At 39.5% G+C, this 144179-nt stretch overlaps 4 protein-coding genes across 16 annotated transcripts; 2 read left to right on the forward strand and 2 right to left on the reverse strand.

The window, feature by feature from the left end:
* The first annotated feature begins 354 nt into the window (after positions 1–354).
* On the forward strand, positions 355–29528 carry ECI2 (enoyl-CoA delta isomerase 2). Of its 9 annotated transcripts, none has more exons than XM_081146041.1 (13): positions 392–439; positions 576–736; positions 4855–4946; positions 5057–5101; positions 5189–5336; positions 7574–7672; positions 7898–8086; positions 10157–10226; positions 19953–20055; positions 20803–20923; positions 24922–25011; positions 26289–26432; positions 27022–29191. In XM_081146041.1, exons 5-13 carry the CDS (start codon positions 5229–5231, stop codon positions 27175–27177), a joined length of 1080 nt encoding a protein of 359 aa, XP_081002167.1. In that variant the 5' UTR covers positions 392–439; positions 576–736; positions 4855–4946; positions 5057–5101; positions 5189–5228; the 3' UTR covers positions 27178–29191. The 9 variants fall into 9 exon arrangements, with proteins under 9 accessions (XP_081002166.1, XP_081002172.1, XP_081002173.1 ...); XM_081146042.1 differs by having other exon boundaries at positions 415–439; positions 4831–4946; XM_081146046.1 differs by lacking the exon at positions 576–736 and having other exon boundaries at positions 363–439; positions 4831–4946.
* On the reverse strand, positions 23399–56898 carry LOC308561261 (testis expressed protein 56-like; the record flags this gene model as incomplete). Its single annotated transcript, XM_081146048.1, has 4 exons — positions 23399–23518; positions 29239–29461; positions 47782–47980; positions 56691–56898. 4 exons carry the CDS (start codon positions 56896–56898, stop codon positions 23444–23446), a joined length of 705 nt encoding a protein of 234 aa, XP_081002174.1. The 3' UTR covers positions 23399–23443.
* A 7646-nt stretch (positions 56899–64544) lies between these two features.
* On the forward strand, positions 64545–74782 carry FAM217A (family with sequence similarity 217 member A). 2 transcript variants are annotated; one of them, XM_081145178.1, is made up of 6 exons: positions 64545–64631; positions 66249–66333; positions 66498–66511; positions 67132–67206; positions 70377–70444; positions 73247–74782. In XM_081145178.1, the coding sequence occupies exons 1-6, from the start codon at positions 64569–64571 to the stop codon at positions 74463–74465; spliced, it is 1524 nt and encodes a 507-aa protein (XP_081001304.1). In that variant the 5' UTR covers positions 64545–64568; the 3' UTR covers positions 74466–74782. The 2 variants fall into 2 exon arrangements, with proteins under 2 accessions (XP_081001304.1, XP_081001303.1); XM_081145177.1 differs by lacking the exon at positions 66498–66511.
* Positions 74783–79020: 4238 nt separating this feature from the next.
* Positions 79021–121408, reverse strand: PRP4K (pre-mRNA processing factor kinase PRP4K). Of its 4 annotated transcripts, XR_013999380.1 has the most exons (20): positions 120884–121044; positions 111462–112661; positions 108575–108751; positions 104968–105123; positions 103323–103404; positions 101669–101879; positions 98397–98470; positions 97053–97143; positions 92012–92159; positions 90781–90918; positions 89976–90129; positions 87214–87328; positions 86481–86632; positions 85153–85239; positions 83765–84042; positions 83301–83435; positions 82742–82787; positions 82148–82232; positions 81334–81379; positions 79021–79202 (listed from the first exon to the last, which is right to left on the reverse strand). XR_013999380.1 is itself a non-coding variant. In XM_081145009.1 (15 exons), exons 1-15 carry the CDS (start codon positions 121024–121026, stop codon positions 83839–83841), a joined length of 3132 nt encoding a protein of 1043 aa, XP_081001135.1. In that variant the 5' UTR covers positions 121027–121408; the 3' UTR covers positions 82537–83838. The 4 variants fall into 4 exon arrangements, 1 of the variants encoding a protein (XP_081001135.1); XR_013999379.1 differs by having other exon boundaries at positions 83301–84042; positions 120884–121408; XR_013999381.1 differs by lacking the exons at positions 79021–79202; positions 81334–81379; positions 82148–82232 and having other exon boundaries at positions 82537–83079; positions 83324–84042; positions 120884–121408.
* Positions 121409–144179: the final 22771 nt, after the last annotated feature.

The raw sequence follows: 144179 nt of genomic DNA on the forward strand, positions 1-144179 counted from the left end.
CACCTACACTATCACCCGATCTGCCTGATGAAGCACAAACAATAATGGGCCATCGGCACGAAGTAATAAAATTACTCGGAACTCCGACTCTGAGCACGGGGTTGAATCCGGACTTTGGCCGCTCGTAAGTCTCGGGTGTTCGGGACAGTCACCTAATTAATGTTTCTGGACATCAGTTTCCGCACAGGCGAACAAAGCAAAGACCGACCGCGCCGGGCCCGCAGCTCCCGCGGAGCCCCGCCCCGCGCGCAGGCCCCGCCCAGGCCCCGCCCCGACCAATCGCGTCCAGGCCCCGCCTCCCAATCAGCCCCGCCCTCGCCCCGCCCCCGCACTCCCTCCCCCACCCTTAGAGCTCCGGTTCCGCCGGCGCCTGCGCGGTGAGGATAACCCTAGTGGCAGCGAGACTGGGTCGACGCTGGCGTCTGAGCTCGGTTCAGAGGTAAGTGCCGAGCCCGGGGCCCAAGGTCGCCCTTGGGATGCCGCCGACCTTGCGGGGCTCGCCGCCCGCGGAGCCTGCCTCTCCGGGGTCTCGTCTCCGTAGCATCAGGGTTATGCTTTTACGGTTTTCCGATTAGGGAGCGGCAGCCAGCGCCCTCGGAAACCCGCCCCCGCCCCCTGGGCCCGGAAGGGTCGGAGGGACTCGCGGGAGGCCTGAGCCGCGGTTCTCCCGCCGCGCGCCCCGCGGGCTGGCGTGTGTCCCCGCAGCCGCCGCCGCACGCCGCCGGCCCGGCAGCTGGTAGGTTGCGGGCGTACTTACATTCAGCACTTAACCACGCTGCGCCCGCTTGCTGAGCGCTGTGGAAGCTCAAGCCGCTATCATCAGTGCGGGGTTAAACTATTTGCTTTTTGGAGAATACCATATTGTTTGCGGGTAGTTTTTACCGCGCGCTCTACTACCAGTCAACGTAAAACGTATAAATACGTTTCCCGCATACAGTGTGATACTTCTGCTGTAGTGTTAAGTGGCGGGGTACACAAACCATGTACAAACCCAAAAGGAATCTATCCGTAGGAAACAAAAAACCCTGGAACATGGTGGTTGCCTTGAGGTAATGGAGTTTCGTGTGATTTTCTCAGTTTTATATATTAAACAGCCGTGTTTTGTAATTTTTTAAAACTTTTTAAAAATGTATCTTGTTGAAAGAATTACACATAACTCCCTTTTTCCCCCCACTGATCCCCTCCACCCTGCATCCACCCCCCTGCACACTGTTGTTGTCTGTGTCCATGGCTTATACATATATGCATATAAGTTCTTTAATTAATCTCTCCCCACCCACTCCCCCACCCCTAACCTTCCCACTGAGATTCCTCAGTCTGTTCCATGCTTCTGTGTCTCTGGATCTATTTTGTTCCTCAGTCTATTTTGTTTATTAGATTCCACATATGGGTGAGATCACGTGAAACTGAATCAGGAAGAATCAGAAAACCTGAATAGGCTAATAACAACTGATGAAATTGAGGCAGTAATAAAAAATAAATAAAAAAATAAACTCCAGCAAACAGAAGCCCTGGTCCGGGCCGTTTCATAGGGGAGCTTTCTAATTCTTTAAGTTGTAGGGTTAGGTAGTTTATTAAAAATTTTTCTTGCTTTTTGAGGTAGGCCTGCAGTGCTATGAGCTTCCCTCTTAGGCCTGTTTTTGCTGTGTCCCATAGATTTTGGGTTCTTGTGTGTTCATTTTCATTTGTTTCCAGGAAGTTTTTGATTTCTTTCTTGATCTTATTGGTAACCCGTTCATTGTTTAATAACATGCTATTTAGCCTCCACATGTTTGAATGTTTTTGAGTGCTTTTACTGGAATTGATTTCTAATTTCATGCCCCTGTGATCTGAGATGCTTGATATGATTTCAGTCTTCTTGAACTTGTAGAGATAATTTTGTGTCCTAACATGTGGTCTATCTTTGAGCATGTGCACTTGAGAGGAATGTATATTCTGCAGCTTTGGGGTGAAATGTTCTGTAAATGACAATTAAATCCATCTGATCTAGTGTGCCATTTAGTCACTGTTTCTGTGTTGACTTTTGTGTATAAGATCTATCCAATGAAATCAGTGGGGTGTTAAAGTCCACGACTATGTCAATTATTGCTGTTGATCTCTCCATTAAAGTCCTTAAGGTTATTATTGATATGTCCTTATTTATTGCCATTTTAATTCTTTATGCCAATTTTCTCTCTGTTTCTTATTATTATTACACAGTCCCTTTAACATTTCTTGCAATGCTGGTTTGGTGGTGATAAACTCCTTTAGCCTTTTTTTGTCTGGGAACCTCTTTATTTCACCATTTATTTTGAATAGATGGTGCTGGGTAGAGTAGTCTTGGTTTCAGATCCTTGCTGGGTAGAGTAGCCTTGGTTTCAGGTCCTTGTTTTGCATTACCTTGAATACTTCATGCCATTCTCTTCTGGCCTGTAGAGTTTCTGATGAGAAATCAGCTGACAGCCTTATGGGAGCTCCTTTGTAGGTAACAGATTGCTTTTCTCTGGCTGCCTTTAATATTCTCTCTTTGTCTTGAATTCTTGGCATTTTAATTATGATGTGTCTGGGCGTGGGCCTCTTTGGATTCTTCTTGCTTGGGCTCTCTGTGCCTCCTGAACTTGTGTGGCTTTCTCCTTGACCAGGTTATGGATGTTTTCTGCTATGATTTCTTCAAACAAATTCTCTATCCCTTGCTTATTCTCTTCCCTTTCTGGCACTCCTATGATGCAAATATTGTTAATTTCATGTTGTCCCACAGCTCCCTTAGACTGTCCTCCTGTTTTTTAATTGTTTTTTCTTTTTGGATCTCTCATTGAGTGATTTTTTTTTTTACCCTGTCTTCTAATTCACTGATACGATCCTCAGCTTCCTCTAATCTGCTTTATTTATTCCTTCCAATGTATTATTTACTATTTCCAATGTATTCTTTATTTCTGCTATGTCATTCTTAATTTCCTTCAGAGTTTCCATATCTTTCTTCATGCTGTTGAGCATCCTTACAATCAGTATTCTGAACTCTATATTTGATAGATTGCTTTTCACCATTTCATTTAGCTCTTTTTCTGGAGACTTCTCTTGTTCTTTCATTTGGGTCTTGGTATTTTGTCTCCCTATTTTGGCTGCCTGTTGGGTTTGTTTCTATGTATTAGATAGGCCTGCTAGGACTCTCAGTCTTTTGAGACAGTGTCTGGTGCAGGCCAATGTCAGACACAGTTTGTGACTGGCCCTTAGTACCCTGTTTGGAGCTATCAACAACCCACAGCTTGAGGTCCCCTCTGTTGGGGCTGGGTACATTTGGAGAGGACCAAGATGCACACAAAGGCTACTTTTCCAAGGCCCGGGGCCAGAAACAGATCAGGCAAAGACTCAAAGCACTCTGAGGTCTGCCTCTGCCTGCAGGCTGATTAATCTGATTCTCTTAATGAGCCTCGAGCTGTAGAAACTCCTTAGGGTAGGGCAAGAGGTTTTCCAGCAGGGTGGGGCAATTGCTTCCACCTCAGGCAAAAGCTGCTAGGAAGGTAAATGTCTGCCTCTGCAGTATGGGGGAATGACTTGGCACAGGAATCCAGAGGGGTGCCCTCTAAGCTCTTTCTCCAGAGCCCGCAACCCTAGATTCTCCTCACACAGCTCCAGTCCACTCTGCCCTCCCTCTGCTGGAGCCCAAGCTGAGCAGCTGCACACGAAACTTTGTGTGTTGGGTGTTTAACAGGGTCCCTGCATTCCCAGCCCTCTCTCTCTGGCAGACAGAAACCTGGCTGCTTTTCACAGCCATATGTTATGTGGGCACCTTTCTTAGTTCTGGTGCTCTTGACTGGGAAGCCCAGCCTGGGTCCCCTGAGTCCTCAGTGGGAACCCCCACAGCTGAGATATCCCATTGGACCTTCAGGTGCTGCCTGTGGGAGCCCAGCCAGCCCTCTGGCACCTCCGCATTTCCTACCAGTCTCTTTTCCTCCTTGGTTATGAGGGTGCTCTCTAGCTCGTCTTCAGTTGCAGTTGGTTATTCAGGATGGTTTTTCTCTATTTTAGTTGTAATTCCAGTTTGGTCCTGGGAGAGTGTCAGTGTAGCTTCCAGTCAGTCTGCCGCCATCTTTAATCTCCCAAAACTCACTTTATTTTACAATAAATAAGTTTGCACTATATTTTGTGAGAACTTGCACATTTAGGCCTTATATTGGTGATTTTTCAGTTTCCTTTCGTTTTCTACTTGGAACCTGCTAGGTGCCAAATTCATGTAGGATAGAGTTTTTCTAGGGGAAAATAAAACTAAATCAAATATTTAGTATAAAATTTATTTAAAACCAGTTTTATTGAATTACAGACTAATATTTCAAAGTTTGAACCTAAACTTCATCATAGTCTTTGAAAGTTACATTATTGTAGAGGAGGTGATACATTTGCTGTATTTGGGCTTTATTTGTAACTATTATTTTAATCATCTTTGATGCCATCAACTTTATTATTCAACATCATCATTGCAAACATCCATATTTTGCTTGTGGCTTCCATATTGTGCACTGAATTTTCCTCTTCCCTCTGCTAACTGTGTGTGTGCGCTTAAAAACTTACCTGGCTGTGCTTGCTGTTCCTGCTCCTGGCTGGCTGGCTAAAACATCCTGGGGTTAGGAGTGAGTCTGTGTCTGCTGTGCTGAGCTTCCTGTTAAATCACTGAGTGCTGAGGCTGTTTCTAGGCCTTGGGACACAAACTACTAAATTCCTTCTGTGCACTTTGCCCCCTTGGTCTGTCTCCTTCTGTCTTCTACCTTGTATGCCTTTCATTTACTTCTTGCAAATGTGGCAAAATTTACATGGCCATTTGGGCTCGGGCATACCTTATTTTATTGCACTTAACAGGTGCATTCTTTTTATAAATTGAAGGCAAGAACCTCCACCAGCAAAAAGATTACAACTTGTTCTACTGCAAAACTCACTTTATTGTGGTCTGGAACCAAATCTTCAGTATCTCTGAGGTATGCCTATATTGCATTTGAATTGCTGCAAATAACGTACTGGATAGCAGCTTCCTTTACCATTATTTTAAAATCACTATAGTTAACTTCTGTATTGATTTCTTATCTAGGAATCATTTTGGAAAACAGCAACCATTTGCAGCCAGCTTGTTGGGGCAAGTATAGGGGAAATACTTGTAGAGAAACAGCATTTGAATATGTAAGGGTTGGGAACAATTAGAAATCACTCTGTCTGTTTGTAGTCCTCTCCTAGCACTTCAGTTGCACTTGCGTGGAACAGCAATGAGAGCCAGTCAGGAGGACTTTGAAAATGCAATAAATCAGGTAAAACTGTTGAAGAAGGATCCAGGAAATGAAGTGAAGCTAAAACTCTATGCACTATATAAGCAGGTAAATGCCTAAGATCTGATATAATTTAGAGACGTTTTGAGCAGGTAGCTCCTCAAATAGATATGGTGTGTGTTTTACTGAAATTCAGCTTTACTATTTTTAGGGTTTGTTTTGCTGCCTTTCCTTTAAAGAATATATTAACCTAAAAATAAAATGCCAAAGTGAAAGGCAACAAGTATTTACTTGAGATCACAGAATTGCAATTTCAGGGTACAGATTCAAGCAGGAACACAAACTGAGTCCCGATTATAGGGTGAAGGCAAGGGTGTTTTATGAGAAAAGGAAGGGAAATAATTACATGAATAGAAGAAAGAAGTTTCTATTGGTGTTGGCAAGCTGAGTTACTAATTCTATCTTCTGGAAGATAGAATTTTTCCTTGTGGTCAGGATGTGTGCTTTCCTGTTAGTTTTACAAGTAATTGCCTTGGCCTAGTCCAAAAATTACTTTGCTGGTTCAGAACATTCTAAAGGTTCGAGGAGCAGGATGTGCAGGCAGTTCCCCTGCGGTGGCTGCTTTGGCTCTATTTTAAAACAGCTCTCACCGGTGTATACATGGGTTTGCATATTACACTTTCAAACCCTAGTTAGGCAAAAAGTAACCCCTCAGGATCACTCCAGAGGAAAAGAGACTTTAAGGATGTAACAACCAAGAAGAGTGTAGACCTTATTTGGCTGCCATTAGAATAAATCAACTGAAAAAGTTGTTTTGAGAAAATTGGGGAAATTTGAGTATGGACTGAATAGTAGTATCTAGAAACTGTTGTATAATAGTATCATGGTTATATAAGAAAATGTTGGGGGTTTTCTGTGTTTTTTTGGGAATGCATATTAAGAATGTAGGGGTGAAATAGTATGGTGTTTAGGATTCACTAAAATTAAGCAAAAAAGAAAGAAAAGAATGGAGGAAGCAAGTATGGCAAAAATGATAGTTGTTGATTGGGTGATAAGTATTGGGAATTCATTATAATATTTTATTTTTGTGTATCTTTGAAAATTTTTGTAACAAAATTTTAAAATGTAGGTTTTTAAGTTGCAATGTCTAAAGACTATCCTGGGAAGTCAGCCCTCTGGGCGCCTGTGTGTTTCTCTTCCTGTGGTTGGTATGAGCCTCTCCTACCAAAAAGAGGTCTGGCCCTTGCCCCTGGCTTCTGGGCAAGATTACCTTAGATCATGTACTATTTAAACCCTTGAAATGCTGTGCCTGATAGGAGTGTCTTTGCCTGCAGAATCTAGCAGTGTGATTTAGAGTGGGACTGGCCGCACGATAAGTTGACACTGTGATTTAGAGAGTGGGGCTTCAGTGGTTACGGAGCTCCCGGTGAAAACTCTGAACACTGAGGCTGGAGTGAGCTTCCCTGGTGGGTGACACAGTCTCCATGAGTGTTGTCACACATCAATTCTGGGAGAGGCACACTGTCCCGACTCCACCTCCACAGCGGGGAGGGGTATGCTGCCCCCAGACTTCACCTTATGCATCTCCTCCCTTGCTGATGTTAATCTGTATTCTTTCCTGGCAGTAAATTGTAATTGTGAATGTGACAGCTTTCAGAGAGTTCTGTGGGTCATTCCAGCAGATCAGCAGGAGCCCTCCAACCTTGCACTTGGCATTAGAAATAGGGGAAGTCTTGTGGACTGTTGCCTCTGATTTCTGAGGCGGCTAACTCTTGCAGTCACTTTTGTCTGTCTTTGGACAGTCTTAGCCTTGTTTATACTGCCTTTGTTTTTCAAAGCATTTCAGTCCTCTTTTAGCTAATTGTATTAAATATGTAATTTAACATTTTTAAATGTGATTATTAACTAGAGTTTTAAATTGCTTTTTTGAAGTGTAGTTGACTAGGATATTCTATTCATTTCAAAACACACATGCCACCTACCCTCAAGTGAAGTCTAGTTGCTTTTTACTGTCTGCTCACATGTCCTTTGGTTCAGTTTCCTAAGGGCCAGTGGCTCGGAGAGCCACCCTCCCCTCTCAGCTGCAGCTCTGTTGCTCAGTTACCAGAAATCCACCACTGTGCCAATGGCACATTTTGTCTGTCCGGTCTTTTTTCTGTTACTTGTGCAATTTTGGCAACATCAAAGAGAAGGCAAGGGGAAAGTTCAGATCAATTTATGTACTTTGTGAAAGTATTTGGGAAGGAAGGCACAGTCATCCTAGTTGTGCATTTTATGGATCTTAAAATTTAAGGCTCCAATTTACATGGACACTTGGCTAAAAATTGCCCCTCTCCTTTTCACAGGGCACTGAAGGACCGTGTAATATGCCCAAACCAGGTGTGTTTGACTTTATTAATAAGGCCAAATGGGATGCATGGAATGCTCTTGGCAGTCTGCCCAAGGTACATTTATTTACTTTTATTTTACTTGCTTTATCCCTAAAGGAAGATGGGAGTTTTTCATTATCAATCCATTATAGGTGGAGCCCTCAAGATCTGAATGTAACTCTATTGAACCAGAGCCTCTGTTCTTTCTCCGTTGCAAGTTGCTACTTATTAGCATAGTAAGTTTCTCAAAATGCTTATTTGTTGGCCATGAGCTTAAGTTATCTGTCATCTTCTCTTCAGGAAACTGCCAGGCAGAACTATGTAGATTTGGTGTCCAGTCTGAGCTCTTCATCTGAGTCCTCCGTCCAGCTAGAGCCTGGAGCAGACAGGAAACGACAGGCTTATGAAAACCTGGTGGTGACCTCTGAGGATGGCATCACAAAGATCATGCTGAACCGGCCCGCCAAAATGAATGCGATAAACATTCAGGTGACATTACTTTGCCCAGTTCTTCCTCCTTTTTATTTCCCCCTCTGGCCATTGCACTCAAAAGCTGTAGTGTCTCGGCATCATTCCTGTTCTTATAATTGCTCATTGGGTTTTTGCAGGAAGATTAGTAGTTGTGGCTGCTTCACACAGCAGAGCTAGGCCTTCATTATTTAGAATCTGTGAGCTTCAGGTAGGTTCTACATACCCAAAGGAGCTACAACTTTCCCAATGATGGAAGCACAGATAAATTAATGTAAATGAGACATATATTAATCTAAGAGAATGTGGGTAGAGGTTCTCTAAGGTTGGTGTAGACTGACCCCAGAAGTGTTTTCATGTCACTGAGGCCTGAGAGTGAGCACTGCTCTTCCTGCACAAGCTTTATTTTCTAAAGTAGAAGGAGAAAGGAGAGCAGGACTTCATCTTAAATCGATTATAACCCATCTCTGCTTTAAATGTGCTACTTCACAAGAGCAGCTTTAGTCTTTGAATCTGTTGTTGAACTAGAATGATAATAAAAATAAGCATTTTAGCCGGGCCGGCGTGGCTCAGTGGTTGAGCATCGGCCTGTGATCCAGGAGGTCGTAGTTCGGTTGTCGGTCAGGGCACATGCTCGGGTTGCAGCTCAGTCCCCCACTGGGGGCTTGCAGGAGGCAGCCGATCTCATCAGTGATGTTTCTGTCTCTCTCTCTGCCTCTCCCTTCCTCTCTCTCTGAAATCAATAAAGATATATTTTTAAAAATAAATAAATAATCACTTTAGCTCTTTCACCTTGAAAAAGAATTACAGAAAAAAAAGAAAAAGAATTACAGGGAGTTAGTTGGATGCTTGGTGCTGAACTGGGAGTAAAATTTGAGAGGCTATAACCCCTTTCATTGAGCTTATCATCTGCATCGCAGTAGAAATAGCATACTAAGTTAGTCTTAAATAAGAATTCCATGAAGTTGGATATGTGCCATTCAATTAATAAAATATTTGATTCTCAGAACTGTTTGTCCTTTTATCCTGACTCATTTCTCTATTATCATGGTAATAATAATAATATGAGCTGCTCTTTACAGAGCCTAATATGTGTCAGCCCTTTCCACACAGAGGTTTGGTTAGTTCCCACAAGGAGCCTACTGTTATTATTTAACAGTAAAATAGTTAGGTGAAGTGGTAACCTAATTGTTCAAATTCACATAGCTAATATGGAGGAAAACCTAATTGAAACCCTGATATGTCTGTCTCCCAACCCTGGCTCTTACCAGTTACCCTGCCCTGCTGTGTCATCATAACTATAATAATAATGGAATGACTTCCTCATTCCCTCCCTCAGTGAAAATGATTTGGCTTTTATTCATATATTTTGAAAAGTTCATACTTTTTTTTCTCAGTGTCTGTGTATCTGTAAATATCAGCCCTCTTCATCATTCTCTCCCACATTGAAGTCCCATCTAAGGTAGAAACTGTGCCTGTTTTAAGTGCATTAAAAGCTGTAGCAACTACACGTCCAAGATTTTCAGAGATGTTGCTGATTTAAAATATTGGGCCTGTTGTCCTTCACTATCCAGTGTCTTGGAAATCCCAGCTTTTTAACACTTCCCAGGGACAAGTAGGTTCAACACACCCAAAAGGAACTACAAGACTGACTACCAGGGACACTTGTGCTCTTCCTTGAGGTTACAGTTGAAAAATTGCTTCAAGGAAATCTTCCTCTGGCCTCCTCCTGTCATATCCATCCTAGACAAGTACCAGCACCTTCTCCAAGCTTCTTGCTACTTTGTGCTTTCCGCCCATTTTAGAGCAAACTCCTCTATTAATTCCAAAGGCTCAAGGATTGTGTGTTGTTTACTTTTGGAAAAAAGTGGATATATATCCCCCAGCATCTACTATAGCACTTGGTACCTAATACAGTCAATCGTAAAAGGAATGAAAATCCTTTCAAGTGTATTGGGTTATTTAAATACAACCAAAGTAAACATTTGGCACTTTGCAGAGAGAAGGCTCACAGCCTGACATTGAGGGACTCCACTGGGTGATGGTTACCATTCTCAGGGTTCTTTTTCTCATCTCCCCCCTTTTGTACAGATGTATCAAGAAATCATGCTTGCACTTAAAGCTGCAAGCAAGGATGACTCCACCATAACTGTTTTAACAGGTAAGACATTTTCTTAGTTTTCTTTTTTTTTTTAAACAAGAGAAAATCAAAGTTTAATACATGCATGGGGAATTCACACAGACATAAATCCATGAAAATTCAAAAGACAGAAAGGCAATATTGGGTATGTAAGACATTTTGGACAAAGGGAAAAGGGGGGATAGTGGGGTATTGGAGTTCAAAGTGAGAATGGGCAATTTACAAGTAGTTGAAGAAAACTTTTCTTAGATTTCTTAATTAAATTTCTATTTTGGAGGATTTCCTATTAGATAGGAAATTGAGTATATAAGCTTTAAGGTCCTGTCCAGTACTAAGATAATTTAACTCTTAAATATGTGAAAAACTTAATAGACCCAAAATGTATCTATAAAAAGCAGATACAAATTGGTAAGAAAAGTCTTATTGGTACTAAAATTGAGTACTTACAAAAGAGAAATGTCTTATGCAAGAAAGATAATCTTTGCAGCATTGCTTGTAGTTGTGAAAGCATTCTAAATATGTTGCCATAGTAAAATAATAAAGCAAATTATAGAGCATCCACTAGACTATATTGTACAAGCATTCAAAAGGATAATTGTAAAGACCAACAATATCTAAAATGTTTAAGATATAAAAAGCATTAAGAATTATATCAGTACTGTGATTATAACCAGAAAATATGACGGATGCCCATGGCCCTGGGCTGATGAAACCATGGAAAAGGAAAGTTGTTGAACTTGGAAGGGGCACTGTGCATAGTGGGGACTCAGATCAACTTGAGGGTAAAGCCTGGCTTCCCTCCTTACCTGCAGGTGACTTCTGCTTCTGAACGGGGAAGACACTGTTTTACTGACCCCACTGAATGGTTGAGATGATGCCATGAGATATGCGGGCAAGGGGCGTGACACACAGCCGACACTTGTTAGGAGTGGCTGTTACTGTTTGTAGGCATGGCAGAAGCAGGAGTGATTTTATTTTTAATTTTCCATTAAAATTTGTAAAATAAATATCTAGAGATATCAGATAGCTTTTAGTAAAAAATAGCAGGGGGAAGAGAGAAATCTAAGAATGACTTGAGGGAGGAATGAAGGGGAAGAATTGGAGATGGCCCTCATATCCCACGTGTATGCCCAGGTAATTTAGGAGAATGGGGACGGGAAAAGCAGTAATCCAGAAGTAGCATTGGTTTGATACAGGAGGAGAATGTTTTCTATTTTTTAAATTAACTATTCTTAAGTAAAATATAGACACCTGGTTTTTAAAAAACCAAAGAGCTTGAAAGGTACATAACAAAACTAAATCTCACTCTCCTTGGAACCCCAAATCCGCTCCCTAAAAAAATTCAGTTTTCCTTGATGCTTTCCAATAATGTCTGTATATACAAGCATGCGTGTTTGTTTCCCTCCACCGAAAAAAAAGAAAATAGAAAAGGAAGTATATAATACGCACATATTATACCCACCTTCCTTTCTAACATTTCCTGAAAAATTGTTCTGCCAGAACATACACTTCTAAGTTTTTCTCTTCAGGACTGCAAAGTATTAAATGGTTTGGATTTCATAATTTATTTCATCTTTCCACTATTGATGAACATGTAGATTGTACTTAAGCCTCTTGCTATTGGAAGGGTGTTGCAGTGAATACCCTTGGGTGTATGTCTTTCAACTAACATGCAAAATATCTATAGGCTGTATTCCTAAAAGTAAAATTCCTGAGTTTAATAACAATGATAATGGTTAATATTTATATAATACTTTCTGTTTGCCAGGCACTCTAAGCACTTTAATTCTTTTTAAAGTTTTCCTTTAATTTCTTAATTTTTCTAAGCTTTCTCGTAACGACCTTATGTGGCTAGGCCCTATTATTACTCTAATCTATAGGTAAGAAAATGGAAAGATTAAATTTCCATAAATTGTGCTTTCACTAGTTATTTTCTAAATATTCTATATTAGGAGGATTTGCCAAGGGGCTTGTTGAGAGTTAAAAACAGGTTTATTGAAAACCACCTGGGTGCAGGTGGGGTGCGGCTCAGTGGGCAGTCACCACCCCCGAGGGGTAGAGGCTGTTTTATACAGGGCTTAGTGGGACGGGAGGGGGACTGGGGTGTCGGGCAAAGAATCAATCTTGTTTGTTCTTTCCTGGAGTCAGGTACAGGTGTTCTCACTGGTCATTTGTGGTGTGGCAGGGGCTTGTGGTCACTTTGTGGGTTGTAGGGTGCCAAGTCCCACGTCTGCGTCTGTTGCCAAGTTCCAGCTTCTGTGGCTGCTCCTACCAAGATGGGAGTTTTGGACTCGGGTGGCCAGGGACCTTATACTCTTCACTTTTAGTTTCTGTAACCTCTTTGATCTAAGCATTACATATAATAATAGTTCCTTTAATATCCAGAAAGTTTTGTTGGGGGTTTTCCATTTCTGTTGTTAATTCCTAGCCTTATATATTATAATCAGAGATGATCAGTTTTACTAATCTTACTTTTTCAGAATCTATTAAAATTTAGTGTATATTGCTATACAATATATATTGAAAACTCTATCCTGAAGATAAAAATGTAGAAGATGACCAATTTTTTATTATGTTATCCAGGAGCACTTCAAAAGTAAGCTCTGTGCTGTTTTATATATGTGATAATGTACAATATAATAAATGACATGGAAAAGTTTTTTAAAACTCTATTCTTTTTTTAAATTTTTTAATCCTTACCCGAGGATGTGTTTATTGATTTTCTTTTTGTAGAGAAAGGGGGAGGGGGGAGAGAGAAAGAGAAACATCGATCAGTTGCCTCCCGTATGTGCCTTCACTGGGGATCGAACCCGGAACGTAGGTACGTGCCCTGACCAGGAACTGAACACGTAATCTTTTAGTGTATAGGGTGACGCTCCAACTAACTGAGTCACCAGCCAGGGTTATTCTTATTTTTAAGGTGTAGAATTAAAAATGTAAGTTTATATTATTTTGATTCCCCAATTCTATTTTTTCTTCTGACTCTGTCTTGGAATGAAAAAATGATTTAAAGGCATCTATTACCATTGTTTCTGTCCATTTCTCCTTTGTGTCCAAAAAAAAGCCTTTGTTACAAAGCAAGTTTTTATCATAATAATACTAAAAGATTTGTGGTTAGGTCTTCACTGTGGAGTTTATCCTTTATTACCAAATGGCCATCTAGCTCACTTAGTGCTTTTTGCCTTGAAATCAACCCTGTCAAATATTAATACCATAACACCTGCTTCAGTACTGTCTGCACTTGTCTGTAAACCTTTACTTATCTTTTAACTTTATGATTTTCCGAATTATTTTTTTTATTGGCTGTTTTGTACAGCACATTTTGGGGTTTTTCGACTTTGAGTGTCTGCATTTTTGTTGTAAAGGTCCTTTTACCTGTTAGATTTGTGTGTATGACAGATATGTTAGGTCTTAGTTCTGGCATCTTACATGCTTTCTGTTTATAATACTTCCTTTGATTGTTATTTTTTACTTCATGGTCCGTGTTTCTCGTTTCGCTAAGTGTGTTTTATTTTGGAAGTGTGTGTCATAGTTTGGAAGTTTTTCGCTGCTTTTAGTAATAACTTTTATAGTTGTATGTGGTACACATAAACATCTCTATCCTGTATTACTCCCTTTGGACAGTATCTGTTGGGTGCCTCTATGAAAGGCGAGGAAGTGAGCATGTATTTCCTGCTATCCCTAAACCTCTCTTCCAAGTATATAATCTGTTAAATAGAGCTACATTATTTTCTAGCACCAAATATTGCTGGGGAGAAGTTTGAGGCCACCATTAATTTTATTTTTACTCCTTTAAGACCACCATTTTTATCTCTAGATGACCATGGGATACTTTACTTTTTTTTTTTTTTTTTAATCAGTTTTTCCTAGGCAGTGCATGTCCTTTTAAAACTGGTTATTAAGGCCTTATTTTAAGTTTTCTTTTATATTTTGAATATTTTTATTGCAATTGATCTGTTCTCTTTGAAAGAAATTGTAGTTATGGAAAAGAAATGTCTGGCCTACTGGATCTGTTACCTGTCATTTTCTCTGAATTCTTAACTCTGTTGTCTTCCACTTGTTTCGCCGATTTGTCTCAATCCTGTACTCCAGTGCCCTAACTGAGCTTTAGCAATGTCTCTTGACTCTTTGACTGCTTCTAATGGCATCATTTCTTTGATGGTTATGGTTTTTTCTTTCATTTTTCCCTGAACTCTCTCAGGCACCTTTTCATTTCTTTCTGTTGTTCATCACTTCTATTTTGAGTCCACAGGATATCTCAGCTCTTAATGTCTATATATATGGGGCGGGGGGGGAGAGAGAAAGAGGAGATCACCATAAAAAATTTTGGAAAAATTTTATTGCTCGTTAAATTATTGAAAATACTATTTATGACATTATTTGCTCCTAGTGAAAACAGGAAAAAAAATTGAGGGACAAATGTATTATGTAATAATACTGCTGAAATCAATATAGCTCTTTGCTTCTCTGTACCCCACATACAACTGTGCAAAGCCCTACTAGAAAACAATCATGTCATTTGAATATTTCCTTTGAAACTGGCCCTTGAGCCCTTTCCAGTGTGATCTCCATTTTTGCTTAGGTCTCCACTGACCTTCGTATAATTAAATCCACAGACATGTTCCCTACTCCTTAAAGCACTGTCTTTAGGCTCCAGTGGCCCAGCCTGCCCTGGTTTTCCTCCTGTCCCTAGTTGCTCTCTCTGATATCCTTTGCAGATACATCTTCTATGTTGCATGAAATGGGAGTACTCCTGAAGGTTTAGCCCTAGGCACTCTTCTCGCTCCATGTTCTCCCTGCACTCTCTCATCCATGCCCTCACTTTAACAAAAGTCCATATGGCTGTGATTCCCATGTTGGTATCTTCAGTCCAGGATGCTCCGTAGGGCTCCAGACTGGTGTATCCACCTGGCACTTCTTCATGGGTGTCACTTCCCACATCTCTCTACCTGGATCTTCTTCAGTGTTCCAAATCACAGTGTTGGTTCCACATGTACCCTGTTATGTAGATCAGAATCCTAACATTCGTTATTGATATGTATCCCTTCCTCACTTCCCATTTCCAGTATAATCCAGATTCACTTTATCAATATCTCTGGAATCAGTCTTTTTTCCCCACATCTTCTCTGCACTAGTCTAAGCCACCATGGACTCAGTCTGAACTGAAGTGAGCCCATATCTAGTCTGTCTGATCCTGTTACCCTCTCTCCCATGCCCAGTCCAGTCTCCTCACTACATTCAATAAAATCTTTTTCTAAATAAAAAGCTATTCTTCCTCCATTAATAAGTCTTCAGTGGCAAGAGATTGATCCCCTCCCAGGACCAAACTGGAATTACAACTAAAATATAGAAAAAACATCCTGAATAATCAACTGAAGACTAGCTGGAGAGCCCCCTTTAGCCAAGGACATAAAGTGGAGACCACATAGAGACTGGTGGGAAATGCAGAGGCACCAAGAGGGCTGGCCAGGCTCCCACAGGCAGCAGCTGAAGGTCCGGAGGGATATCTCAGCTGAGGGGGTTCCTACTGAGAACTGTGGGGTCTAAACCCCAGGCTGGGCTACCCAGCTCAGAGCACCAGAACTGAGAAAGGTACCCACATAATAACTGGCTGTGAAAAGCAGCGGAGTTTCTGTCTGCCAGGGAGAGACAGCTGGTAATGCAGTACTTCTTAAAGGGCCAACACACAAAATTTCATGCGCAGCCACTCACCTTAGGCTCCAGTTGAGGGAGGGTGGAGTGGACTAGAGCAGTGTGAGAAAATCCAGGGTTGCTGGCTCTGGAGATACAGCTCAAAGGGTGGACATCTGGATTCCTGTGATGAGTCATTCCCCCATACTACAGAGGACATATTTCTCAGGTAGACCTTTACCATCAGGTAGCTTTTGCCTGAGGGGGGAAAGCAATTGCCCCGCCTGTTGGAAAACCTCTGGCCCCCATCCTTTGGAGTTTATGCCTTGCTGTGGTCTGCAGCCTGAGGCTCATTAGAGACTAAGAATAATAATCAGCCTGCATAAACAAGCAGATATCTGGGTGCTTTGAGTCTTTGCCTGATCTGCTTCTGGACCCAAAACTTGGAAAAGCAGACCTTGGTGCACATCTTGGTCCTTTCCAAATGCACTCAGCCCCAGCAGAGCGAACCACAAGCTGTGGAGTGCCTAAGGTTTCAAACAGGGTACCCAAGGCCAGTCACAAACAGCGTCTGAAATTGGTCTACACCAGAGACCATCCGAAAACACTGGGAGTCCTAGTAGATCTACCCAATACATAGAAACAAACCCAAATAAGCAGCCAAAATGGGGAGACAAAAAAAAAAGCCCCAAATGAAAGAACAAGAGAATTCTCCAAAAGAAGGGATAAATGAAATGGCGATAAGCAGTCTATCAGATAGAGAGTTCAGAACACTGATCATAAGGATACTCAACAGCATGAGAAAAGATATAGAAACTATGAAGGAAATTAAGAATGACATAGCAGAAGTAAATAATACAATGGAAGGGATAAGCAGCAGATTAGTGGAAGCTGAGGATCACATCAGTGAATTAGAAGACAGGGTAGAAAAAAGCACTCAATCAGAGATCCAAAAAAGAAAAAACAAAAATCAAGGGCAGCCTGGCCAGTGTGGCTCAGCAGTTGAGCATCGACCTATGACCCAGGAGATCATGGTTCAGTTTCCAATCAGGGCACATGCCCGGGTTGTGGGCTCTCAGTCTCCAGTGGGTGGTGTGCAGAAGGCATTCGATCAGTGACTTTCTCATCATTGATGTTTCTATCTCTCTCTCTCCCTCTCCCTTCCTCTCTCTGAAATCAATGAAGATACTTAAAAAAAAAAGAGGAAGGGAGCTTTGGGACAACATGAAATTAACAATATTTGCATTATAGCAATGCCAGAAAGGGAGGAGAATAAGCAAGGGATAGAGAATTTGTTTAAAGAAAAAAATGGCAGAAAACTTCCGTAATGTGGTGAAGGAAAAGTCACACAAGTTCAGGAGGCACAGAGAGTCCCAAGCAAGAAGAATGCAAAGAGGCCCACACCCAGACACATCATAATTAAAATGCCAAGAATTCAAGACAAAGAGAGAATCTTAAAGGCAGCAAGAGAAAAGCAATCTGTTACCTACAAAGGAGCTCCCATAAGGCTGTCAGCCTATTTCACGTCAGAAACTCTACAGGCCAGAAGGGAATGGTACTAAGTAGTCAAGGTAATGCAAAACAAGGATCTGAAACCAAGACTACTCTATCCAGCAAGGCTATCATTCAAAATAGATGGTGAATTAACGAGCTTCCCAGACCCAAAAAAACGCTAACGGAGTTTATCACCACCAAACCAGCATTGCAGGAAATGTTCAAGGGACTGCTATAATTAGAAGTAGAAATAGAAGCATTGCAAGAAATGTTAAAGGGACTGCTGTAATAAGAAGAAGAAATAGAGAAACATAGGCATAAAGAATTAAAAAGGCAATAAATAAGGACCTATCAATAATAACCTTAAGGACTTTAAGGGAGAGATGAGCAGCAATACAGTCATAGTCGTGGACATTAACACCCCACTGACTTCACTGGATAGATCTTCCAGACAAAAAGTCAACACAGAAACTGACTCTAAATGCCACACTAGATCAGATGGATTTGTCATTTACAAAACATTTTTCCCCAGAGGTGCAGAATGTACATTTCTCTCAAGTGCACATGGGTCATTCTCAAAGATAGACCACACATTAGGACACAAAACAAGTCTCTACAAGTTCAAGAAGATTGAAATCATATCAAAGAGATCACAATGTCATGAAATGAGAAATCAACTACAGTAAAAACACTCAAAAACATCCAGACACATGGAGGCTAAATAGCATGTTATTAAACAATGAATGGGTTACCAAAAAGATCAAGAAAGAAATCAAAAACTTCCTGGAAACAAATGAAAATGAACACACAACCCAAAATCGATGGGACACAGCAAAAGCAATCCTGAAAGGGAAGTTCATAGCACTACAGGCCTACGTCAAGCAGCAAGAAAATTTTTTAGTAAACTAACCCTACAACTTAAAGAATTAGAATGCTCCCCTGTGAAGCTGTCTGGACCAGGGCTTTTGTCTGCTGGGAGCTTTTTATTGCTGCTTCGATTTCATCAGTTGTTAGTCTATTCAGGTTTTCTGATTCTTCCTGATTCAGTTTTACATGATCTCACTCATATGTGGAGTCTAATAAACAAAATAGACTGAGGAACAAAATAGATCCAGAGACGTAGAAGCATCGAACAGTCTGATGAATGTAAGTGGGAAGGCAGGGGTGGGGGAGTGGGCGGGGAGAGATTAATCAAAGAACTTATATGCATATATGCATAACCCATGGACACAGACAATAGTGTGGTGAAGTCCTGGGGGGCAGGGTGGATGCAGGGTGGGAATCAATGGGGGTAAAAGGAGGGGATATCTGTTATACTTTGAACAATAAAGATAAATTTTTAAAAAATACAGTACAGGCAAAAAAAAAGTGAAAAGGTACTCAATATCATTAATCAAAGAAATGCAAATTAAAACCACAACAAGATATGTCACCCACTAACCTGGCTAAGATACTAAAACAGGCAATACCAGATATTGGTAATGATGTGGAACAACGTGAGCCCTTAGGCATTTCTGATATGAGAACACTTTGCAGTATTAGTTGGACACTTGTTAAAGAGTTATGCATCAGCTCAGTGACACACCCATGCACACTGGGCAGTTATTCAAGATAATTAAGGATATGTCTATTAAAAAAAACTTGTACCAAGAACAGTCATGGTAGCCAACTTCACAGAAGCCAAAACTGAAAACAACAAAATGTCCATCGATAGGTGGATAACAAGTTGTTGACTATTTGTACAATGGAATGCTACTCATCAATAAAAGGGAGTGGATAACTGATACAAGGCCATGGTGAATCTTCAAAACATGGATGAGCAAAAGAAGGCAGACACAGAAAGTACATATTGTATGATTCCATCTAGATAAAGTTCTGAAATAGGCAAAACTGTGGTGATTGAAGCCTGAGAGCCTCAGAAAGGTGTTGGGTAGTATGTCTTGAAAGGAGCTTAAGGAAACTTTCTGGGATGATGGCTGTTTTGGATTGTGATCACACAGGTATTTACAGTTGTCAAAAATAATCGAACTGAGTGTTTAAAACTGGTCATTTTATTGTATGTAAATTATACTTTAAAACAAATAAAAAGACCTTCAGTGGCTCTTCAAAGGAAGGATCTCCAAAGCCTCCTATGCTGTATCCTACCTGTCTCACCCTACATCAGCTCCCTGCCTCCGCACCCCCTGCTTTTTCTGCTCTGACATGGGGTACTTCTTTGAACCCATCTTAAACACCAGGGTTACCCCTCCACGGAACCTTTGCACGTGCTGTTCCCTCTGCATGAATGTTCTTCCCACACCTTTTTCCTAGCTAACCCTGCCTGTCCAGATCGCAGTTCAGTTGTTCCTGCCTTAGAAAAGTCCCTCCCCTACACTCCCTGACTGAACCGTACCCCTTTACATACACGCCTAGCACCATCCCGTGCCTCTCCTTTGTGTCGTAGCTGCATTGCTTACATTTATTTGTGTGTGTTAAAATCAATGTCTACTTTACTCGCTAATCTGTAAATTGGGCAAGAACCAGAGCTGGTTCACCAGTGTTTCCAGTGCTTGGCACAGAACCTGGAACATAGCAGATACTCACAGAATGAACGAATGGTGCGTTTGTTGGCTTTATTGACAGGAAACGGTGACTATTACTGCAGTGGGAATGACCTGACTAACTTCACCGATATTCCCCCTGGCGGAATAGAGGAGAAAGCCAAAGACAGCGCCGTCCTGCTGAGGTAAGCGGGCCATTCTCCGACCCCAGGGGCTCACCCGTATCCATCAAAGTGGTATCTAGTTGAGCAAAAGTGAAATAAATACTTCTTGCGTCAGTGTGACTGTGACGTTGAACAGGCATCTTTCTCCAGACTGCCTCTAGCGACAGGTAGGCTCTCATTCTGCCACTTTAACTTCTGTTACCTGTGCATCCGCTGCTCTACATGAGAAGTGACTGGAAAGCATAGAAGTAAACTACAGCAAATAAAGTAAATAAAATGCTCTCAGATTGAGGCAGAGGAATTTAGCAAATTATCATCCAGCCAAAGGAATGCATGACTTCCATGATTTCTGGTAATAGACGACTTCGAAGTAGTCTCAGAAAACACAGAGGATGCGAGGCTTCTGTCTTCTCTCTCGTTTATCCCCGCGGAGTCTCTGATTCCCTCTGAGCTGTGATATTGCCGCATATGCTCCATCGGCCGCCTTAATCTCCAAGTCTACAGCTGCTTTCCAGTCCTGGCCTAACTGCCCAGAACCCAAGATCTGAACCAAGTCAAAGTATAGGACTCACTCTGAGCTGCCGTCGAGTGCCATTCAGAGGGGTGGCCTGGGTGAATCTGGTGCAGAAAGAGGGAGGCACTGCGGGGTGACATGGAAACACCCAGCCTGCCAGCAGGGTTTGTTGTTTCAGTCCTGCTGTCTTGCCTATAGTTCTGTAATGCTGCTTTGGAACATCTAAACATGCTCTTTTATTACTATTTCTGCAGGAACTTTGTAGACGCTTTTATCGATTTTCCGAAGCCTCTGATCGTGATGGTAAATGGTCCAGCTGTGGGGATCTCCGTCACCATCCTCGGCCTGTTCGATGCTGTGTATGCCTCCGACAGGGTAGGTTAGCTCCCAGAAACTTAGGAAGTAATGCCAGTAAAAATGAGATCCTTTGAGCTCTCCTTTGTTGTTGCTAGGAGTAAACAGATTACATACTGTTTGTGGTTGAATGGACTAAATTTAAATTTTTCCCAAAGGATTAGTCTTACCAATTTGACTCACTTTATTTTGAATTTTTAAGTTGAATTTTTCTAAACACCAATATTGTTGTGAACATTGTCTCAACTCTTTGGGTTCTATATTTTAATCAAATTACACAACAGTGATTCAATTTTCATATTACTCTAAAATAGTCCGGAGACCTTGAAAGCTTGTTGGGAGAGGGGGTGGGGAGTAGCATCCTTGCAGGTTATACGAGTGGATTATTTGATACTTTTTCCCCTAAGTAAATGAGTTCTGGAATTTAGAATTCTAGAATACGAAGGTGATTTTCAAGCACTGTCTACTTTCACTCCTTCCTTTACAGATAAGAAAACTGAAGCTCAGAGAAGTTACTTGCCCAGAACAATTCAGCCTTGTGTTCACCATTGAACTATATAGATTTTAGTATCAATTCTTACTTCAATAGCAATATATGTCACAGTAGAAAATAAAATTTTGAAAAATACAAAGAAAAAAGTTAAAAATCATTTGTTACCTCACCACTCAGAGATAACTAGTGCTAATATTTGAGTTACTTAACTTACTAATTTAACCAGTCTGACTGCTGAAACCCTTGGCTGTTTCTAATTTTTGTCATTAAGCAGGATGTGATGAGCATTTATCTTAGAACTTTTACCCTAGAACTTCTTACTGTAGAACTAGTAACTACTTCTAGGGTTATCTGATTATTAGAGTGATGCTTGCTTATGTGATGGTAAGATTTGCTGATCTACAACCTGGTGGGAAACGTGGTTTTTACCACTGATGAGATTCCCACTTGTGTTTGGAGGTGTTTTCCCCACCGATAGACAGGACTGTATAATAGGGTCCTTAACTCTTTGGGTTGTCTTTTACTGGATTTTCCTTAACCAGTTGGGCATGTTGGCAGATCTAAGTCTTATTAATAATTTTCTTATAATGGAAGCCAGTGAAATTCTAGGAACTACACTGCCTAACCTTTATATGTGGAAGTTCCTGCTTGAAGGCAGAAATCAATAGTCTTTGGTTACATTCTTTATGTTAAGTGACCAATTAGTTGACCCGCTTTGAACAGGGCGGCATGAGGATACCTGCCTGAATTTGGGGGTCTCATTCCCCACTTCTCAGAGGGAAAATACCTTATTTGAATCTTGTCCTGATTCTCCCACTGTATTCAAAGTGACTGCCATATACATTATCCTTTTAAAGATTTCCGGGACTTCCATCTTATGATATAAATTGGAATTAAAATTGAAATTAGAGAGTATATGTGTGTGTGTGTGTGTGTGTGTGTGTGTGTGTATAGCGTCCCCAAAAAATGTATACACACTTTGAATAATTATAAAGACATTGTTTATTAAAATACATTTCATTTTCAAAATTGAGCTATCAGCTGTTTACATTTGGGGGGACACCCTGTATACGTATTTTTTAATATATACTTAATATAATAAATATAAATATAAACATATATATTTTTAATGCTAAGAGATTTGACCCAAAGTAAAATATTTAACAAATAATGACTACTGCTTAGAGTTCACCCAACTGAATTAAAATAGGTTTAATTTTAAATTAGAGAATGACACAGACGTAAGAACCAGTAGAGAGGAATTCTTTTTATAGGATTTATCATTACTAGCTTCATAAATAAATACCATATTAAACTTGGGTTAACATTTAACCCATATAGCCCGGCCAGGTGTGGCTCAGCGGTTGAGCATTGACCTAGGATCCAGGCGATCGGGGTTCAATTCCTGGTCAGGGCACATGCCCGGGTTGAACCCCAGTCATTCTCTAATTTAAAATTAAAACCTATTTTAATTCAGTCGGGGGCGTGCAGGAGGCAGCTGATCAGTGGCTATCTCATCATTGATGTTTCTATCTCTCTCTCTCCCTCTCCCTTCCTCTCTCTGGAATCAATAAAGATATATTTTTTAAAAAAAACAAAAAAAAATATTTAACCCATATAACCAAATTATTCTTTGTTATGGGTAATAGTTAATTCCTGTTTCTCTATCAGCAGATGGTACATTTTCTCTAGAGTTAATAAAAAGATTGAAATCATTGAAATAATAATTCTTTGAGTACTCAGCTGTGTACCAGGCGCGCTCTTGCTGCCCATCGTAATAGTCACTCGCTGCGCACCGCAGTCCTGTGAGGTAGGCGCTCATCCCCGTTTTGCGGGTGAGGACACCGTGGCACAAAGCAGTGAAGAAACTCGCAGTCACTGAGCATCTGACAGCAGAGCATCAGATTCAACCCCCACTGCACCTACAGACGAGCCAAAGGCTTCTCGATAATGCTTGTGAATAAGTTAAATGCTGCTCCTCGCCACTTTGTGTGCTCCTGAACGTGGCCCCTTAGTTATGGTTGTTGGGTTTTTAGTTTTTATTTTATTTATTTATTTATTTTCGGTTTTCTGCTATGTTTCTTAGGCTGTGACTTCTCGGTATGTTTTCTTGAATAAGCTTTCTTTTTGGAGGGGGAGAGGAGATAGAGAAGACATTAATAACTTTTATATTTTTATTATTTTGATTGATATGCTGCATACATTATATATTTACATCTAACAATAGTCATTCAATAAAAACACCATATCTGATAATAAGAAATGAAGCCTAAATATTCTGTTTACATATTGCCAATATTCATCAAGAAACACACAGAAATATTTCTGAAATATAAAAAAACTAAAAATGACTTATTTTAAACAACCAATATTGAAATAGTTTCTAGTATTTAAAGCCAATCAAAAAACCTCTGGGGCAAAATTTAGACAAATGACAGATTGAGAAAATAGTTTTTCAGCTCACATAATAAAGGCTAATCTCTCATATATTTTCTAAATACATCTAAAAAGTGATAGGTCACCAACTTAATATGAAAATGGGCAATGAAGGCACAAATAGTGCACAGAAAATAAAGTATAAATGGCTCTTAAAAACATACAAGAAGGACACCATTAAGAAAATGACTTGTGACCAGAATATATAAAGAACTCTTACAACTCAATAATAAAAAGATAAACAATCTAACTTAAAAATAGTGGGCAAAGTACTTGTAATAGCTACTTCACCAAAGAAGATATACAAATGACTAGTAAGTACCTGAAAAGACACACAACATTATTAATCATTAGGGAAACATAAATTGAAACCTACTAGAATGGTTAAAGTTAAAAAGACTGATAATAACCAGGTTTAGCAAGGCTGGGGAGCAATTCGAACCCACACACTGCTGGTGGGAAAGTTAAATGGCCCACCACCTAAAGTTAAACCTTACGTTTGCCACGCAACCCAGCAGTCCCACTCCATGAGAACTGAAAGCATGTTCCTGCAGAGACCTGTGCGCAGATGTTCATAACAACCTATTTGTAAGAGCCAAACTACTGTGAATGACACCCAGCGCTTCAGCTGATGACAGGATAAACAGATTACAACACATCCGTACCATGCGCAAACTGGTAACACACACAACACGGCAGCTCTCAAAATCCTTATGCTAAGGACAGAAGCCTACAAAAGGCTACACCGTGTATGATTCAGTTTATATCTTACTAGAAAAGTCAAAATTTTAGGGGCAGAAAGCAGATCAGAGGTTGTTTGGAAGTGAGAGGAATGGATGACTGCAGAGGGACACAGGGAACTTTTGGAGGTGATGGAAATATTCTGTATCTTGATTACAGTAGTGGCTATATAACTATACATTTATTAAAACTTACCAAACTGCATACATTAAAAATGAATTTTGTGTGTATATAACAATAATCCTAATTTTTTTAAAGTTTCTCAACTTTTGTGAGAATATAGACAAATAATTATTTTTTTAAATCGCATACAAAAATTACGTTCTTTTTCATTTTTTTCTCCAAATAGGCAACATTTCATACTCCTTTTAGTGACCTAGGCTTAAGTCCAGAAGGATGTTCCTCTTACACGTTTCCGAAGATAATGGGCCCGGCCAAGGTAACCTTTGGAAACCTTAGAGAGAAATTTTAATGACTCGTCTCTATTCCCAAAGTAATCCCAAACTCTCTTCTTTACCTCAATAATGCAACAAAAGAGAAGAAAGGCCTCTGCTCTTCAAGGCTTCAGAGTTTTCGGATGAAGAAGCGGGCTGTGGGAAATGTGTGGCGTGGGGAGCTGTCCCTTTCCGCCGGCTGCGGGGCCCCCCGTGGCCTCCCCCGTGCAGGGCGGGCCGCCTCCCCACCGATAAGCATCAGGCGCTGGCAGTGACCCAGCGACATCTCCACTTTCCGAATCGTGGGGAGTAGCCGCCCGGGGGAGGCCGTGGGGCTTCCCCACTTCCAGTCACAAGAGCCTTTTCATCAGCTGGTTTTCTCAGGGTCTTAAGGCTCCTGGAATGGTTGGTGGCTGCTCAGGCCTGTCCCTGCGTTTATGAAAAACAGTTGCCACGCTGTGCACATGGCTCCACAGGGGTCATGCCGCGCCAGAGACTGGGGCAGGGAGAGGCTCAGCAAATGTTCTTCAAGATCTGAAAGGGGAGGAACGGAGCCTATTTTCATTGCCGTTAGGGTTTTGTTACAGAGGTTTTAAGTCTCTTTGTTCTGTCCCATGCCCTCAATTGTTTTAGAGATCTTAACTTTGAAACGTTGGGTAGAACCAACCCTAAGGGCTAGAAGCATTTGGCTATGAAATAGTCTTACTTTCCTGGAAGAGAAATTGCAAGCGTAGAGAACGATATATCTCAGTGGCCTCAGTTTTGTTAGAAACTGAATATTAGTCTTACTTTCCTTCAGTCAAATGGAACTAACTCGAGTACCTGTGCAGGTAACAGAAACCCGTCAGAACTTGACCACTGGGTAGAATTTCCAGGGAAGGGAATCTTGAAAGTTAGGGATCCTAAAGGTTGGTTGGCATTTCTTAGGACCATGATTTTTTTTCTTTTTTTAATAATTGTGTATAGTGCATAGAGCAGAAAATCCTAGCTCCCATGGGTTATAAAATTAGCATCTGCTTCAGGTCATTTCTGCCCCAGGCTCCTCTCCAATGTACACACACAGCGGCAGCAACCCCTACAAACCGAGAGAGCCTAAGATGGTCTCAATACACAGTTTGCAAACCATTGCCTATTGATGTCATCAGTGTCTCCCTCTGAGAAATACCAGCAACCTCCAAAGACCATAAGTAAATTCCCCTATGTCTACTAAAAGCAACTAATTCTGAAGTTAACTGAGCCTTGTTTCATTAAGTTATTTTCTTACTCTTGCTTTTCATTTCAGGCAACAGAGATGCTTATTTTTGGGAAGAAGTTAACAGCAAGAGAAGCGTGTGCTCAAGGACTTGTTACTGAAGTTTTTCCTGATAGTACTTTTCAGAAAGAAGTCTGGACTAAGCTGAAAGCATATTCAAAGCTCCCCCCAAATGTTAGTATTTTTTTTACTTGTATGAACCATGGAAGTAATTTATTTACCCTAAGAAAATAAGCAAAAAAAAAAAACAAGACATATCATCTTGGTTGGCTTTAAGTTCATCTAAATTTGAGATTAAAAATTATCATCATAATGTTAGCCATACTGATTTTTATAAACTTATCAGATAGGTATTCCATTTCTGTGATCTGAAGACTGAGGGGCAATCCTTCTGGGCATAACTTTGAGAATGGTGGGCAGTGTTTGCCACATACTTTTAGTCTTGAATCTAGATGAGAAGCCAGATAAGAGAGGTTCCCTTTTAGGAGATTCTTAATGGAGCACTTTCATTTTCATGTGTGATAGCTAGTCACTGATAGACATTTTTGCTGCTCAAAATGCTATCCTGGGATCAGAAGCTGTAGTATCTGTCTCAGGTGATTTGTGTGCACATTAAAGTTTGAGAAGCACTGTCTCATATCATACATATATCTTGGTGTCCGACTGGATGAGTGGACAGTGGAGAAACAAGAATCAGAATTTTAGAATAATCCCACTCTATTAGAATACCTCCTAACCTTATTGTTGGTTTTTGTTTTTTTAGTCCATGAGAATTTCAAAACAAGTCATCAGAAGTATGGAGAAAGAAAAGCTACATGCTGTTAATGCTGAAGAAAGTAGTGTCCTCCAGAAAAGATGGGTCTCAGACGAATGCATAAATGCAGCCATGAACTTCTTATCCAAAAGAGCAAAACTGTGATGACTGATGCAGCAAAGTTAAGCATTTCAAAGGAGGGGATGTACTGTGATTTCTGATTTCCAATACTTGAACTAAATTAACTTCACTGTGCCTTTTTTTCACTGATGAATCATCATTTATGATCATTATATTCACTAAGAGCCCTAATTTTAAAAATTATGTAAAACAAGCTTTAGGAAGTTACATAGGTTTGCCCAGCTGGCATGGCTCAGTGGTAGGATCCAGGAGATAGCAGTTGGATTCCCGGTCAGGGCACATGCCAGGGTTGCAGGCTCGGTCCCCAGTCGGGGGCGTGCAGGAGGCAGCAGATGAATGACTCTCTCATCATTGATGTTTCTATCTTTCTCATTCCCTTCCACTCTCTGAAATCAATAAAGAGGTATTTTTGAAAAAAGGAGATGCTTAAAAAAATATTTACATAGGTTTGATGTTCAACTCCGAACTCCAGTGGAGCTTTGGACCACGTGGGGCCTCAGACCTCTCAACGCCTCTCCATGTGCCGGGCCTTAGCGACCCTGGCTGTTGCTCCCACCCTGCCCAGCAGCCAGTTGGTCATAGAATTTGATGACACCATGCTAGTGGTTCTGCTGGGGTAGTGCTGTCACCTAACAGTGTTTGGGAATGCTGGGGCATATTTTTGGTTGTCATGGGGATGTATTTAGTGCCCAGTACCAAAAGTTGGTAACACCCAGGACAGTGGTGCCCAATAAAGAATTTCACCCATCTTTGAGAAACGTGTTGAACCTGGCACTCTTAGCCTTCCACATCTAATTTTTATTCCCAAAATAGAATTACCCAAGTCAAAAGATGCATTTTTTAGAATTACAGCTATTATACAATTTGAATTTTGTTAGGTGTGTGGCATTTATCTTAAATCCCCACTTGTGGAAATGATTGCTTTCCCCGTAAGAATGCTGGTGGAAACTGAAGCAGCTACAGTTGCTCTCCTGCTACACTGATGCTACAATAATTTTTTTTTTTAATTATTGAGGTAGCAACAGTTCTGTACAATAGTCAAGTTAATTTAAAAGGTGCCCTATCCCTAACCATCTTTTTTTTTTTTTTTTTTTTTAGCAAAATTACAATTTAATATTTTACATAAACAATCAATGGGAAGAGGTGGGCAGTACATAGGGTGCTTATTTTGGATGCTCCGAAACTGTTGAGAGCTGTTTTGTAGCCAGTGGTTTTTAGTATGCAGCAGATTTGTTACACTTCAACACCAGCTGAGGGATTCAAAGTTGACTCCATAAAAATCAAGGAATTGGGGGAAAGGGGTTTTGGAGAGATCCAAAATGACTTCTATAGCACCACGACGTAGATAGCTTTATTGTCAGAGTTTTCATTGGAGTGGTAAGCGTTTCGTGAAAGATCATTTTAGAACTTACTCTGAGTCAACCATTGATACTTTAAAAAAAATTAATACACTAGACCTATTGCAGTCTTTTGAAATTAGCAGTCTCACCATATCACACACATAATAGAGCATAATTTTTCCATAACCAGGTACCTCTTGCTGCCTTTGAGTAAGACTTTTCCTGCTTCGATTTTAAGCGTTGCCAGAAAGAAGAGCCCGTTCTGTTCGTTAGCCTGTAGCGTATGTAGCCTGGCAGCTCTCGCAGCATCCCTGTGACGGGTCTGCCTGGAAACCGGGAGGGCTGGCTGCTTCCTCGGCTCCAGCGTGCGGTTTGCACTCCTGCCTGTGAGGAGCTTCCTGGCTTGTGATTGTTTACTTCAAACTAGTTTCACGAACCTACAGTAATTATCTGACATCCTGTTGCAATGTTATTTTGAGCAAATCCTATGCCAGCGTCGTGTGTAATGTCCGTGTAGAAGGTTAAGGTTTACTTTTGTGTGGTGAGATGACTCAGTTAGGGCTTCACGGCTGGGCTTTGGCATCCCCAGCACAGCGTCCACGGTGTGTTCAGAAGTCCAAGTTGGTGTCATGCGTTTCATTTGGATGTGAACCTTGCTTTCCTTTAAGGCTGCATTTTGCAATAGACATTTTTACAGTAAGAAAAAGAAGAACTTACGTATGTTTTTGGTGGTGGGGAGCCTTACATCTTTCAGCATGAATGGCTGTTGCCAGGAGCAGTGCAGCATCGTGCCGGGCGTCCCGCCTGGCAGAGCGCTCACGGCCTTGCAGGCCGACGCCAGGCTCTCAAACACCACTATCGCGCTTTGCCGGCCACAGGGCTTCACTGACTGAATTGGCCCAAACACGGACAGCCTCCGGATCACTGACTGAAGATCTTCAGTTGGTTGCATATTCCTTTTCAGCCATCTAGCAAGGGAGCAAATGGAAGCAGTATATTACCAGAAAATAAAAACCGTTTTCATTTTTTCTCCATAATTTAACAAACAGGCATGAAGGGAAAATTGCATTATTTCACTGGAAAGCAGTGTTCTAGATCAGTAATTTTTTCCTTATTTTTATACAGGGTGGAGTAAATGTAAGTTTACAGTTGTTCATATGGAAAATAAGACAATAATTAATAGTAATACAGAAATAAACTTTCACATACAACTGTAAACCTACTTTTGCCCCACCCTGAATAGCTTCATTCTTATTTAACTTGGTATTTTATAAAAGGCACACCTGCAAGCTGCTTTAACTGTCCTTGAAACTGTTTTGACTACGCCATATGTAGCAACTGAAAATGATGAGGGGATCATTTCAATGGCTGCAAAACTGGCATAAAATATTTTGCTCTTCTAAATATCTTCCTTCCTTTTTAACCTTCAAGCATCAGCATCCAGGTAGCCAACCCAACAAACCTTTAACCTTTTAATTTCAGTAATCCTAATCCAAAATGTTCACTCTTATAGAACATACATGAATTGTAATAACCATGTTTATTGAGTACTTACTGTCTGTTACTAGTGCTTAATGCCCATAATCACATTTTATTTTCAAAAAACAATGCCAAAAATTAAAAGTAGGTAATGTTGCTGCTACCATTTCACAAGTAGGGATCCAGAGGTGTAGAGATTTAAATACCTTTTCCAGGGTCAAACTTCCATAAGTGGCAGAGTTCCAGTTTCACTGTGTCACCATGAGCCAGTGACCACCTATCTCACTAATTTCAACCAAAATCTCTTGAAAAAAATATGAAATATTACTTGAGGATGCTGAAATTGAAAGCAGATGATTGTGGTGGGGCATCAGTACGGAGAATCATCTCACAGGAAAGCATCAGACTGCGGGGAATAGTAAATGATTGCTGAGATCTCTCCTGAGCATGTGGAGCAGTGTGGTAGTGGCCATAATGCGGCTGCTAAATAAAATCTGAGGTAAGGAAGAATGTCTTTCTAACTAAGAAAAGTATCCCGTAGGGGCCAAAGTGAGAGTGAGAGGAGAATCCCCTAGCAGAGAGAAAGAGACCTTCCCTAATTCTGTGTAGGAACCACACAAGGATCAGGTTTATGAATGGGACAGACTCAAAGCATTAAAGGCTTTGACAATTGAACTGGCATTTTAACCACCACCCACACAAGATCAAGCGAAAGCTTGTAGTATGACCCTGACCAGGTTGAAAACAAAGCATAACGTTCTCCAGGTCATCTCAACAGGAGCCAGGGGCCGTGCAACATAATATTTATAATGCCCATGACACAATCCAAAGTTATTTGACATACAAAGATATAATAATGTGAACACTCAGGTGACAAAAGACAACACATGTCAATCCTGTGTTGACCCATAACTGCTTCACAGTCAAGAACCACACACTTGAGGAAAGTAATGTCAGCATCATGGTGGAATAAGAAACTCCTTTGTATCTTCCCCTAAATTTACAAGTGGGACATCTATAATCCAACAGAAGCTCATTTGATCAACACACAAACATGCCTGAGAGGGCCACACATTAGTATATCTGCAGGCGGGTGCATTGGAGTGTGTAGGGGAGGCAAGATGGGGAGAGTGTGCAGCGGCAGGTCAGCAGCTGCTGGAGTGGCAGAGGAGGAGTCAGGGTCTGGACCTCAAACTGCAGCCTACACACTATGGCCCACCAGAGGGTAAGGGGCAGAAGCAACATCAGTGCCCAAGAAGCCACTGCCCCCACCACTGTGAGGAAAAGGTAGCAGCAATGAGAAACACTGAACAGCACAAAGGGCTGTAAGCCATTAGCAACAAGTCAGCACTGCTGCAGGCTCGTGAGCCTGGCTCGCTCTGTCCTCCACATCCCCCCCACCATGGAGGCAGTGCCCTGAGACCAAGGTGACCTGGACAAACCCACCACCCCCATCGCCTAGTAGTCAATTTCCACGACAAAGGAACCCCCCTCTAATCACAACAGAGATAAGAGAAAACAAAAATTTGCACTATAGTGTTACCTACTGGAAAACAAAAGAAAAACTTATAATTATCAACCTGCTGAATTGTTATGGTCAAAACACTAACTAAACAAGAGCCCAGTACTTCAAATGTGCCAGCAGAGGAACAATACATCAAGTAACATGGTAACCCAGAAAGAAAATGACAAGTCTCCAGAAACCAAGCTCAAAGTCACGAAAGACTGTGATTTAAATGACAGAGAATTCAAGATGGCAGTTTGAGGAAACTCAATGATATACAAAATAAATTCAGAAAGGTGAGTCAATGAACCCAGGAAGAAAATTAATGAACAAAAGAAATACCTTACCAAAGAGGTTGAAACTATAAAAAATAAATAAACAAACAAAAAAAACAGACAAATTCTGGAGCTGAAGAACTCAATAAATGAGATGAAAAGTGCATTGAAAGCACCAGAAACAGAGCAGACCGAGTGGAAGAGAGAATTAACAAGCTTGAAGACAGGAATCTAGGACTGACTCAGGTAGAAGGAGAGAACTGATTTGTTTTTAAATGAAAGAACTCTACAAGAACTATCTGACTCTGTTAGAAAAAAACAACGTATGGATAATGGGTATCCCCGAGAAGAAGAGAGGGAAAAGGGAATAGAGCATATTGGAAGAAATAATTGATGAGAACTTCCCAAACCTAGGGAAAGAGCTGGTTGTTCAAGCGCAAGAAACTAACAGACCACCTAATTATCTCAATGCAAAAATACCTTCTCAATGCAAAAACACATTATATTAAAACAATCAAAAGTTAATCTTTAAGAAAGAATTCTCAAGGCAGCCAGGGGGGAAAAGACAGTATCCTACAAAGGAAACCCCATCAGATGTATCAGTAGAAATCCAAGAGGAGTGGAGAGGGTGGAACGATATATTCAAAATATTGAAAGAGGGAAACCACCACCAAGAATAATATCCAGCAATCTATCCTTTAGATATGAAGGAGAAATAAAGGTTTTTCCAGACAAAGAAAAGCTGAGGGATCCTACTACCACAGTACTTGCATCACAAGAAATGTTGAAAGGAGCTCTTCTACCTGAACCACAAAGACAAAAATATACAAAATTTTGAGTAAGGTTACAGACAGAAGCAGGAAAAATGCAACTTTTTTTCAGAATAGGGTAATAAACAATTATAACATAATTTTAAAGAGAAAAAACATTAAAAATAACTATAGCTATCACAATTTGGTAACAAATGTATAACATAAAGAGATAATTTATGACAACAAAACATAAAAGAAGAAAAGAAAAAGGACTAAATGTGTACAGGCAAATGAAGATGAGATGCTCGCAAAGGAAAAGGACTATTTTGCCCGGCCGGCGTGGCTCAGCGGTTGAGCATCAACCTAGGATCCAGGAGATCGAGGTTCGATTCCCATTCAGGGCACATGCCCGGGTTGCAGGCTCGATCACCAGTAGGGGGCGTGCAGGAGGCAGCCAATCAATGACTCTCATCATTGATGTTTCTATCTCTCTCTCTCTCTCTCCTCTCTGAAATCAATAAAGATACATTTTAAAAAAGAAAAATGACCCCAGCCGGGCGTGGCTCAGCGGTTGAGCATTGACCTAAGATCCAGGAGATCACAGTTCAATTCTCGGTCAGGGCACATGCCCAAGTTGCAAGCTAGATTCCTAACCCAATCAATGATGACTCTCTCATCATTGATGTTTCAACTCTCTCTCCCTCCCTCTCTCTGAAATCAATAAAGATTTTTTTTTAATTTAAAAAATAAAAGAAAAAGGACTATTTTATCTTGAGGCATTTTATATAAATTACATGCTAACCATGAAACAAAAGTCCAGAGCTGAGACACAAAACATAAAAAAAGACATGGAGAAAAACAGCATAGAAAACCAACAAACTAAAATATCAGACACAAACACAATGGAAAGAAACAATGGAGATACAGAGCAACCAGAAAACAAAAGATAAAATGGCTGCAGTAAATCCTCGTATATCAATAATCCCCTAAATGTAAGTGGATTAAACTCACCAACCAAAAGGCACAGAGTAACTGGCTGGATTACAAAACAAGACCGAACTATATGCTGCCTTCAGGAAACACCTCAGCGCCAAAGGCAAACATAGGCTCAAAGTGAAGGGATGGAAGTTGATATTTCAAGCAAATGGTATCCACAGAAAAGTGGGTGAAGCCATACTTATATCAGACAAAATCAATTTCAAGACCAAAAAATGGTAAAAAGAGACAAAGATGGACTTTTTTAATGATAAAGGGGAAAATACATCAAGAAAACACAAAAGTTATTAATGTATGCACCCACTCAAAATATATACAGTAATAATTAAAAGACAGAAAGGGGGACATTAACTGTAATACAGTAATAGTAGGGAACTTTATTACCCCACTAACACCAGTGAATAAGTCTTCTAAAAAGAAGTCAGCAAGGAAAATCAGCCTTAAATGACACATTAGAACACATGGATTTAATAGATATTCCTAGATCTTTCCGCCCCAAAATGACAGAATACACATTCTTCTCAAGTGCACATGGAACATTCTCAAAGACAGAACATGTTGGGATGCACAACAAGTTTCAATAAATTCTGGAAAGTTGAAATCATTACCAAGCATATTCTCTGACCACAAGAGCATGAAACTAGAAATCATCTACAAGAAGAAAGCTGGAAAAATCACAGATATGTGGAAATTAAACAATATCTCACTGAGCAATTGGTCAAGGGAGAAATAAAAACATACATAGAGAGGTGTGGACAGGGTTCTCGGTTGGAGCATCATCCTGTACACCAAAAGGTTGTGGGTTTGATTATCAGTTGGGGCACATACCTAGGCTGAGGGTTCGATCCCTGGTTGAGGCATGTACAGAAGGCAACCAATCAATGTCTCTCTAACATCAATCTCTCTCTCTCTCTCTCTCTCTCTCGCTCTCTCTCGCTCTCTCTGTCTGTCTTCCCCTTTCTCTAAAATCAATACAAGCATATCCTCAGGTGAGGATTTTTAAAAAGATACATAGAGACAAATGAAAATAAAAATATCACATACCAAAATTTTGGAAATGCAGCATAAGCGATACTAAGAAGAAAATCTATAGCAATATAGGCCAACTTAAAAAAAAGAAAAATCTCAACAATCTAACATTACACCTTAAGGAACCAGAATAAGAAGGAAAAATGAAGTCTAAAGTCAGTAGAAAAAAAGAAAATAATAAAAAACAGAGAGGGAATGAATAGAGAATAAAAAGACAATTGAAAATATAATAAAATAAAGAGCTGGTTCTTTCAAAAGATAAACAAAATTGACAAATCTCTAGCTAGACTTACTAAGAAAAAAAGAGAGAAGATTCAAATAAAGAAAATCAGAAATGAAGGAGGGGAAGTTACAATGGATACCACAGAAGTACAAAGGATTTTACAGTAATAGTATGAATGTCTATATGCAACCAAATTGAACAGCCTAAAATAAATGAGCCATTCTTAAAAGCATACAAACCTTTCTACACTGAGTCAAGAAGAATTAGAAAACCTGAATAGACTGATCACTAGTAAGGAAATTGAAGCAGTAATCGTAAACCTTCCAAAAAACAAAAGTCCAGGACCTGGTAACTACACTGGTGAATTCTATCAACCATTCACAGAATATTCAATACCTGTCCTCCTCAAATTCATCCAGAAAGTTGAAGAGGAGAGAATACTTTCTAACTCACTTTATGAAACCAACATTACCCTGATACCAAAACCAAGCAAAGATCACAAAACATAAATTACAGGCTAGTACCTCTGATGAACATAGTGCAAAACTTCTCACAAAACACTAGCAAATCAGTATGACAATACATTAAAATTATTATACATCATGATCAAGTGGGATCATTCTAGGGATGCAAGGATGGTTCAACATCTGCAAATCAATCAACAACATTAACAAATAAAAGATAAAAATCATATGATCATGTCAATAGATGCAGAAAAAGCATTTGACAAAATAAAATATACATTTATGGTTAAATAAATCTCTTAATAATAAAATGGATATAGAAGAAAAGTACCTCAACATAATAAAGGCATATATGAACAAACCCCGAGCTAACATCATAATGATGAGAAACTGAAACCTTTTTTTTTCTAAGATAGGAAACAAAATAAGGATGCCCACTTTTGCCACTGCTACTCAACATAATACAGAGCAATTAAGCAAAAAAAAGAAATAAAAGGCATTCAAATTGGAAAGGAAGAAGTAAAACTGTCACTGTTTGAGAATCACCTTCTTTTATATATAGAAGACACTAAAGACTTCACCAAACACGATTAGAAATAATAAAGGAATACAGTATAGTTGCAGAATACAAAATCAATATACAAAAACCTGTTTCATTTCTGTATACTAACAAGAAAATATCAGAGAGAGAAATGAAGAAAACAATCCCATTTGCAATCACAATGAAAAGAATAAACTACCTACGAATAAGCTTAACAAAGGCGGTGAAGGTCCTGTATGCTGAAAACTAAAAGACCTTGCTGAAAGAAATTGAGGAAGGCACACAAAAAATGGGAAGATATTTCATGTTCCTGAATTAAAAGAATAACATTGTTAAAATGTCCACATTACCTAAAGCAATAAACAGAATTAATGCAATCCTCATAAAAATCCCAATGGCATATTTCACAAAACTAGAACAAAAAATTCCTCAAATTTGTATGGAACTACAAAAGAGCCCAAATGGCCAAAGCAATCCTGAGGGAGGAGAGCGCAGGGGACAATGCCAGAGCTATCACACTCCCTGATCTCAAACTATACTAGCCAAAGCAATCAAACTAGTACGGTTTTGGCAGAAAAACTGACACTTAAGTCAATGGAACATAACTGAGAGCCCAGAAATAAACCCACACATACATGGGCAAATAACTTATGACAAAGGAGGCAAGAATATACACCAGAGAAAGAAAGTCTATTCAATAAATACTGTTGGGAAAACTGGGCAGCCAGATTCAAAAGAATGAAACTAGACCACTATCTTACACCATACACAAAAATGAACTCAAAATGGATTAAACACATGAATGTAAGACCTGAAACAACAAAATACATAGAAAAAGCAACAACATAGGAACAAAGCTTCTGGACATTGATCTCAGAGGTGTTTTTGTGAATATGTTTCCAAAGGCAAAGGAAACAAGCAAAATAAACAAGTGAGAGTACATCAAACTAAAAATCTTCTGAACAGCTAAAAAAATCAACCAAACAAAAGACAACCAACTGAATGGGAAAAGATATTTGCAAATTATATTTTGATAAGAAATTAATATCCAGCCCAGCCGGGCGTGGCTCAGCGGTTGAGCATTGACCTAGGATCCAGGAGATCGGGGTTCGATTCCCGGTCAGGGCACATGCCCGGGTTGCAGGCTCGATCCCCAATGACTTTCTCATCATTGGTGTTTCTATCTCTCTCTCCCTCTGCTGCCCTCTCTCTGAAGTCAATAAAGATATATTTTTTTAAAAAAAATTTAAAAAAAAGAAATTAATATCCAAAATATATAAAGAACTTATACAACTCAAAAAGAAAAAAAAAACAAGTTGCATTCTTAAACTCATCTTCCAGTTTATTAATTCTTGCTTTAATGTATTTTGACATGCTCTGTTGAGTTTTACAATTATGATAGCAGTATATTACATTTTTAGAATATATGCTTATTTTCAAGTCTGCTCACTCTGTTTTTATCATTTCTAACAGTATAAGTTCAGTTGATTCATTTATCTATTTGAACATATTTTTTCTTTTTTTTTTTTAATTTCTCTTTATTGTCGAAAGTATTACAGGTATCCCATTTTTCCCCCCCATTGACACCCTCCACCTCGCTCACACCTACTCCCCAGGCTTTCACCCTATTATTGTCTGTGTCCATGAGTTATGCATATGTGCATATAACTTCTTTGGTTCATCTCTTCCCACCCTCCACCCACTTCTCTCTTCCTTCTGAGATACAACCATCTGTTGCATGCTTCAATGTCTCTGGGTCTACTTTATTTGTCAGATTATTTTGTTCATTAGCTTCTCCTTAAAGATCCTTCAACATTTCCTGTAGTGCTGGTCTGGTGGTGATGAACTCGTTTAGCTTTTCCTTGTCTAAGAAGCTCTTTACCTGACCTTCAATTCTAAATGATAGCTTTAGTGGGTAGAGTAATCTTGGTTGTAGTTTCTTGTTTTTCATCACTTTGAATATTTCTTGCCACTCCTTTCTGGCCTGCAAAGTTTCTGTTGTTAAGAAATCAGCTGACAGTCTTATGGGAGCTCCCTGGTAGGTAACTGTTTTTCTTTTGCTGCTTCTAAGATTCTCTCGTTGTCTTTAACCTTAAGCATTTTAATTATGACGTGTCTTGGTGTGTGCTTCTTTGGGTTCCTTTTGTTTGGGACTCTCTGTGCTTCCTGGACTTGTAAGTCTATTTCTTTCCCCAGGTAAGGAAAGTTTTCTGTAATTATTTTTTCAAATAGGTTTTCAGTTTCTTGCTGTCTGTCCTCTCCTTCTGGCACCCCAATAATACAAATGTTGGGCCACTTGTGGTTGTCCCAGAGACTCCTTACATTATCTTCATATTTCTGGCTTCTTTTTTCTTTTTGCTCTTTTGATTGGCTGTTTTTTGTTTCCTCATGTTCCAAATTGCTGATTTGATTCTCAGTGTCCTCTACTCTACTGTTGATTCCATGTAAATTATTCATTTCAGTTACTGTAGCCTTTATTTCAAATTGGTACTTTATTATGTTATTGATTTTCTCAGTTATTTCCCTAATAGTATGCTTAAACATCCTTATAAACAAAATTCTGAACTCTATATCTGTTAGCTTGCTTGGATCTATTTCATTTAGTTCCTCTTCTGGAGATTTCTTCTGTTCTTTCCTTTGTGACATGTTTCTTTGCCTCCCCATTTTGGCTGCTTCCAGGTGTTTGTTTCTATGTATTAGGTAGAGCTGCTATGTCTCCTGGAATTGGTAGAGTGGCTTTGTGTAGCAGATGTCCTGTAGGGTCCAGTGGCTTAGCCTCCCCAGTCACCTGAGCTGGGCCTTCTAGGTGCTCCCGCGTGGGCTGTGTGCACTGTCCTATTGTAGGTGAGCTTTGGTTGCTTTTGGCATCACTGGGAGGAATTGACCCCGCCCCCCGGCCAATCAGCTGTGAGGACCAGCTACAACTACAGCTGAAGAGCTGCTGTGCTGGAGATACCCCTATGGAGCAGGATTTACTTCAGTGGGGCTTTGGTATTCACTGAGTCAGCCCATTGAGTGTGTCACTCGTGGATTTGGTAGGGTTGGAATACAGTGTGGTCGAGTCTGACGACCAGGTGCACTGTCTCTGGGGCCTCAGGAGAGGTGCAAAGTCAGCCTGTGCCAGTGCCTTGCCAGGACTACCCAGCATGAGCTACACAGCAGTCTATAGATGACTGTTACTTGTGCTGGGCTTGGCATTGTCCAGGAGAGGCCAAGCTATGAGCCAATGCAGGCTGCTGCTCATGCCAGGCCTGGGGCCACTTATCAAGCCGTATGGGGCACACTGCTGCTTGTTTGAGAGATTTTAGGAAAGTCTCAAGATGAGGCTCGAGAGGCCACTTGCATGGCCTGGATGAGCTGCAGGTGGGGAGGGGCGGGGCCAAAGGTGTGAGTCGGGTGCTGAGATTCAAATATGGCGCCTGCCTGCCGGCTGTGTGCGGGAAGGACTCGCCAAAGGAGCAATGGCCTCCGCCAGCCCTTCTGCCTGGGAGGAAGTCGCCCCTCCACCCCTTGCCTGGATTCCAGGCAGGTTAGTTCCTCCCCGAGTGTCCCAGGTCCCTTCAGGCTGCTGCCCGGCGCTGGGCTCAGAGGGAGCGTCCCAGTGAGTCCATGCGCGGGCCCTTTAAGAGGAGCTGCTGGGGCTCCCGCAGCCTCCCCGACCCTCAGCCACAGTCCCCACTGGTTTTCACAGCCCAAAGTTGTGGAGGCTTCTCTTCTTGGCCCTGGAGCCCTGAGCTGGGGGCCTCTGTGGGGCTGGGACCCCTCTCTCCTCTGGGAAACGTCCTCCGCTGAGATTCCCTCCCAGGTTTCAACTGTGGTACCGGGTGTGGCCCGCGGCCACGTCTCCAATTCAGCCCCGATCCGCCCGTGTCTCCGCCCCTCCTACCGTCTCGATGCTCCCTCAGTTCCCTGGTTGTGGGGCTTCCGTTCAGCCAGATCTCAGGAGGCTCTGAGTGAGGGCGGTTCTGTATTTTAGTTGTAATTTTGATGTGATTGTGGGAGGCAGCGGGCACCAAGGTTACCTATGCCACCATCTTGTTGTCTCCTGAACATTTTTTACATACTTACTTTGAAGTCCTTTGGAAACTACTCTTTTTTTCTTAGTCTCTCCACTGGAAGTTCTCTCACTTCTATCTTTGCTTACTCTCTCTTATAGAGATGGATTTCCTGATGTGCTTCATATCTTTTTACTATTAGCTTATTTTCAACACCAGTCCCCCATGGGCGTTTCTCACTAGTGCCCTGTACTGCTTCTAACAGTGATCTCTAGATTTGCCAATTTTGGACAACTCAAAAATTGTTTTATAATAAAATATTTATACCATAAAAAAATGGGCAGAGAATCTGAATAGACAGTTTTCCAAAGAACACATACAGATGGCCAACAGGCATATGAAAAAATGTCCAACATAACTAATTATTAGGGAAATGCAAATTAAAACCACAATAAGATATCACCTCATACCTGTTAGAATGGCTATAATCAAAAAGATAAGAAATAGGAAGTGTTGCATTAGAAGAAAAAGAGATTCCAAGATGGCAGTTCATTGAGTGGAAGCTACACTGACAGTCTCCCAGTACCAAACTGCAACTACAACTAAAATAGAGAACAATCACCTGAATAATCAACTGCAACTGAAGACTAGCTGGAGAGCACCCTCATAACCAAGGAGGAAAAGTGGAGACCACATAGAGACTGTGAGTAAGTGCAGAGGCACCAGAGGGCTGGCTGGGCTCCCACAGGCAGCAGCTGAAGGTCCAGAGGGATATTTCAGCTGTGGGGGGTTCACACTGAGGACTCTGGGGCCTAAACCCCAGGCAGGGATTCCCAGCCAAGAGCACCAGAGCTGAGAAAGGTGCCCACATAACATCTGGCTGTGAAAAGCGGCAGGGTTTCTGTCTGCCAGGGAGAGATGGCTGGAAATGCAGGCACCCTCTTAAAGAGCCGATACACAAAGTTTCATGTGCAGCCACTCACCTTGGGCTCTGGCAGAGGGAGGCCAGAGTGGACTAGAGCTGTGTGAGAAGAATCTAAGGTTTCAGGCTCTGGAGACAGAGCTCAGAGGCTGGCTGGCTGGGTTCCTGTGCTGAGTCATTCCCCCATACTGCAGAAGACATCTTTCTCAGGCAGACTTTGCCTGCCAGGCAGCTTTTCCTGGGGGGCAAGCAATTGCCCCACCCTGCTGGAAAACCTCTTGCCCCACCCTGTGGAGTTTACACCTTGCTGTGGCCTACAGCCTGAGGCTCATTAAGAGATTAAGATCAATCACCCTGCAGGCAGAGGCAAACCTCTGGGAGCTTTGAGTCTTTGCCTGATCTGCTTCTGGACCTGGGCCTTGGAAAAGCAGACTTTGGTGTGCATCTTGGTCCTGTCCAAACAAACCCAGCCCCAGCATAGGGAACAACAAGCCAGCCCAGCAGAGGGAACCACATGCCATGAGTTATTGGTAGCTCCAAACAGGGTACTCAGGCTAGTCACAAACAGTGTCTGACATTGGCCTGCACCAGAGACCTTCCAAAAAGACTGAGAGTCCTAGCAGATCCACCCAATACATAGAAACAACCCAAATAGCCAGCCAAAATGGGGAAACAAAAAAAACAAGCCCCAAATAAAAGAACAAGAGAAGTCTCCAGAAAAAAAACTAAATGTAATGGAGATAAGCAATCTGTCAGATACAGAGTTCAGAATACTGATTGTAAGGATGTTCAACAGCATGAAAAGAACTAGTCAGAAATGACGAATGGCATAGCACAAATAAAGAATACATTGGAAGGAATAAATAGCAGATTAGAGGAAGCTGAGGATCAGATCAGTGAATTAGAAGATGGGAGAGAAAAAATCACTCAATCAGAGAACCAAAAAGAAAAAACAATTAAAAAGCAGGAGGACAGTTTAAGGGAGCTGTGGGACAACATGCTGAGTGCCAGAAGGGGAAAAGAATAAGCAAGGGAGAGAGAATTTGTTTGAAGAAATAATGGCAGAAAACTTCCCTAACCTGGTCAAGGAAAAAGTCACACAAGTTCAGGAGGCACAGAGAGTCCCAAGCAGGAAGAACTCAAAGAGGCCCACTGCCAGACACATCACAATTAAAATGCCAAGAATTCAAGACAAAGAGAAAATCTTAAAGGCAGCAAGAGAAAAGCAGTCTGTTACGTACAAAGGAATTCCCATAAGGCTGTCAGCTGATTTCTCATCAGAAACTCTACAGGCGAGAAGGGAATGGCATGAAGTATTTAAGGTAATGCAAAACAAAGATCTGAAACCAAGACTACTATATCCAGCAAGGCTATCATTCAAAATAAATGGTGAAACAAAGACCTTCCCAAACAAACAAACAAAGACTAAATGAGTTTATCACCACCAAACCAACATTGCAGGAAATGTTAAAGGGACTGCTGTAATAAGAAGAAGAAATAGGGAGAGAAACATGGGCATAAAGAATCAAAATGGCAATAAATAAGGACCTATCAACAATAACCTTAAGGACTTTAAGGGAGAGATCAACAGCAATATAGTCATGGTCGTGGACTTTAACACCTCCACAAAAGTCAACACAGAAACAGTGACTCTAAATGGCACACTAGATCAGATGGATTTAATTGACATTTACAGAACATTTCACCCCAAAGCTGCAGAATATACATTCCTCTCAACTGCAAATGGGTCATTCTCAAAAATAGGCCACACAAGAGGACACAAAACAAGTCTCTACAAGTTCAAGAAGACTGAAATCGTATCAAGCATCTCAGGTCACAATGGCATGAAATGAGAAATCAACTACAGTAAAAACACTCAAAAACATTGTAGCACATGGAGGCTAAATAGCATGTTACCAATAAGATCAAGAAAGAAATCAAAAACTTCCTGGAAACAAATGAAAATGAATACACAACCCTAAATTTATGGGACGCAGCAAAAGCAGCCCTAAGAGGGAAGTTCATAGCACTACAGGCCTACCTCAAAAAGCAAGAAAAATTTTTTAATAAACTACCTAACCCTACAACTTAAAGAATTAGAAAGCTCCCCTGTGAAACCACCTACACCAGGGCTTTTGTTTGCTGGGAGATTTTTTATTGCTGCTATAATTTCATCAGTTGTTATTGGTCTATTCAGGTTTTCTGATTCCTCCTGATTCAGTTTTACATGTTCTCACTCATACGTGGAATCTAATAAACAAAGTAGACTGAGGAACAAAATAGATCCAGAGACATAGAAGCATGAAACAGACTGATGAATGTCAGTGGGAAGGTGAGGGTGGGAGAGTGGGTAGGGAGAGATTAATCAAAGAACTTATATGCATATATGCATAACCCATGGACACAGACAATAGTGTGGTGAAGTCTGGGGGGTGGGGGCGGATGCAGGGTGGAGGGGATCAATGGGGGGGAAAGGGGGTATCTGTATGTAATACTTTCAACAATAAAGATAAATTTTAAAGATAAATTTTTTAAAAGAGATTTAAAAAAAAAAAAAAGAAGAAGTGTTGGAGAAGATGTGGAGAAAGGGAATGCTCGTACACTGTTTTGGGGAATGTAAATTGTACAGTCACTATGGAAACAGTATGGAGGTTCCCTTAAAAATTAAGAGTGGAACTAACGTCCTGGTCAGGTGGCTCAGTTGGTTGGAGCATTGTCCCATACAACAAAAAGGTTACGGGTTTGATCCCCAGTCAGGGCCCATACAGGTGGCAACCAATTGATGTTTCTCTCTCACATCTATGTTTCTCTCCCCCCTCCCCCCAAAATCAATAAAAATATATCCTCAGGTAAGAAAAAAAAAACAAAAGAATGGAACTACCATATTATCCAGAATTCCTCTTTTGGGTATTTACCTGGAGCTATGGGAACACTAATTCATAAAGATGTATGTACCCCTATGTACATTGCAGCATTAATTACAATAGCAAAAAATGGAAATAACCTAAGTGTCCATAGAAGGATGAATGAATAAAAAAGATATGATATATACAGGGGTCGGCAAAAGAAGGTTTAAAGGTCTACACAAAACACAGAGTTTATTCTGGTATTATTATTTATTAATTATCATATTATTATCCATACAAACTACTGTAAAACTACTTTGCCCACCCCTATGTATAATGGACTACAGGGGTACTTCGGTTTTCGAATGTAATTCGTTCCCAAAGACCGTTGGAGTTCTGAAACGTTCAAAAACTGAGGGATCCACAGCCGACAGCTGGGGCTCAGGATCTTGCCCTCAGCGGAAGCCGTGTGGCATGTTCGACTTCCGAGGCGTGTTTGAAACCCAAGCATTTCGCTCCAGGTCTGCGGCATTTGTAAGCAGAAGTGTTCGTCAATGGAGATGTTCGAAAACCGAGGTACTACTGTACTACTAAGCCATAAAAAAAGATGAAATATTGCCATTTGTGACAACACGGCTAGACCTTGAGGGTGTTATGCTAAGTGAAATAAGATAGAAAAGAACAAAAATGGCATTTTATTCATATATGGAATATAAAACAAAACAGTAAAATTAAACAAACAAAAAAACCTCACAGATGCTGACTACAGAATGGTGATCACCAGAGGGACACGGGTGGTGGGAGTGTGAACTGCGTAAACAGGGTCAAATATAGGAAACAGAAGGAAACTAGTCTTTTTATAGTGAGCGCACATATTGAATTATAATGTTGTACACCTGAAATTTGTTATTAATGTTACCTCAATAAATTTAATTTTAAAAGAAAAGCACACTTGAAGTGATTAATACTATATGAACTCTCAGCGGAGAAATACAAACTACAAAAAGAAGGAAATTAAAACAATTAGAACTGGAAATCTGAAATTTTTTTTAAATTCTCTGGAGGGACACACTAGCAGACATGATGACAAAAAGGAAGGAGTCAATGAACCTAGAAGATGAATCTGTAGAAATTAAACAATATGAAGGACAGAGAGAAGAAAGTATTGAGAAAACATAAGTAAACAGACTAACATCAGCGAGATGGAAAATAAGGAAGTTTCAGGCCCTCATTTCCCCCTAGAAACATGAAATAAACAATGACAGACCCCAGTCAAACATCTACAGCAACAAGTAACTGTCCAATCAAGAAAAAAATCACATTAAAATAATAGGAAATTGGTGGCATTTTTATTGTCCGTTGGCCCACCCTCTCCCTGCGTGGTGTGGGTGGAAAGAATTGGCCTAATTTGAAGCTCTGTCCGCTGGGACAGAAGGACAGAGTGGAACTTGTGTACAGCTTTCTGGCCTGTCCGCGGGCTGCTGTAATTAGATACTATTTCAAACCCATTAGGATACTACTATCAAAAACCAAAAAAAACACATGAATTTATGCTGAATAAAGAAAAAATTTAAAAACCCAGAAAGTAGCATGCGCTGTTAAGAAATTGAAAAATTGGAACCCTTGTGTATTGCTGGTGGCAAGACAAACTGTGCAGCTGCTGTGAATAACAGCATGGCAGTTACTCAAAGGGATTAAACACAGAATTACCGTATGATCCAGCAATTCCACTTCTGGATATATACCCAAAAGAATTGAAAGTAAACGCTTGGCCCTGGCCTGTGTGGCCCAGTTGGCTGGAGTGTCGTCCTGTACACCAAAAGGTGGTGAGTTTGATCCCCAATGAGGGCCCATACCCAGGTTGTGGATTCGATCCCCTGTCGGGGCATGTATGGGAAGCAACCAATCGATATTTCTCACTCATATCGGTGTTTCTCTCTCCCTTCCTCTCTCTAAAATCAGTTTTTAAAATAATAAACACTCAGATATTTGTACACCCATGTTCATATCAACATTATTTACAATTACCAAAAAATGGAAGCAAACCAAATGTCCACAGACAGATGGGTAAAACAAAATGAGGTATATACATGCAATGGGATATTATTCAGCCTTAAAAAGTGTACATGTGCCCAGCCGGGCGTGGCTCAGCTGTTGAGCACAGACCTAGGGTCCAGGCGATCGGGGTTCAATTCCCGGTCAGGGCACATGCCCGGGTTGCGGGCTCGATCCCCAATGGGGGGCCTGCAGGAGGCAGCTGATCAATGACTCTCTTCATCATTGATGTTTCTCTCTCTCTCCCTCCCTCTCCTTTCCTCTCTCTGAAATCAATAAAGATTTTTTTTTTAAAGTGTACATGCTACAACATGGATAAACCTTGAAGACAGTATGCTAAGTGAAATAGGCAGACACAAAAGAACAAATATTATATTATTTCACTTATTTGAGGTACCTAGAACAGGCAAATTTATAGAGATAGGAAGTAGAATAGTGGCTGCCAAGTGCTGGTGAATGAGGGAATGGGGAGCTCCTGTATAATGGGTGGACTTTCAGTTTTAGAGATGAAAAGGCTCTGGAGATGGGTGGTGGTGATGGTTACACAACACTGTGAATGTACTCAATGCCACAGAACTACGCACTTAAAAATGGGTAAAATGGGAACTTATATGTTATGTACATTTTACCATGATGAAAATATTTTTAAAAAACAGTACAATTCATCATATCAATAGAAAAGATAAATATGATAAACTCAGTGGATACAGAGAAAGCATTTGAAAAAATTTAATTTCCATTCATGATAAAAAAGGAAGCAAACTAGCAGCAGTAGTGAATTTCTTCAAATATATAAAGGTAATCCTCAAAAACCTGAAACTAAGAACAAGTCAAGGATGCCAGCTTTTATCAATCCCAGTTTTTAAGGAAAGCAAATAAATGTTTGTAAATGGAAATATGAATAAATGTGTCATATCCTATGTTTAATAATCTAACAGTATTTTCGGAAGCCAAACTAGGATATAAAGTTAGATATATTCATGTGAAGATATTATGGCCTGAAATAGAGTTGTATCAACCTCCCATGGTTGTGAAGCCTTAACCATTTCTTCTTTTTTATAGGCCTCCAAAATATGGTCAAATAATCTTAAGTAATCAGGATCATCACTTAACTTCTACCCTTAATTTGGACAAAAATTCAATGTGTCACACTGCTCAAGAAGAAGATGTCATGGTTCTAACTCATATTTTATAACATGTATTTGCCTTCTTTGAATATGAATTTTTTAATTAAATTGTTAGGTTATGCCACTGAGGATACTGGGGGGGGGGAAGCAGGCAAGGAAATTATTTTATTAGGGCAATGATCTCAATGGGAGCTCCCAGTACAAGCAAATTAATGAGCTGGAATTCTCTCTCTGTGTGTCTCTTACCTTCAAAGCAGAGAGGACTTTGTCTTTATAGCAAACTACATTTCTCCTGTCGGGCAACAACATTTTTTTGAATATTTAGTATGTCAAAAATGCAGGAATCATTGACTACGTACTGTGCAGCAATACTAAAGCAAGAAATGTAGAAACCCCATCTGGCTGGCATAATCATAGAAGGAAGTGCACCAACAAAGGTAATTTGCCAAGGAACCAAAGTTTAGCTTTGATTGTTGGGATCCAACTATTCCATATCCCCACTGTTACCACCTGGCCCAAAGCCCACCGTCCCTCTCCTGCTTCTACCCTTGTTCTCCTAGAGGCCAGGGAGGAGCCAAGTCAGATTGTGTCGCCCTCTTTTTAAGACCCTGCAACAGCCCCCCATTTCTGTCAGTGTATAATGTGGCAGACTAGGGATAAAGCGAAAGTCGACCCTTCATAATATTGTATCCTAGGCCCCTGGTCATGCTAGGGATGGGCCTGCGCTTCCTGACTCATAGAGCATAAAAGCCCCACAGTTCAGGGGTCCGATCCCTCTCCAAGAATCCCACTCCAGGCCTGCTAGATCTCTCCTCAATAACCAAGGATGCAGTGATCCATAGGGGACCCACACACCGGTCCCTACCTCCATGAGTTGTTTTTCAACTAGGGCTCATCCAGATGCTTGGGCTGTTTGAAAATGGGGTTCATGCGATTTTATACATAGCAATGCTTATTTTTATTCTCACTATATGTCTCCAGGACCACAGTAAGTCATTTTTTAGCTAAGATGTAAAGAGAGTTTGTTATAACCTATATATCTCTAAATGTATCTGCATATGACAAAAATTAGACACCTACCTGACAACTATCGTTGACATTGGAGGGTCCTGTATGTTTTTGTTCAACAAGTAGCATTTTTTCCACCCATGACTTGCATTGTTGATGGCTTTTCTTTTCCACAGGGGCATATGGCTTGGCTTTGGAGTCAGATTAATCTCTTTTGGAAACTGATGTCTTGCTAAGATCCTTTCTAAGCCAGAATGTTCAGAATTCTCACCTAGTAATAGGATGAGCATTACTGCAATTCAGTGTTCCTCTCCATTTTTGCATAGCAAGAGTAACATGACACTAATTTGAAAAAGAATATTTATGCCACTTAATAATTGTGTCAAACTAATGGCAAGTTACTGCACAATTATTTCTATTTTTAGAATTTTTAATAACATTCTGCATTTACACAACATCCACTGCTTCACATTGACCTCAATTGGCCCCTAACCAAATTGCCCATCTACAGTGAAACAACGCTTTGCCAGAATGTAATTCAGTACTCTACTTCCCTTAGCAAAACGGCCAGGAAGGAAGGAAGGAAGGGAGGGAGGGAGGGAGGGAGGGAGGGAGGGAGGGAGGGAGGGAGGGAGGGAGGGAGGGAGGGAGGGAGGGAGGGAGGGAGGGAAGAAAAGAATCAGCTGAATTGCACAGTGTGTTGAGAGACATAGTTGACTTATATTGGAGTGTAAGCTTCTTAACTCTTTGCTAACTACTAACAATTTGAGAACCAAAGCCAGTTTGCAGGCTCTACTATGAGTAGCTCAGCAATTCATTTGATGTATTAGAAAATACAAGAGCTGTCATAAACTTGATGCAGGAGCAGAAGCTGAGCCTTGGAGAGTTTCAAGGTAACCCTGCATAGGAATTAGATCAGAACTGGACCACTGATGATCCCTCCCAGGCAGGGCAATTGGCAGAGAGCCCAAAGAACCAAGAACTGGCTCAAAGGGCATAACTTGGTAATCCGACTAAATAATATATTGACTTGATGGATGACTTGATCCTTAGAGGGCCAAAAATCACTCCAAGTGAGTCAAGGACAGGACTGGAATCTGAAGCTCCTGCCCCGTGGTCGAGGCCTGGCCCAGACGGCTTCCACATACTGCCCTTAGCAGTTTATTAGCTCAGTGGTCACTCAGCTGGGCACCCACGAGCTCTCACAGGCACACTCGAACAATAGGGAGAGCAGATGGTTTGCTTTAGTTGTCAGGATTTCATAGCTAAATTTAATATTCAACTAATTAGTTAACCAAATTCAGGTATTTGGTGATATCCAGTTTAAAAAATTGTTTTTGCTTCAAATTAATTTTTTTATTGCCTTGCTGTATAGACATATTTTAATACTGTATACTGCCTCAAATTCTTTTTTGTAAGCAGCTAGAAGTAAATTAGAAAGAGAGTAACATGTACAAGTTCTCATATTCTCCATTTAGTACTCTCTTAGTACTGCACATGCACCAAAATTAGATAAAAACTCTGAACTCACTTTGAATATTTAATTGATTACCAATTCATAGATGAAATTTTGGAGATATTGAACTGTAAGCTACTTGAATGTGGTTTTTTAAATTTCTTATCTTAATGTGCGGAATACAATTGGTTGACGGATGGATGGCTGAACAATTGGATGGATGAATTAGTAATCATGATACAAATCATCATAGATAAGGTATATAAACCAGTACACAAGCCCTTGCAAGCGGGCGTGTGTGTGTATTTATGTGTATGTGTGTGTATTTACCAGAGACAGTAAAAACAGGTAACTTAAAACTTTGGGTTTTAAGGTGATCTGCTACTTTTGCACCCCCTAATTGTCTTCAGTGTGTGAACAGAAGTCATGGATTTGGTGGACTGCCGGTACACACTGCTTCTAAAGTCACGCCATTGGTTTCCTCTCCAGTCCCACTCACTCGGTGGGAACCACTCCGGACAGCAGTGTATCTAAATCCATACAGTGTAATGGATCCTTATTTCTCAGTTTTATGTTGTTCTTATGACTCAACCTCACTATTATTTAAAATATAGACCTGGCCCGGCCAGCCGTGGCTCAGCAGTTGAGCATCAACCTAGGATCCAGGAGATCATGGTTCGATTCCTGGTCAGGGCACATGCCCGGGTTGCGGGCTCGATCCTTAGTCAGGGGTGTGCAGGAGGCAGCCGATCAATGACTCTCTCATCACTGATGCTTCTCTCTCTCCCTCTCCCTTCCTCTCTCCGAAATCAATAAAGATTTTTTTTTTTAAATAACAAATAAATAAATAAAATTTAAATTTAAAAAAATAAAAAATAAAATATAGCCCTGGCCAGTTTGACTCGGTGGTTAGAAAATCGGCCCATGGAACGAGGGGTCGAGGGGTCCATTCCCGGTCAAGGGCACATACCTCGGTTGCAGGTTCCCCACACCGGTAGGGCCGCCTGTGGGAGGCAACCAATTGATGTGTCTCTCTCACATTAATGTTTCTCTCTCTCTCCCCCTCCCACTCTCTGAAAAGCAATGTGAAAAATATCCTCAAGTAAGGATTAAAAATTAAATAAATAAATAAATAAATAAATAAATAAATAAATAATAAAATATAGAGGAAAAACCTGGGCTTTTAGCAATAAATCTTTAGTTATTTTTTCCTTTCTTTTTGTGATGGCCCTGGGTAATACAGGCAAAACTTCTCTGCAGATGAAGAGGCAGGTGACCGGGGAGGGATAAAACCAATTTTCAAGGTCAGATGAAATTTCTAGCAGAAGAAAGGCTTTGGACACAGTGACAGTGACGCACTGGTATCCATTAATGAATTCATAACCTAATGGATGAAAGTGAGAAATAGGGTCATCTCTTCAGGACGCACCTTCAAGGCAATCACCATGCATTTGGAAGTGACATTTTGGAAATGAAGCAGCTTTTTCGTGAAGAATTCAGGGCCTCAGAGGCTAATGTCCCCTCAGTGACTGGATTCCTCCTTAGGCACAGCTCCTTCTGGGCACAGACTCGAAACTCAGGAAACATTTCTCCCCCATGATGCGTCCCCTCTGCTACATCGTGCGCTTCTGCAGATGCCTCCCAACCACAGCAGAGGGTGACTGCAGCCAGCACCTCGGAAACAAAGGCCCCGGAGCGGCAGCGGGCGGCGGTTTCACGTGGCAGGAACAGGGCCGGTTGCTAAAGGTGTAACAATGTCAGTGTCTACCCTGGGAGCCTAAGGGACCAAAAGCTAAGTCACTGTCTCAACCTCCCTGCATTTTCAATTTTAAAACTACATTTTATTGCAAAAACACATGGAGAGGTTTCCACTGAAGTAAATAAGATCAAACAACTTAAAGACATGCACAGTCAAGGGGAAAGCCCTCCTTCCTCCAATCTCTATCTTTCTCCAGAAAAAGCCACCAGCCTGAATTTGGTGTGTTTCTTCAGAACTCTTTTCTATGCCTTTACACACATATTTGTATGTACAAATATATGGTCTTCTTTTGGCATGAATGGAATCCTTGTTTCCTATTATGCAACTTATTAAAACTCTACAGCGTGTTTTGTAGATTTTTTAAAATATTTTTTTGTGTTTTTCTTTTACCCTCCCCTGAGGATGTATTTCTTTTATTGATTTGAGAGAGAGAAAGAGAAAGATCTATGTGAGAGGGAAACATCAATTGGTTGCATCTCTTTTGTGTCCTGACCGGGAATTGAACCTGCCACCATTGGTGGGGGGGACAGGACGACAGTCCAACCAACCGAGCCACTTGGCCAGGGCTGTTTGTAGACATTTTGAAGTTAACTTTCTTTCTCATAGATTCCACAGCATGGATGTATCAGTGTATTTACTCGCCTGCTATTGGGTGACATTGGCTGCTTCAGTTTTCCCCATTATAAATAGTGCTTTAGCACACACCCTGCTCCTGCGTCTGTGTGCAGCGGTGTATTTCTCTAGGACACTAACTGGAAGTGGAATTGCTGGGAGAGAGGACAAGACGGCAGAGTAGGTAAATGCGGTACCTGCCGCCTCCCAGAACCACATCAAAGTTACAGCTAAAATACAGAACAACCATCACTCAGAACCTCCTGACATCTAGCTGAACAGAAGCCCTACAACCAGGGAGCTGACGAAGCACATTGGACAGCTAGGAGGGGGAGAGACGCGGGGCAGAATCGGGCAGATTCGGGGAAACTGGAAACCGGGACCCAGGTGCAGAGATTTAAACCCGGGAGGGATATCTTGGCTGTGAAGGTTTCCCAGAGGAGCGAGAGGTCCCAGCCCCACATCAGGTCCCCCAGCCCAGGGTTCCAGTGCCGGGAAGAGAAGTCCCATTGCTTCACACTGTAACAACCAGCAGGGATTCTGGCTGAGTGACATGGAGGCTGCTGGACTCCCAGGTTGTTCCCCTTAAAGGGCCTGTGCACGGATTTACTCGGACTCACTCCCTCTGAGCTCCAGCGCTGGGCAGCAGCTGGAAAAGAACCTGGGACATTTGCGGAGAAACTAACTTGCCTGGAATCCAGGGAAAGAGCTGGAAGGGCAGCTTTCTCCCGGACAGAAGAGCTGGCAGAGGCCATTGCTCCTTTGATGAGCCCTCCCCACACAGAGCTGGGAGGTAACTTTTCTGAATCTCCATCAACTTGGCTCACAGTTTTCTCCCTGCCCTGGTGAATTCCTGAGACCCTGCCCCTCCCTACTTGCAAGCTCATCCAAGCCCTTTCCAGTGGCTTTTCTATGCAAGCCATTTCCAGTGGCTTGCCTCAGGCTTAGGACTTTCCTAAAATCTCTCAAACAAGCAGCAGCTGTCCTCAGAGTGCCCCATACCTCTCCATAAGTGGTCCCAGGCCAGGCACTAGCGGCAGCCTGCATTGGTTCATAGCTTGGCCTCTCCTAGACACCTCCAAGTCCAACACAAGTAACAGCCAACTACAGACCGCTGTGTAGCTCATGCTGGGTGGCCCTGGGCAGGGCAGGGGCAGAGACTAACTTTGCTTCTCTCGGGAAGCCCCAGAGACAGTGCACCTAGTGGTCAGCTTCAACCACACTGGATTACAACCCTCCCACATCCACGAGTGACACAGTCAAGGGGTGCACTTGGTGAATACCAAAGGCTCACTGAAGTAAATCCTGCTCCACAGGGGTATCTCCAGCACAGCATCTCTTCAGCTGTAGCTGCAGCTGGTCCTCATAGCCAATTGGCCTGGAGATCAGTTCCTCCCAGTGATGCCAACAGCAACCAAGGCTCAACTACAACAGGACAGTGCACACAGCCCACACAAGGGAGCACCTAGAAGGCCCAGCTCAGGTGACTGGGGAGACTAAGCCAATGGGCCCTATAGGACACCTACTACACAAAGCCACTCTACCAATTCCAGGAGACACAGCAGCTCAACCTAATACATAGAAACAAATAACAGGAAGCAGCAAAAATATGAAGGCAAAGAAACATGTCACAAAGGAAAGAACAGAAGAAATCTCCAGAAAATGAACTAAATAAAATGGAACCAAGCAAGCTACTAGACAGAGTTCAAAACAATGGTTATAAAGATGCTAAAGGATCTTAGTAAGACTTTTAAGGGTACTAGTGAGATCATCAACAACATAAAAAAGAACCAGTCGGAAATGAAGGCTACACTAACTGAAATGAAGAATAATTTACAGTGAATCAACAGTAGAGTAGAGGATGCTGAGAATCAAATCAGCAAGTTGGATTATGAGGAAGAAAAAAACAGCCAACCAGAAGAGCAAAAAGAAAAACCCAGAAATACGAAGATAGTGTAAGGAGTCTCTGGGACAAACTCAAGAGGCCCAACATTCACCTTATGGAGATGCCAAAAGTAGAAGAAACAGAGCAAGAAATTGAAAACCTATTTGAAAAAAGTGACAGGAGACTTCCCCTACCTGGAGAAGAAATAGACTTACAAATGCAGGAAGCACAGAGGGTCCCAAACAAGAGGAACCCAAAGAGGCCCACAGCAAGACACATCATAATGAAAATGCCAAAGGTTAAAGACAGAGAGAATCTTAAAAGCAGCAAGAGAAAAGCAGTTAGTTACCTACAAGGGAGCCCCCATACGACTGTCAGCTGGTTTCAAACTGAAACTTTGCAGGCCAGAAGGGAGTGGCAAGAAATAGTCAAAGTGATGAAAAGCAAGAACCTACAACCAAGATTGCTCTACCCAGCAAAGCAATCATTTAGAATTGAAGGTCAGATAAAGAGCTTCACAGATAAGAAAAAGCTAAAGGAGTTCATCACCACCAAACCAGTATTAAAGGGTCTTCTTTAAGAAGAAGCTAATGAACAAAATAATCTGACAAACAAATTAGACCCAGAAACATTGAAGCATGCAACAAACTGTTGTATCTCAGAAGGAAGAGGGAAGCACGGTGGGGAGATAGGAAGAGATTAACCAAAGAATTTATATGCATAACCCATGGACACAGACAATAATGGGGTGAAGGCCTGGGGAGGGGGGAGGAAGGAGAGGGGAGAGGATCAAGGGGGAGAAATGGGGCACCTGTAATACTTTCAACAATAAAGATAAATTTTTTAAAAAAGAAGTGGTATTGCTAAGTTGAAGGACATGCATATATAAGGATATGTTAAAATGTGAATTTTTCTGTTGTCTCTATTTTGTTCTAAGAAAAATCCAGTAGGTGCCAACACCCACCTATTTACAATATACGAAAAGGCTAAACCTTCTTTAAGGCATGTGAAGATTTCTTTAGGCAGAGTTACTGTAGTGCTGTGTACTGTAGCATCTCCCCTCCCCCTGGCAAATGAAGGTACTAGGCTGTGTCCTGTGACACCTAATTTATTAGTTTCTAGGGCTGCCATAGCATAGAACCACCAACTAGGTGGCTTTAAACAACAAATTTATTGTCTCAAAGTTCTGGAGGCTAGAAGTCCAAAGCCAAGCTGGTGTCATAAGGCCTGTGTTCCGTCTAAAACCTCTGGGAGAGAATTTGTCCTTGCCTCCCCCTAGTTTCTAGGGTTTGCTGGCTGTCCTTAGTGCTACCCTACTGACAGACACATCACTCCAATCTCTGCTTCTGCTGTCCCATGGCCATCTTCTCCCTGTGTGTCTCTGTTATAAGGACCAGTCATATTGGATGAACCCCCCTATTCCAGTATGACCTCATCCTAATTACATCTGCACCTCTACAAAAACCCTGTTTCCAAATAAGGTCAACATTCTGGAGAGCTGGGCGTTAGGACTTCAACATATCCTTTGGGGACACAACTCAACTTCTAACACTTGGAAAAGTCTCTTGGTAAATGGCCAGGACCACAGTTGCTTGTGGCCAAGAAGAAAAAAGGTCAGTGTTGGGAGCCAGTGTACTCTTACCAACTGGTAAAGACACAGAGGACAGGGGTGCCCATTTCTATGAGCTATGTGTGAACTCCCCCCGGAAAGTAGTTGGTTTTGAGCCGTCTTGAATAGCACTTCAAGAGGGCTTTGTCCAAAGGGCGAGGCCATGTCAGTTGAAATAGAACGGAAGTGTACCATACCCAAGATGGGGGGTGGGGGGAAGAGGGGTTATGCCAGCAGAAGGCCGTCAGGTGAGAGGCCTCCAGCAAGGGGAACCCGCCAAAGAACCTGCACAAATACCAGGGAAGAAAAGCTCAGACTTCGAAAGCCCAGAGAGCACGAGTGACGACCTGATGTTTCTCCAATCAAGAAAAAGCTTTACAGTTCCTCCCACCCTCTTCCCTAGCAACTTAACAGGAGCCAGTGAGGGAGGGAGCAGAGTAAGAAAAAGGAACCCCCTACACTGCCAGGCCCACTCCCAGTTTCTGAGTCTAAGTCAGGCCTGAGCAGTGGGGAGCAGAGAGGCTGGAAACTGGACAAGGGTATAGAGTTTGGATGTTGAGCTCATTCAATAAGCCAATACCCTACCTTTTAATTTTGAGAAGGACTTCTGAATTATCTTTGAAAAAGACTGACCCAATTAACATGCCATCGACTGTGAACGTATTTATTTCCCCACATGTGTATCATTATGAATCTTTTCAATTTGATCAGGATGGTGGCCTGAGAACATGTCCTTGATTAATCTTTTACTTTCCTGATTACCTGATAGAGTGTTTGAATATCTTCATGCTTATTGATGATTTGTATTTCATTTGTGAGTTGCCTGTCTGTTAACACTTATCTAGTCTACTTGGTTGCTTATATTTCTCTTGATGATTTTTATGTAATCTTTAGTGTAATCTGGATAGTGGGATTGATTCACAATACTGTGGATTCAGGGATTAGGGATCAGTCAGAATACAAATGGTCAAATTTGTCATAATGTTTTAAAATCATTACCCCAATTCCTACTTTGTTACCTAGGATTTGTGTCTTAATCACTGTGACAGCTGCTATTTAGCTTTCTAGGTTCATGGGCACAGGTGGCTACCATCTACATTTGTCCTTCAATTAAGCATGAACTGTTCTGCAAATCAGTCCAATTATCCATCCTGATGGAATTTTGGGAGCGGTGAGCCGTTCCAAACTGCAACAAGTGAAAGTTGCTTCTGACCCTCAGGGGAAATATCCAGCTTTTCTCTGGGGTGATACAATCCTGGCAATAGGAGAAAGGAATAGTAGGAAATAGAGCCCAGGAATAAACTTAAAAGCTTGAAGTCATGAATCTTCAAGTCAAATCTAAAGCTGAAATTGTAAATTTAGTGGTATCTCCCGCTTAATTCCCTTCCATCTTTCCACAGGTATGCTTTTCATAGAGAACAGCGACAGACCTATCTTGATTCTTAAAAGGAATGTGCAGGCGTGACGGTGAAGTCGGCGCACGGTTAATACTACAGTGCGTTCTGAGAACGGGGGGCCCTATAGCATGATCAGCATGGAGCTCGGGGTCTCAAGGACTGAGTACACCTGCAGTGTAAAGAACAAGGTCTTACTTGTGGCTGACAGAAGAGGCAGCTGGTACCAAGATACTAAAAACTTACTAAAAAGAGTTCACACTCACCCTCTGTCCACATACATTTTTGTTTGTCCTGCTCACTCTTGTAGGAATAAAGTAGCTCCATCAAATGATTTGGAAGCAGCGTATGGAGGCTAGATAGAGTCTCAAAGGTGTGATGCAGGACTTCAAGATGGTCATTGTGTTTAGGTGTCTTTAATTTGTCAAGAAGTGGAAGTTTCCGTACAATTTGATTTTGGGGGGCTGTTCCCATGATGACACACTGAGTTACAGAGAAGAACAAATAGAGAATTTGAAGAGTGAAGCCCCTTGCGATTGTTGTTTCTCCAAGCTTTTCGCCATCTCCAAGAAGGTATCACGGAGTCTGTTTTCTCATCTCTGACTGCTTAGCATTCCAAGAGTCACAATGGCCCAGATCCTGGCCTGGAACTCCGAGCGCTCATCCTGCATCTTCAAACCCGAGGAACTCAGCCTGTCAAAAATACCTTGACAAGTCTCACAGGGATTTCAGACAGGAACTCCAGTTTTCTGTCTGGACATGGACAGTATCTGAGGAAAACAGAGGCTTTCCTAAAAGGAAAGAGGAAAACGGTGTGTAGAACACACCCAGTGTTATTTCCCACCTGGCACTTAGTAGAGGCTGTGCGCCCTGTGTGTCCGTAATTAAGGCTGCACGGCCCTGAGGGAGAGTGGTTACATCAGCACGGTTCTTGAGCAGAACTGAGGAAAGAGCTTCGTCATCCAAAACCAAGGAAATGTCCCAATTAACACAGGTAAGCCACCAAATTGCTTCTTTTCTCTTAACCAAATTAACACTGAGGAAACAAAGTAAACAAACAAAAAAACGCTCAATTCTAGCTTTACCGATAGAAGCCATTCTTCATTGTGAACCAAAAACAGAGGACAGGAGAAGTACTAAGTCTTAAATCACCACACTTAATAGCAGCCCGAAGCAATAGAGTGGCTGCCAAGAACTCCCAGATTTGGGGCAAAAATACAAATAATAAGGTTTACTATAGCTACCCCTTAATCTCAGCACGCTTCATCAGCTGAGCCCAGGTCACCGCAATTGCCCTGCTCTGTGAACTGGACGGGTAAGGACACTGCAGGATGGTGAGAGGCAGGGACAGCCATGGAGCCAAGGGAGCTAGGACAACAGCTGGTGATGTTGGCCAGCTTCTCACCAAACTGAAAGACCTTTGGTCAAGACTATAAAAACATCATGATTATATCATAGCATTAGTGTTATAGCATCAGAGTAGGAGATAAACAATTTCACTTAATTTTCAACTTGCAAACTTAAAAAGTAAAACTTTAAAAAATAAATAAAAGATACTTTCTTTTTTAGAATCTATCTTTATTGTTGAAAGTATTACAGTGCCCCCCTTCTGCCCCCACTGACCTCCTCCGCCCCACTCCTGCCCCCGTCCCAGGCTTTCATGGCACTATTGTCTGTGTCCATAGGTTATGCATATATGAATATAAGTTCTTTGGTTAATTTCTTTGGCCACACCCTCACCCTTCCCTCAGTCTGTTGCATGCTTCCATGTCTCTGGGTCTATTTTTTCTTCAGTTTATTTTGTTCATTAGATTCCACATATAAATGAGATCATGTGGTACTTGTCTTTCTCTGACTGGCTTATTTCACTTAGCATAAGATACACTTTAACTACGAATATATTTAAAATATGTTACAGAGCTAACCAGAATCACTTGAATATAATGTGACCCTCATAATTTGGAGAGAGAAGAGAATTGGTGTAGGTCAGGGGTTTAGAATATTTTGATAGCCGGAGGCTTCTTCCTTCCAAGCAAATTTGAGTGTCTTACTCTAAATCCTCATTTACATAAGTAGGAAAAAACAAACCATGTTTTAAGCCATCCAAGGAAGTGATGTCTATTTTCTTTGCCATGGGTAAGAGTTCTTCAAGAAATCAATCTCATTCATTTTCTCTAATAATGGGGAGGTGGAAAGAACACTGAACCAGGATGGGAGTTAACAGTCAAGAACGGAGGCTGGTAACGCCCTGCTGCTGACTAGTGTGATCTTGATCGCAGCCAACCGGACCCATGGTACTAATGCTCTTTGATAAAACAAATCCATTTGTATCTTGCTTTGCATTCCACTTACTTCTAATTCTATTCTTCAGTGCCCAATATATTCACAGTCACGTTTTTAATGTTACTATTTTCTCACAAGATGAGAAAAAAATCCTTCTAAGCCAGCCCTCCTTGTCTTATTGTGACATGAGTTGCTATAAAGGGCCAGCAGCACCTCTCAGCATAGCAGCTGCAGGACTCTGGGTTGTTTTTCTAGTTAGGCTGATCTATTCAAGACTTTTAGGTAAACAGCAATTCCTTTTTTTGTTTGTTTGTTTGTTTGTTTTTGTTCCCAAGAGGGCTATTGTGTCTCCCAAACACCTTCCACTTACCCTCTGCCATGGTGGATGTGACAAGATCAGCTGGCTTCCAGAAGGCAAAGTATTCAGTAATGTTCAAAGAGAAAAGATCATCTCCAAGTTCCTTAAAGAAAGTGTCCTAAAGAGAGTGTTCCGTTCAAAGCAAATGAGGTGGGAGGGTCCCGACTACCAGAAAGAGGAGCCAAGCTACAGCTTTCCTGGCACCAGAAAGTAAGTTCTGATCCTGAAACTTAAATCAAAATTCAAAGTAACTTCATAACACAGGCTAAGAAAACAGAGTATAGGCACCTGAAGGTCAGGGAGACTTTTTAAGCAATTCAAACTGTAGAAATCAAGTCTTGCAGAAAAATCTAAATAAAGGTGGAAATATGGGTGAGAATTTATTTAAAAGTCCTAACTGCAGCATATGCAGTTGTAGAATTTACTGATGTATGTGTTTATCTTACTTTTAAAAATATATTCATAGACATCACTATCACAGTCATTCTAGGAATAAATACATTTTAAACAAGACAGACAATTTAAAAAGTAAATAAAACAAGACTGTGAGGAGTACAGGGGAGGAAATAAAAACAGGGTGTTTATGAAAAACAGTAATGTGGGCGGGAAGGGCTTTTTAAAAGTAAAATCAGGGAATGCCTTTCTTAGAGGAAAATGGAAATGCAGAGGAAGAAGACAGACACCTCTGGGTTGGGGGGTGGAGATGGAGGTCAAAAATCTGAGAAACCTATGTGCATTTTCCTGGGAAGACACTCAAAGAAGCATGGGATCCCTTCCCCCCAAAAGTTAAACCAGTGCATTTAGATGCTTAACAAAACATTTTGGGGGTTGAATCTAGAGCTGGGTGTCTAACCCAACAGAATTCAAGTCTCCAGCAAAGGATTGCAAAAACATTCTTCCTCCTAGAACTGTGTGAGGAGACTCCAGAGCTGCTGGCTTGAGGGATAGAGCTCAGAGGGCAGCCATCTGGATTCCTGTACTGAGTCATTCCCACATTTGGTAGAGGACATCTTTCTCCGGCAGACTTTTACAGACCAAGCAGCTTTGCCTGGGGGGGGAAGCAGTTGCCCCACCCTGTTGGAAAACTTCTCACCCCACCCTGTGGAGTTTCTACAGCCTGAGGCTCATTAAGAGACTGAATAACAATCAGCTTCTGGGAGCTCTGAGTCTCTGCCTAATTTGCTTCTATACCCAGGATTTGGAAAAGCAGACCTTGGTCCTTTCCAAATGCATGCAGCCCCAGCAGAGGGAACCACAAGCTGTGCAGTGCCTAAAGCTTCAAATAGGCTACTCAAGGCCAGTCACAAACAGCATCTGACAGGGCCCGCACCAGAGACCATCCAAAAGATTGGGAGTCCTAGCAGATCTACCTAATACATAGAAACAAATCCAAACAGGCAGCCAAAATGGGGAGACAAAAAAATGAGCCCCAAATAAAAGAACAAAAGAAGTCTCCAGAAGAAGAGCTAAATGAAATGGAGATAAGCAACCTAGCAGATATAAAGTTCAGAATACTGATCATAAGGATGCTCAACAGCATGAGAAAAGAAATGGAAACTATGAAGAAAATTAAGAATGACATAGTAGAAAATTTTTTAAAAAGCATTGGCAGGAATAAGCAGGGTTTTAGGGGAAGGTGAGGATCGGATCAGTGAATTAGAAGACAAGGTAGTAAAAAGCACTCAATTAGAGATCCAAAAAGAAAAAACAGTTAAAAAACAGGACAACAGCTTAGGGAGCTGTGGGACAACATGAAATTAACAATATTTGCATCACAGGAGTGCCAGAAGAGGTTGAAAGTGAGCAAGGGTTAGAGAACCTGTTTGAAGAAATAATGGCAGAAAACTTCCCTAACCTGGTCTAGGAAAAAGTCACACAAGTTCAGGAGGCACAGAGGTCCCAAGCAAGAAGAACCCAAAGAGGCCCACACCCAGACACATCATAATTAAAATGCCAAAAATTCAAGACAAAGAGAATCTTAAAGGCAGCAAGAGAAAAGCAATCTGTTACTTACAAAGGAGCTCCCATAAGGCTGTCAGCTGATTGCTCATCAGAAACTCTACAGGCCAGAAGGGAATGGCATGACGTATTCAGGGTAATGAAAAGCAAGGATCTAAAACCAAGCCTGCTCTACCCAACAAGGCTATCATTCAAGATAGGTGGTGAAATAAAGAGCTTCTCAGATGAAAAAAAGGCTAAAAGGGTTTATCACCACCAAACCATCACTGCAAGAAATGTTAAAGGGACTGCTGTAATAAGAAGGTGAAATAGAGAGAATGAGAAGCATAGGCATAAAGAAATAAATTGCAATAGATAAGTACCTATCAATAATAACCTTAAATATAAATGGATTAAATGTCCCAATCAAAATATATAGGGTAACTGAATGGATAAGAAAACAAAACCCAAATATATGCTGTCTACCAGAGTCCCACCTCAGAACAAAAGATCACACAGGCTGGAGGAAAAAAAACTTCTGGAGGACTTTAATGGAGAGATCAACAGCAATACAGTCATAGTAGGGGAGTTTAGCATGCCACTGATTTTATTGGATAGATCTTCCAGACAAAAAATCAACAAGGAAACAGTGACTCTAAATGACACACCAGATCAGGTGGATTTGATTGACTTTTACAGAATATTCCACTACAAAGCTGCAGAATAGGCATTCTCCTCAAGTGTACATGGGACATTCTCAAAGATAGACTACATATTAGGACACAAAACAAGTCTCTACAAGTTCAAGAAGATTGAAATCATATCAAACAACTTCTTGGACATTTACACCATGAAATACTATGCAGCTATAAAAAAGAAGGATCCCCTGCCCTTTGAGATAGCATGATGGGACCTGGAGAGTATTATGCTAAGTGAAATAAGCCAGTCAGAGACAGACAAGTATCACATGATCTTACTCCTGTGTGGAATCTAATGAACAAAATAAACTGATGAACAAAATAGATCCAGAGACACAGAAACACAGAACAGACTGACATCTCAGAGGGAAGGCGGGGATGGGTGGGTGGGTGGGTGGGGACAGAATAACCTAAGAACTTATATGCATATATGCATAACCCATGGACACAGACAATAGTGTGGTGAAGGACTGGGGGAGGGGTGCATGGTGGAGGGAATCAATGGGGGAGAAAGGGGACATTTGTAATACTTTCAACAATAAAGATAAATTTAAAAAAAAAAAATTCTTGCCTGTCCAGGGTGGCTCAGTGGTTGAGCACTGACCTATGATCCAGGAGATCGAGGTTCAGTTCATGGTCAGGCACATGTCCAGGTTTCAGGCTCGATTTCCAGTAGGGGTTGTGCAGGAGGCAGTGGATCAATGACTGTCTCATCGTTGGTGTTTCTCTCTCTCTCTCCCTCTCCTTTCCTCTCTCTCAAATCAAAAGATTTTTTTTTTAAATCTTCCTTAAATGCTTTATTATACCTATATCTGACATTTTTAGTATTTATGTAGTTACATGTACAAATAAATATATGTCAGTCACAAATGTATAAATATTCACTTACATATTTACTTACATAATATATGTATATGTAACGGGGATATACCCATATTCTCTATGTGTGTATATGCATGTATTCTTTCCTCTCCTCTCCCCACTCCATGCCCTTATTTCATAGAACTAAAGTAAGAGATACGCACTTGGAGGGCAAAATTGGCCTCCCACGATCTAAGTGTATGATAGGAAAAAACAACCAACTTTTGTTCTTCCTGCTGTAATGCCAACGACTGGCGGGAACTGAGCAGGGGGGCGGCTCGCTGGGGCGGGAAGGCGCCCTCCTGCTCTAAGTGCTGACGGTACCACACGCGATTAGCATACAGAGAACTTGCCATGTATCTGCACATGTGCGTGGATTAGCCTTGTCGAGCTCAGCGCGGGGCAGGGCCCCCGGCTGCAGGCGGACCAGCGACGGGGGAGGGGGGAGGGGGAGGGCGGGGAGAGGGGCGGACGGGGGAGGGGGGAGTGGGGGGAGGGCGGGGGAGAGTGGGGGAGGGGAGGGGGAGGGGCGGTGGGGGTCTGCTCCCCTGCGGGACAGCGGGGGCGCGGGGTCCCTGACCCCTCCCGCGGCCCAGGGGGCGGGAAGCCCGCAGGAGGCGCGGAGGGGCGCGTGGGCGGGAGCTGGGGCCCGCGCGCCCCCTGCAGCGTCACCGCCCCCGGGCCTGGCGCCTGGTGACCCCGAGAGGCTCGGGCCTGGGCGGCCCCGAAGCCCGTGACCCAGGGCCACCAGGGGCGCGATGGAACGCGGGCCGTCGTGGGCGCCCACGCTCGACGGTCGTTGCGGGGCGACCGGGCCCGGGGGAAGCCAGCGGAGCCGCGGCCCCGCTGCGGCTGGTCTCGCCCGGCGCCGCGGGACCCCCGCCCGCCGCCCGCTGCCCGCCCTGTCCCCGCTGCAGGAAGGCCGAGCCGGAGGAGGCGCCGGGCCAGCCGTGCGCCCCGCACGCGGAGGGCCCGGGCCCGCGGGGCGGCAGCGCCCTGGGAGACGACGCGGGCGACGACGCGTGGGCCTGCGACGCGGTGGGGTAAGAGGCCGGGCCCCGCGCCCCCCCCTCCCGCCGGCTGTGCACCCCCAGCCCTCCTCCGGGGCCCGCCCCCGGCGCCCCGCCCCTGAAGCTCCCTCCCGGGACTGCCCGTCACCAAGGCCCCGGGTCTCTGGGCTCCCCCCCGCGCCGTGGCCGTGTCCAGGCGCCCCGTGCCTCCTCCAGGGCGCCCGCCTGGTTGCCCCGGGCGCCCGCCTCCTTCCTCCGCCCCAGCGCCCGGCCGGGAGCAGGGGGACCGGCGCTCACGGACTCAGAACTTGCCCGGCCGAGTTTTCCATTTCTCCAGGATGCACCCCCCCCAGGAGGCAATAAAATGTAAAGATTAGCAAAGATCCCGACCACCGCGGTGCTTCGCTCTGGGACTGCCCCAGCCGGATCCAGTGACTGCTTTTCTTGTTTTCTCACGTTTCTCCGATACTTTCCTCTCCAGCAGCAGTGGGCTTTGGACACCAGGATAGTTGGGTGTGGAAGCAGCGTTTGGTCCCGCGGGCCTTTTAGTGTCTGAAACATGCTCGGGGACTTCCTCTGTCCGCCCGTGAGCTCGATTCTGCTTTTACATGGAGCACCTATTTTGGGTGATTACAAGGGTTTAGAAGTTCCAGATAATTCACCATATATTTTTGTAATTTGTATTTTATTTTCCTGTCTGATAATCTTTCCTTTGTCATCTCAGACCTTAATAATTCCTGATCCAATTTCTTTTGTCTCTGCACTTTCCCCTCCCTGGCCCTTTTTCGGCCTAGCTTGCCCCTTGTTTCTGGTTGATTGTGTTTGTTACCCCCGCCCTACCCTCATAGTCCCTTTCTTCTGCTTTCTAAATATTTTCTTAATCTCCTTTAGATGGGGAGCCAAAGCTCATGCTTTCTTTAAATCATTGTTGTACCTTACGCATACATGCGCCTGTTCCACAACCTGTACAGGATTTTAAGGACCCAGAGGAGCAAGATGGGGAGAAGAAATGGTGAGAACTATGGCACCAGCCTGCCTGTGTCAAACATCTCTCAGGAGGTAAGCCAGGCGCTGCTGACCTTGCTGTTGACCTTGAGCACTGGGGCAGCAGCTCCCACTGTTAAGACCTGAGTCCCATCGAATCTTCCCGCTGAGGTCCCCGGCTGCTGTCTCCTCCTAAGCACTTTGTCCTGGGCTTTCCCCTTGGCACATCTGGGGTATCAAAGGGAAAATTTTTATTTCTTGTAACAAAGAAAAAGCTAATCAGCTTCTCTCCAAATCGCCAGACGTTGCCGATTACAACTGGATTTTGTTTTATTTCCTCCCGCGTATCTTGTGAAAAGTATTGGTAAAGCAGGTGGGACATCAAAAAGAATAAGCAGTCCCAACCTGGAAGGAGACCGCCTCCGACTTGGCTTCATGTGTCGTTGACAAACCTGGTTATATTAATTTTATTGTATGATCTCAACAGCACAGTTCATCAGCGTCCCTTTGCCATGCTAATTGAAGGATATTTCTCTCCCTCGTTAATGTGTACATCAGTGGACCAGGGTCACAGGCATGGCTGGGAGAACCTTGAGAGTCTGTCAGGGACAGATTTAAAAGTACAGATACCTGGCCTTAGCCTCAAGCTCCTAAATCAGAATTCGTAGTATTTTTTCAAGTATTATTCTTAAAAAGCTCCCCAGGTAATTCTCACATAGAGATGAGACCTATAACATTATTTCAGAGAGCAGAGAACAATTTACTCATTTTATTTTTTCAAACACCACCAAAGAGAATCTACAGCCTACCTCCCAAGAGTCAACTCTCCTTCCTATCAAGAGACGATCTTTGCGGATCAGTTAAATCCTCACATTGTATTTAAGCTTAATTCTCTCTGTTCCTCCTTAGCATGGGGATGACACTTCATACTACCTGACATCGTCTTTGTATATTGCTTAGAGTTTAATTTACAAAAAAAACTGACTTCACTTCTAAAAAAAAAATACTTTAAAAAAAAATAAACTAATCACCTCCTCATGTTCCCTTTTCCAGGATAAATTATTACACCTTCTCCTACACATCCTGCTTTTATTTTTTTTTCCCCCATAGCACTCAGCACAATGCCTGGAACATAAATACTCAGTCGATATGAATACATTTTCTAATTCATTGTTTGGCTTTTTTTTGAGTATTTCCTGAGTGTTTTCACCATCTGAGGTCCAGAATGAGTAGTGGGCTGGCCAGTATTGAGTATAATGTGAGGATTAGAGAATTTTCTTTGGTTGATGGAAAGATTTTATAGGCTCTCAGATCTGGCACTCAGATACAGATGTGGTGAATTCGCCATTATGTGCCAGAGACACAATGGAGTGGACATTTTATTATATTTTTAAACTCAGTTTTGAAAACCTATGTGCCATTATTTTTAACGAAGTGAGAATGAAACCATAAGTTATTGTAAAAGCCTTTTTATTTCCTAATAAGTGTTATCAAACTGATAATGACTTGATAATAACTTGATGAGAGATTCATACTCCTCAAATATGCTGGTAGTACCCTTATATGAAGTACACGGGTCATGAAGCTTTGTGCCTTTTGTCACACTCTACCCAAAGGACATGTCAAATTATGTACTTGAGCTTTTAAAATTTTCTTAACATTAAGTTTATCCTAAAACAAATATTGTTTTAGAACTTATCTCACTGGAATTTGGATTCAGAAGTACCTGTCCCTGAAAATAAAAACCTCCCACCTGGAAGGGATAGTGCAGCAGGTGGTAAGAAGTCCTCGATGTGTATGTTTATACTTATATTTATAAATATATGAAAAAGTATTCATGTGTATAATATGAATAACCACTCATATTAAAGGGGGTTTGTTTTTAGTACAACCAGTTTTATGTAATTATTAATTGTTATGTTTTTATACACATTCTTTCAGGCAAAATTAACAAGGTAAGGATAAATGTTTGGCTTTAAATAATTCACTAAACATGATTTTAAAATTATATGTTCGTTAAAAAAAGTATTTACTCAAAGTTAAACTTTATATTTCATTTCTATAAAATTCTTTAATCAAGTCAAAGCCATTGATTTTTTACAGGGCTGCAAATTGGTCTTTAAATTAATATTTTATTATGTTAAGTTTTTTTAATATATAATACTATAAATGGAAATCAACTTTGCAGTGAATATAGTGTTTTCTAGTCATTGCCAAAAGATATCTTAAAGCAATTGAAATGGTAAATATTTTTTTTGAAGTAGTGAGAAAATTAATCTTTCATTTACTTTTTTAAATTAAAATATAAAACACTTTTAACTCTTAGTAAAATACAGATAATAGTATTCAAGTCTCATTAGACAACACTGTTTAGTTGGTCTTTATAAGATTATACTAATTCCTGCTGAAGTCAGTAAAAAATAATATTTGTATGTATTTAAGGGAATATTATAGGATTTCACTATATATTTCTTGATTGGAACTATATATTCCTCAGTTACAAAAAGTATCAGTCTTAGAACAAGAGTAAGGAACAGAGATATACTGTGTTTAAAAGTCTTCTGCTGCTTTATAGAACCATTTGGAAATTCCAGTAGAGCAACTGATGCTAGAACTTAACTTGTCAGAGCATGCTCACAAAAGAACACAGGTGGGATTTTATTCATAATACTCCTTCCCTAAAGTATTATTTTTTTTAATTTATCTTTATTTTTGAAAGTATTACAGATGTCCCTTTTTCCCCCCATTGATCTCCTCTACCTCACATCCACCACACCTCCAGTCTTTCTCCATACCAATGCCTCTGTCCATAGGTTACGCAATTAAGCATATAAATTCTTTCACTAATCTCTCCCCACCCACTCCCCCACCCCTGCCTTCCCTCTGAGATCCCTCAGCCTGTTCCATGCTTCTGTGTCTTTGGATTTATATTCTTCATCAGTTTATTTTGTTTATTATATTCCACATATGAGTGAGATCACATGGTACTTGTCTTTCTCTGACTGGCTTATTTCGCTTAGCATAATACTTTCCAGGTCCATCCATGCTGCGCCAAAGGGTAAGAGAGCCTTCTTTCTTACAGCGGCACAGTACTCCATGGTGTGAATGTCCCACAGCTTTTCATCCACTCAGCTACTGATGGGCACCTGGGCTGTTTACAGATCTTAGCTATTGTAAATAATGCTGCTATGAACATGGGGGTGCATAAGTTCTTTCTGATTGGTGTTTTGGGTTTGTTAGAATATTCCTAGGAGTGGGATCACTGGGTTAAATGGCAGGTCAATTTTTAATTTGAGGAACCTCCATACTGTTTTCCACAGTGGCTGCACCATTCTGCATTCCCACAGTGTATTAGGGTTCCCTTTTCTCCGTATACTTGCCAGCACTTGTTGTTTGTTGACTTGTTGATGGAGCCATTCTGGCAGGTGTGAGGCGATACCTCATTGTGGTTTTAATTTGCATCTCTGATGATTAGTGACTTTGAGCCTTTTTTCATGTGTCTCTTGGCCATCTGCATGTCCTCTTTGGAGAAGTGTGTATTTAGGTCCTTTGCCCATTTTTTAATTGGATTGTAAGTCTTCCTTTTGTTAAGTTGTATGAGTTCCTTATAGATTTTAGGTATTAACTCTTTATCAGATGTGTTATTGGTAAATATGTTCTCCCATACAGTGGGCTCCCTTTTTGTTTTGTTGATGTTTCTTTTGCTGTGCAGAAGCTTTTAATTTTGATGTAGTCCCATTTGTTTATTTTCTCCTTTGTTTCTGTTGGCCAAGGAGATGTATTGGCAAACATATTGCTACGAGAGATGTCTGAGATTTTTCTGCCTAAGTTTTCTTTTATGGTTTCATGTCTTACATTTAAGTCTTTCTTCCATTTTGAGTTTATTTTTATGGTGTAAGTTGGTGATCTAGTTTCATTTTTTTGCATGTACCTGTCCAATTTTCCCAACACCATTTATTGAAGAGACTGTCTTTACTCCATTGTATGTTCTTGCCTCTTTTGTCAAATATTGAGTGTAATGGCTTGGGTAGATTTTTGGGTTCTCTGTTCTGTTCTACTGATCTATGTGTCTGTTCTTGTGCCAGTACCAGGCTGTTTTAATTACAGTGCCTTTGTAGTATAACTTGATATCTGGTATTGTGATCCCACCAACTTTGTTCTTCCCTCTCAAGATTGCTGTGGTTATTCGAGGTCTTTTTTGTTTCCATATAAATTTTTGAAGTGTTTGTTCTATATTTGTGAAATATGCTGTTGGTATTTTAATAGGGATTGCATTGAATCTATAGATTGCTTTGAGTAGTACGGACATTTTATTGATGTTAATTCTTCCAATCCATGAACATCGTATATTCTTCCACTTGTTTATATCTTCCTCTATGTCTTTTTGCAACATCCTCTAGTTTTCCTAGTACAGGCCTTTTACCTCCTTGGTTAAGTTTATTCCTAAGTATCTTAATTTTTTGTTGCAATGGTACATGGGATTGTTTTTTTAGTTCCTCTTTCTGAGAGTTCATTATTGGTGTATAAAAATGCCATTGATTTCTAGTTGTTAATTTTGTATCCTGCTACCTTGCTGAATTCATTTATTAAATCTAGTAGTTTTTTGGTGGAGTCTTTATGATTTTCTATGTACAGTATCATGTCATCTGCAGATAATGACAGTTTTACTTCCTCCTTTCCAATTTGGATGCCTTTTATGTTTTCTTCTTGTGTGATTACTGTGGCCAGGACTTCCAGTACTGTGTTGAATAAGAGTGGGGAAAGTGGGCACCCCTGTCTTGTTCCTGTTCTTAGAGGAAATGTTTTAGTTTTTGACCATTGAGTATGATGTTGGCTGTAGGATTGTCATATATGGCCTTTATTATGTTGAAATATGAGCCCTCTATTCCCACTTTGCTGAGAGTTTTTATGAAAAATGGATGTTAGATTTTGTCAAATGCCTTTTCTGGGTCTATTGATATGATCATGTGATTTTTGTCTTTCAATTTGTTTATGTGATGTATCACGTTTATTGATTTGCAAGTATTATACCAGCCTTGCATTCCTGGAATAAATCCCACTTGGTTATGTTGTATGACCTTTTTAATATATTGCTGGATCCCATTTGCTAATATTTTGTTGAGGATTTTACCATCTATGTTCACCAGGATTATTGGCCTGGAATTCTCTCTTTAGTGTCTTTATCTGGTTTGGAATTAGGCTAATGCTGGCCTCATAAAAAGAGCTTGGAAGTGTTCCTTCCTCTTGGATTTTTTGGAATAGTTTGAGGAGGATAGGTGTTAGTTCTTTGAATGTTTGGTACAACTCACCTGTGAAGCCATCCCGGCCAGGGCTTTTGTGTGCTGGGAGCCCTTTGATTACTGCTTCAACTTCATCACCAGTTATAGGCCTATTCAGGCTTTCTGACTCTTCCTGACTGAGTTTTGGAAGGTTGTTTTTTTCTAGGAATTTGTCCATTTCATCCAGGTTGTCCAGCTTGGTGGTGTATAGTTGTTCATAGTATTTTCTTACAATGCTTTGTATTTCTATGGTGTCAGTTGTTACTTTGCCTCTTTCATTTCTATTTTATTTGGGTCCTTTCTCTTTTTGTTTCTTGATGAGTCTGGCTAAAGGTTTATCAATCTTGGTTATCTTTTCAAAGAACCAGCTCTTGGTTTCATTGATCTTTTGTATTAATTTTTTAGTCTCTATGTCATTTATTTCTGCTCTGATCTTTATTATTTCCTTCCTTCTACTTACTCTGGGCTTTTCTTGTTGTTGTTGTTGTTGTTTTTTAAATGCATGTTACTAAAATGTTGTCCATGACTTTTCTCTTATCAGAATAGTAAACAAGGGATATTTCACTTAGGGAGTTATCATCTTAAAGAAGGAAGTACCATGGACAACAGGTGAGAGGATATTTTTGTAAACCCCTTTATTAGTGAAATAAATTTAGATACACATGAGTTAACTATTTATCTGAAATATTAGAACAAAAAACAACCAGAAGAAAAAAGTATTATGTCAAAATAATGGGAAATTATAGAAACACACACTAAACTAGAAAGTGACTGGCAGACACCACAGAGATAATCAATATATGGGTGCTTGTGAGTTTCCTATGCTATTACAGTGAGGGTTTAGAATATGGTTAGAGTCTGGACTCTTATTGAGGGGAAAAGGAATTGTACCAGGACAGTAATATTCCATGTGCTAGCAACAAGTTTAATTTCTTATATGTATTAACTCATTTAACCCTCACAACAATCCCATAAGGTAGGTACTGTTATCATCATCCCTGTTTGACAGATGAGGACACTGAGGCAAGATGGCAAGTTAAGGAACTTACCCAAAGCCATACAAGTAATAAATGGTAGAAGCAGAATGTAAAAGTAGCTGGATTCATGTTCATAACTGCTATAGGATACTGCTTCTCAGACCTTACCTGGATTTGAATTCTTATTTTTTGGTTCTTAAACTTTAGTATGCATTGGAATCAGCTATAACATTTCTTAAAAATGCAGATTACTGTTATTTGGAAATTAACGTTTATTGAACGCCATTGTGTCACTTTTATATACAGTATATTATTTAACGGGGCACTTGAGTTCTGTCCCTCTCTTTTGTATGCAGTTTTGACAATGGGATGGTTCCTTGATAGCAGCTATCTCCTAGTCAGAGGGTTTTTACCTCTGTGAGGCTCAGAATAAACTCACCTACTGCTAGACTTTGAAGGGTGAAACCCAAAAAGTGCCAAAGGGGTTGTACTGATTAATGTCCTAAGGAAATGTCGATGTTGAGGGGATAGGAAAGGCTACTTAGTAAGAAAGAAATCAGCTGGGAACAAGGATTTCAAGGTAAGAGGTCAAACGAAATGAATTCTATCTTACTAACCAACAGAAGAGCGAACAGTAGAGTGCAGGCTAGGATCACACACATGGGATCCTCCCACGAGTTTAAATCCCAGCTCCATCACTTAATAGATGTGTGACCTTAACCAGCCTTGCCTCGGTTTCCTTACTCATAAAAGGCAGGAAATAAAAGTGCCAGTTTCATGGGGTTGTTGTCAGGACTAAACAAAATAATAGGTTCAATAAGCATTTGCCGTTAATACTGGGAAGGCCTAATAATGCAGAGTTGGAAACTTGGTATCAATGAAATATTTCATTACGGAGATTTTCCTCTTCAATATACAATCAACAAGTAAAGAGAATAAAAGTAATGGTAACTTTCACTCAGTGTTTAACGTTTGTGCAGAGTATGTTCATATAATCGTCTTATTTCTTAGAGCACCTCCAAGGCAGACATTCTCATTTCCATTGTGCTCACCGGCGGCAGAGGGGTTCAAACCTAGGCCTTCTGTCTCCAAAGTCCATGCTCTTTTTACTACACTATAGGATTGTGTCTCTGACCATTTGCAGATATAAAGTAATTTTTCTGTGGTTTTTCAAAAGCAAGTCAGTATACCTAATATTTAACTAAATGAATAAATTTTTACCATTTTCCGTAGAAATGAAAATATTTTTCAGAAGCTTTCAAGATTACTTTGCTATCTTTAATGTAAACTGGCTTTAACAAAAGCAAGATGATAATGAAACTATATACAGGGTGTCTCCCCAAAAATGTATACCCACAATGTCTGTAGGTTCTGTTGCATTTTGAAAATGAAATGTATTTTAATAAACACTGCCTTTATAATTATTTAAATTGTGTATATATATTTTTGGAACACCATGTATATATGTTAATTAATAGATCAAATCTTTCAACGTCAGTATTTCTAGTAAGTTTTAAAAAAAACTAACTACAGCTCAGCCAGCGTGGCTCAGCGGATAAGCATTGACCTGTGATTCAGGAGATCAAGGTTCGATTCTGGGTCAGGGCACATGCCCAGGTTGCGGGCTCGATCCCCAGTGGGGAGTGTGCAGGAGGCAGCCGATCAATGACTCTCTCATCATTGATGCTTCTCTCACTCCCTCTCCCTTCCCCTCTCTGAAATCAATAAAGACATATTTTTTAAAAAGACAAAAAACTAACTACAAACTAAACTCTGTATTCTTTGGCACTGCTCTTTTGCAGTTTTCATTTTAACGTAATACCCAGAAGTATTTACTCCTAAAGCAAAAGAGCACCATCAGGTGAAAGTTACTATGGCCTATATCTGGGGTAATTTTTGTTTGATAGACATTGTTTCACATCCTTTTTTGTTAGAATAATTTTAAAAAAACAACACACACACAATGGCTAAAGTAGAATCCTTTATTAAGTAACCTAATTACTTTCTTTAAGAGTTTCCTTTTATCTAATTCTGGGTCAGTAAACATTTCACTATAATTTCAGTCTGAGTTGGACAGCCTCCTTTTCACGCAGCATAGTTGCATGTACAATATATTCACAGGCAATAGATATAATTAGCCACTTTTAACCTAATGGCCATTCATAGCCACAGTTAAACATTTGTAGTTATAATGATCTCATTACCTGTGCATGCACCAGGGGATGCCCAGTTAATATTTTAATCAATACTTTAAAAACGTACATAGTTGGATACAGTTAGAGCATATTTGGAAATTAGCATATTTCTGTTAAGATAGATACACATGCCATTAGGAACTAAACATTAACTAGTTTTTAACAAAGGTTACATATTATCATTTAATAGCATTTTAATTCTAGTCAACAAGCTATTCATTAATTAAATCATTTTTAAGGGATTTCAAAAAACCTTCAATGGAAATTGGCTTTAATACAACCAACAATCCCATAAGGCTCTTCACTCTGAACCACTCACTAACAAGTGCTCCAGCTGATAAGCAAGTTGGTTCTTACTCTGAACTGCCGACGCCATTAGGTCTCTGCTGGCCCTATGCTGTTGGAGACTTTTTTAAGGACAAAAATGAGGTTCTTACTAATTTATGTTCAGCTATAGAAAACAACAATGGTGAAACTTTATCTGCTCCAAATTGGAATTTGAAGTATAGAAACAGCAGTGTAGAAGAAATTGTAACAGATGAAAGTGATTTGTCAGAAAATGAAAAGGCAAATGATACTTTACTCAGCTATTTTAAAAAGATGGACCTGAACTTAAAGCCAGAAACAATAGAAAATGTTGAAGAATCTTTCACAGAGGAATCAAGTGAAGTATTTCCATATCCTGATTTTCTCCCTCCTCCTCTCAATACTCTGGACTTGCACAAATTAGCCCTCTCAAAATCGGAAAATTGGAAAGCAACAGTGGAATCTCCCGAAAGCTGTATTGAACATTTGATAACTCGTTTATTGGAAATGGAACGATTACAACATATGACTATACAAAAAGAGAGGCCAAGATTACAAACTACCTTCTGTACACCAGCAGTTACCGAACGACCTTTTTCCTCCAAAACTATACCCAAAATGAGACAGCCAAAACTTTCTGACTCTGTAAATCTTCAGATAACTTGTGTAGATAAAACTAGAGAAAAAAGAATAAAGACTTCTGGTTCTTGCAAGCTTGAACAAAATGCTTCAAAATGGAATTGGAGCAGTGCTGACAAATATAAATGGAATTCTAGACCACCATCTCTAAAAAGCTCATCCACAACAAAACAATTGATGGCAACTTATGATGACTTTAAGAATCCCCAAAGCTCCATTTTAAATCCATGCCAAGAACTCTCAACCAATCCCACTACTGCCCAGTCAACTCAATCACTGGTTAAAGTGGTATCAACAAGACCTTGTCTGCCAACAAGGTCTCTAATACCAGTTTCACCCATACATCTGTCTTTTTCTGAAAATCAGAGGGAAGAAATTAAGGCACCCAGGACCAAAAAGAAACTTTACCGAAAACACATAGCATTGAACAGACCATCCTATATTCAGAAGCTGAACTGTCTGTCGCCTTCATTTAGAGATAAGGGTAAGTGCTTGTCCACTGAGCAAAAATAACATTTTTCCCCTTACATCTCAATGTGAGCAAATCTGTTCCAAGAAGCCCAGCTAAAATATGGTTCATCATTTCGAGATGCAGGTATTACACACACACACCCACGCACACTCAAATTACTTGAAGTGATATGAAGTGGAACCTGTGGAAGTCACTGCTGAGATCAGGTTATATATCAACACAAGGTAACACATTCAACAGTCTTTTGCATGTTGTTTCAAAACGTTTCACTTAGTAAACTATTCTGCTGAAAAGAGTGTTCTTTTGTAGTGATTGTTTCCCAGTACAGTTCCATCATCAATAAATGGCATAGCTGACATATTGCTGCTATTTTTCTCTTGCGTTCTATTATACACATACAAGAGTTAGTTACCTCTATCAGCGATTTTTTTAAAAAATTCTTCCCACTTGGTTACCTTTTTTCTTTCCCTTCCAGCTCCACAATCTATTTGTCTGTTATTTTGACCTATCTTTTGGGTATTTGGCCATTAAAAGCTAAGGAAGTTGCTGTTTTGTTAATAGACAAGCTCTTCGAGGTTCTCCTATGAATTTTTAAACTTTACATTTCCTAGGCCCTTTGTCATTTGAAAATAAGATTGATTCTCTTTGGGACCGAACTGTAGGTTTAGGCATGAAACAACCCTCTTCCACTTAGATTTAACAGTTTTCAAATGTCCAAGGAAAAATGGGAAGAAGTCACTGTCCACAGAGAAGCCAGAATCTCATGTTAATGGAATTTTTCCCCCCAAGGCTCTTTGTTGCTGGAAGTCTTAACCCTGGTTAGTTGAAACTCAAACTAAGATAAAGCTTAACTCATTAGCTGCTAAAAAAGGAAACTACTGATTGACACTTACTGCACCTAAGAATCAGGGAAACAAAAAAGTTCAATTGCAGGCTTACAGAAACAATCTTCAGGATTGCCGCCTGGGACCTACAATATAATCAGATATCCCAGGTCATTTGAATGCAGGTGGTTCTCAGATCACATTTTGAAACACACTGTAAAGAAAAAAACGTGATGTGGCATGCTTAGATCAGAGTTTGAATATTTTGGGGGGTGCTTTGGTTTTAGTGAATGGTTGGTGAATTTAGTTTTTTCTTAAACATTAAAATAAAACCACACATGGTTAAAAGTTCAAACATTACCCAAAGATAAAAACAAAAAGTAAAAGGCCTCTCCCCATTCCCAACCTCCTGCACAAAGGCAGTCGGGTTTTTTATGTATCATCCCCCAGATAAGATGGAATGTTTGTTAGAGATGAATGAATGAGTAAAAGGGTAGTTCAAATAAACACGGAGAGCAACTGTAGTTTAAGTGCCCTCCACCCTATCTTTAATAAAAGAGTAAGGCTCAGTCTTAGACGCAGGGGTCAAAGAAAGTGTGCTTAGTTTTAATTTCAAAGAATTTTCTGGAACCGTATCAACACAGCAATAGGAGGTAAACTGAGCTGTTCAGGATCCCTGGTTATATAATAGAATTTTACCTAAATCCTATACAATTACTGTCATCATCCCAAGTGACATAACATCCCTTTTGCAGGATTATAATACAAATATGAACTTCTATTTCCACTTAATTGCGGTTGGCACTGATCTCCTTTCCCCTGCCAACCGTCTTTACACTGGTTCTCGCAGTTCTGACTTGAGTCCTGACCCTCGCTCACCAGTCCTTTGTATCCATTATCATTTCTACCTTTCTTACCTGTTTGGGTTTTATCCCCTCACCTCAGGAATATGTCGTGTTTATTTGTAAAACCTTCAGGCAGAGATACGACTGTTTCGTTCCCCACTGTGTCCCAAACAGTCATTGCCTGGCAGGTGGTAGACACCCTTCCAAGTCTGATTAAGGAATGGACTTGACCCACCGCTGAAGGCTGGTGTGCGTGACGGAAGCTGTCTGCGCAGCGGCCTGAACTCGCACCCAGGCTCTACCACTAACCGCTCCAGCGCCGCAGGCGGGCTTTAACCTCGCTGTTCTTTCATTTGTAAGGTGGGGAGAGGATCTTTTATCTCATATAGTCATGTGAGGATTGAGCCAACTGCCTGGCAATATTTAAAAAATAGACCGGGGAGAATAGGAGACACAGGACGGACTGAATGGCATGAGCTGTGCCGACACCGAGTTGACTGTCACGGGAGTAACAACTCATCACAGATTAATGTCCTACTTCTTGCGAGGCACGTGCTAGGCTCTAGGCACATACGGAGCAACGAAGGCATAAGCCCTGGGTTCAGCACGACCAGGAGCGGGAGCGAGCCTGGAAGATGGGAACCGGGCGGGAGGAGCCTTTTAGAGGCGGTGGTGATGAGGGAGCAGCCTCACGGCAGTCACATGGGGTTGGTCCTCACTGAAGGCTACTTTGGTTCTTTGAGGGGGGATGTTGGGGGGAAAAGGAGGGTTGTGCAGGTTACGGCAAATTTCTTCTTGGAACTGTGTGTGTGGGGGGGGGGGAAAGGAAGGGTTGTACAGGTTACGGCAAATTTCTTCTTGGAACTGTGTGTGTGGGGGGGGGGGGAAGGAAGGGTTGTACAGGTTACGGCAAATTTCTTCGTGGAGCCAGGCTTCTTGATCTAGGATGCCATTACACCTAAACAAACAAGAGCTACTGCAACACCTACCAGATTGTCTCCAGTGAGACCAAAATTGCTCTAATTATGTAAAAATACAAGCAGCATTGCTGATTTTAATTATGAAGCAAAGGACCTAATAATTTTTATTGTCATGATCACTTAGTAAAAATATAGTTGCCGGGAATATTTTTTGTTTAAACTGAGCCCTAAAATGAGGCCAAGTTGTGTGTAGGAAGCACACACAGCCACCTCAAGTCCATCCTGTAGAATGGTGGGAGCAACAGGCTTGGTTCAAACAGGCAACACGTGGGACTTTGGTGAAAAGAAACTCACCATGAGCAACGGGGTTTGGGAGGGGATGTAGTCATAAACAGATTCAAAATATTTGTCTATCAGGGCTGTTGAAAACAAACTTCCACCATTATTTTTGAAGAAACATTTGGTAAACTTTGTAACAGAGACATACAATAAATGAAAATAATTGTTCAGGAAATGTTAAACTTGGCTTGCTCATTCAGATTACCATGTTTAGATCTCCAGTACTTTACCTTAACTCTTTGGATCTTAACTGACGTAAATTCTGACTTTCCCATCAGTAAGAGAAAGCACATGTAAAAGGTTTTTCTCTTGAAAGTTTGCAGCAACACCCTCCCCAACCCAATACACTGTGCAAATTACTTTCCCTAATAAAAACAGGATGGCACGGCCCTTGTCAACCACTTTAGATGATTATGTAGCTCTTAATCCTCCGCAGCCCAAGTAGAAACTGCACTCGGGTACTTTACAAGGCTATCCAGAGCCACTGCCACTCGGCCCATTTCTTTTTTTTTTTAACATCTTTATTGATTTCAGAGAGAGGAAAGGAGGGGGGAGGGGAAGAGAGAAACGTCAATGATGAGTCATTGATCTGCTGCCTAGCCCACAACCTGGGCATGTGCCCTGACCGGGAATAGAACCTATGTCAATGCGCAACCGCTGAGCCACGCCCGGCTGGGCTTGGCCCATTTCTTATAAGACTCAGGGCTCCACCAAACTAAGAGTCCACCAGCCTCTGGGGGGCGGCAGCTCCAGCTGGGTCAAGCACATCCTACATGCCAGACACTCTGGCCCTCCAACCGCAATCCTGCTTTGCATGTGCTAAAGATCCACAGGACCTCCTAAGTATTTTATTCACTGTTTTAAAATGCTGAAGACATTTTCTCAGAAGAAAATGAAGAGTAGACTGAGGGTGTCAGGCTTCCCCATCTGCACTAAAGCAATTTATTTAATCTTTACAGAAAGGGAATTATCTCATTGCTTATTATGTTTCTATTACTAGGAAAACCAAATAAAAAACACATGTAAAAAGAACATGAATAGCCCTGGCTGGTTTGCTCAGTGGCTAGCCCGTAGACTGAAGGATCCTGGGTTCGAGTCCAGCCAAGGGAACGTACCTCAAATGCAGGCTCCTCCCCTGGCCCCGTCAGGGTTTTGTGCAGGAGACAACCAATCGATGTTTCTCTCTCTCTCCCACTCTCTCGGAAAAGCAATGGGAAAAAAAACATCCTCAGGTGAGGATTAAAAAAAAAATTAAGTTACAGAAAAAAAACCAATAAATTAAAATTTTAAAAAAACAAACACTAATACAATACCCTTTGGTGTATGTTCTGCACTTAGCTGCTTAGAAAGTGTCTTGATGTTTGAAAGGATAATCATACTAAGCTGGCTGCTTCCAAGCTGTAGGCTCTGTGAAAGGGCAGAACGAAGTTAGGAAAGCATCCCTCACACCTCTCCTCTTCACTGAGACTCACAAGCACATCAGAGGTCTTCCGAGAACTTCTAAATATTTAACTTTAATCCGCCAGTTCCCAATCATATTTTGGCAAAGAATAGTTCTGAAACATCTGTGAACATCAGTGAAACAGCACCTAGGGAACATCAGGTAAGAAATGGTGTATAACTTAAAACTCAACATAACCAGGCAAAGAAAAAATCAGGAGACAACATAGTAACAAGAGGCGTACTTTATTATGTTTTCTCAATATGTTTGTTGGGAACATTGCTGCCAAAATGCAAGTTACAATTCAAATTATACCACAAACAATTAGAATACACATGAGTATTTTCAAGAGTTCAGCTTCCATATCTTGATCACTAAACGGAAAGATTCTTCAGAAGAGTCCCTCCCCCTACATATAGAAGGAAAAGAACAATTAAAGATGCCATGATATCATCAATGAAAATAACTGGAAAACATTTGAAAACTCAATTTGGTGTACATTACTGACATGTGAAAACACAGATGAGTTTGTGTTGAACATTTGATAAGGAGGACCTTCCATCTAGGAGATGATAAAATTCATGTTGAATATGACTGAACTATGATGCTATGAAGAAACACTTGAAGCCCAGTTTCTAATGATGTCATCATAACTAAGGGAAGGAAGTTACATACTTGAATATCTGGCTTATCTCCCACATTTCTTATCTCAACTACTTGGCCTAAATTTTCAGGTATGTGATTCCTTTGTTTCATTTCACAGATTTTATTTCTACCTAGCCACCTAGAGTCCTGCTACAAAATGATGATAAAGTCCAAGTAAAGTACAGTATTTGTTTTCAGACATAGAACAAATCAGAGAACATTACATTTCACTGCCTCTACTACATACCATAAAACATACGTTTTTTTGTATTGTTAAAAGTGTCCTGAGTATGTTAGTTAGAGGGAAAAGTGGTGATTATAATGGTAAAAGGTAAAAATTCTTCTAAAACAAATTATTTTGAGGCCCGGGTGAGCGTGGCTCAGTAGTTGAGCATCGACCTATGATCAAGGAGACAGGTTCCATTTCCAGTCAGGGCCCATGCCCAGGTTGTGGGCTTGATCCCTGGCCGGAGGCAGCTGATCAATGACTCTCTCATCACTGATGTTTCTCTCTCTCTCCCTCCCCTCCTCTCTCTAAAATCAATAAAGACATATTTTTTAAAAAGTTATTTTGCAAAAAAGTAGAGTGGGCTGAGATAGGCATTGGGGAATAAGGAAATAAGTGCTATTAGTAAAGATTTAGGGGTGAATACAAATGCTGTACGGCTTTAAGATTTAAGATGCTCCATCCCTTCAAAGCCTCAAAACTCCAACCTACTTTCTGATAACCTTTAAGAATAAGGTCTAGACCTAGAGAACAGTGTCCAAAATGTTTATGTTTCCTAAAATCTCAACTATTCCCCCAACTACAGAAAGAACTAAGACATCTTTGAGAGCTACGTCCTAAGACTTATGAACCCTGCAGTCTGACAATCACTTGATATCATTTTTGCCATAAAGTGTAATAAAGCAAAAACTTCGTGAGATAATTGTACTTGAAAACTATACAGCTACTCTGAAACATGAATGCAAGTTTTTAAAGGATTATTCACTAAAGATCTCAATCTAACAGAGGTCTTGCAGAGTTCCAAATTCCTGCCTCAGCAAAACTACAAATTCTAATAACATGTATATAGACTGTTTACAGGGTTCCTGTCAAATAGACTAATCTAGGAATGCTTACTTTGGGAATATAAAAGATCTATCAGCCGAGCCAGCATGGCTCAGTAGTTGAGCATCGACCTAGGATCCAGGAGATCATGGTTTGATTCCCGGTCAGGGCACATGCCCGGGTTGTGGGCTCGATCCCCAGTAGGGGCGTGCAGGAGGCAGCCAATCAATGACTCTCTCATCATTGATGTTTCTATCTCCCTTCCTCTCTGAAATCAATAAAGATATATTTTTTAAAAAACATCTACATTGTATCATCTCTCATTTCCCTTAAGAAGAAAAACACAATGGCTCTAAATATTTTGCCTACTTTAAGACCATGACTGGAGCACTTTGTTAACAAAATACTAAAGGGTGAGTTGGAGGATAGAGTATTAAAGGAGTTGAACAGTGTTCTTAAAATTCCAGTTTCTATTATTTTGCATCTGCTAAGGAGATAGGATACATAAAACTAAAGACTGTTTTGATGTAAGCTATTTGGATGTTTGCTGTTTTCCTAGTAAACCTTAGGAACCAAATTTGAAAACCATGTGTTATATGAGGAGTCTCACCATTCAAGAATCTTATATATGACTAAATTTGACCACTATTTTATTTTAGGGAAGAGAAGACGGGGGAGAGGCAGGAGCATGATAAAACAAGCACTTTACAAATGAACACAATAGCATTACTATTCTAAGTACCAAACATTAATGAAACCCAAATCATAATGCTGAAACTAAAAAATTAGACAGAAATTAAATGGAGAATTCTTTTTTTTTTTTAATCTTTTATAGAACAGAAACCTTAGCTCATGTCTTCCGGTTGTCATCATCTTCCACTGAGCTGCACCTAAAACACAAAGAACAAGTAACAAGCAACTTTGTTTTTTAAGTAACATCTAACAGCTTTGAAGGCATAAGATGAACTGTTTCTAGAAGTTAACTTACTTAAATAATTATTTTAAATGAAGCCATGAAAATCACCAGAAGCGTCAAAATGTTAACTATTTTGAGTGAAAATAACTACAAAAGACTTGAATATGCAGCATATTATCACCAAAATAAAGTAAATAATGGTGGGGAAATCTCTACCCATTCCATTAAGGTAGAAAGCTGCCCCTGTGATGCCTCATTTACAAGGCTTCACTCTACCTGAAGATGACCACCACCTTGTATCTATTTTAGTAAGTCTAAACCGTGACGAGATGGGGTGTAGATTCAAGTTGGCTTATTAGCTCATCTATTGCTTTCCTGGCTGTAGTTCATGTCTTTAAATGGAGCAAAACCCACCAGAAGAATGCTGCTATTCTGATTTTCCATTCTTGAATGCACCAAAATGTGCATGCTTGTGGTAATTAGTGCCTGGGTGAATAAAAAAATCCCATTTACAATTTTAAAATTTATTTAAGCCCTTAAAATCTGATTACTTTCCATATTCCTCAGGGAGACAAGAACTAATCTTACCACCCAAATGACAAAGATGACATAAATTTCTGAAAATTCTCTTCCACCATGTTAAAAGTACAAATTCCTTTGTGTTGCAAAACCAAGCTGATTTACATGATTTTTGTTTTAAACTGTTGCTAAATTTTTATCTACACATGCTGTCAGAAATAACCTTGTAAGAAGGTGAAGCTGGTGTCTCAGCAAATCAGACCCCTTGGAGAAGGCGTTGAATGGCCTGTGCCGTTTTCCTGTTTTCTCTTTCCGCACCATCAAAAGGAAAAGTGAGAAAATAGCAGAAACATTAGTTAAATCCTGACTTACACCCCTAACCTACAGGAATTACCTCACTACACTGAAAGCTGACAATATTTGTAGAATTTTTGATGAAATAATTAGGATCCTAATAAGTAATAAAATAATAAACTTTTGGCTAGGTTTACATCTTTAGCAAATAATTCTGTTAAATACTTTAAGGGAGAAACAAAAGGTTGCTTTTAACTATTTATGGTTTACCTGACTTACCAGCACTGAAGACAAAAATTTTAAAAATGGCTACAAATGCCTTGTTCACAAAAGACTTTATTATCTAGTGATGCATACTGAGAACATACAGAAATCTGCATGGTCCACTTCACATGCAGTAGAACAATCTTCACTTTACAATAAGTGAGTGTCAACTGTTTTATGCAATAGACAACACTTTAAAGTCACATTCTTAAAGAAAAGCTTCATTTACAAAAGAAATAAAAGGTAAAGAAGCAATTACCGCTTTTAAAAAGCAGCTGCTTTGTTCAAGAGTGGAAGGTTTATGCCTGTATTGAAAGACAACATGATCACAAATAATGAAAACAATGAACAAATGAAAAACACTTTTACCATAAAGCAGTACACTTTCAAAATGACATACAAATAGTTAAAAATTTCATTATGTTGTCTATCTAACTTTTAAATATGAGGACTTTCAGAATTATGCCTCAACATTTGTAATTTAGTAAATGAAAACTACGCATTTTTCTATGTCACTAGGAACTGTATTTAACAAAATGTATATAAAGTCTATAGCAAGTTGATTTTAAAAAATTAAAGTTAATAAGAAACAGTACACTGAAGGCGCTCTATCCATCAAGCGCATACTCTTCAAATTTTAAATGTGATGAACAGAACAGAAATTGTAACTATGCCACAGTTGCAATGCCAAAAAAATAAAACAAGATCAGGTATCACACATGCAGGGAATTCTGCCACAAAGCTAATATCCCTCATTTGTCAATTGTTCCAATAAAATAACATCTTAAAACACCAGTGATGTTGATGGTTTAGCTTACCTTCAGTGTACTGAATGTTGTACACAACCTGCTTTAAAAGAGGAGACCATCCCTGCAGGCAGGCTCAAGAAGGAACAGACCCCTTTCGGCAATGACTACACCAAGGGCATGCTGCTGTGGCCTGCACACACACACCTAGGAAAATGTGAATATAAACAGCATTTATGCTGGCCATTTTACCTGAAGACCAAAATGAAGCCAAGTCTGCTAAAAATAAATCAACCACCCAGTATTGCTACTTATTTTATAACAGATGCTTTTGTCTTTTATGTGAACTGCAATCATGTCCATTAGCACTGTAATTTTGTGCAGTCTTGGCAGTTAAAACAGTTCTACAGTGAAATTTCACATAAGACACAAAACAGATTAACTAACATTTCTAAAAGAAATATCACCCTTGGTGTTAATTCAAATATATCATGCTTCCTCAAATTTGCTGGAGAAATATTTATAAGTTTATATACATTAATAAACTGCTGTGAAATTTCTTCAGTCTTTGTATTTAATTACTCAAACCATTGGAGCTTCTTCATCTCGTTTAAATTTTTTCCTGGATAAAGGCATGCTGTAGGGCCTGGTTGATGCTAATTCGTTTAGCTGGGTCCAACATTAGGATCTGGTCCAACAAGTCCTTTAGCTGGTGTACTTTTTTACGTTGGTCTTCAGGAAGTCGCTGGCACCCAATCAAGTCAGCCAACAGGTCCTTAGTTGGATTAATGGTGCTCATGACAGTAACTTTCTCCTAAAAATAATTTTTAAAATGCGTATCTCTAAATAAAGTTACTAAAAACATGTAACACATCAGACTGTTTTTGTCTACCAAAAATATTAATTTATAAGAATAATCATCTACTCATTTGGAACTTTTATGTGGCTTCCTCTATCCTCTATGTCTTTTCAAGAAGCAATAAGAAAACAAATGAAAAAGGTTACCCATAAGTTAGCTGAGTGTGTTTTTTTTTAAAAATCATTCTGTAAAATAATTTTGTAAAAATCATAACAGAAACTCAAACTTAGTTAAGTAATTACAGTTTGAGAATTCAAAAATATTAAGTAATTAAAAATAACATAGTAAATACTTGCTGTTAGAACTGTATTTTTCCTACCCTGAAGTGGGAACAGGCAGACATGTAAACGAGTTGATCCCATGAAGTGGTAAATGCTCTGACAAAGCTACGGACGTGTGAAACAACAGGGCCAAAGTAAAGAAGTCCTTACTTCAACCTGGAGGTTTTGGAAAGGCTCATAACAGAATGTATGTTTCACCTGAGGCTTGAAGTTGAAAACGTATTTTTTAGGGGACGGAAAACAGGAAGCCGATAAGGTCAGGATGGTCTGTGAATAAAGGCCCAGAGGTCTGAAGCAGCATGCCCTTTAGCTAACGCCAAGTGCAGAATGGCAGGGCTCAGAGTACAGTGAAGAGAGGGCAAACTGCGTAAGACGGCAGAGCTCATATCGTAGAAGACTCAGTGTGTCATTCTGAGAAATTCAAATAATTATCTTCTAAGTAACAGAAAGCCAAAGAAGGGTCTTTAAGCAGGGAGAGTAACATGATCAGATCTGTTTTCAAAAAGATCACTGATCACTATGACTGTAGTACAGAAGGTAGGTGGTGGGCCAGGCCAAGAAAGTGATCCAAAAGAAGAAATGAGCCTAAATATGACCTATAATAAAAATAAATTCATACTACACATTTTAAAACTCTCCACCTTTTTCGTAATTTGATGTCTTTTTATTCAGGAATCAGCCAACACCAAAAAGAAATTATTTTTAATGTTTTAAATTTCATAGTTCCTAGCTTATTTGTTTACAATAAGATAACCATTTAATCTTGCACACTTGAGAGACTTACCCTTTCTGTTACTTTATCAACTTCTATGTACATGAAGTTGAGGTTCTGATCAAAATGTTGGTCTTTGAATACACCTTTCCGAATCATCTAGAAATAAAACAAATAAACTTAGTTTTTAAACTTATGAAACAGTATGCCTTGCTAACAATTTAATTCATAATAAGTCACAAATATTTAGTCTCGGTATGCTTTCTCATTTGAAAATTATCTCAGATTTCTTGTTCTCAAACATCTTTTAAAAAGCTAATACAAATGCTGTCTGTACCTAAAACAACTTAACAATAAGAAATTAATATATTTCCCCAGGTAGTGATTAAACCAATTATGATATCAAGTTGTGCTTTCACTATTCCAAATTGAGGATTAAAAAAAGACTTAAAATCATTTGTTCTTAGGTAGGAAAACTATTACACAATTGGGCCTTTTCTCTTGGCAGTTAAGAAACCTAACAACATTTTACAAATTATGCTCAAATAGCCCTAAAATGATACAGGTTAGATCTCATTAAAATAAATACCAACAGCTAATTTCTGTGTAGTTTATTCTAAACAAGTCCAACATAACATAAGCTAAAATCATAAAAGTCTAAGATACGGCTCTCAGACATTTTTATAAATCTCTAAAGTTCTTGCTTTGTGTTAATCAAACAGAATTGATATTATGGCTGCAGCACTAATGACGAGTTTTATGTTAGAAATATGTCATTTCAAGTGAATTTTCTTGATACCTTCCTTTCCCAACTAACTTCCAATCTTTAATAAACTGATTGTCATCAAGTTCCTCTTTCAATGTTCGCCCATTCCTTCTTTGATCACTGAGCCAGCCCTTCCTTACATCTAACGAAATTGACCTGCGTCTATTTTCATTTTAGTTCTCAAGCATGTTCATGCTGTTACCAATAAGGGTGTGCTCCCAAGAACATTGCTGCTTCTGAAAGAGGAGACACATGAAAGTCATTCATATTATATATATGGTGTTTAAAAAATTTATGCTCATCAATTCTCTCTTCCTCAATTCCAAGTCTACCCTAAACTATAGATCCCTACCATCTGCTTAATCCAAGAGGGTAAAGAAAAACATAAAGACAGACTTTAGAGGAGAAAAGGAAAACAGAGTTCTATTCTTTTTTGGTGACTCTTGGCCGATTAGAATCACTAATCTAAACACCGGAAATGAGAAAGAGCTAAAGGAATCCTAGTAGCCACATACTTGCCTCTCTGAAATTGTTTTACAGCCATTAGTGATGAGTTAAGGGTCAGCAATCCATCAGTCTATGGGAAACTACTGTGGAGAGGTTGAACAAATATAAGCTCACATTAATGTCCTACCTTATTTGGCATTTTTCCTTTGAGATCCATGGCGAGCTTCAACATATGGTTATTAGTTTTGCCAGGAAATAGAATTTTTCCAGTATAGAGTTCATATAAGGTACAACCTACAGACCACATATCTATACCATAGTCATAGCTTTTACCTATAACTGGAAACAAAATGGAAGTTTAAATATATGATGATAAAAACAATCAACTACTATTTATTTCCATTAATGGGGGTATTAATTTAGCTTGAACTATAACCACAATCATAATACCTTACTTATGGCATTAGTTGCATGTTCTTTTCCATTAATTCTTAATAGAAACACACACTTAAAACCTAAAAAAATGAAGGAGTGGGGAAAGAATTGAAGGGGTAGAGAAAATGTGTATTTCCTCTATTTTCATTTCGCCTTTGGTGGAGATGCTAATCAGCCTCAACCAAGGCAAAAAAACAAAGGTCCCACAGAATTCATAAATCTGATAATCAGACCTTGAGTAATCAGGAGCAGTCTTCTAAAGTCGAGGATTTTCCACAACTGTTTTTGCTACTCCTGCCAGACATGACCAAGACTCCTGTCCCAACTACCATCATTCCACCTGAGGATGAACTTGCTATGGTTCCCTTCCTCGTGAATGACCTTGTGCAGCTGCTGAAGTGCGATGAAAACACTACTCAGACATTAAATATGCTGTTTCCACCACACATGATGGCCCAAGTTAAAAAACATTTGAAGAAACTTACTGATTTCAGGAGCCCGATAAAATCTACTGACAAGATAAGGAGTTATGTCATTATCCGCAACATGTGAAGCCGACCCAAAATCACAGAGTTTTAAAATAGTTTTGGATTCATTAACCTGAAAAACATTTTATCAAGGAAGTTTAATTCATGCTAGGAATAATTAAGGCAAGTAATCAGATAAAAATAATTGGCTTTGAGAAATTATTTCCAAAACTGAGAACAAAGTCACTCTTTTTAAAATTCCTTTTAAATTATTTTAAACCTCAATTTCCTAATTATGAAAAATTAGGGACTACCAAATATTTGATTGTAATTAGTAAAAGATTTTTTCTCAGTGAAAAAATATGAAAAAATACCAAGTAAAGTTAATTTTAACCAACACTGTTTAGAAAAGGATGGGGTAGTAAGAGAAAAATCTCATTGACGAAAAGCATCTTCTAAAAATCCCCAGAACACCTGCATAAAGTCAAGTTACTATTTAAAGGAACACGAAGACATTTATTAATAAGAATCAGACTTAAGATTAACTTTCATTTGACTTAACTTTCCGTTGCCAGAAAATTATGAAGGCAACAAAAGCAAAATGATTCAGATTAAGTTTGGACAAAAACAGAAAAAAAAATGTTCATTGGAAGCTGCTAGACCATCCCAAATTTAGCAATTACTTCCAAGTCTAAAAATTATTAAATCCCTTAAATATAAAGAAGGTATTAGTCAAGAAAATGTTAAATATATTTGGCAAAACTGATAAACATGAACTCTATATTAGTCATTTGTTTCTTTTTTCCTTTGTAAATACTTCAACATACACAGTAACAGTGACATCTGCTGAGAAAGGCTGGAGCTGCTCCCATGACTGCTGCCACTCATGAGTCAGAAGCATGTGCAGGATTAACAAGTGCAGATAATTCATATTCCAGAGTCCCTTCCCCCCTTCAAAAGAGACACACACAAATTCCGAGTTGGGACTTGAACTTGGCCTACTGTTCCCACCCAAAAGAAACATTAACACTTTAAATAAATAAGCCTAGGCACTCTCTACTGGGATGTTGTAAAGCTTGGTCAGTGCTACAGACTGGTCCATTACACATGATATCCATGGAATAAAGCTAACGAAAGAAATGATTATTTTTAACTGCCACATCAATAAGCATTCTCTTCATCTGGGGGATCAGCAAAACAGGTATCTTCAAAAGGGAAACTACTTTCAAAGCTTTTTAAAGTATAAACTGCATTCAGCTATGTAAGAATGCAGTTGCAATACGCAGAAAAAATCCCAGGACCATTTTAAAATTAGGATCTACCAGTGGAACCCTTGGGCTGGCTAAAATGCCTTAAACAACAGCAGGGTGTCCACAGTTATTTGAACTTTAGTTTGGCTACACAACTACCCCCTCATGAGGAATATGGTACTTCTAATGGCTGAAGTCGTCAGCTTAAAGCTTTGGATTTTCATTAAACAGCTCCATGTGGTCTCTGATGTCTATTTTTTCCTTCTTTAGGAAGAAGGGAAAATATTCAGTTTCAGAACCCATGTGAAAACCTATACTAGTTTAGCAATAACTCAAAGAAAAATGAAGTTTTAAAAGCAAGAGCTTCTATCAACCTCCATGGTGGTTACACAGAGGTTCACAGTCTACCTTTTGCACTGTTTGTATTTTATACATTCTTAATATGGACAGTATATTTTACAATTTAAAAAAGAAAGAAAAAATTGAGGTAAATATCAACTATGAAGTTGACTGGACAAGTATACAATTCATTCATAATATACCTACCATTTCACTGTAATTACTCAGCTCTTCTAACGATGTAACATTAGATATCCTATACATTACGAACTCAAACCAAACATCAAAATAGAATGCCCCACTATTAATGTGGTAGTGCGAAAGGAAATACTCTAATCAGATCAGAACCTTTCTAAAGTGTGGAACATGTGACTGGAAGATGAACCTGGAATTACCTACAGTGCACACATGCCCCGACTCTGAAAACCTTAGAACAGGGTGAAGAAATGGGGCCAGGGAGGGGAAGAATGTGTGTGTGTGCATTAATCACTGCACTATGATGATATGTATTTCTAAATTTCAAAAACAAAAACATGGTGTATCTGCATATTACCACATCTGAAGTCATTACTTAAAAGAGGTCAAGACAGCGAAAGATGCTTTTCAATAGGCATCTTTTAGGAAAGTGGGCTTCACTGTGTTTGGGCTCCCCGAAGGCACTGCTTTTAAAGCAATAAAGAATAAAAGAAAAAAGAATTACTCCTGGGCACCTTTAAACTCAACTCCATATATCTGCTTAAAAAAAGGCAAATTCTCTTAAATGTCCCAAATTCCATCAGTCTATAAAATTCCTTTAAATGTTCTTAACTCCATCAGTTTATAAAATCAAAGAACAAAGAAGTGTGAACACACCTTATTTCAAAACAGCAACAGGTGCAACACTTTTTTTTGCTGCCAGAAGAAGCCCATTGTTACTATATTAAAGCACTCTTGGGATTTGTGTGTACTCTAAATTAACAATTAAAAGGAAAAAATTGGGACAGTGGCCTAGCTCCTCTTTCTTTATACTTTAAAATTTCATGGCTCAATTTCCAAAACAGTAAAAATTGATAAAGTCATTTGTAATGGTTAATAAATATAGTATATTATTCTTTGAAGATGTTATGTCTAAAATAATATAGTAGTAATCTCACATTACTGAAAAGAAGATACATATCAGATGTACAAGGCACCCTTGACTTTTTGACTTACCAAGATATTGTCTGGCTTGATATCTGCATGTAGAATATTGCATCTTTTAAGGAGTTTCAATGCCAAGAACAACTGCTGACTATAGGATCTTACAGCTTTAATATGAAGACCAACATCCTTACCATATTTTTTTAACACCTCTCGTAAATTCATACTTTTAAGAGAGAAAAAAAAAATTTAGGCGTTAAAATGCAAAATGGGCATTTAAAAAAAGCAAAAACACTTAAGCATAAAGTAAAATCAAGCACAAAATACAAATTACAACAAAAATATTCTGCTCAAGACCCCCACCCCAAAATATCTGACAATTTTATTCTACACTGAAATGAGAACCCATGAAATGGTGTGTACATAACACAATCTTCCAATGAAACTCTATTTTGAAAATAGAAGAAAAGATATGCAATGGTAAAATTAAGACTGATTTTAGAATGGGTTTATATTTGAAAGCCTAACAACAAACCCACACTTTTGAAGATCAAAATGGTATTTCTAATTCCACTATTTCCATTTCTTTTCATCCTGGCTTAATCCTTGAAGTATTTTCAGAGAATTTCTCTTGTTGAGCTGAAGGCTAAAAGCAATTAGTAAACTGGCACATACTATGCAGTCAATTAATGTTTATACATGAATGATTGTCAAGAAGCCAGCTCTTACCCCAAAGTTAAAAAACAAAAAGCAGAGCTAAATGAAAAAATAAATAATCAAATACCCAGAAAATTTGTCATGGCATTTATCTAAAGTGAGGTAGTAAGAGATGAAGAAACTGAATTTTCAGTTTAATGTACAGGTTCCGACACTGTACCTGAGAGGTTCAAATACAAGACAGAGATGCTGTTTGTGATAAAAGTGTCTAAAGAGCCGCAAACAATGAAATTTGTCATCAGGATCAGCATCATTAAGTTTTTTCAAGAATTCTAGTTCTTTTAAACCAGTTTTTTGCCTGAAATAAAAAAGAAAATTAGGTCAAAATTAAATACATCCAGAATTTAGTTAAACTAAATAATACGTATTTGCTAGTTCCAGTATGATGTACCATAGGTGATGTTAATTAGTTTGTCTTTTTTTAAGCAGTAACAATAAATCTGTTGAGGAATGACAAGTCTCTATCCTTTACACAATATTTTATATTTAATCAAATACAGTTTTCATGAAGTTAATTTCCAAAATAACCAATCAACAAAACAGAAACATTGAGGAATAAACTCACCTTGCTTGAAGGGAAATTCAATCTTGCACATTTTATTCTCAAGTCTCGATGTAAATATTATGTTTAACAAAAGTGGAATGGAACCACACTGTATACAGTCTTGGTTCCTTAAGAGTCTAATTAGGGAATGTCTCACCAAATATTGATATTTGGCTTTCCTCTAAAATCCTAGTTATAATTTTTCAATAAGCTACATTTTTTAAAGTTAGTGTCTATAATACAGTGGTTGGGGATAACCATCAAAACAAAAAAACACTTTCTAACCCTAGGGCAGCTTAAGACTTTACTATAAATCTACATTTCTTTTCAGTGTTTCAAAACTAATAGTAAGTTGACTTTAACACCAGTTCAGTGTGTGGTAGACTGTTTGTGTGTGTGGCAATTAAGTAACTCTATTAAAGGAAAAAGGAGACAGGAAGAAAATACAAATAATTCCCAGAACTATCTGATAAACCAGCTTTTAAAAGCAGGCCACCATATGCTAATCAGTGACAGCTAATCAATATAATCCTTTTATTTCTCACCTCTGGTCTTTAGTTTAAGGTATGTAAGAAAGTCAGTAGAAGGAAGAAGTCTAAGTTAACATCAGTGCACACAGTAGGTACTGAAATGCACTGAAAAAAAATACAAATCAGCCTATAGTTCCAGTACTTCACATATAACACATGGCTATAAATTAAAAATCCAGTAAAAAATAAATACTGTCATTTTATCATTCTAATACTTGTTTTACACAGGTTACTTTTTAAAAATGGCGTTTAAAAATGTTTTCATTTGTAAATATCTGTGTTGTTAAAGGTTTCATCACATATTTTTCTGAACGTACATGAGTTCATTGTTTCTGATGATCTTTACAGCCACTTCTTGGTTGGCTCTTGCATTATCTCTGGCTCGTACCACATTACTGAATACGCCTTGACCAGTGTAGCCATACACATTGTAGCGCTTATCTAGTACTTCACCTATGTTCACACCTAAAAGAGTAAATTAAAAAAATTAGAATTTTGACCACAGAGATTACCAAATAAAACTCTGAGATACACAGAATAAATTAAAAAGTAAGAAACAGTACAGCCACTTAAAACACGTGTCAAATTCTACTTCATGCTTGGCTTCCTAGACATCACAGAGAATCAAGGCTGAGCCTCTACTGGTCACTCTCTTTCGTGTGGTTAATATTGCATGCTCACTTTCAATCATTACAAGGGAGAGTTTTGCTGCCCTATCATATGTTGATGATTTTTAACATTGAATATGGAAGAAATGTGCTGGCTGAAGTGTTTCCAACTGTAGTCCTGCATGACAAATACTGCATGACTGGTACCCCACGTTCCTTGCATGTTGTTTCTCTTGGTTTCAGATCAAGACGAGCAAGTGATGTACTAACCCCTTCCTTCTGCAAGATTATCTCATGGCTGGAAATAATCTATCTATTAAGTTGTACATCAAGTCTTTACCTCACTTCAATTTGCAATGCTTCTGAGCTGCCTACTGGAATACAACATGTATTCAGCAGCTGCTAGATGAACCACACTTTTTTTTTTTAATCCTCACCTGAGGATATTTCTTCCATTGCTTTTTCGGGGGGGGGGGGGCATCATCGACTAGTGGCCTCTTGCACGAGCCCTGACCAGGGCCAAGATCAAGCCTGCATTTCTGTTTTCTAATTCTCTTTTCTTTTGTGATTGTTTTTGTTGCTATTGTAGGGGTCTTTTGTATGTTTTGTTTGGTTTCTTGTTCTATTCTGTTTTGTTTTGTTCTGTCAGCACCTGCACAACAGCTTGCATGATGATGTAGTTGGGGGTGAGCCTTACAGTCAGCCAGCTTGAGAGAAGATTCCAGCCACAAATGGGACAACAATCAACATCCAATTACAACAGGAGAGCCCAAATAAGTCACACAAGGGACATTCCTACAGCATCCAGCTCATGAGATCAGAGACTGCACCACTGGGTCCCAAAGAACGCTTACTACATAAGGCCACCCGACAAAGACTGATAGGCATAGCAGTTTGATCTAATACATACAACAACAAAGAGCGAGCAAAAATGGGGAGACAAAGAAAAAACCACCAAATGAAAGAAAAGAGGGAAACTTGAGAAAAAGAGCTAAACAAAATGAAGGCGATTTACCAGATATAGAGTTCAAAGTAATGGTTATAAGGATGGTCAAGGAACTCAGAATTACAAGAAACTTGGAAGTACAGCATCATGAAACCAGAAATAGAAACCATGAACAAGAACCAATGGGAAATGAATAACAACATACCTGATAACAAGAATACGCGGGAAGGAATCAAAATTACATTAGAGGCAGAAATTCTAATCAGTGATTTGGAAGAAAAGGTAGGAAAAAAACACTCAATTAGAGCAGCAATAAAGAAAAAACAATTAAAAAGCAGGAGAATAGTTGAAGGGAACTTTGGGACAACATGAAACATACCATCCACATCATAGGGATACCAGAAGAAGAAAGTGAACAAGGAAGAGTGACACTGTTAGAAGAAATAATGATAGAAAACTTCCCTAACTTGGTGAAGGAAAAAGTCACACAAGTTCAGGAAGCGCAGAGTTCCAATCAACATGAACCCAACAAGACCCACTCCAACACATCATAATTAAATGGCAAATGTCAAAGACAAAGAAATAATCTTAAAGGCAGCAATAAAGAGACAGAAAGTTACCTACAAGGGTGTACCCATTAGATTTGTCAGCTGATTTCTCAACAGAAACACTTCAGGCCAAAAGGCATTGGCATAAAGTACTCAAAGCAATGAAAAGCAAGGATGTGACCCCCAAGACTACTCTATTCAGCAAGGTTATGATTTAAAACTGAAGGTGAAATAAAGAGTTTCCCAGACAAGAAGAAAAAAAAAAAAAAGGCTAAAGGAGTATATTACCAACAAATCAGCATTGCAGGAAATGTAAAAGGGAGTGCTTTAAGAAGAAGAAATCAAGAGAGAGAGGAACATATTTATAAAGAAAAAAAACTGCAGTAAATAAATACCTATCAATAATAACCTTAACTGTAAATGGACAAAATGCTCCAATCAACAGAAATAGGAGCTGAATAAGAAAACATAACCCACATAAATGCTGTCTACAAGAGACCCACTTCAGTACAAGACACACACAGACTAAAAGGGAAGGGATGGTAAAAAAAATTTCATGCAAATGGAAATGAAAAAAAAAGCTGCGGTAGCAATACTCATATCTGACAAAACAGACTTCATAACAAGAGACAAAGAAGGATATTACATAATACTAAAGGAATCATTCCAACAAGAAAATATAACCCTTGTAAACATATATGCACCCAACTTGGGAGCACCTAAATATGTAAAAAAAACTCCTGGAAGACTTTAAGGGAGAGATCAATAGCAATTGAGTCATAGTAGGACACTTTAACACCCCACTAATATCACTGGATACACCTTTGAGATAAAATATCAACAAGGAAACAGTGGACTTAAACGACACATTAGATCAGAAATGGGTATCATTGACATTTACAGACCATTTCATCCCAAAGCAGCAGAATATCCATTCTTCTCAAGTACACATGGATCATTCTCAAAGATAGACCACAAGTTAGAATACAAAATAAGTCTTAACAAATCCAAGACTGAAATCGCATCAAGCATCTTCTCCAATCACAATAGCATAAAACTAGAAAACTACAATAAAAAATCTCAAAAACATTCAAGCACATGGAAATTAAATAGCTTGTTATTAAACAATGAATGGATGACCAATGAGATCAAGGCAGAAATCAAAAACTTCCCGGGAAAAAAAGGAAAATAAACACACAACCACCCAAAATCTATGGGGCACAGCAAAGGCAGTCTGAGAGGGAAGTTCAGAGCATTACAGGCCTACCTCAAGAAACAAGAAATAACTAAAATAAACGATTTAACCCAAAACTAAAAGAACTGGAAAGAGAACAAGAAAAGTACACAGTAAGTAGAAGGAAGGAAATAATAAAGATCAGAGCAGAAATAAATAACATACAGACTAAAATATATATACAAACACACAAAAGTTCAAGGAGAAGGAAACCAAGAGCTAGTTCTCTGAAAGGATGAACAAGATTGATGAACCTTTAGCCAGGCTTATCAAGATACAAAGAGAGAGAACCCAAATAAATAAAATCAGAAAACAAAGAGGCAAAATAACAAATACATCACAGAAATACAAAGGATTACAAAAAAAAAACTTTGAACACACATATATGTGCAAGGATTCTACAGATTCATCACAAATCCTATTAAAATACCAATGGCATATTTCACACATCTAGAACAAATATTCCAAAAATTTAAATGGAACCAAAAAGACCCCTAATAGCCCCAGCAATCATGAAAAAGAACAAAGTTGGAGGGATCAGAATAACAGCTATCAAACTATACACAAAGCCATTGTGTTCAAAAGTCTGATACTAGTACAAGAGAAGGCATATAGAACAATGGAACAGAACAGAGACCCCAGAAATCGACCCACACCAATACGGTCAATTAATATTTGACAAAGGAGGTAAGAGCATACAATGGAATAAAGAGAGTCTTTTCAATAAATGGTGTTGGGAAATTTGGACAGGTACATGCAAAAAAAAAAAAAAGGAAATTAGACCACCAATTTACACCATACATAGGAATAATCTCAAAATGGATAAAAGATTTAAATGTAAGTTGCAAAACCATAAAAACCCTAGAAGAAAACATAGGTGGTAAAATTTCAGACATCTCACATAGCAATATTTTCACCAATACAACACCTAGGGCAAGGGAAAGGAAAAAATAAACACAGGAAAAAATAAAACGCCTCTGCACAACAAAAGAAACCATCAAGATAATGAAAAGGGAACCTACTCTATGGGAGAACAGATTAGCCAATCACACATCTGATAAAGGGTTAATTTCTGAAATATACAAAGAACTCACACAACTCAACACCAGGAAGACAAACAATCCAATTAAAAATGGGCAAAGGACCTAAATAGACACTTCTCCAAAGAGGGCATGCAGATGGCCAAGAGACCTATCAAAAAATGCTCAACGTCACTAATCATCAGAGAGATGCAAATTAAACCTAAATTAGGTATCATCTCACACCTGCCACAATGGCTACCATCAATAAATCAACAAACAACAAGTACTGGCAAGTTTACGGAGAAAAGGGAACCCACTGCTGGTGGGAATGCAGACTGGTGCAGCCACTGTGGAAAACAGTATGGAGGTTCCTCAAAAATTTTTAAATGGAACTGCTGTTTGATCCAGCTATCCCACTTCTGGGAATATATCCTAAGCAGCCAGAAACATCAATCAGAAAGAATATATGCACTGCTATGTTCACAGCAGCATTACTTACAATAGCTAAGATCTGAAAACAGCCCATGTGCCCATCAGTAAATGAGTGGATAAAAAAGCTTTGGTACATTTACACAATGGAATACTATTCAGCTGTAAAAAAGGAGCTCTTACCCTTTGAGACAGTATGGATGGACCTGGAGACTATCACGCTAAGCAAAATAAGCCAGTTAAGAGGACAAATATCACGTGATCTCACTTATACGTGGAATATAATGAACAAAATAAACTGGCCAACAAAATAGGTCCAGACGTATGAATGCATGTAACAGAATAATAGATCTCAATGAGGGGGGAAGGATGGGGTAGGGGACAAGAAGAGATTAACGAAAGAACATTTATGCATATATGCATAACCCATGGACACAGACAATAGTATGGGGAAGGCCTGGGGTGGGGCAGGAGTTGGGTGGAGGGAGGTAAAAAGGGAGAAAATAGACATCTGTAATACTGTCAACAATAAAAACTAAATAAATAAAATTTATAATAATTTTGAACTTACGATAATAGCCTTCTGCGTCAGTCCAGTTATCCCTGAGGTTAGGATTCTCTTTAAAATCTTTTCCAATGCCAGCAGCCCGAAGACGAGCACTCTGAAATTAAGGAGGCAATATGAGCTATTTACCCACTAATCAGCCTGACATTTAAAGCACTTCCTTTAAAACAAAAATGGGTGAAACAAACTATAATTTAATAAAACAGTTCATGCCCAATCAAACTCTTACTATAACTCATGTAAATGTGACAAGGGTGAATGAAATATGACTACCAGAGTCTCCTGTCTCATAATAATGTTTAGGGGGAAAAGTAATGAAGTATCTTTAAAAACTTTGGGGAATGACTAAGACATTATAAATAAAAATAAAAACTCAAACCAGATCTGATTTTCCACAGCTATTGATAGAAGACAAAAATTATGGATGGACACTCAGTTAACAATCACTGTACAACTCTCTCTTCTACCAATTTTCACATTTCTTTTACTGCCTTGTCCATGTAACACCCCTTGGTTGTCTTCCCACATATGTATGGAATGTCACTGGCTGTACCAATTGAGCCTGTGAGGGAAATTAAGAGTATTTGGTACTTCTGAAGAGTCTTTATCTCACATTACTCCCCATGATATCCAGGAGATCTCTTAGCATCAACCAAATGATGACTCAGTAATCATTTCAACCCCCTTAACCCATCTTTTTTTTCGGGGGGGGGGTCCTTCTATTGCAAAATATATATGTGATATATCGCTTAAGTCAATTACCAATGTCTGCTGGGATCTGGGCACTGGCTGCTTATCCTATTCCATTTTAAATTTCCATTATATGTTTGTTTATCCTTCGCACCTCCTCTTACCAAAGCTTCCTATTTCTCACGTTCTTACTTTTGAATATCAGTTTGAAAACTTCTTCAAAAGCCACTGATAAAAATAGCTAAAAAAACAAAATTTCTTAACCCACTCCTTATAACATTTTCAACTCTTCAATGAATTTTATTAGGTCCCAAATCCGTAAGTTCTCCATCACCTACAGTATAAAAACCCAAAGTGAATGTAACATTAACACACACACACACAGTTTGTAAATCTAAGAAAACAGTTGTTTCAAAAAAGTAATGGCAGCTTGTTTGTTTTAAAATTGTAACTTAATTTCAGAATTAGAAGTTGCAAAACTAGTACAGAGTTTCCAGATACCCCTCACCCAGTTGTCCAAATGCTAGCTAGCATTTATTAATTTGCTTTATCCATCTCCACTTCTCTCTCTCGCTCTCTCTCACAAGCACACAAAAATACATATTTGTTATCTACATTTTTTGGTTTAATAGTTGTGTTTTTGTGACTTAAATTACTTACATCAAAATATGCAGCAAACATATCATCAGATTCTGTAAACATATCAGGTGCCAAAAGCTTTTTCTGAGATGACCCTTAATGAAAATTAGCATTAATATTTGAAAAGTGAAGAGCTACAAATTAAAGTACAAATAATGGAAAACCACTAACAGCAATTTAAACTTTTTTTCCTCTTGCACATCAGTTTTTCATTAATAACCAACTTAAAATCACCTTATAACACTTAGATATATAAAGCCAACCACTTTTTACTAAAAGGGTACATTTCATAAAGTTGAAAGATCTAATATCAATTCTTTCACCAGTGTTAAATGAATATGCTAATAGCTAAACAATGATTATGTATTAAAATGAAAGTGCCTCTTTAAAAATTGTATTTCTGCCCTGGCCTGTGTCGTTCAGTTGGTAGGGCATTGTCCCACGCACCAAAAGGTTGCTGGTTCAGTTTCCGGTCAGGGCACATGCCCAGGCTCGATCCCAGGAAGGGCATGCAGGAGACAGTCAATCAATGTTTTGCTCACATCAGTTTCTCTTTCTTTCTCTCTCCTCCCTTCCCCTCTCTCTAAATTCAATAAAAAACTCTTTTTAAAAAATAATAAAACTTATATTTCTAAATTGCAACTTAAATCTCAAAATGTTAACATCCCCATTATAGATTGATATAGATCTATATATATTTCCTAAAAAGTCCAATAATTCCATAAAAAAAAATTTAAAGAGTTCCTAGAAAAAGAGAATACAAATTAAAATTATAGTGAAATACTATATCTCTCCTTTGAGACTGGCTAAAAATCCCAAGTATGACAACACTTTGTTAACAAGGCTCTGAATAACAAGCACTTAGACACTGCTTGTGGATGGCAATTAATTGTACAACCATTATATAGGAGAATTTGGAAATATACAGAAAAATTATATATTCATTCAGTCTTCTGGCCCAGCTATCCCACTTCAAGGAAATCATCTCAAAGATACAGTGGCAAGCATAAAAAAATGACGTAATGCACAAAACTATTGTAACTAATGCTCCAATGAACAGTCAACAACTGTACACATCTCAGATATCCACCATTACAAGACAGATTAAAGAAACTATGGCATATCGCATTGGAATAATATGCAGCTATAAAAAGGAGTAAAGGTATCTTCATACAGATGAGTGTGTATAGTATGCTTTTTTTTGTGCCTGTGTAGGTAGAACACAAATACATACACATGAAAGATGTTTTAATAATTTTCAAAATCCCAGAAAATTATTAAAAATCAAAAGCAAATGAAAAGAAACCTAAACCTATCAAATTGGCAGCACAACTTTAAAACAGAGTTGTGACTATATAACCTGCAATGCATTCCAAGGACAAATTTCAATTTGCACTCAGTACATTTAATATTGATAGTTATACTGACAACTCTGTGTATATATGAAAGTTCCAAAATAATAACCTGGGTTATCATGTTATTGGAACCACATTTTTCACAGTAAAAGACATAGAAATATAAAATCTAATTAGTTAATAAAAGCACTATAATCTCAAATTTTAATGGGCAATACCAGTATGAACTCCTCTTTTCCAAAAATGTATATATTTCTTAGCTTTCTCTGCAAAAAAGGCCCAGGAGTAATGAGCACCTCAAAGTGCCCTATGATCTATAAATGATTATCTGCCTACTAAAGGAACCAGGAGCAAAAGCCAATTCTGCCTGAGACAAGATATGCACAAGGTGAGCCTAGGATATCTTACTCTGGTAGAACAGGAGTCAGAAAACGAAAGACTGGGCCAAATTTGGAACCTGGCTTATTTTTGTAGGGTCCATTTGTACATTTTTAAAGGTTTGGGGGAAAAGGTTGTGCCCAGAGGGCGTGGCTCAAAAATAAGAGCATCAACTTATGATCCAGGAGCTCATGGTTTGTTTCCCGGTCAGGGCACATGCCCAGGAGGTGGGCTCGATCTCCAGGAGGGGATGTGCAGGGGGCAGCCAATCGATGACTCTCTCATCATTGATGCTTCCATCTCTCTCTCCCTCTTCCTTACTCTCTCTGAAATCAATAAAGACATTTAAAAAAAGAGAATATTTTGTGACACATGAAAATTTTATAAAATTCACATTTCAGTGTCCATACAGTGTTTTGGGGAACATAGCCATCCATGCTCACTCATATATGCTGGCTGTAGCTACTTCTGCACTACAACAGCAGAGTTAAGTAGTTGGAACACAGAAAAAAAGTCTAAAATAATTACAAAAGCCTAAAATATTTACTACCTGACCTAGAAAGCAAAAGAGCTATATTAAATACTGCAAGATTTGGGTCAAAAGACATTAGAAACCAACTTAAAAGGGCTCCTTCCCCATCTCAGCTGAAGGGAGAACAATCTGAGCTTCAAAAACAAAAATGACAGCAATGGATTGTAACACAAGTACAAAAACATACCAACTAAAACCCAACAAAAATCTCGTTGGTCATTTGTGGAGGACCCAGGGCACCAACTGTATTCCATGCTAAAAGCTGGTCAATAAAGGAAAATAATCAAGCATCTGTCTCGTCTCCCTGTGCAAACTACATTCCAGGGTAGGTGACGAACGGAAAACTAAGGACGACCACGCACCACTTGCACCTGGTGTGATGATGCAAGCACACACCACCAGTTACGAAGTATTTTTGCCAAAAAAATTTAAACTTAAATCCATTTAAGTCTCTAACACTAACCACTAGTTTTCAAGAAATACTGAGGACAGAAGAAATGAGATAAAGGACACAAGAATGTGAACAGACAAAATCAGAATGGAAAAGTTTACAGCACACATGGCCCTGGTGTCCTCATAAGTAAATGGGGGGACGGAATGGAGGAAAAAAACTATTAAGGCTAAGAAAGACTTAAGACATTAGAAATCAATTTATATACCCCAGATAGAATATGTGCATCTTATTTGGATTTTGATTCAAACCAACCATCAAGTCTTTAATAAAGATACAAACTGAAATATTTACAGATGAAATGAAATCATGGCTAGGATTTGCTTTAAAATACTCTAGGCAAGCCTAACAAAAGGTTATGAATATGTGGGAATTCAATATACTGTTCTGGTTATGAAAATAAAAAATATCAATAGAAAATATTCACTGGGATACATGAACACTGTATTACTGTAAGTTTAGCAGGAGTAGCATTCCTAAATCCTTTCACTTTACCCATCCCAAAACAATCTCTTTCATGAAGTTACAGAGCTAAAAATTCAGAGAAAAGCATGATCAAAACAAAAATCTAACTTACCATTATTTTGTTCAACCGTCATTAGATTATGCTTGGCTTTTACTGAGGCCTCAAATGTATCAACATTTTCCCGTTCATACTCTTTAACATCAGCAGCTACCCTTTCCAGAATGTCCTCTGGAGAAGGTGACCGTGTACGAGTACTGCTCTGGGGGCTGCTGGGTTCAGATGGCACAGACATATTGCTATCTTCAGCAAGATATTTATATTTCTGTAATAAAAACAGAGTATATTATTTTCACAAAATCTGATGCTATCTAAATATATATCTGCTAAGAGGTACTGTATTAAAAAGTCAAATAATGTTAAAACTTTTTAAAGGTATCGAAACCTTCATTGAATCAGATCCACAATCCCTTATATAATTCCAAAATCCACAAAACTCTTAAAATAGTTTTTCTATATATGGTGCATATTCATTAGGTGGCAAAGCTGACCAAAACAGATATGACACTATTTATAGTCTTATTTATCTCCCCCAACATGAACATAATAAGCCTTGCTGCAGAGATATTAATGTATTAGATGGGGTACTTTTCTAGACCCCACTGATGGGGCTAATATACACAGATGCACCATATTACCTTTCTAAAATTCAAATATTTCTGAGTTCTGAAGCACATCTGGCCCCGAGGGCTGGAGATAAGGGATTGTGGACCTGGGCAAAAACAAAAAAATTTCAACCAAGTCTTTACGAGTATCAGTTCAATGACAACAATTTCATCAGTGCTCCACACAAGGTAAGTTTCCTCTGGAATTCCAGTTTTGCCCTACGGCCTCTTTGATTTAAATTCTTTCCATCACTCTGACATACCATTACCTAACTTATGGTTTGCTCTCTGTGTTTAGGTGAGCTGCCATGACTGTTCTTTCCTTTTGTCTGCCATCCTCCTTATAGTATCTAAACATTTTTCATGTATTTCAGAATTCTTCCTTTTAACTCCATCATTCACCTTCCCATCATTAGAATAAAATTACCCTAACGATGACAGAAGACACTTCCCAAGGACTACCATCCAAAGGATCTAGTGGCCATGGCTTATCTCAGAATGGCCAAAGAAAAACAATCTTCCAAGGCAGTTCACCTTATCATTAAATAACTATATCAAGGACTATGTGCAACATTTTCCACCCATTTGTTTAAATCACCTAGTTCTAAACTAGTCTTAAAGTTACTTTTCAGGTGTTCCATTTAAACAATCACATTTGCATTAGTTAGAAAAATCTGCCTTTTTATTAGACATTAAAAAGTTTGTTTCCTTTCAAATAATAGGAGGCATAATTTTTTTCTAAATGAAATTCCTTCAATTTATCCTACAGTCATTTATGAGGGTTTTCCTGCTCATTAACTTAAAAAAGCAATCTTCAAATTTTTTGTCTTACAAAAGAGGGTTATATCAGAATCTTATGTATAACAAAAGGGTAACCATTTCAATTTTATTAAGCAGCTACCATTTTTTTCAAGACCTACTGAATTGCTTCTGTCACTTTTTGAAAATTTATCTTTATTGTTGAAAGTTTATAGATGTCTCCTTTTACCCCCCGCACTGACTCCCTGCTACTATTGTCACTTCTTTAAGTAAAAAAGCCATGATTTTACTAAAATATTGATTATTTAAGGAGTACTGATCAAAATTTTATGAAAATCACACACCTGAACAATTGCTTGCCTCTGTATTCTTCTCTGCTCTATCAGGGCCTCCTCATCTTCTTCTTCTACATCAAAGTCTTCAAGGCTTAAAAAAATTACAAATATACATATAATTAATTTTAAACATCCTTAGATTCCAAAATCATAAATTTATATGTTTTAAGAATAAAAGCTAGAAAATGTAGGTGATCTCTAGGTTTGAGCAAAAGTCTTAAGTTATCTTACTCTCTTTATCTTTGTTTCTTAACTGTCTCAGTGCCTGGTTTGAAATCCTGGCAAGTAATTTAACCTTCTGTATCTCATTTTTCTCATCTGTTTCATGGCACCAAAATTGGGAACAAAAGAAAGGTCCTTAAATTTAAAAAAATGTCATCACTGGCTCTGCCATGACCTTAGTATTAGTAATTTCACTCCTCTATTCTGTTTTCACGCTTATAAAATAAGAGGGCTACGACAGATAAATAAGCTGGTACCTTTTCTGGGTCCCAGAGCCCTTTGAAAGCTATAGATCTTTCCCCATCAAAAATGCACATGTAAACATCTGCATACAATCTGAAAGGGAATGTGGCTCTACCTCCAAACACTGACCCAGACCAGTCCCAACTGTCCACTACAGAACTTCTCCATAGTCTTGATGATTCCTCCCAGTGCAGCCTTTTCTATGGTCTGCTTAATGTCCACCACAGAAGAGTAAGCAAACTGGACCCTGAAGGTATACACCTTTCCCCAATTCGATCTTCTCATCACCTAGCTCTAATCAGGGTTTCTTGACCTTAGCACTACTGACATTTTGACAGTTCATTGTGAGGACTGTCTTGTGCAGTGGAGGATGCTGAACAGTATCCCTGGCCTCTAACTACTGGATGGCCTAAAATGTTTTCAGACATTGCCAAATGGGGAGACAAATCACCCACAGTTGAGAATCACTGCTCTAAATCAGTCTTATTTATTTTTGAGATGTTTTCTTTAGACAACTAAGGTTGCATTAAAAAATTTCCCCACTGTACTATCAGACACTGAATTGTTTCTGCATTTTCCACATTTTAACATATATAACTACCACCAGATAGCCTCAGTTGCAATGTGTCATCTTACAAATAAAAAAGTCTAAACTTAGTATAAAAATTTCCCCCACAAAAATGCTAATTAAGATCGGCAAGACTAATATATCTGTTGGTCCTAATAAAAATAAAGAAGGGAGCCTGGTTGGTGTGGCTCATGAGTGTCAACCTATGACCCAGGCGGTCATGGTTCAATTCCCAGTCAGGGCACATGCATGGGTTGTGGGCTCGATCCCCAGTCAGGGGTGTGCAGGAGGCAGCCGATCAATGACTCTCTCACATCATTGATGTTTCTATCTCTCTTTCCTTCTCCCTTCCTCTCTTTGAAATCAATAAAAACATATTTAAAAAAATAAGAAAGAAGGGAAACCTCATGATAAAGTAATAGCCCAATATTCCCTCTAGCCAAAACTAAAACATCTAAATTCAGAAAACCATGACATCTGCCATATAACCTATAAAATATGCACAAAGATTAACTTTTAAATTCAGAACCAAACAAATGGGCTCACTTAAAATATTCAGGTGCAAAATAAATATTAAACAGTTTCTCTAAAAAGAAAATTATGGGAAAATTCCACTCTTACTTATCTTCAGATGAAGATTCTTGCTCAACTTTCATTCCTTCAGAAAGACTTCCTTTAAATTTATCTTCCTTTACTTTGCTTCTGCTCCTACGTCTACGACCACCCCGTGATCGAGACCGCCTTCTCATGCGTGATCTGCTTCTCCGACCTCTGTCCCTATTTGAGGAGAAAAGATTTTTTTTCAAAAGCTCAATTTTGCTGCTAATCTAAAACTGCTCTAAAAATAAAGTATTTTAAAAGTCAATTAAAATTTAAAGTAAAATAACATGGTATCAGAAAGATTGGAATAATCAGCTTAACCGAAAATAAATGAAACACAGCTACTCTACTTACTGGCTACACAGGAGCACAGAGAACTATGGGGGTAATGGAAATGTTCTATATCTTGATTATGGTGGTAATATAGCTGTTTGTCAAAAGTCATATAACTTTACACCAAAAAGGGTTAATTTTATTTTATGTAAATGTTGTTTCAATAAACCTGATTTTAGAAAAGATTGCTGCTGATAAGGTATGGGAAGGACAAATATGACCAAAATCCAAAGTTTAATTAACATGGCCCTCAGACATTTTTATAAATGCCTCGTGTTAAACAAATAGAAACTGTTATTATAGTTCAAGCATTAAGGGTGAAGTTTATGTTAGAAAGATGTGGCAATCCAAACACACAAGGCTGAGTCTCTATAAAGTATTGTCAAACTCCATTAATCACATCTAACCACCATGTTTATCTAAGATCTCTTCTAAAACCTCACCAAAAGGACAGTAAAAGGAAGAATTAAAAAGAAAATCTTCAGGCAAAGAAAATGTGAAGAGACATGACAGCTGAGATGCCAACAAAATCTTGAAATGTGCAAATAGAAAAGCATAGTTACAGATCAAATCTCAGTCCAATCGGAACAAACAAGGTAAAAAAGAAACAAGTCAGTGTGTGCCACAAACCTCCAGAAAGCCCCTAAAATGGGAGATACTATGTCCTCTGAAGGATATAGTGTGAGGTAAAAGCTAAAAAGAATTGCCTCAAAGCCTGTAGGAACAGCTTGACTCCGTACACTCCCCTTCCTGACTTGACAGAAAATGCCAACCATTCCCTTCACATTCTGGCAGAATACTTAAGGTATTTTATAATACAGAGGTGCTAAGATTTATTTTATAGAGATGTGCTAGTTGTAAAAACTGGCCCAAGGTTCAGGAGAGACACAAGAGAAAATAGGATTAACGGGAAGTTTACATATGAAGGATCAAAACTCTAGTGCCTGCCATGTCTGTACTCTCCAGCAGATGAGAGGATTCTGGAAAACTCACAAGCTCAAAAGAAAAGACATATAGTTGTTGATATGCTGAAGTCTCTACCTAATCACCCTGAAGCGATACCCACTAATCCACATCGTCGGAATGGGAGAAAGCTTCTGGTGAGCAGTTCCTAACTTTTAAATCAGAGCAGGCAGCAAGGGAAGAGCCAACTATCTGAGGGAGGAACTCCAATGAAAGGTAAACACCACCTATCCGAGGGAGGAACTCCAATGAAAGGTGAACAAGCAGCAGAACACCACCTGGGAAGAAACAAAGCACAGTGGACCCCCGAATAACACGGGCTTGAACTGAGCCAGTCACTTATACATGGGTTTTTTTCAATGAATACAGTATTTTCTTTCCTTATAATTTTCTTAAGAACATTTTCTTTTCTCTAGCTTACTTTATTGTAAGAATACAATGTATAATACAAACAACATACAAATCACGTTTTAATCAACTGTTCAGCCAACAGTAGGATATTAGTAGTTAAATTTTCGGAGAACAGAAATTCATAGGTAAATTTTTGATGCCCTTAATCTTTGTGTTGTTCAAGGGTCAACTGTACAGGTAAGAGAAAAAAAAACACAAACTCATTATTATCTTTGATATAAGAGGTACTATTTCCATAAAATAAAAGTAAAATGTTATAAAAAAGTAAACAGGGAAAAATACCTTGGAAATATATTTAAATATATATATATGGGATTGGGGGGGAAAAATCAGTAGAAGGGTAAGAAGGTAGAATGAGAAAATCTAGACTAAAAGAACAAAAGGACAAACATAAAAGATGAGTAAAAAAAAAAAAAAAAAATCAGTGGAATAATACAGAAGGTCCAATTGGGGGGGGGGGGACAGAAAACAATGGGAAAGAAAGCAAACAAAAACAAAAAGGGAGACATTTCCCAGAATAGGCAGCCATAATCATCCTACTTTAATGGGCCTATCTAGTGCACAGAAAAATAAATGGAAAGAAAAAGCCACACACTAAGGCACATTATAGTGAAACTTCAGAACACAGAGCATTTATTAAAAAAAGGGGGGTGGGAGCAAGTCTTGTAAAAACTGACATCAGAATAGGACTTCTCAATAGCAATATTTGAAACTAGAAAACAGTGGAATAGCAATTTCAAAATTCCTGTTTTTAGAGTAATAAATGACAATTTCAAAATTCTAAGAAAAAATGTCAACCTAGAATTGTATTCCTTGACATATCAGCAATGAGAATAAAGGGCATTTTTTAGAGACATAGATCCCAAAACATATAAGTCCTTTCCACGCACTTTCCTCAAGAAGCTACTGGAGACTCACTACCAAAGCAAGGAGGTAAAACACAAGTAGACACTGGACACAGGAAATGGAATCACACTCAAAAGAAAAACAAGGGAACACCAAGAGGACAAGGAACCACATTCCACAATGGTAACTATACAAGCAGGCCTATCGATCACCTGGAGCCTGAAGGCTAAAAGCATTAGAATGAAGGTCCTCTCTTCCCCCAACTATCTGCTCAGCAAGGAACAATGTTTATGATCATAATAATGATTATATCTGGAAGCATACAGAAAGGTGATGAAATCAGGCAGAAGAGAAACATGTGAGAGGTAATATTAAAAATGAATAGTCCAAAGAAGGAAATCAACAGATAATATGGCAATAACTTTAAAAAATTTAAGCAAACACATGCTTAGACAAAGCAGTTCTACTTTAGGAATCTAGGATACAAAATACTCAGAGATATGTAAAGATATATATCCAGTGGCTGCAACATAAGCCTTTGGTGTTCTGTCTCTTTAAACTTTATTCCTGTATCAGTTCAATTAAAAATGTTAAAAGATTAGCAAACGAACAACCACTTATGCTTTAGGTTAAAATATTTAATGTATATGTGGTATTTTAAATTGATTCCCTGCTTTAAAAGCCAACCTTTTTAATTAACCAACTAACTACATGTGCTTCATATAAAATAGTTTCTACTACAGTGAATTATAAATAGGTCTCTGCCCAGTCTTTCATGTCTACTGAGGATATCATCTTGAGGCATGTTCTTAAGGGGACCAAATACAAGCTAACAGAAAAGTACAGCACTGCCAGACACACAGAAAGCTGGGCTACTTATTTACTACCCTATGATCTATCCTGACAGTTAAAAAAAAAAATCCTAAGCCTGGCTCATTTAGTATTTCTCTCTCAAAAAACAGAGAAAAAATGTCCTACTTTTAAAAGAGTTTTTAGTAACACTGATTTATTTAAATTTGAAGGAAAACCATAGTAAACATTGAGTTTAATGAAACAAAAGGTAACATATCTTTACCTTCTCCGAGGGGATCTGCTTCTTCTTCTGGGAGACCTGCTCCGCCTGAGTGGGGAGCGAGACCGTCTCCTGATGGGAGATCTGCTTGCTCTTCTTCGGGTGGGAGACCACCGGCTGATCGGGCTGGCATCTTTTGATCTCTCACGTCTACTGAGGATATCATCTCGAGTTCGTGTTCTTAAGGGAACCAAATACAAGTTAATAGGAAAATGAATAAGTCGAAATAAATAAATTTCTCCTACATGTAATGAACATCTTAAAGGGCATGCTATCAGTGATTTTTTAAAAATCCCTTTTTGTGCTTTTAGGTATTATTCTAATTTTCTATCATTAATGTTTATAATTTTTAAAATCATGCAAAAACGTTACTGGGGAAAAAATTCTATCTTTCCGAAATGTTTGTTAGAAGGAAAACACCTTTAAAAATAAATGTTCACAGTGCTCACTTCAGCAGCACATACATTAAAACTGGAATGATACAGAGGAGATTGGCATGGTCCCTGCGCAAGGATGACAAGGAAATTCATGAAGCACTCCATGTTTTTTTAAAACTAAATAGGCCAAAATGTTCATAATGTTAAAAAGAAAGGGCATGCTAAACTAAAGATAGTAAACACAAATTAACATGTTCTGTAACAAAACTCAAATTCAAATGATTAAAGGACCTTTTGGTGTTATGGTAGGCACACACCGAAAAAGCCTATTTACTCTGATCTCAGAATTTTAAAAATTATTAAATATTATTCTTATGGTTAAAGCCACTGATTCTAACCACAGATAAACAACTCACAACTTCACCAAGTGAGTGATGATATTCCATCTCCTAAGTTTAAAGACTTTTATTTCTAAATTTTGACATTTTTGCAATTAATAGTCTTATTTTTAATAAATATATCAATTACATTTAATAGCATCTTACAATCAACGTTAACCTTAGAACAGAGGACATATAAGTAAGCGTTTAGGAAAAAGGGCAGTCCATCTAGTTGTGGAAGTACATACTGGTATAAATTTCCTAGAAGGAAATTTGGTAGTAGCTTTCTAAAATGTAAATGTACAAAACCACAGACTTTGCAATTTCAGGTCTATGAATCTCTTCTACAAAGCAACCTCACACATAACTTGTGGATATCTTTGCTTACAATCACGAAAAACTGTAATCGACCTAAATTTTCATCAGTTTCAACAAGAGAATAATTAAATATATTATGGCACATCTACATCGTGAAATATGTTGCTGTCACATAAAGAATTTTGAAAGAGTCCTGGCTGGGTAGCTCAGTTGATTAGAGCAATGACAAGGTTTCAGGTTCAATCATCGGTCAGGACACACACAGGAATCAACCAACGAATACATAAGAGGAACAACAAATCAATGTTTCTCTTTCTCTCTCTCTAAGTGTTTGATGAAAGAAAGCAAATCACTGTTAAGATGAATAGTATTACTCCATTTTTGTAAGAAAAAACATTCATATAATTGTATGGGCACAGAAAAAGGGCTAGGAAGATGGATTCCTTGTAGGAGTGGCAGTGGAAGAAGAACAGAGAGGGAGAAAATTTACATGCTTCTGCATAATTTGAATTTCTCTTTAATTAGCATTTCTTCTGTAATTAAAAATATATTTAAAAAATTCAACTGTAGTCCTTAATAAATTCTTCAGAATATCATTCACAAACTGAAAGCAAATTGAAAGAGACCAGGATCATTAAGAAACACTTTAGATAACATAATCAGTAACATTAACAACTGCCTCAGTGCAGGAAAGCTAAAGGGGCCATTTCATTACAATGTAACTTAGAAGTAAAGAATCAAGAGTATCTCTTAAAATAGAGCTCTTTGAAAAGAGCATTCTTGAAAATTCTTGAAAAATATAATCAACTCTAGCTTATATTTAAACCCACACATAGTAAATGTAAATATGCAATAATGGCCGGGAATTCATATCCTTACACAGAATAAGCCAGCTCTTTTAAGTGAAAGTTGGCCGATAATTTCACATGCCTAATCACTGAAAATAAAGATATTAAAAAATCTGTTTTAAAGTAGTTGAGACTAGTCTCAACAATTCCCCACTCTTCCCTACCAAAATCCTTTCTGTGTCTTAACTATTTATTACTTCCATGATCCTAGTAAATAGGATCAATCTATTTTTTTCATTTATAAATTAAGCATGATAGTCATTCCACCTCATGAGGCGAGAATCACAAGAATTTGAGAAAAGAACTGATGGACCAAATATATTATATAAATATTAAGTTTTTATTATTATTGGTAAAAAATAAAATCATTTCTTATACTATTCTAGCTAAATTTAAGAGGTTTTTTGCAACAATTAGATTATAAGTATATGAATTAGGAACAAAAAATTTCCACTTTCAGTTTCATTATATTTTGGGGCCAAAAGCAATTATAGTCCCAATTTATATTGTTAGAATTCGAAATCATGACAATTCAAGAGAACAAACAGATCACAAACCTTAAAACTTATACCTCCTTTTTGAACCTTTTAAAGTTAAAATTTTCAGCCTATACTGTTCAGAGAAGTAGTAATTCCCTCTAGGAACTATACTCCCTCCCCATAAATGGGTATACAGAGCTTTATCTGCCCAATTACTCAGATTTAAAGGAATGAGTCTGCAAATTAGATACTAGATTAAGAACTTGAAAACAAACTGTTTCTGTCACCAACTTCAGTATTTGTAAATCGCCTGCAATCAAGACATACAATGACAAAAGTGCAAATGTTAACATAGTAAGTGGAATGGATTAGACCTAAACTATAAAACTCATTACTCTCTCATCTTTCATTGTCCACAAGTTCTAGTTTCTCCTTTAAAATTTGGTGCATTGGTAAAAGCACCAACATTCTGAAAACGAGTTAGTTACCTTGGGGAAGACAGTCGTCTCCTTTCTGGTTCTCTTCGTTTTCTTTCCAAGGATCTGCTCTTGGCTCTTCTACCAGGAGACAGAGTTCGAGAAGGTGATTTGCTCTGCTTAGACCTCCTATCATTTAAAAGTGGAGATCTACTTCTTCTTGATTTATCACGTTGTTTCGGAGACAAACTTCTTCTTTTAGGACTACGACCTGGTCTTCTACTGGGTGACCTATTTTCTTTCCCAGAAGAAGCATCTTTAGAGGGAGATTTAATTGGCTTCTTTTCTTTATCAGTTTCAGACCGCTTTGATTTTCTCTCTTTGGACCGTGACCTTCTGTCTTTGGATTTCTCTCTTAAGTCAACTGGGGATCTGGATTTTTTGCCTCGATCACGACTTCTACTTTCATTTATAATCGGGGATTTTTTTCTATCTTTTGACTTATTTTTCTCTTCAATTTTAACCTTGTCATCAGTAGGAGATCTGGCCTTCCCAATTTTCTCTTGAGACCGCCTTCTAAGGGTAGGAGATTTTGATTTTCTTGCTTGATCTTGAGACTTACTTCTTTTGGATGGACTTTTAGACTTTTTCCTCTCCTTTGATTTGCTCCTAGTTGTCTTCTCTTTAACTATTTCAACACCTCCCTTACTTTTCTTTTTATCAGACCTATGTCTAGTCCGTTCTTTGGATCTGCTTTTACTTCGCTTTTTTGTACTATTTTTATTGTCCATAAGTTCAAGTTTCCCCTTTGCAGCTGAAGATCTAGTACTAGACCTATTTCCATTTCTTGCCTTTTCGTGAATCTCCCCCTCTTCTTCCGAGCCAGACTCATAACCTTGCAGTATGAGCCCCATCCCCGACTGGACCTTCCCTTCCATTAACTCATTATCAAGTTCGGCTTTAATCAAGGCTCTCTGTTTTTCCAAGTCTTCCAGCAAAGCTAAATCATCAAGTTTAGTTCTTTTGGCTGGAGACAACCCTTCTTTGTCAGAAGCGTCGACAGCTTCTTTCCTTTTGTGTTTCTTGTGCTTATGCTTATGCTTATGCTTCTTATCCTTGTCTTCCTCCGAGGAATGTTTATGTTTCTTATGTTTACTTCTGTGTTTATGCTTCTTTTTTTTGTGACGACTGTGCTTATTTTGAGATTGGTCTTCTGATACTTCTCCATTTTCTTCATTTACACTCTTTTCAGAATTATCAGCATCTTCCATCCTATAAATGTATCAAACACACTTTAAAATCATATCATTTATCAAGCATTCAGGGTCTTAACAAAATGATGATGATAAAATACATTTCAATGTAATACACAAAGAATCCTCTATTTTCTTTTTTTTTTTTTCTTAAAAAATACATATATAATATATTGGGAGACTAATCTTTCTCCGCTTGAAACTCAGAAGCATACTTAAAAAAAAAAAAATCTCTAGGGCCAATATTGAGCCATATTCAAAATAAGCACTCCATCATCTGCACTGGTGGCTGATGTCGAGACTATAAACAAACCTCCAAGGGTTAAAACTTCAAAGTAAACTGACCAGGAGTTAAGACTTTTGGCCTGTAGCAGCCACTGAGCAATCATGCGATTGAACCACATCAAAGGGTCTTTTGCAGGTCAATAGTTCAAAATCAGCAATTTCACATGGTTTAACCCAATATTTGTTCAACTAAGTTTCAAATGAAGAGATTAGTTTCCCCAAAATATGTTCACATTATTAGGTGGCTTTTGTGCTTAACTGTTGGGGCTATTCTGAGTTAAAGAGTTTATGATTCTAAATTATTTTGCTAAATCCTTGCTGTTCAGTATTTCCAGGTTAAACACAGGCTACAACAGCAATATTTAAATTTACCCTTTAAAGTCACTCCATACTATATCATCACATTCTAGAACAGGAGACCAAAACCAGACTTTATCTGAATTCAGGACATCATAGGACATCATACTATTTTTGGAGCAAAATATGAAATATTTTGTCAAAGTCCTTCAAATTACACACTCCTGTACTTTCACTAAGTTTACTGTTTATGCCATATACTACAAATAGGTTCTTGCAAGTTAAGGATTAATAAATCTATTCATTCAATCTCTTTTTAAAAATCACCTATACTTAAATGTAGACCTTAGTCTGGGTAGCAGGAAAACAAAGATGTAGAAGACCAATACCTGCCTCCCTCAAGAAAATCTTTCTTCAGTGAAAAGAAAGTGTAATGATAATGACACGAATAACGGCATTATGGGAACACTGAAGGATCACCTAAAATCATTTTGAAAATGGTCAAGGGAAGTATCTTGTATGAGGTTACAGAAAAACCCAAGCTATTTGTTAAGCAGGAACTTTGGGTGGAATAAGAAATGCTTATTGGGAAAGTACATGAGTTGAAAGTAACACTGTAACACTGTCCTAGAGAATGAGTAAAAAATTAACCAGAAGGGGAAAAAGGTATTTTGAGGGGGAAAAGTAACAAAAGACAGTTATATATAGCCAACTCAAAGCAGACCATTGTTGTCAGGGCTTCACTTGTGGAAGAAACTGGTCTAATGAAGGTTACGATCTCAGTGTACCAATTCCAGATGACAAGATACATTATGAGATTCTGAGAGTGAGTGGCTGAGATACAGTTACATGCTCACTGGAGTCAAAGGCCCAGGAACTACAAGATAAGGCTGTTGAATGGGTTGTCTGTAATGACACTGCCCTTAGGACAGGGGTTAGCGAAGAGTCTGGTCCTCCGGCCAGGTCTGTGTTCAATAAAGGACACACTGGAGGTTTGCTTGAAAAGTTACTAGTTGACAATGAGAGGGTATGCAGACTATGAAGAACATAACTACCACATGGCAAGAACTTTGAATTTTTTAGATATCAGATTGCCAATATCCATTTCTGGTATGATAGACTGCAGGAAAGAAAAAAGTATTAGAAAAGAGCTGCAAAGGAAGCTGTGTCTTCTGGTGAGAGTCAGGTTTTAGTCTGAGTTTACTTGTTTCTAATAGGGTATGAGAAGACAGGATAAATACAGTAGTGTTCTCTGGATCATCAAATGTTCTCAAAAGACTTGGAAAAAGAAAGTGTAATATCTTTGTATTAAAACAAACAAACAAAAACAAAAAACAAGGCTCAATTGTGGAGGAGGGAAAAACACAAAAGTAGAAGATAGATTACACCTTTGTATAGGTTACACCCTCATATAGGTAACCCTTGCCCAGAAATCGTCCACCCCACAATCCAGGTGAGACATATGAACCCTGATTCAAATGGGGAAAAGTCTGAGAAAAACCGAATTAGGCTAATTCAAGATATGGAAATAGGTATGGACAACCTTTTTAAAGGTTGAGAATGATTTTCAGGTAAAAATCTAAGTGCTCAAAGTATAAAATTTAAGTCAAGCTAACTGAAGATCCTCTAAGTATCCTCAAGAAAGAGATTAGTTTGGTGGTTAGGCAGTCTCCACAGCCAGACTACCTGGGTTCAACTTACTAGTTGTGTGGCCTTAAGCCAAGTTTAAGATTTATCAGATCACCTGGTAGGTTCTGGCTCAGTGGTTGAGCGTTAACCATGGACGAAGTGGTCTTGGTTCAATTCCTGGTCAGGACACATGCCCGGGTTGTGGGCTCGATCCCCAGTATGGGGCGTGCAGGAGGCAGCCGATCAATGACACTCTCTCTCATCACTGATGTTTCTATCTCTCCCTCTCCCTTTCTCTCTCTCTCTGAAATCAATAAAAACATTTTTTAAAAAAAAGCTTACAACAATGTCTAGCACGAACCAACTGCCAAAAAAGTAAGCTGCTGTTATTGTTCTGATACTGGATAAATAAATATATTTACTCATCATGACACTGGAGCTGGCAGGGCTTATACTAAGAATGTTATTTTAAGGAACACTATCAAAGACCATGGATTCTAGAGTCAAACTACCTTATTAAAAAGATGTCTCCTCCAACATCACACACCTAGTATAACCTTAGGCAAGTTACTTTTCTATGCCTCAGTTTCCTCAACTGTAAAAACTGAGGAAATAATAGTATTGACAAATCAGAGGTTTGTCTTAGCAATGAGTTCACACAAAGGCCTCAAGAAATATTGTCCCCATATGTCTCTATGACAGACGAGATGTTCAAGTTCAAGGAAGTTTGAGGAACTTGCCTACGGTCACACATACTTCAAGCTAAAGAGAAGGCTGATATTACATTCCAAATTAGTCAAGAGCTCTTTCATTTGGTGAAAGATGCTTTTAAAATGACACAGCATATCACTACTCTGCATAACACTTGATTATTGCTTCCTACTTCATCCAGAGACAGCACTAAAACCCTTTAAAAGGCCTCATACAACCTGCCTAGCTTCAACACTTTGAAACTACTACTTTCCTCTCACACTCATCCCACTTCAACTATACTGCTCTCCTTGAATAACAGGTATACCTCAGCTACTTGTACTTATTGTTTCTTCTGTCTGGAATACTTTCCCTGTTGTATATATTGCTGGTTCCTTTGCCAACCTCAATTCTTTGTGCAAATTATGCTTTCTCAATCAAGTTTTCCTGACCCATTCATTTAACCGCAATCCCCACCCTACCATACACATATTGCCTTTCTTTGCTTAATTTTTCTCCAAAGTAACTGCTACCACCTAATATAATTCTTGTTTGTCTCTCCCTATTATAACATGAACCCCATGAGAGAATTTTAATGTTTAATTCACTGCTCTATCACTAAGGCCTCGATTATCTAACCTATAGAAGGTATTCAGTAAGTATCTGTTCCATCAATTAAATGATTTACATAGAATAACATATAAAAACTGTATTGCCCGGCGTGGCTCAGTGGTTGAGCATCAACCTATGAACCAGGATGTCACGGTTCGATTCCCAGTCAGGGCACATGCCCAGGTTTCGGGCTTGACCCTCAGTAGGGGGCATGCAGGAGGCAGCCAATCAATGACTCTCTCTCATCGTTGATGTTTCTTTCTCTCTCTCTCCCTTCCTCTCTCTAAAATCAATAAAAACATATTTACCAAAAAAAAAAGAAAAACTGTATTCATTACACTACAGCTGGTTTAAACTGGCTATACCATACTCTTAACCTTGACACAATAAACATTTTGCTCTTGCTCACGTGTATCTCCTCCAGTGCTTCACACAGTGCACACACCTATTTCTTGAATGCAATACCCCAAATCACTTAATCGCCTCCCTCCCCAAGAAAAATCTGCTCTTTGAACACTTTTCTAAAGCTTTCTATAGTTTACAAGTCTTCCAAGAAGTTTCATTCAAAATTCTTAGTTTACCAAAGATTGTATCTAGCTCCTAATACTTCTGAGAATCAGGATCTACATCACAATTGCCCAGTGTAACTTGAGTGACCCCCCCCATTTCTATTGTAATTTAATGAATGTTATCTCAAGAAATGACTAAATTACTGATAAAAATGCTACAAGCATCTTAGGGCCAGCTAGGTTAATCTTAATAATACTAGAGTTATCGCACACTGGAGTCAGGCATAGAGCAGATCTTCACCCTCCTCAGTTGATCTCAAAGGCAAATTTCATAGAAAATAACAACTGAAGTCTGACTAGGTAAATCAGGAAAACTTGAACTCAATGAGTCAATGGCATAACATATTACGTATAATGAGCTTGTGCTAAGGCAGCTAATTTACGTTCACTATTAACACCTTTCTTCTAAAGCTTTAGAGAAGGGTTTCTTGTGATAGTATCATCACAAGGGTGAGTACATTAAGTAAAATATTCTGAGAGCTAGAGACCACATTCATAACTTTTATTATAGCATATTGTTATAATTGTTCTATTTTATTATTAGTTGTTATTTTTCTCAACTTTATCACAGATATGTATGTATAGGAAAAACATAGTACAGGTATACCTTGGAGATATTTCAGGTTCGGTTCCACACCACCATAACAAAGTGGATGTTGCAATGAAGAGTGTCACAAAAAATGTTTGGTTGCCCTGTGCGTGTAAGTTATGTTTACACTATCCTTTAGTGTATTACCTGTGCAATAGCACTGTCTTTAAAAAAAGTATATTCCTCAATTAAAAAATACTTTATTGCTAAAAATCAGCTGAACTGTTACAACAGTAACATCAAAGATCACTCACTGATTACCATACTATAATAACACTAAAGTTTGAAATAGTGTGAAAATTATCAGAATGGAACACAGAGCCCTAGCCAGTTTGGCTCAGTGGTTATAGTGTCAGCCCTCGGACTGAAGGGTCCTGGGTTCGATTCCAGCCAAGGGCACATACCTTGGTTGCAGGCTCCATCCCTGGGCCGGGTTTGGGTACATGAGGGAGGCAACCAATCGATGAGTCTCTCTCACATCGATATTTCTCCCCCGCCCCCGCTCCCCACTCCCACTCTCTCTGAAAAGCAGTGGAAAAAATATCCCCAGATGAGGATTAAAAAAAAAAATGTGCCAGAGACACGAAGCAGCAAATACGGCTGGACAAATGGCACCAACAGACTTGCTCGAGGCAGGGTTACTATTAACCTCTAACATGTCAACTGCAGTATCTGTGAAGTGCAATAAAGTGAGTTATGCCTGTATATACAGATTTGGTACTATGCACGATTTCAGACATTCACTGGGGGTCTTGGAATGTATTCCCTGTGAAAAACAGGGACTACTATATATAAATCCCATATATATAAATTTACATTTTGCAATTTAACACTACACTTAGCAGGTGTATAGGTCTATACCAACCTGGTCTACAACAGGTTTGTCATACAACAATACTGATTGAGAGCTAACATTCTTCAAATCACATTATTTGGAAACAAAGCTGAGTTAAAAGTGCAGGCAATATGTGCATGCTTAACAGTATTTATTCATTTGTTATGTCAAATGCAATGTACCAGTTTCACCCTTCAAACAACCCAAGTCTTGGGGCACCTGGTACAACAGACATGAACAACTTTAAAATAAAGTGATCAGTTACCAACCACAAGTGTAATTTTAACTTCCTCTTTAACATTTTTCCCCCTCATAGAATATTCTTTTCGATATCTTATTTGGAGGGCATTCAATTTATGCTTTGGAGACAGAATGGTCATCAAAGTGAATGCTATTGCTTCTTTACAAGTAATTAAGCCTGTTTCTCTAACAAGTTAAACTACTTTAATTCAGAACTAATGGAGATGTAAAAATAAGAATGAATCCAAAAGACCAAGTATTCTTAAAATGAACTCCTTGATCCACACGTTTTCCAAATCAGGTTTGGGATTACAATTCAAAGAATTAGAACTATCACATCAAAAAAATGCATCTTTCTAGGACACTGGAAATAAATGAAAATTATTTCAAACCTTAAAGGCTATTTTTAAAATGTATAATGGCAGACCAGACCATACAACAGGAAAAAGCTGGGTTCCTGAACCAGACTGCCTGGCTTTAACTCTTTGGTCTGTCACTTAGTATTACCTTGGACAAGCTAACTTAATTTTTCTGTGCTTCAGTATCATCTGTAGAAAATGAGAAAAAACAGTATCTACTGCCATCGGGTTGTTATAAGGATTAAATGAGTTAATATTTGTCCAGTGCTTTGAACAGCACCTGGTATTTGGTAAGTACAAATAAGTTCTTACACGCATACAAAAATGTAAGTGTTTAAAACCATTCAAAAGGTTGAGTTAGCTAATGAGACTGACAAATGTAAAAGCCACTAAGGAAGCTTACAACTGTTTTTTATATTTATTTTTTCTAAATGTTCTACTTTGAATAGATTTCATATAAACTATTCAGTGTCCTCTAAAGAACTGTTTAGACACCAAAGAATATCCAGCATTCACTATGAGCAGCATACATAGTGGCTGTTTTCATATCAAACTGTTTCCTTTGTTAAATATTTTCAAATAATTGAAAATGAACACATACAGACCAAATATTCCATTTATACCCAATGTTCTGTGGGGGAGGGGAGGTAGAATTAAAGACAATCTCAGTATCACTCAATGCAGAGGCCTAAATAAAGTTAATTAGTATTAAATCTAGTATTTGAATATGTAAATAAAATATAGCTGAACGACTCCTCAAAATGAATCTGAACTGTACCAGAAATCTAATGAATAAACATAATATTATACGACTTTAAACAGATTACTAGAGTAATCAAGTGCACAGCATATTTGTACTGTACTGGCATAAACACTGTAACTTTGCCATTCTGCGAACTCAATGAGAAACAAAGAGGCAAAGTCTAGTTAAAACTTTAGAATCCCCTCTTCTAAGCCAAATAGTGAAGATAATAAAAGCAGCTTTTAAAAGTCCTTAATGAAAAACTTCACTCTCTAGCTGAGTAAAGCAAATGATCGTGTCCCACTGGTTGCACAGCAATTGAAGTGCTGGGCCGTCTGGTGGAAAAGACTTCTCCTCTCAATCCCAAGCTGCTGGGATATATTCACCTCTTCCCTAAAACGGCTGGAAACAAGTCAGATAATGCTGACGCGAAAAAAAAGATCGATATAGGAATACTGTTTTAAAACCCATTCTCTCTTATGTTCTTGTTTGAGCTTTCCTAGCATAAACACGAAAACAAAATACTGATTTCAGTGAAGCAATGGTTAGCCTCTGCAACATATGCAGGCTATGCATGCACTTGGCCGCATCGATTCTTAAATTAGCTTAATTATCGACGAGGTGCTTGGGTTTGGAAGGGGCTAACAATTTCCACCCCTACTTCAGTGGCACTCCCAAAGCAGCGCTCCACACTCAGGCCAAACACGCCAGGCCTCAAGCCCAAGGACTTGGTCTCACTTTGCCTCCCAAGTTGGCAAATAAGCTGCCAGTAGGCAGGGGGTTAAAACACCGGGCGGATGCTGGAGAGAAGAGCACAAGGGCGGGAGCTGAAGTGCACAAACTCTATAGCTCTGGGATGGTCAAAGGGGGTGACCTAGCGCCTCTTCTCTCCGCTTTCCGGTTCCAAAGCCGACACCAGGAGCAGGACGAGCGGGGTGCTGCACGCGGAAGGAAGGAAGGACGGTCTCAGGGCGCCCCCGGTGCCCACGGGCCCTCGGGCACCCACCGCCGACGCCGCGGAGCGCTGCGGCCGGGCGCCCCGCCGGCGCCGCGGGGAGGACCAGGAAGGCGCGACCGCACTGCCGCGGCGGCCGCCTGACGCACGGGACCTGTAGAGGCCGCTCGCGCCTATGCCTCCCCGAGCAACGACGCGCGGCAGGCCGCGGCCACCTCCGCCCCAACAGACGCGGCCTCGGGGAGTGGAGCCCGCAGGCCGCCCGCCCGCGCCCCATGCCGCCCGCCCCACAACGTATCGAGCGGGGAGAGGCAAAGTTTGGCTCTCGCCGTTAGGCCTGAACTTTCCCGCCCGCCGCCCGCCCGTGCAAGTCTCCACCGTTAGGCAGCCGGCAGTCCCCAGGGCCCCGGCCTTTTGTACCCTCCGAGAGACCACTTACTCCGGCTGCTCCCGCAGAGACTGAGCCTCCGCGGCGGCCATCTTGAACTTCCTGACTCCGCGGCGGCGGTGGCGGCGGCGGCGGCTGCCCGCACGGTGGAGGCTGGTGGAAGTGGAGGGAGAGGGAGCAGGGCTGTCGCGCATGTGCTAAGCGCGTAGGGAACCGTGGAGCTCGGAGTCCACTCTAAGAACCCCGATAAAAAAGTGCATCCGGGGACGAGGCGAGCGAGCGTGATGACGCAACTTCCCCGGACGAGGGGGCGTGAGGAGCGGTAGGCGGCGCCGGCGGCGGCTCCACTCCGCGCGACCCGGGCTCGCGCGCTGCTCGGTCCACGTGAGAACCGGACCTCCGCGTCTCGGAACCGGGAGGCGGCGGCAGAGGGAGCGGGACGGCGGTACCCGTGCGTGGCTCCGAGAGCCGGTTTCACCCTGGGGCCAGAGGTTGAGTTAAAATTCTCAAACGAGGGCAGGGAAGACGACGATTTTGCTTCTGGGCTGCTTGCAGGCACAGTGAATGCCTTTAACTGGCCACGTAATTCAGGCAGAAGCCGCAGGAAGGGCAAGTTTGTGGAAAGGCATGCTGGGAACACTGGAGAGTCAGGGGGGCACTTAGAATTAAATGTTTTCATATGTAACCGTTACTGATACATTTATTTGAAACTTGAACTTTGTTTCAATTTTTGCTAAATCCATGGGTAACTTCAGGAGTCGTTAGGTTCACCGGTTCTGGTAGTTTAATTTTTAATATTTTTGATTCAAGTTCTCTGATTTATTTTCTATAATGGACTACAGGAATGGGACTAAATGAAATCCTGGATGGGAGAACATAGACTCTTAGAGCGCCTTCAGCACCATGTAGGGTTTTACATGGCTCTCGGGAAAAAGCATCATTCTCCCCACTGCGGCACCTGGAAGCAGGGTGACCATCACTTTCATTCTTTATCATCAGTTGAGTTTGGGTTTGTCCTGGAGGTTTGAGCTCAGATATGTAGGCTTCTTATATATCTTAATTTTCAGAGGGGGAGAATTACAAATATTCTTAAAAATAAGTACCTGATTGGCTGATTCCCAAATGTGTTAAAATGTTGAGCGTTTCCCCCCCATGGACTATATTATTATGGACTACTAAATTAATCTTTGGATAATTGATTTTTGTGGATTCCCCATCCCCATGTAGCATTTCTTTATATCGTCCTTAATTATATTGTTTTTTTCATGAAGGATTTCTCTCTCCTTAACAATCAGGTTCAGGTATAATACTTTGGAAGACTTTTTTCAAAGGAAAAAGTTTCCAGAGATACGTTAAAATGGTTTATATTTTAATCATATATTTATGTACTAATAGTGTATATGTTGGGATTTTAGAGTTCTGTTCCTCCCTCTAGATTCTCATCCCTGTATATCTTTTCGAAGTATTACAAATTCACCCTTCTATGTACAGTTCATTGTATTATCTGCTCCCTGCCCTCATGAAGGCAAGGCCATGTGTCCTTTTGTCAATAGCTCAAATGTTATTAAAAATAACAAAAGAAAAAATAGTAAATTATTTTTAAATAATTTTAAAATGAAACCACCACAGTGCATTTAGTACAAACCTATTACAAATCTCTTCTTTGAAATAAGTGCAAACCTATAAGGGATCTCATCTTGGATATACTGTAAAGTAGAATAATATACTTTAAGGCAAAAGAAGCTTAGCAAACTGGTGTGAAGAGTTAAGGTAACCTGCTTGTGATGACTCAGTTCTTAAGTATGAAGCCAGGATTTGAACTGAAATATAACTTCCAAGTCTTTGCTCTTCCCTTACCATGAAGCTTCCCACAGAAATGTCATTTGTTTAGCATTTTACTGAGCACCCACCCACACAGCTCTTTCATATTCAAATGTTTTTTGAGTAAAAGGAATGAAAAGATCACTGATTGACATCCAGAAATATTTATTTTCTCAAGGTCTGGAGGCTGTAGTCTTTCTTGTCGCTGGTTAGTGGAGAGCTCTTGTAGGCGTAACTCAATTTCCTGAACCATATTATCTTCCCTGGTCCCCTTTGGCTCCATGGTTCTTGGCAGTATACTTAATGTGAAGATCAAACTGAGCAGGGGAAGGATGGATGGGGAAAGTAGGCATTAAGAATGTTCAGGTTTGAAGCCAAATTATGACTGGCTAAAGTTTAGACTTGGATAAACCATTTAAGTTTTTTAAAAAGAGCATAGCAAAAATAAAGTTTCAGGAAATGATGCAAGCAAAATATTTCCTTTAAAATCTTCTCACCAACTTAGCTTGCAGGGTACTACTACCAGTATGAAGTGTACACTAGGAAAGGGAATTATCAAGGACTCACCCAAAACTGTGGACACTCTGGATGGTCAGAAAGACTAACAGGTGGGTCCTAGAGCAAATTAAGCCTGAAACATCACTAGAGGCAAAAATGACAAAACTGAAGCTATTGTACTTCAGGCGCATCACGAAAAGGCAGGGGCCTTTAGAAAAGACAGTAGAGCTGGAAAAATAGAAGGCAGCAGGAAAAGAGGAAGACCAACTATGAGATGGACTGACTCCACACAGAAGCCATAGGCATGAGTCTACAGGACCTGAGCAGGGCCATAGAGGACAGGACTTTTGTGGACATCACTCAGACTTGCTGGTAGTCGGAGCTGTGGTAGGCAGTTGGACAGACATGGACAGAGCAAGGATGATGGGCCAGGTACATAAGGTCACCAGGGTGGAAAGCCCCAGTTGCCTAGCAATGGATAATTGTAGGGTGGGTCCTCACCCCTTGGCTGCCCTTACCTCCCCTAACATATAGCTGGTCATGCAGTTTGGACCCCCTAACCTTTCCTCCCCAGAGAGAACGTTTAGGCCTCAGTTGTATTTCAGCTCCAGGCCTAGAAAAGCCACAGCTGACCTCAGGACCAGCTGCACTGGATAATAATTGGTGCCTACCAATCAGTGGAGACCACAGCTGAAAGGACACACCTAGAAAACTGCTGAATATTCCTCTGGGACCTCTGCTAAAATCTCCCTTAAAACCTTTCAGACAGGACCCTGTGTGCTCGCCTTCCTGGGAGCACGCCAGGGCCTCCCCCCCCCCCCCCCCCCCCCCGGGCGTTCCCATTAGCTTCCTCCCAAGCATCAAGGGCCCTTCCTTTACCTCTATAACTTGTTTCCTAAGCCCATTTCTTCTAGGAATTACTTTTTCTGCCTCTGTGATTTACCAAGTAAATGTTCTCTTACAGTTTGGGTCTTGTCACTGAATTCTTTCCTAGCCAGAACTCAAGTACCCTGGTTGCTGAACCCAGGTCTGGTCTGGTCCCACCACCTACAACAGAGCCAAGTCAACTGCAGGTAGCAGTCTCTCTCTCTCTCTCTCTCTCTCTCTCTCACACTCTCACTGTCTCTTTCTCTCTCTCTCTCTCTCTCTCTCTCTCTCTCTCTCTCTCTCTCTCTGTCTCACACACACACACACACACACACACGCTGTTGTAGTTTTGGAAGAATGGGGCTTTGTGATGGTGGAGTTAAAATTAAAGTAAACGTCTACCTACTGCTTTAATCATCCTGTTACAAGCACCTCTTACAAAAACCAAAGAGGTGTTAGGGAGCAGCCCCGAGTCAGGAGAGGGCTGTCCCCACCAGGGTTCTTGTCTTCTCATATAAATGAATTTAAATGAGAGACCCTGACTGCTTGTGATAACGCCGGTTTAATTAAAGCAAGCACATTTATTAAAAAAGCAAAGCAAGCAAATCTATCATCCGGCATAACACGCACAATTGGTCTCTCAGCTAACCTGAAGAGTGATCTGGGTGGGAGCTGGAGGCATTATATACCCTCCTGTCTATAGGTTTCAAACTTCGTCTGCTGAATATGTTGGTACAGATTAATTCTCAAGGTCCCTTTTTACTTTGTGTGGCCTTCCCCGAACTCATGAGAAGCATGTAGCAATTTTATTTTGCCAAGCCTTGAGACTGCTGGCTTTTCTATTTAGGGAGTAAAAAATAAAACTGCCCCCTTTTCCTTCACCCCACCCCTTCCCATCATTCTCTCTTAGGGAGGCTTTTAACCACTTGCTCTCCAGTATCCTTGGCTGGGAAAGATAATGGCTTATTTACAGGCCAGCTGCAAATTGCCCACACTATTGGGCTTGTTTGAACTTTCCTCTCTCAGTTCCCCTACTCCTCTTGCCCTGTGAGTTTTCTAGCTTTTTACTGCCCTGTAACAATTCATCAAGCGTTTATTAAGCTACAAACTTAAGCTCAACTTTCCATTTTTATTTATTTATTTTTATTTTTTTTAATATATCTTTTTTAATTTTAGAGAGAGGAAGGGAGAAGGAGCGAGAGAGAAACATCAGTGATGAGAGTCGTCATCGATCCGCTGCCTCCTGCAGGCGCCCAACTGGGGATCCAGCCCGCAACCCGGCAGGTGCCCTGACCGGGACTCCACCCCCGATCTCCTGGATCCGAGGCTGTCGCTCAACTTTCCATTTTTAAACTGCAACCCCAACCTTTCATTCTCGCTGCCCTTCCTCCGCCAGTTCAGGAATTCTGCGCTAGCGAGCTGCCCTGGAGGCGCCATTTCCCAGCAAACCCAGCGGAGAGGTAGCGGAGCAGTTTAACTCACCCGGGAAACCGCCTCCGGGGTGGGGCCTCAGCGCGCGCGCTTCCCGGTGGCTGGGCGGGCCTCGCACCCCGCCCAGGAAGTCGTGTGCGTGCGTGCGTGCGTGCTGCGTGCGTACCCGGAAGGGATGGGCGGGCCTGAGGCGTGCCTAGCTTGGCGACCCCTAGCTGTTCTGGCCCCGAAGCCACGGATCTGGGCGGAGCTGCCTGCTGCTGGCCTGTGCCTTCGCGCTGCGGGGAGGCGTTTGCTCCGCGGGGCCGAGCCAGCTCCTCGGTCGCCGTCAGCTTCCTCACTGTTGCCGCCGCTGCCGGCGGCGCCCGTGCGGCGGCCGGCCTACCCGCGGGTGGAGAGCCCCGCGACCCGGACGCACTTCGTCGCGCCGCGGAGGCCGCGCTCGGTGAAGCGCAGGGCGAGTGTTCGCCGGGGGACCGCGGCGGCCCCGCTCTCGGCCCCTCCCCCACCCCAACAATGCAGGACCAGTTTGATGGTCCCGAGACGGGGTTTTCGGGACAAACATGCATTTTTGAACATTCTGACTTTTCCTTGCCATCTTTGTTTTTTTTTTAAGAATTATTATTTTCATACAAGATACACATTCCAGAAATTGTTTGAAAATGCGTTTGAATTAGGTTCCTCCCGTCGGAAAGGGTCTTGAAGCTGAGCGGCACTGCCTTGGTCCGTCGCGTCCGCTCAGTAGGCTCGTGATGACGTGGGCTGAACGGGAACGGAGAGCACCGCAGACCGGTCCGCGGCAGAATCCCCCGATGTCAAAGGCTGTAGATCGCCTTTTTGGATAATACTTAAGCTTTTATCTACTTTTAATCTAGATTTGGAATTTAGCCCTTTGGGAGCACACTGGGCTGTTTTTTTCTTTATTACAAAACAAAAACTTTTCGCTTTGCTCCATGAAAATTTAACTTTTTTGTGTGTGTTTTAAAGTAGTTCTGATGCGTTCATGAAAATCTAGAGAATAGGACAAAGCAAAAAGAGACAAAAACCACCCAGAGGTCCATTACCCAAACTGAACCAACGTGAACACACTAGTTTATTTTGGCCTATTCCCATAAGAAATACTAAATTTTCATGTACTCGTGTAAAATGCGATAGTTTGCTTTTTTATGGAATATGCTCTTCAGTTTTTACATAATTCTGGTTTCGGTAAACACTTGTATAACTACACGATGTCCCTTTCCTTTGCTACTGGTTGCCTCAGTCCTTTCAGTTTTGCACTATTGTGTAGGGGCTGTGATGAGGCAGAATCTAGAGTTGTGTTTAGAACAAGACCATTCAAGCCAGAGACCTGGGCTTCACCACTTGCTCTGCAACTTCAAACAACTTAGTTAACCTTTTGATGCCTCATTTTACACATGAGTAACATGAAAATAATAGTTCTCATCACACGGGGTTATTACAAGAATTAAATGAAATGAATGAAAGTGGAGCATATATATATATTGACAATACTAGCTTTATAGGCAAGGTTTGTTTTGTTTTTGTTGTTTAATTTGTTTCTTTTCAAATTTTTCTGTGACCCACGTAGTTTATTTCCAGGTTTCATATATAGTTAAATACAATCACCACTGAATGTAAGGGGTTTTATACACAGCTTTTTAATACGTTTTATTTATTACATAAAAGCATATATAATACATAAACTAGAAATCTTTTTTGCAATAAGAAAATTAAAATTGTCTATAATCCTACTACCTACAGATAATTTTTATTCACATTTTATAATAGGGCTTATCCTTTCACTTTTTTATACTTTTATACATATATTAATGATATTTTTTAAATAGGATTTGCTGAGGACAGCAAAGTCAGTGTAAAGAGAATGTAGTGGTTAAAGAAGTAGGAAATAAAGCTGGAAAGGGATCTTGCAGGATTTGGATTTCATTTAAAATTTGACATTTAATTTGTTACAGAAGGTTCACTTTGCTGCCTATGGAAATGGACAGCAGGGGTCAGGGTGGAAAGGTGGAATCCAGGTAGGAGTGGAATTCAGTCATCCTGTGAGTTACCTGTTAAACCAGGTGGAAGTAGAAAAAGTGGTTGGATGCTGGATATATTTTGAAAAGACAAGCTGTAGAATTATTGGATTGATTGGTTGTGGGGTGTGAGAGTCAGAGACTTAAAAGTTTTTGCCTGAGCAATGGAATGGATGTAATTGCCACTTACAGAGAGACTGAAGGAGGAGCAGATTTTGGGGGGGGGGGGGGCGTGAAGAGTTCTGTTTTAGTCATTTCAGAGTCTATTAGATGTCTATTGAATGTGGGGTCTTACAGACTTCAGTTATTGTTAAGTTGTCCATTTCTACCTTCATTTTTGTGAGTTTTCACAATGTTTTTTTGTTTGTCTGTTATTAGGTCCATACATGTATAAAAATGTTATAGCTTCCTGTTGGATTCAAACTAATTACAAAATGTCCTTCTTTTTCTCTTGTAACATTTAAAAATTTTAAGTTTATTTTTCCTGACATTACAGCTTTTTTATGGTTGCTATGATTTGAACTGTGTCTCGTAGAGAGCATACAGTTGTATCTTGTGGGATTTTTTAGCCTAACCTAGTGATCTACCTTTTGATTAGGTTGTTTACTCCATTTATTTATTTATTTATTTATTTATTTATTTATTTATTTTTTATTTATTTAATATGTTTTTATTGATTTGAGGGGAGAAAGGAAGGGAGAGGGAAAGAGAAACATCGATGTGAGAGAGAAACTTTGATCATTTGCCTCCCAAATGCATCCCCAGCAGAGATCGAGCCCAAAACCTGGGCATGTGCCCTGACCCGGGGAATGGAACCAGCAACCTTTTGGTGCACAAAATGATGCTCAACGGATTGAGCCACCCCGGCCAGGGTTGTATACCCCATTTATGTTCAGTGTTATTGATACAGTTGGATTTATGTCTCTCATTTTACTTTTGTTTCCTGTATGTCTTATATCTTTTTTGTTCCTCTATTCTTTCTTTACTGCTTTCCTTTGCATTAAGTGAATATTTTCTCCTGTAGCAGTTTAATTTTTTTAATGATTTTTTTCACGTATTAAAAATTTAGTTTCTTTGTGATTGCTCTAGGACTTACCATATACATCTTAACTTAGAATCAGATTCATAACAACTTAATTCCAATGAAATTAAAAATCCTACTCCAATATAGTTTTATTGTTTTCCTGCTTTTTGTGATATAATTGTTATACATATTGTATTTATTAATGTTACAAACCCAACAATATATTGTTATAATGATTATATCTTTTAAAGAAGTTGGAAGAAGAAAGGAGAGCAAGTACATATTTATAGCTTTTTTTATATTGACCTTCTTCTTTATCATTTCTGGTTCTTTTCATTTCTTTTGCTTGTACATGCAAGTTACCATCTGGAGTAATTTCTTTAGCCCTGTGCAGCTTAGCTCCTACCCACTTCCACTGTGCTTCTGTTAACAAATATTTCTATATGGTATATTTCTCTGTGTTATAGGCTCAACAATTCATTACATATACTGTTTTGTACAATTGCTTTGTTTCATGTGTGCATTTTTAAAACAACTTTATTGAGGTACTTTAATGATTTTAGCAAATTTAAAGAATTATCAACCATTACCATAATCCAGTTTTAGAACATTTTTATCACCCCAATAAGATTTCCTCATACCCATTTGCAGTCACTTACCATTCCTACCACCACCCCCAGGCAACCACTACTAAAGTTTTTTTTCTCTATAGATTTGTCTTTCCTGGGCTATCATGAGTCTACATTTTTTTTATTTTTTTTTAGTACATTCACAGTGTTGTACAATTACTACCTCTTATCTAGTCCCAAACTTTTCCATCAATCCAGAATAAAACCTGTACTCAACAAGCTGTTTGTCCCTATTTCCCCATCAATGCAGCCCCTGGCAACCACCAATCAGTAGTCTGTCTCTATAGATTTATCTATTTTGTATATTTCATATAAATAGAATAAGGCATTGTTTGTGCCTGGCATCTTTCACTTAGAATAATGTTCTTAAGGTTAATCCACACTATAGTATGTATTGGTACTCCATTCCTTTTTATGGCTGAATAATATTCCTTGGGGAGTGTATATCAATAATTTTTTAATCACTTGAGAGAATAAAGGAGAAAAATATGCATTACACTGTCTTTTGTAATTATCTAATTACTAGTGCTGGTTTTGTGTGTGTGTGGATTCAAAGGACTGTCTAGGGTCACTTTCAGCCTGAAGAACTTTAACATTTTTTGTACGGCAGGTGTGCTAGCAGCAAATTCTCTCAGGTTTTGTTTATCTGGTACTGTCTTCATTTCCTCTTCATTTTTGAAGGGTAGCTTTGCTGGCTATACTATTTTGTTTGGCAGGTTTTTGTTTCTTTGAGCATTTTGAATCCATTCTCCCAGTGCTTTCTATAGTTCCTGCTGAGAAAGCAGCCGTTAACCTTACTGGGGTTCCCTGTAAATGGTGAGTTGTTTTTCCTCTTGCAACTTGCAAGATTTTATCCTTACTTTTGGTTTCAGCATTTTTGAAAAGTCTAGTACCCATCCGGCACCGCGCAGTTATTACAGTGTTACTGACTCTGTTCCCTGCTCTGCACTTCACCTCCCCATGGCTATTCTGTACCTCCCAATTGGTACTTCTCGATCCCTTCACCTTTTTCACCCAACCCTCCTCCACTCTGGCAACCATCAGTTTGTTCTCTGTTTCTATGACTTTATTTCTGTTGTGTTTGTTCATTTTATTATTTAGATTCTATATATATATATATGTGAAATCTCATGGTATTTGTCTTCCCCTGACTGACTTTTTTCACTTAGTATAATATGCATTAGGTCCATCCATGTTGTTGCAAATGGTAAGATTTCATTCTTTTTTATGGTTGAGAAATATTCCATTGTGTGTGTGTGTGTGTGTGTGTGTGTGACATCTTCTTTAAGCATTCCTCTGTTGGTAGACACTTAGGTTGCTTGCATATCTTGGTTATTGTAAATAATGCTGTCGGGAACATAGGGAGGCATATATTTTTATGAATTAGTGGTTTAGGTTTCTTTGGATGCAGAACCAGGAGTGGAATTGGCTGGGTCATAACATAATTCTATTTTTTATTTTTTGAAGAATCTTCATACTGTTTACCATAGTTGCTGCACCAGTTTGGAATCCCACCAACAGCTCATGAGGGTTCCCTTTTCTCCACATCTTTGCCAACACTTGTAATTTGTTGAATTACTGATGACAGCTATTCTGACAAATATGAGGTAATTTTTCATTGTGGCTTTAATTTGCATTTTTCTGGTGATTAGTGAAGTTGAGCATCTTTTCAAATGTTTATTGGCCATCTATATGTCCCCTTTGAAGAAATACTTATTCAGAGCCTCTGCCCAATTTTTCATTGGATTTTTGGGGATTTTTTTGGTGTTGAGTTTATGAGTTCTTTATAAATATTGGATATTAACCCCTTATCAGATGTCTCATTGGTAAATATCCCCTAGTGTTTAGTAGGTTGTCTTTTCTTTTTGTTGATGGTTTCCTTTGCTGTGCAAAACTTTTTAGTTTGATAAAATCCCATTCATTTATTGTTTTCTGTTTCCCTTGCCCAAGGAGATATATTTAAAAAATTATTGCTGAGAATAATGTCAAAGAGTTTGCTGTATGTGTTTTCTTCTAGGAGTTTTATAGTTTTGAGTCTTACATTTAAGTCTTTAATCTGTTTTGAGTTTATTCTTATATATGGTGATCTAGTTTCATTTATTTGCATGTGCCTATCCAATTTTTTCAACACCCGTTATTGAAGAGACTGTCTGTACCACATTGTATATTCTTGCTTCCATGTTATAGATTAATTGGCTATATTGGTATCGTTTATTTCTGGGCTCTCTATTCTATTTCACTGATCTATGTGTCTATTTTTATGCCAGTACTATGCTGTTTGATCGTGATAGCTTTGTAGTATAGTTTAATATCAGGTAGCATGATACCTCCAACTTTGTTCTTCTTTCTCAAGATTACTTTGACTCTGGATTTTTTTGTATAAATTTTAGGATTATTTGTTGTAGTCCTGTGAAAAATGCCATTGGTATTTTGATAAGGACTGCATTGAAGCTATAGATTGGTTTGGGTAGTATGGACATTTTAATGATGCTAATTCTTCTTATCCATGAGCATAGTATATGCGTCCATTAATTTGCATTTTCTTCCATTTCTTTCTTCAGTGTCTTATAATTTTACAAGTTCAGTTCTTTTACTCCTCTGGTTAAATTTATTCCAAGATTTTTTTTAATGCAATTGTAAATGGGATTGTTTTGTTAATTTCTCTTTCTAGTAGTTTGTTACTGGTGTATAAAAATGCAACTGAGCCCAGCCAGGCGTGGCTCAGCAGTTGAGCATCGATCTAGGATCCAGGAGATTGGGGTTCAATTCCCAGTCAGGGCACATGCCCGGGTTGTGGGCTGCAGCTGATCAATGACTTTCTCATCATTGATGTTTTTATCTCTCTCTCTCTCTCCCCTCCTTCCTCTCTCTCAAATTAATAAAGATTTTTTTTTTTAAATGCAACTGATTTCTGAACATTAATTCTGTATCCTGCTACCTTACTGAATTCATTTATTAGTTCTAATAGTTTTTTGGTGGAATCTGTGGGATTCTCTATATACAGTATCATGTCATCTGAAAATAATGACAGTTTCACTTCTTTCCAATTTAGATGGGTTTTATTTGTTTTTCTTAACTGATCCAATTTTATGTTAGATAAAAGTAGTGAAAGTGGATATCCTTGTCTTGTACCTGATCTTAAGGAATAAGCTTTTAGCTTATTCCTGTTGAGTATGATGTTAGCTGTGAGTTTGTCATATATGGCCATTATTTTTGAGGTATTTTCCCTCTATTTCCAGTTTGCTGAGAGTTTTTTTTATCATAAGTTGATGCTCAATTTTATTGATACCATTGTAATTAACCTAGTTATTAATAACATGAAGGAGCAAAGGGAAGACCAGATATTATAGGCATGCCATTTGTGCAGCGTTGCCAGGAACTGCAGTTTAGCATTTCCAAGGGAGCCACCGATCTATTCCTCACAGATTTCTGGGGGCAAAGACTGGACAGGGGGAGAATAAACACATGCCCAGTAAGGTCTAGGTGACATAGGAAAGGTTCTTGCTTGTCAGTCACACTGGTAACAGGTCATTGGTCCAGTAGGTGTGGCCACTGCACACGTGGGAGGATTTGAAATATTTAATCTCCTAAACAAAGGAGTTTGCTCTCGTGCTCCTGATTTCTCTTGTTTCTATTGGGACTCTTGTTGCCCTATTGGCTACCCTGCATTCTCCCACGTGGCCCATGCCATGTGAAACCCACACTGGACTAATGGGCTGCAACTAGCCTAATGCTAAACTGGACCCAATTCCAACATTGAATGGCAGCTCTGGACGCTGGCTCTCCTTCTAGCTCTACTGAATCCCCAGCTGCATTTCTTCCAGGACTGGATTAAGGGAAATGGGACTTTGGAAACCCAGGGATGTAGTTCCATGCAAATAAATAATTATCCTCCAGGGCGAGTCTCAGAAAATTCTTTTTCTCAATATATCATAAAGACTCCACTGCCAACACTCAGTGAGGAAAGGCATACCCCACTTCCACCGATAACATTATCAAATACTTTTTTTGCATTTAGTGGAGCAAGTACAGTGTTAGAAGAAGCTGGACAATTCCTGTTAAAGGGTCTTTCCTACTTGTGGCTAATGTCCTCTGAACTAAAATCAGGGAGGAAAGATAAAAGACCCAGTCTGAGCACTTTCAGGTGTTGGTTTATTTTTAGTGTACAATGTCAGGACCTTGGTAGAATTAGGTGTCCAAAGTAGTTTCAAAATAGAGAACTGATAAAAAGGCTGAAAAGAAAGAAGAAATGATAGTAGAGCTCACTTCTTAAGATGTGATGAAAGAAGCCTTTAATGTAGCCTGATATTTTAGACCAAAATTGTACTTAAATTACCTTGTAAATGTCAAAGGAAATATTTTGGATTGAGATAGGACTGTGTAGAACTTCATGAATAGGCGCTTAATATTGCACATGCTATAAAAAGTAATCATCACTTCTTGATATGGAAAAGGTTTTCTTGACACAAAGTGATGGGGGCAAGGGAACAGGATCAGTCATTAAGGAAAGGAATCAGTCATAGTGTTTTCTAGTGTCCAAAACATTTGGCTTTCTGAACGCTGAAAATGTACGAAATCTCAGGAGACTCCTCATTATATTATGGTAACTTATTTAAGGCTTTGCATGGTGACACTTAGAGTATATGGGTAAGTTCAGAGCAGTTCTTTTTCACTGTGCTTATTCACTCATCTTAAATGAAATTCAGCAAATTGTACCTTGGATGTAACAACTGTGGTACCTGTGGGTTTTGTTTTTACTTTTGTTTGTTGGTGCGCCTGGTTGTGATTAGCCTCATAGAGCTTGCACAATTTCAGGCAGTTTGATATAATTAGGTATACTCCAAGTATGTGGGAATAAAAATTGATTTTCTAGTAAATGCATTTGTGGACAAAAAGGGGCAACACACTAAACCTGACTAGCTCAGGGGAGGCCTGGATGGCGGCCTTGCAAACTCAGAGACCTAAAGTAACCCCATAGGATGGTCTGAAATTAAAACTTTCTAACTAAAAGCACTTTGTAGTAGGTAGTCATGACCTACACCAGTATCTTCCCTGACAAAGGTGAATCTTTACCTCAACTGAGCCTGTCTTGTCTTTTTGCATCTACAATAACATACCGTTGGAATGTCAAAGTAATTTTCCTTTTTCCGGACCCTTCAAAGCACAGATACCACTCTGTGGAGACCACAAATCCCCTGACTGCTATTGAGTTAATTGTTGACTCTTAACTATCTTATACTCACCTATGTAAAAGAAGTATGTGTCTATCATTTTACATTTTATCCAATCCCAGAGGTTTCTCTGCTTTGCTTTTTCCCACCTCCCTAATCTATCACCAATGGATTTCATGTAACCCACTTATGTCTCCTCTTTTTATTGTAATCTATAAATAAGGTGCAAAACTGCCATTCTCTGGAGCATTATCTCAATCTGTTGAGATTTTGCTTCCCAGAAGGTGTGGACAGTTTGGCTCAAAAAAACTCACAAAAATCTTTCACAGGTTTGCATGTTTCTTATGTTGACACATTACATCGTCTCAATCTATGTTTGCACATATGTCCATAATTTTGAAGAGTTAAAACCTTTCTGCGTATCTTGACAAGCCTGCAGTTGGTTTACCATAAGAGCATAGTGGTAAAAATATAAGAACCATTCTTACAGTTTGGTGACATTGCCTTGACTTATACTAAGGTTCCAGCAGCGTTAACACCTTTGATTTTGCACATCAGTACAATGTTAACATAGCCAATAAGGCAAACATCATCTTAGTGTTATTATGAAAGTAGTTTTGACATTGTAAACCCCATAATAGGGTTTGGGGAACCCTTAATGAGCATGAACCACACTTCGAGGACTGCTATGGTAGTTAGAAAAATTAGTCAAATAGAAAAAATAGGGAGGGATTACTTTTGCCATTATTGTTAAGCAGACTGCCAGGTACCAGTTAACAATGCTGGGAGGACTTCAACTACATGGAGGAAAGCAAAGTTCTTCACTATGCTAGCCACCAGGGATAGAAGTCCAAACACTCTGCCCACTACATCCTGGTATTGGAGTCACCAACAACAATCAAGCACTGGATGGAACAACTCTTTTGCTCAGAGAAGAGACACAGCAAGATCAGCCCCAATGGTCCCCTGCAGCCAGCGGGGCCACCCTCCACTCCCCTACCCCCCTGCTTTCTGGGCAGCTAATGCAAGATGAATGGCCTGCACACACCCATCTTGTACTACAGCAGAAGGACCAGACCCTTCCCCTGTGGAGTCAGAAATACTGAATGCTGGGTCATGTCTGAGGGCCATTGAGGCACCCACTTAAACAGAACAAAGGAGCTCATATGGAGCCTGAAACAGAAAAATATTTTCCCACAAATGGTGATAAACTCCACACAGCTTGTGTGGTCTCATCTTGGTAAGGAGGTATTCCAGGCCCAAAGCCCATCTTATGTGACTAAGATGGAAGACGGCATGAGACTGCCTTTCCTGACAATTCTATATGACATGCTACCACAAAAGTCTTACCTACTGCTTCTCTTTAGCTAACCTAGTGTAGTTGCATTATTTTCATTTTTGTTAAATTATTTTGCCTGAATGGGTTGTGTAATGTTTTCTTGTTGAAAACTCTACAAAATTTAATTGTATAGATGTTTGCTTTTAAAAGTTAATAGGGGAGCCCCGCCGGGCATGGCTCAGCGGTTGAGTGTCGACCTAGGATCCAGGCTATCGGGGTTCGATTCCCCATCAGGGCACATGCCTGGGCTGCGGGCTCAATCCCCAGTTGGGGGCGTGCAGGAGGCAGCCGATCAATGACTCATTATTGATGTTTCTCTCTCTCTTTCCTTCTCCTTTCCTCTCTCTGAAATCAATAAAGATATATTTAAAAATAAAAGTTAATATGGGAGGGAATTAGGCATAATTTAAAAATTATAACCTAATAGCAGTGAATCCAAAGTAGTAAATAAATGCTGGATAGCTGTGCATTGCAAATGTCCTCAGATCAAAGAAAGGACCAAGTCAAAACTTTCAACACTGGTCGGCGTGGCTCAGTGGGCAGAGCATTGGTCCAAGCACTGAAGGGTCATGGGTTTGATTCCTGGTCAAGGGCATGTACCTGGGTTGCAGGTTCAAACCCCCAGCCTCAGCGGGAAGCAACCAATTGATGTGTCTCTCTCACGTGGATGTTCTCTGCCTCTTTCTTCTCCCACCCTTCCACTCTCTCTAAAAAGCAATGGAAAAAATATCCTCAGGTGAAGATTAACAAAAAAATTACAAGCTTTCAAGACATATGCCATTTTTTTGGTTGTTGTTAACCCTTACCCGAGGATATTTTTTCCATTGATTTTTTTAGACAGTGTGGGAAGGAGGGAAGAGGAGAGAGAGAAACATCAGTGTGAGAGAGACACATCAATTGGTTGTCTCATGCATGCACCCCAACAAAGGCCAGGCATCGAACCTGCAACCCAGGTATGTGCCTTTGACCAGGAATCAAACCTGGGACCCTTTAGTGCACCGGCCAATGCTCTAACCACTGAGCCACACTGGCTGGGACAGGACATATGCCATTTTTATGCACTGGGAAAACATGTCAATTTCTGTCATTGCTTCCTCAAGTTACTCTGTGCCTACTTAGATCCTCTATCATGTCCACAAACTATATGGAATAAATAATGCTGAGTGGTGCCTACTTTTGGTGCTTATTAAACTAATGACTGACTTCTTGTAGATATGATTATCAAATAACAATATAAGGGGGCAGAGACATCTATTACAGAATTGGATTATTTATCTGCCATTTCTACATGGGAAATATTCCTGTATTTTTCTTGTCTCTTGAAAGAGATAATGGCTACTTGACCCTTTCTGTCTGAGGGGAAGGATGCTCTCATCTCTTGATAGCAACTTTGGTGTATCCTGCTATAAGGAAGTCACCTACATATTTCCTTTGTTTTCCTTAAAACTGTCCCAAGGTAGTATTTGGGGGGAAATTGGAATTGCTTTGAATTAAATGTCCTGACATATAAGAATGGCTTGTAAACTCTGAAATGGTATACATTGGAGAGGTGCCTCTTAATTTTTAAGTACACATAAGTTCATTCATTTTGCTGGGAACAAAACTTTTATATGTCAGGTTATAGATAGTACTGCTACAAGGAATAATCTATAGATAATCTGAAACACTTTAGACAATACTACTGCATTACTAGTCTTATATGGATAATGTGAGCGGTTGCCCTTAATCACACAATTACACATGAAAAGTTCTTTGTAACTTACAAGGGTATGTACAAATATTAGTTACTGGAAGGTAGTAAAGTAAGAGGAAGAGATGACTTACCAAAAAAAGGAAGCTACCTAAAGCAGAAACATGAGGTTCATATGAATATGCAACAGTGATTTTTATATCTTTCAGAATTGCTCCCTTTTATAAACTGTAACTTTGTTCTTATGGTTTTTTCATCCATACAAGACTTAGTATGATACACTGACATTATGATGTCAATGTATATTTATCTCTAAATACAGGTTTGAATTATAGTTGTACTAATTCATAGAATTAAAATATTTCTACATGGTCTTCATAATCATTTTGAAGATTATAGATCATGTAAATATATAGGTTCCTGTGTTTTCTTAGACAGATAAAAAATTGCTTGAGATTCCCAAGCATCTCAATGCCCATGCCCACAATTCCTGTTCACATTTGTACACTGAATGTGAAAACAAAACAAAATAGCAACAACAACAAAACTGCATCAATACGGAAGTGATTGATATTAGTAGATAATCTAGGAAATATGGACAACTATAAAATGAAAAATGAGTTATTTATAATTCTATCACCAAGAAATAGTCCCTATTAACATTTTGATATATTTCCTTTCAGTTCCCTTTTGTCTGGATTTTATCTTTAAAATATTTTTTTGATTTAATATGATACTTATGTAGGTTATTTTTAGTTATTTAAAATTTAGGTAAACCAACTTCTGGCCAAGATGATGGCATAGGTAAACACGGTACTGGCCTCCTCCCACAACCACACCAAAATTACAACTAAACTACAGAACAATCATCATTCATTCAGAACCGCCTGAAATCAAGCTGAATGGAAGTCCTACAACTATGAAATTAAAGAATAAGCGTCATCGAGACTGGTAGGAGGAGTGGAGGCGAGGAAGGGCTGGTCCCACACCTGCATGTTGCTCATAAAAATCAGGAAGGATATCTTGGCTGCAGAGGTCCCCCCTGAGGAGCGAGGGGTCCCAGTTCCACACCCAGCCCCCAGCTCAGAGTTCCAGTGCCAGGAAGAGAAGTCTCCATAACTTCTGGATTGCAAAATCAGGGAAGGAGGCTGAGGCTGCTGGAGTCTCAGGCAGTTCCTCTTAAAGGGCCCTTGCATGGACTTACTCAGACTCACTCCCTCTGAGCTCCAGCGCAGGGGCAACAGCTTGAAAGGCACCAAAGACATATAGGGAGGAACTGAATTGTTTGGCACCAGGGTGAGAGCTGGAGGGGCAGCTTTCTTCCAGACAGAAGTTCTGGCAGAAGCCACTGGTCCTTTGATGAACCCTCCCCCCACAGGCCAATAGACAGGCACCATAGCTAAGACTCCATCAACTTGGCTCACACCTTTTGCCCCACTCCCTTGCACTGGTGATCCCGGTGGCCCTGCCCCACCCAACTTTTGGGCCCACCCAAACTGTATCCAGTGGCTTTACCATAGGAATGGCCTGTCTTGGCTCATGCTTCAGATTTTCCTAAAATCTCTCAAATAAGTATCACCTGGCCTTAGCAAGCCCCGTACTTCTTGCTAAGTGGCCCCAGGCCCAGCACTAGCAGAAGCCTTTATTGGTTCACAACTTGGCCTCGCCTGGGCACCTCCAAGCACAGCATAAGAAACAGCCATCTGCAGATCACTTTGTAGCTTATACCTGGTGGCCTTGAGCAGGACACAGGCAGTGGATGACCTGGGCCTGCACCTCCCTGGAGGCCCAGAGCCAGCACAGCCAGTGCACAGCTTCAGACCACATTGAAGCACCATCACCCAACCACCTCCACAAGCAACACACTCAAGGGGTAGACTCAGTGGGTACCAGAGCCTTGCTGAAGTAAGTGTGTGGTGAGGCCCTGCACAGCTGATCTTCCAAAGTGGTTGGAGGTCAGTGGTCAGTAGTCACAGCCAGTCTTTTCAGCTGATCAGCCTGAGTAAATCCCTCCCATTGATGTTCCAACAGCAATCAAGACTCAATTATAGCAGAAGGGTGTACAGCCCACACCAAGGGTACACTTTGAGTGCCCAGCTTGGGTGATCAGGGAGGCTGTGCCACTGGATGCTACAGGACATCTACTACATTAGGCCATGCTACCAAGCCTGGGAGACATAGCAACTCTATCTAATACATAGAAACAAACACAGGAAAGTGGCCAAAATGAGGAGACAAAGAAACATAGCTGAAATGAAAAAATAGAACAAAACTCAAGAAAAAGAACTAAACAAAATGGAGACAAGCAACCTACTAGATGCAGCATTCAAAACAGTGGTTATAATGATGCTCGAGGAACTTAGTGAGGACCTCAACAGCATAAAGAAAAAAACAATCAGAAATGAAGGATATGCTAACTAAAATAAAGAATAATTTACAGGGAATCAACAGTAGAGTAGGTTAAGCCAAGATTAAAATCATCAATTTGGAATACAAAGAAGAAAAAACACCAGATCAGAACAGCAAGAAAGAAAAAAGAATCCAAAAAAGGAATAGTGTAAGGATCTTCTGGGACACTTCAAGCATGCCAACATTTGCATCATGGGGATGCCAGAAGGAGAAGAGAGAGAGCAAGAAATTGAAAACTTATTTGAAAAAATAATGACAGAAAACGTTCCTAACTTGGTGAAGGAAATAGATATACAACTCTAGGAAGCTCAGAGAGTCCCAAACAAGATGAACCCAAAGAGGCCCACACCAAAACACATCATAATTAAAATGGAAAAGGTAAAAACAAACAGAGAATCTTAAAAGCCGCAAGAGAAAAGCAGTTATTTACCTACGAGGGAGTTACCATAAGATTGTCAGATGATTTTTGAAAAGAAACTTTGCAGGCCAGAAAGGAGTGGCAAGAAATAGTCAAAGTGATGAAAAGCAAGGACCTACAACCAAGATTACCCTATCCTTCAAAGGTATCATTTAGAATCAATGGATATATAAAGAGCCTCCCAGACAAGAAAAAGCTAAAGGAATTCATCACCACCAAACCGCTATTACATGAAATTTAAAGGTCTTCTTTAAAAAGAAAATTTAAAATGTGAACAATAAAATGAAAATAAATACATATCTATCAACAATTGAATATACAAACAAAATGAACAATTTGAAAAGAAACAGACTCATAGATACAGAGAACTTTTTGTTGGTTGCCAGATAGGAGGGCAGTTGGGAGGAATGAGAGAAAAAGGTGAAGGGATTAAGGAATACAAATTGGTTGTTACAGAATATTCATGGGGATGTAAAGTACAGCATAAGGAATATAGTCTATAATATTCTAATAACTAGGTGTGGTGCTGAATGAGTGCAGGATTTATTGAGGTGATCACTTATTAAGTTATGTAATGTCTGGTCACTGGGGTATACACCTGAAACTAATATAATGATGTATGTCAACTGTAATTTAAAATAAAAAATGATAATAAAATACAATTTAGGTATACCAGTGAATGAGGACAAAACTTAGATGACATTTTTAAAAGTTATTTAAATTTTCTTAATTAAAATATTCCATATTACTATTTTATTATTTTTTCCTCTTTTAAAATAATTAATTTTTCAATTACAGTTGACATACAGTATCACATTAGTTTCAGGTTTATACCATACTGATTAGACATTTGTATAACTTAAGTCTAAATTAAGTCTATAAGATCCTCCAATAAGTCTAGTACCAATCTGATACCATACATAGCTATTACAATATTATTGACTGTATTCCATTCCCTATGCTGTACTTAACATCCCCATGATGGATTTTATGATTGGCAATAGGCGCATCTTATCCCTTCCCCTTTTTTACCCATCTCCACAACCTAACCCCCCATCTGTCAACCATCAAAATGTTCTCTGTATCTACGAGTTTGTTTCTGTTCTGTTTTTTAGATTTTACATACAAGTGAAATCATATGGTATTTGTCTTTCTCTGTTTGACTTATTTCACTTAGCACAATACCCTCTAGGTCCATTCACATTTTTGAAAATGGCCAGATTTCATTCCTTTTTATGTCCGAGTAATATTCCTTTGTATATATGTACCACATCTTATTTATCCATCTATCGATGGACACTTAGGTTGCTTTCCTATCTTGGCTATTGTAAATAATGCCGCAGTGAACATAGGGGTGCATGTGTCTTTCTGAATTGGTGTTCTGGATTTCTTTGGATAAATATCCAGAAGTGTAATTGCTGGGTCCTTCTTTGGCTCTTGTTATAGTCTTTGTTTTAAAGTCTATTTTGTCTGATATAAGTATTGCTACTCCAGCTTTTTGTTTGTTTGTTTCCATTTGCATGAAATATCTTGTTCCATGCCTTTACTTTCAGTCTGTGTGTGTACTTTGATCTGAAGTAGGCAGCATATGAGTCTTGTTTTCTTATCCATTCAGCCACCCAACGTGTTTTGATTGGATCTTTTAATCCATTTCCATGTAAAGTAATTATTGATAGGTTTGTACTTATTGCCTTATTGAGATAGTTTTTTTCCTTCTTAAAGAAGTCCCTTTAACATTTCTTACAATATTGGTTTAATGATGATGAACTCCTTTAGCTTTTTCTGGTCTGAGAAGCTCATTATCTGTCCTTCAATTCTAAATGATAGACCTGCTGAGTAGAGGAATCTTGATTGTAGGTCCTTGCTTGTCATCACTTTGACTATTTCATGCCAATCCCTTCTGGCCTGCAGTATTATTAATTTTTTTATTTTTATTTTTTAATCCTCACTTGAAGATATTTGTTCCGTTGATTTTTTTTTTTTTTTTTTTAAGAGAGAAAGAGTGAAAGGGAGGGAGGAGGGGGAGAGAGAGAAGAAAAACACACACACATCAATTGGCTGCCTTCTGCACGCACCCTGATTAGGACCAGGAATTGAACCTGAGACCCTTTGGTCCGTGGGCCGATGCTCTAACAACTGATCCAAATCGGCGAGGGCCCATATTACTATTTTCAAGATGGAACTTCAACTTAGAAATAGGAGTACAGAACCCTTCCCCCCACAATCATATACTTTCTTGCCTTTCAATCAGTATATTTTATGAATAGTTTGATAGCACCCTGAGATCTATGAAAATGTAGAAACTCAGCCCTGTGACCCTGTTGTTTTTTGCTTTATTGTAACTAACATATTTTAGAAGGTTTTGAAATACTTATTAAAATAGTTGCTTTTCAGGTACTCAAATGCATTTAACACCATATAATGTGTGTCTCTTGCAGAATCTTTCAATTGACTTCATAGCTTTCTCAACATTTTCCAGCCCTTACTATAAAATTTTTTGTTTGAATTAGTTCCTCTCTCTTTGGAAAACTGCATAGAAGACAGATGGAGCCCACCCAGAATTTGGTTCCATGTTGAGACTGATCACATCACATCACAAATATATCAAGTGGTATGGAAAAGTTTATTCACATAATGACTCCTAATCTGGTCTGCAAATACTTGAACAGGAGACTGATGTGGGGTTTTTCTGGTGGTTAGAGGTAGGGTTGCCATATCCCAGCCATGCTTCTGTGGTTTTCACTTGCACCAAAAGTAGAGAGCATTTGGACTTTCCTATCTGCATCCTCACATGTGAGGCAAGGGGTAAAGAGAGAATGGAGCTGGAAAGCTGTCAGTAGTGAAACATAAAAATTGAAATTGAACTCTAATCTACCTTCCTAACCACTTTGCATACATAATTTTGAAAAAAATTTTTGTAGCATTTTTCAGTAGAATAATAATAACGTAATGATGATGACAGCAAACACTTCTGCTCACTACATACTAGACACTGTAATGTGTGCTTTACACATATTAGTTCATTAAATTTTCATAGTAAGTCTATGCAGTAGGCAGCTTTGCCTTTATTCTACAGATGAAAAATCTGCAGTTCAAAGAGATTAGATAATTTTCCCAAGTTTTCATAGCTAGTAAGTGGCAGAGATAGGATTTGAAGACAGGTAATTTTAGCCATATTGCCTTTAATTTTCTTTTTTTTTCTGATCCTTTGCAGTGGCCTCCAGTATTCTATGTTAATTAAAAGGATTTTAAGAATAATGAAGAGTGCCCAGCCAGGTGTGGCTCAGCGTTGAGCACTGACTTTTGATCTGGGAGATCAAAGTTCTATTCAGTCAAGGCACATGCCTGGGTTGTGGGCTCGATCCCCAGCAGGGGGCTTGCAGGGAGCAGCTGATCAATGACTCTCTCATCATTGATGTTTCTCTCTCTCTCCCTCTCTCCCTTTCTCTCTCTGAAATCAATAAAAAAAATTAATTTTTAAAAAAATTTAAAAAAAAAAAGAATAATGAAGAGTTTTTAATAACTTCCAATTTTTCTGTGTTAGAGCAACTTTTGGATCCTAGGAAGTGATTTTCCAAGGGAACCTGTATTTCTACTTATTTAATTTAAAAACTTAGTAGCATACTAAGCACAAGTACAATTTTGTCTCCTTTTCACTGTGTTAGGCAATTATTCATAGCTCTCAATTTTAAAAATATAATTATATTTTCAGAAAACATGGAAGAGAGAATACAACTGCCCACATCTTTCATTAATTTGTACTGTCCTTGAGTTGGTAATTTATGGAGAAAAAAACTGGTATGATCTTTTATCTTTGTAGTGATGTATTTATATTACTAATCCTTTTACTGATCCTCTTTCTGTTCTTTTAAATGTTTGGCTAATTGCTGTCTAAATGTTTGGGATTTTAGACAGCAATTAAAACTTTCCATTCTTGCCCAGCCATTGTGGCTCAGTTGGTTGGGCATTGTCCCATGCACCAAGAGGTCACCAGTTCAATTCCCGGTCAGAGCA

Source organism: Miniopterus schreibersii, assembly GCF_964146895.1.
Source record: "Miniopterus schreibersii genome assembly, chromosome: 8".
Lineage (NCBI taxonomy): Eukaryota > Metazoa > Chordata > Mammalia > Chiroptera > Miniopteridae > Miniopterus > Miniopterus schreibersii.

What these genes read in the sequence shown, in the direction of transcription:
- ECI2 (XM_081146039.1), top strand. Translation starts at nt 982, where the DNA reads ATGTACAAACCCAAAAGGAATCTATCCGTAGGAAACAAAAAACCCTGG. An exon ending in GACAGCGCCGTCCTGCTGAG is followed by an intron (nt 20,056 to 20,802) that starts GTAAGCGGGCCA and finishes CTATTTCTGCAG; the next exon opens with GAACTTTGTAGACGCTTTTA. An exon ending in CTGTGTATGCCTCCGACAGG is followed by an intron (nt 20,924 to 24,921) that starts GTAGGTTAGCTC and finishes TTCTCCAAATAG; the next exon opens with GCAACATTTCATACTCCTTT.
- FAM217A (XM_081145178.1), top strand. Translation starts at nt 64,569, where the DNA reads ATGGGGAGAAGAAATGGTGAGAACTATGGCACCAGCCTGCCTGTGTCA. An exon ending in TGTCAAACATCTCTCAGGAG is followed by an intron (nt 64,632 to 66,248) that starts GTAAGCCAGGCG and finishes ATATTGTTTTAG; the next exon opens with AACTTATCTCACTGGAATTT. An exon ending in GGAAGTACCATGGACAACAG is followed by an intron (nt 70,445 to 73,246) that starts GTGAGAGGATAT and finishes ATCATTTTTAAG; the next exon opens with GGATTTCAAAAAACCTTCAA.
- PRP4K (XM_081145009.1), bottom strand. Translation starts at nt 121,026, where the DNA reads ATGCGCGACAGCCCTGCTCCCTCTCCCTCCACTTCCACCAGCCTCCAC. An exon ending in AGACGACTGTCTTCCCCAAG is followed by an intron (nt 108,752 to 111,461) that starts GTAACTAACTCG and finishes GGTTCCCTTAAG; the next exon opens with AACACGAACTCGAGATGATA. An exon ending in AGAGGCAAGCAATTGTTCAG is followed by an intron (nt 101,880 to 103,322) that starts GTGTGTGATTTT and finishes TTTTTATTACAG; the next exon opens with AAATATAAATATCTTGCTGA.